We start from the raw sequence: 108,070 nt of genomic DNA on the forward strand, positions 1-108,070 counted from the left end.
GTGACAAGGCAGTAGAACCAACTCTCAAAACTGAGTTCTCTTGACAAAAGTGTTCCCTTTCACAGATACTACATCAAGTGAAATAATGTTTTAAAAATAGGCCACAGTTCCCATCTGCAGTTGGTGATCCTTCCAGGTCAGGATCTCACGTAGACCAGGTTAGCCCTCAAACACTATGTAGCCAAGAAAAACCTTGAGTGTTTTTTGGTTTTTGTTGTTTTGTTTTTGAGACAGGGTCTCTCTACATGTCATTGTTGTCCTGGAACTCACTACGTAGACTAGGCTAGCCTTGAACTCAGAGATCTGCCAGTTTTTGCCTCCTAAATATCGGGATTAAATGCATGTACCACCACACCTGGTTGATCTTGAACATCTAATCATTTGGCTTTTACCCATTTATTGCTGGGATTACAGATTTGTGCCACCGTGCCTGTCCTGGGGACCTGAACCAGGGCCTCCTGCATGCCAGGCAAAGCCCTCTGCTGAATGAGCTTCGAATCTCTTGCTCTCCTGCCCAGCCACTCCCACTATGTGTCTTTGCAGGAGTTTCTGCTTCCAGATGGAGCACATGGGTTGGGCCATCACTAGGAAGTGATTAGGGTCTTCAGTCCCAAGAAAGAGCCAGAAGGGGTGTGGGGACAGTTTTTGAGAGAGGAATACATACCAAGCCGAGGCATGGCGGTTCACCCTCCCCACTTAGCCTCAGCACTCAGGAGGCAGGTGCAGCTGGATCTCTGTGAGCCTGAGGCTAGCCTGCTCTACATAGTCAGTGTCCTATACCTATAATCCCAGAACATGGGAGGTGGAGGCAGGATTGGCAGGTCAAAGCCAGTCTTGGCTATACAGAGACCAGTCTAGGCTTTATGGAAACAAACCCAGGTACCGTGACAAGTTTCTGTAGCTGCAGAGTGAGGAGTTATTGTCAACAGGCTGAGTCAAAGGCCCACAGAGAGAGCATGGGTACACAAGAGATCAGCTCAAAACAAAACAGGTTGTGAGTCCTTAGAGGTGTGCCAGCAGCAACCTTGTACCCCAGCTCTCAGAAGGCTGAGGCAGAAGGATTGCCAAAAGTCCAAGCCTAGTCGGAGACAAGTAGCAAGACCAGGTCTTAATGAAAGCTGGCTCAGTAGTTAGGCTCACTTGCTGACCCAGTAGACATGGGTTCAGTCCAGCACTCAATCCACAGCTCAAAGCTGTCTGGTACTCCAGCCCGAGGACTCAACACTCTCATCTGGCCTCCAGGGGCACCTGCATGGACAGAGCAGGAAAAAAAAAAAAAAAACAAACAACAACAACAACAACAAAAAAAAAAAACCAACCAACGGAGCAAACCAGAAAACCATTCACAGAGACACATAAAATAATAGAGATCTTTAAAAAAAATCAAAAGGTTGGGCTGGAGAAATGGCTCAGTGATTAAGAGCACCAGCTGCTCTTCCAGAGGTCCTGAGTTCAATTCCCAGCAACCACATGGTGGCTCATAACCATCTCTAATAGGATCTGATGCCGGCTACAGTGTACTCACATAAAATAAATCTATTTTAAAAATCAAAAGGTCAAAAAAAAGATTAAAAAAAAAGTCATTAGAGGTCAAGAAATTCATGTCCAGCCTTCAGTTTAACTGAGGTCCAGGGCTGTCCCCACGAGCTCACAGGATGACTAAGATAGAGGTTAAGTGACAAAGATAGCTTGCCAGATCCTGGGCAACCCTGCTTGAAGAAATCACTGCTGGTCCCAGCCTCACTCACAGCCAATAGTGTGGACAGAGACTCAGAAAGTTTAATCACTGTTGGTACCACAACTGCTTTGCCTGAGCCCCTCCCCGTGCACCTGCTGGCAACCACACCCCCACGCCTTCCTCCAGCACCCATCAACCTGCAACTCTTTTCTCTTTTCTTCTTCTTCTTCTTTTTTTTTTTTTTTTTCCAGACAGGGTTTTGCCGAGTAGCTCTGGCTGTCCTGGAACTCGCTCTGTACATCAGGCTGGCCTCAAACTCACAGAGATCCACCTGCCTTTGCCTCCCAAGTGCTGGGATTAAAGGTATGCACCACCACTGGCTGGCTCCCTACTATCCAGCTAAGCCCTCTTCTGGGATGTAGGTCCTGTGAAGGCGGGTCTGAGGCTGTCCTTGCAGAGGATACTGTTTGCAAGTTCAAAGCCAGCTTGGGCTACAAAGTGAGATGAGCCTGGTGCTTTTAAGAATCAAAAGCCAGACAGGTGGACATCTGAGAGGACAAATGGAAAGCCAGATAGATAGACATCTGAAAGGACAAACGGAAAGTCTGTTTAACTTCCATTCATTGCCGGCAGGTTTTTGTAAAAGCATTTTTTTGGGGAGATGGCCGTTTCATGTATCTCAGAGTGGCCTCAACACTATATATCCCAGAATGGCCCTGACCCTTCCTCTACTTCCTGTGTGTTGGGATCACGGGCCAGATCCAAATGGTTTTTGCAGAAGTAGGGTCCCATCCATCCCCCTTATCACTGTACCAACTTTGCCACAGCCACAGCCCATGGAACTTCCTCCTGAACCCTCAGTTTTACCCTCTGGGACATCCAGGGTTCTGGTCACTTCCAGCCCCTTCCCCACAGACGGACTCTGTACGTCTCTTATGTCCAGAACTGGGCCTAGCGTGGAGTCGGCACCAGTCGTTGATTGTTTATTGAATACATGTATTACTGGAATAGGAAGAGGCTCTGGGTCCAGTGTAATATGGCAGAGGGGAGTGAGTGGCCAAGAGGAGGGTGTCACAGAAGGCTGGGGCCTCGTGGAAGAGGCTGAGCTCTGTTCTGCCCTCTTCCATAGTCATCCTTGACCCATCCTCCAACCCCACTGTTCCCATTCTGAAGATGAGATAACAAAGGCTCAGCAAGCAGAACCACAGGTTGGGGTCAAGTCCCCAGCTCCCTGGCTCACCTGCAGGCCAAGGGCTGAGAAGGGAAACCCCAGGTCGGCCAGGGAGGAGGTCGGGGTTGGAGGGACTCCTACTGTTTATTGAGTAACAGGCTGCAGATGAGGAGCTGACAGAAGGGGCGGGGCAATAACTTAAAAATCGGAGGCGGCAGCAGCAGCTCCCCGAGAGACCTCTGCAGAGGGACAGGAGTATATACACGGATTTGTACAAAGTGCCCCGCGCCAGCCTGGGGCATGAAGGAGGTTCGATCATAAGGGGGAGTGAGGGGAAGGTTTCTGTCTGTGACTCCCCCAACTCCCTGAACCCCCCAAGTCTGTCTCCAGTCATTAATCCTGGCAGCTCTCCCTGAATGGGAGAATTTCCTCAGTTTCCCTTCTCACTCCTGTCCCCAAAGTCTCCTCAGGTGCCCTGCAGAAGAACAAGATTGTGGGGAGGGGGGTCCCACCAGAGGCCCTAGGAGGGTGCCAGCTCCCCCTGCTGAGCCCTCTTATCATGTCATGTGTCCCCACACTGTCTCTGTCCACCAATCTAATCCAGGGAAACTTCAGTCATGACACAGGGCACCCTCTCCTCTGTCCTCTTCCCCTCTTGGGGAAGTGAAAGGAACCAGAGAAAGAAGGGACCCGGGCTGTGATGGTGGCTGTGGCGGTGGTAGTGGTGGCGGTGGCTCAGAGTTCGAGGTCGTTGGAGATGCGGGTGACGAGGGTGCGGAAGGCCAGGGCGGTGCCCGCCACACGGCGGAAGAGGACGCCCCTGAGGCCGGGCCGGGGCAGCTGGCACACCTCCACTTCGAAATGGGACAGGGGCTCGGGCCCGCCCGCACCCCCGTGCAGGCAGGCCAGCAGGAACGGCTGCGGCTGGCGGCACCGGCAGCGGGCGGCCGCTGTGGCCTGTCGCAGGGCAGCCATCAGGGCCTCAGGAGGTCGCGAGCTGGTCAGCTTCACACTCCAGGGGAATCGGAGCAGCCTGGGGGCGGTTTCCGTTTTATCCCAAGGTAGATGGCAACTGAGGAGGGGACAGCAGGGAGCAAGGATCAGACAGGGCGGAAGAGGGGCAAGCACTTCTACCCCACCATCTGTACAGGGACTACAAGAAGTGTCCCTTAAGACTACATTTCCCAGGCTCCCTTGCAGCTAAGCACACCACCCACCCCCACCGCCACCCCAGTCTGTGGGCAGAAAGGAACTAGGAGATTCCTGTAATCTCCTTCACAGACCACATCAGCAAAAGCACGGCCTAAACAGAGGAAAGCTGGCCACTAAAGCACAGAGCTGTAAGAAATGGACTCTGATGACAAACAACCCAGTCACACAAGCTGTGTTCCATGTTTTTTGGGGAGGGCGTTTGTGTGCACGTGGCCACCCTAGAGCTGCTGAGGCTGCATCCTAACCGAGCCTCCTTTTCCTAACAGAGCTGGTTATTTCCATAAGGGACCAATAGCCTCACTTAGCCCAAGGGCTCTCTCTAGGATAACAGGGAGTCACTATGTAGACCAGGCTGGTCTGGAACTCACAGAGATCTGCCTGTTTCTGCCTTTATGTAGCCCGAGCCAGGAAGTGTTATCCCTGTGGCTCACAGGCGTCTTACAGCAAAGAAGAGCTCTTCATCCTCTTTGATTTGGAACAGTTAATGTTTTGACCAATAAATGTATGTCAGGTATGAGCACATGACCAAGCTGACCAATCAGAGCTCTGGACTACTCTGACCACAGGCGTTGGCTTAGATACGAACATGTGTCCTACATTTCCATAGGGGATTCTAAACTGGAGAAATACGCAGTGCAGAGCAAACTGTAACACATCCTGTAGGGACTGGAGTTGAGAGTCTCTGGCAAGCTGGGTAAACAGTCACCACAGAGCCACGCCCCCAGCCCCTCACTGGGGGATTCTAGGCAGGGGCTCTACCACTGAGCCACACCCCAGCCCCTCACTGGGGGATTCTAGGCAGGGGCTCTACCACTGAGCCACACCCCAGCCCCTCACTGGGGGATCCTGGACAGGGGCTCTACCACTGAGCCACACCCCAGCCCCTCACTGGGGGATCTTAGGCAGGGGTTCTACCACTGAGCCACGCCCCCAGCCCCTTACTGGAGGATTCTAGGCAGGGGCTCTACCACAGAGCTACATCCCAGCCCTCATTTCTTCCTCTCCTGAAAATTTGAGACAGGATCTTACTAATTTGCCTAAGGCTGGTCTTGAGGTCTCTGTAGCCTTGGCAGGCTTTAAAATTGCATTCCTCCTGCCTCCGATGTCCAAATTGCAAGGATTGGCAGACCTGTGCGACCAGACCAGCTTGGGTAAAACGATTTATTATGACACAGTGATATCTATTTGTTTTTACAGAGGCTATGGCTTTTTTTGGGCAGACCTCAGTAGGAGTGACTTCAAGAATATTTCCTGGCTGGGTCTGCACCCTTGGCTACTCTGTGACGAGATTTACCTACACCTGAGGCAGTGAATAAGGATCCCACAGGTATGGGAGGAACTCTGGGCAGCAGGTGAGACAAGGCTCAGATCACTGGTAACTCTGAGAAGGTGTACAAGTGTAGCAGAGATGAGTCTCAGTACAGGTGAAAAGGTTCCAGAATATTCCACCACGTTAGCTTTAGCGCAGTAGACTGGGCTTTAGAAATGGTGTGCAGAGTCAGGCAGGGAGAGAGTCACTTACCTTGTGACCTCAGGTCCCCCGATTCTCTCAGGTTCGTCTGTGACCCTAGCAGAGTGGGGAAGGAACAAAATGTAAATCTGGGCAATAGCAAGCCCCTCCCCCTCCCCACTGCCGCCAGCCTCCGGGCAGCCCCCCGCTGTGGCGCAGCTCTCCCGCCTGCCTGCCAGCTGCTGAGAGAGCTGTAGTCTGGATTTGATCCCTTCCATCCAGAGTGGGGTCCAGACAGAAATGGTTAGTGCAGGAGGAGGAGAGATACTGAAGGGTTTGGAGATGAGAAAAGGGGCAGGCAGACACACCTACATAGAAAAGGCACAAACACGCACATAGGCACAGACGCAAACAGCGACAGATGGGCATTGAACTGCTGAGCCACACCCTCGGCCCCTCCCTGGGGGATTCTGGGCTAGTGATTTACAGCTGTCCTTCACTTCCTCGGACACAAAAAGACATTTATTCTTTTTGAAAAATTCTTTCTATATCCTGCCTAGCCATGAACTTGAGATCCTCCTGCCTCAGCCCGAGATTGCAGGACTTTTCCTGTTAGTACTTCACTAACTTATGGTGTGTCACCTTCTGTCCTCCATTAGAAGGTTGGCTATGTGAGGGTAGGCACAGTTCACATTTTGTTAGCCATGCTAGGCAGGCTGTAGCTATCAAGGAATAACAGTCGTACCAGACAACAGGAGATGTCTGAGTAACACACTCAAAAGCATTTTCCACAGCAATGACCTGAGTTGCCACGATCACACGTGGAAGCAGTTTCTGTGATCCCTGGCTTCACATTGCAGAGAAGAACAAGAGAGGCTAAATGGCTTGCTCCAGCTCGCTTAGTAGAGCTGATACCTGCTACACCCGTCTGTAACACAATTCTACATACAGACGCTGTACCCTGTTTCCAGCCACAGGTCCCTTCCAAGGACACACACACACACACACACACACACACACGCACACGTATGTACACACGTGTGTCCACAGCCAGACATGCCGGGGAGAGGTGGAGCCATCGAGAACAGAGTAGATGGGACTTACTGATTTTGGATCCCTGGGGCAGAGAGGCGCCCGAGACACAGCGGTTAGAGTTCTGCCGTTTAGAGGGATCGAGGGTAACCCTGCGGGGTAAGGAGGTGGGAGTGGTGACAGGGGGTGCAGAGGACCAAGAGGTCAGGTGCAGGAAGCGAAGCAGAGAAGACAGGTTAGGCCCCACCCCTCCACCCACCCACACCCATACCCCACATCTGGTGCAGCTCACCTTCGGGTCAGTTTGGAGGTCAGCTTGGTGAAGAGGTTGGTGGTGGGGCGAGGCCGCCCGGAGGGCAGGGGTGCGGCCTCGTGGGCAAGCGTGGGTGAGGCTGGGGGTCCATTCTGCACACCCCCGCCACTCCCGCTCCCTGCCCGCCGGTCTCGGACCTGGCCCCCATGGAAGGTGCTGCGGATGGTGGAGCCCCGAGCCAGGCGGCTCCGCTCGCCTGACGGGGGAGCCAGGCTATGACTGGAAGGCGAGGCAGGGGGCACCCGCGAGGTACCGGAGCTGTGTGCAGAGAAAGACAAGTCATGGTGGGGCCGGAAGGCTGTCAGGGCATTATGGATCCTCGCATTGTTTATTGTTCCAGATTATCCCATCCAAGTTCTAACCAGACCAGACCATTTTTCAGAGTTACGTGCTGTAACACTAGACCTCCAATATGTACCTTCCCAGGGACCCTCAAGCCCAACCCATATCTCAGAGGCCATTATGCCTCCCCTAAGTCCACCTGTGCTTTCTCTCTTGGCATCTAAATCCTTAGGGCTAGTAAGTGTCATACACATAGCATTGCAGCCGGAGACTACATTTCCCAGCATGCATTGCTGCAAGAAGTCCGGTGGCAGGCCACCACCAATTCGTTGCCATCTGTTGTGCGATGCTGGGAGATTGGCAGGTGGCACAGAGTCCTCAGACCCTGAGCCTGTATGAAAAGGTTCAGTGGAACCCGTTCTTGGATTCTGTCTCAGAAATCTGACCCTCCGTCGTATTGAATCCATGGCCTTCTCTGCAGCTTAGCCTTGTTCTCCTCGGTCTAGAACTCGAAAGTCCCATCTTACGCTGATTTCAAATAAGGATTCTAGAATCCTTGCTCTTTGACTTGTCGGCTGTGCAACTTTAGACAAGTTACTTAGCTTCTCGGTGCCTCGTTTCTTCTCAGCTGCAAACGGAGGGATTAAGATCTACCCAGAATGCAGTTGGTAGAAATTAGGCAATTGCTGGACATGGGCGAGCAGGGGGCAGCTGCTTGATGAAGCTTCATTATTAGGTTTTCTATTTTTTTATTTCTATTTTTTTATTTAGTAACTACTCAACAATCTCCTTATTACTAACTCTGGGTAAGGGTTTGTGGGATCCAGGAACAGTTAGCACCCATCCCATTTAGAGAAGATAAACTAAGGTTGGGACATTTGTGCAATGTCCCCCCTTAACCCAGTGCTGATCAGTCCCAGGATCACACTGACACCCACCAAACTGTAACACTTACGACACTCATCGCTCATCCTGGAATGCCCTGGGCGCTGGCCAATAATACGCCAAAGCTTGGTAGGTGGAGTTATGTCTGGACCAGATGGAGACGATTCATGCTCCCTGTTTTTCCCCTTTCATATTTTTATGATACTTTTTGTGTGCATGGGTGTTTTGCCCACATGCATGGCTGTGATCAAGTGTGCCTGGCGCCTGCAGAGGTCAGAAGAGGGCACCGGATGTTCTGGAACTGGACTTACAGATGGTACCCATGTGGGCGCTAAGAATTAAACCTGAGTCCTCTGCAAGAGTAGCCAGTGCTCTTAACTGCTGACCGTCTCTCCAGCCTGTTTCTTTTTATATGGAAACAGAGTCTCACACAGCCTCAGCTGGCCTTAAAATTCTGCTCCTCCTGCATTGACCATCCCAGTGCCGGGGTTACAGGTACTCCACACCTCCCCTGGTGTAGGACAGGCGTCAGAGCCAAAGCTTTGTGCACACCAGGTAAGAGGGCTGCCGACTTAGCCACTGCCTCAGCACCTGCTTTCTTGGGGTGGGAAGGTGTTTGAGACAAGGTGTCTTTGTAAATCCCTGGCTGTCCTGGAACTCTCTCTATAGACTAGGTTGGCCTTGAACTCACAGAGTTCAAGTCTCTTGAGAGCTGGGATTAAAGGTGTGTGCCACTACCACCTGGCTTTAAAAACAACAAAGGGTGCAGCTCAGGTTGTAGCTCAGGCTAGGCTTAAACCAGCTATGTAATCAAGACTGACCCTTCCTTTCATACCTTCAGGAGCTCGGTGCTCTGCCAAGTGATGGCGGGAATCACTCACTTCCTATGCAACTGCCTGATTTGGTCGCTCCACCCCAGCTGAAAAGCGTGGCCCTCTTGGGCCACCCAGCCCAGATGATGTAGGGCTCTGGAGTTTCTACCTCTAAAATTGATCACTCAAAAGCTCTTCTTGGTTCCCAGGCTCATGGGTGGGGGACAGGGAGGCCCAGTTTCCCAACACCACTGGCTGGTTTTTACCAAGGGGGAGCACTGTCAGGGATGAGACCTGCCCAGGGTGGCGAACGGCGCATGCTGCTGGGCCACGTGTCCTCTTTGATCATCAGTGTGTGTGTGTAAGTGTGTGTGTGTATACATGTATAAGTATGCTCACCCACCCTCTACATTCCCCGTCATCCCAGCCCCTGCTTCACATACCTATTTTCTTTGCCATTTGGCAACAAGGACGGGCGTTCAGATCCTGGTCGCTCTGTGCACACATAGGTGTTTCTTCGGGTCATCATGCTGGGGGGGAGGTTGTTCTGTGGGAGACACACCAAGAGGGGCCAGGAGATGAGAAGACTCTCTCAGCCTCCTTCCACCCTGATGTATTCTGCCACAAGATACTTTGCTTTTTCTTCCAAAGATGTATTATTGTTATTTCATTGTATGGGTGTTTTGTCTGCATGCATGCCTACGCACCAGGTTTGTGCCTGGTGTCCAAAGAGGCCACAAGAGGGCATTAGGTCTCCTGAGACAGGAGTTACAGAGAGCTGTGTTACCATGTAAGTACTGAGAATTGAACCCAGGTCCTCTGGAAGAACAGTCAGTGCTCTGAACTTCTGAGTATCCCTCTAGCCTTATTTTTCCATTTTAAAAGATTTGTTTTTACTTTATATGTACTAGCCTTTTGCCGGGAACATATACCTGTGTACCACCTGCACGCAGTGCCCTCAAGAGGCCAGAAGAGGGCATCAGCTCCCCTAGAATCGGAGTTAAAGACAGTTGCAAGCCACCATGTGGGTGCTGGGAATCGAACTCGGATCCTATGCCAGTGCAACCAGTGCTTTTAACCCCTGAGCTCCTGGCTGCTCAATCCTTCCTGGCTCCTTTGTGTGACACAGGGTCTCATGTATCCCAGGCTGGGTTGGAACTGAGTATGTAGCTGTGAATAAAGCTCTGATCCTTCTGCCTCCAAGAGAGGTCTGTACACGTCACCAGCACCACTAGGCAAGCATCCACCTGCTGAGCCACACTCCCATTCCTCTTTCCCTTTTCTTCCTTTCTCCTGCAGACTCCCATGGGCTGCTCACAACTGCAGTTAACGCCACCTCCATGGGGGGATGGGGACACACACCCTCTTCTGGCCTCTTTGGGTACTACAGGGCTAGGCTCTGCCTGAGCTATGCTCTCAGCCCTGAGGTCAATTCTTTAAAAGTTAACAAGAACTCCTTATACTTTAAAAAAAAAAAAAAAAAAAGGATTTATTTATTTTATGTACATTAGTACACTGTAGCTGACTTCACACACACCAGAAAAGACATCGGATCCCATTACAGACGGTTGGAAGCCACCACGTGGTTGCTGGGAATTGAACTCAGGACCTCTGCAAGAGCAGTTAACCACTGAGCCGTCTCTCCAGCTCTAATTTTTACATTTTTATCTTTTTCTAAGACAGATTTCTCTAGCCCAGGCTGGCCTGAAACTCACGATTATTCTGCTCAGTCTCCTGAGAGCTGGGATTAGTGGCAAGCACTGTGCCTAGCTTAGGGGGTAATTTCTGTGGTGAGAGGCAAGTGCACATGTGTGCGTGTGTGTGTGTGCACGTGTGTGTGCATGTGTGTATGCACACATAGTAAATGCTTGTTAAATAAATGAACTCTCTGAGAGGCCCAGGGCACGCTTTGGGGCTGAGGGCGGGACCTCAGTAATGGAGTGGGGACTGCATCCATTCCCCCCACCCCCAAACCCCAGCCCAGGCCACTCACAGGGGTGCTAGTGCTGTCCTTCCGCCGCTCAGGGATCTCTGCCTTATTGGGGTTGTGGGCACTGCTGACCATGGGGCTGGAGGGGGGCAAGCCTCGACTTCCACTGCCCACTGCACTGCAGCTCGCTTTCCGACCCGGCATCCGCTCTTCTTTGAGCTCCGTGTCTCCCGTGCTGGTTGGGCTGCGCTTCGGGTGCAGCGGGGCAGGGGACGGGCCACCTGATGGAGGGATGCGACCAGTTAGAGCTGGGGTCACTAGAGACACAAGAACCTTAGGACACTTCACAATAGCTGCAGTTTCTTTCCAGGCAAGTCTGGTCTATACAGAGAGCAACCAGGCTAGCCAGGGCTACACAGTGAGTCCTTGTTTAAAAGAAAGTTGTTGGTAACTGTACTTGTCAAACAGTTGCTTACAGTCTAGAACCACCCGGAGATATCAGTGCGGGGTGGTCTACATTAGGTTGCTTGGGGCATGTCGATGTTTGTAAGGGTCAGCTTTACTATGTTAAATGGGGTGAGAAGAACCGCCCCCCTGTGGGCAGCACCAATCCTTAGGCTGGAGCTTGAACTGTGTAAAAGTGAAGAAAGAGTGCCTAGCACTAATGCCCACTCATGCATGTATTTACGGCTGTGTCTCCTGTGACCAGCTCCTGCGGCTGTGACGTCTCCATGACAGTAACCACTGACTGAGTTAAACAAATGTCGTCTTCCTTAAACTGCTCTCCTGAGAATATTTTCCCACAACAACAGTAAAGAAACTAAGTACCAGACTTCCACAGAAACCACACCCCACATCACTATGGAGTTGACAAGAAGGCAGGCTCTTAGCAGCCACACTGTGCGTGGAGTCCTGTGCCCTAGCTTTTCCAAGGTTAACCCCTTTCTGAGCCTGCCTCAGGATCCAGGTTGCATATGAGGCAAACTCTCAAGCAGTCCAAGCTGTCCAGGTACTAAAGAGTTGGCTCAGGGGACCCGGGTTCAATTCCTGGCACCCATATAATACACCTAGCATCCCTCCCTGTGTGAGTCACTCCTCTCCAGCCAGGTGACAAGCCCACCTGTCGACCCAGCGCCAGAAAGGCTGAGGCAGGAGGATGATGAATTTGAGGCTGGTCTGGATTATCTAGTAAGATCTCAACTTCACTGCTACAACCATTTCCCTGGCATCTGTAGTTAGCTCTAGATAGCTTCTGATTGCCAGTCAAGGCTGGCCTATACTTCCGGGATTGGGACACTCACAGAAGTCACTGTGACGGCGCTGGCGGTGGTAGGTGGAGGAAGAAGCCCGTTGCCCTTTGTTGTGGCTGCTGCCTTTGCTGGAGCTTGTCCCGTTGGTGGTGTCGCTGGGCGCCCGCACCCGTGCCAGGGCCAGCCCTGGGGCACCCCGGTCCCCACCCTCCTACAAGAGAAAACACGCAAAGCACCTCAGCCTTCTGTCCAAGCGGCTGGCCCCAAGTCCCTCCACCCAAGGCCTGAGGCCCCATGACCTCTGACCTCAGTCTTCCTGCCCAGCAGGAGGTAGGTGGCGGTCACCTCGTTGTACTTCTGGTTGGTCAAGGCCTCTTTGATTTCTTCCCGTGTGTAGCCCATACCCACCATCACCTCTGGGAGATGGATGGAGAGAAGGGTCAGTCTCCTTCCCCAGGCTGTCCCTTCCACCCTTGTGTCTCTCGGTAGTGTCTGCCCCTTCTCCACTCTGCCAGCAGGTACAGGGTTTCTTCGAAGACTATTCCTTCCGGAATAAGACCGGCTTGCTAACCGCTGCCTGCTCCTGCCCAGGGTAGGCATGTGACCCGGGTCAGGCCAATCATTGTTCAAGCCTCAAAGGCACATTGGATGGATCAATACACGCACGCTACCAAGTTTTGAAGTCAGAAAGTTCCACCCCTAAGGCATCAGAACAGTCCTAAGATGTCACGCCCCAGCCCCTCACGGGGATTCTAGGCAGGGGCTCTACCACTGAGCCACGCCCCCAGCCGCTCATTGGGAGATTCTAGGCAGGGGCTCTACCACTGAGCCACGCCCCCAGCCGCTCATTGGGAGATTCTAGGTAAGGGCTCTACCACTGAGCCACGCCCCAGCCCCTCACGGGGATTCTAGGCAGGGGCTTGTTACAGTCACTTTCATCCCTGATAAATCTGTATAAAAACACACACACTCCAGTTATCACATAAGCCTAGACTGGGCAGCTCTTTCACCACACCAACCTATTCCCCAGCTATGAGACCCTTGCTACTTACAATTTCTCCCAGCCACACGGTTCTGCTCCATCTTCTCTTTCTCCCTCCTCCCTCTCTTCCTCTCTTCCTCTCTTTCAGACTTCCTGTCCCACCTTTTACTTCCCCAGCCCAATCACAGGTTCTAGCCTTTATCTGGCAAGTTAAACACTGAGTGACTACTCAGTGGAGGGCGAAGCAACACTAACATCACAAAATAGCGTCAGGGCAACCCCCCCCCCCCTGCAGCCACATCCCAGCCTGAAAGTGTATGTATATATTATTTGGGGGGGGGAGTTCCGAGACAGGGTTTCTCTGTGTAGCCCTGGCTATCCTGGAACTCACTCTGTAGACCAGGCTGGCCTCAAACTCAGAAATCCGCCTGCCTTTGCCTCCCAAGTGCTGGGATTAAAGGCGTGCGCCACCACGCCCGGCTGAAAGTATAATTACTATACTGGTACTTTCTATTGCAAATTATGAAAGCTGACCGTGTGGACAGATTCCTATGTTGGTCCATTTATTCAGCCGTGGAACAGAAGGTTCTTAGATTTATTTGTTTGTTTCGTTTTATCCAGGATCTATTTCAGGCTGCTCAGGCACAGCTACATACTTGAGGACGACCCCAAATGCTTGGATTACAGGCACACACTGGCATTCTGGGTGGACCGTGGCCCACTTTTCAACTGTAATGAGTTATTTATTTATTCAACGCATGTGGATGCCTTGCCTGCATGTTTACCTGTGTACCACCTGCATTCCTGGGACTGCAGTTACTGTGAGCCACCGTGTGGGTGCTGGGAATCAAACCTGGGTCCTCGGGAAGAGCAGTTAGGATTCTTAATTGCTGAGCCATTTTTCTAGCCACAATGATTTGTCTTTTTAGCCCTCAAAGTTGAAGCTCCATTGTGTCAGGCATCAGCATTTACACAGCAGGTAGGGAGGTGAAAGCCCTACCATTGAGTCACACCCCAGCCCCTCACTGGGGGATTCTAGGCAGGGGCTCTACCACTGAGCCACACCTCAGACTCTCATTGGGGGATTCTAGGCAGGGGCTCTACCACTGAGCCACACCCCAGACCCTCATTGGGGGATTCTAGGCAGGGGCTCTACCACTGAGCCACACCCCAGACCCTCACTGGGGGATTCTAGACATAAGTACATATGTAGATCAGCTTCCTCCCCTAATTTGTACAGCTCTGAGCTGGCCTGTGTGTATATTGCTATTTCCTAGATGCACAGAAAGGGAAAACACTCGCTCAGGGTCACACAGCTCGAACATGGTGCTGGGAGAGACATTCCTCAACTACTCTCCCTAGCTCAGTGGTGAGCAGAGGCAATGGCCACCAGCCTCGGCTCTGTGGCACTGACCCCTGAGCCAGAAGCACCTGCTTCCTTGACCCTCACCAATTCTCTTGGTGTCCCCGAAGTCCTCCTCAGGCTCCGTGTATGGCTTCAGCTCCTCACCCTCATAGCCGATGTTGATCCATTTGTCTTTCATGATTTGCTGAGGAAAAGGGAGACAGATATGAGAAGGAAGGGAAGGCGCCAGCACAGGGCACAGAGCTTCCCATCCTCCAAGGGGGACTCCCCGCCGAGCCTACCACCCCCAAACTGAGACCTAGCCAGCCATCCCACCCCGCCACAGCCTTTCTTACCACCCTCCTCCTCCGCATCATCTGGGTCCCCAGCACCCTGTAATCATCCTAAGAGCTCATTAGCTTAATTACTGACATGGCAGGGACCATCCAGGAACCTCCTCCTTGCTGTCTGCCTCCACTCAGAGCTGATCCCAGCCATGCGGGAGGGATGGAGCCACAGGGATCAGGTGACAGGAAGAGCACAGAGGGTCCCAGGAGAGGGCTCACCTCCAGAGTACAGCGTTTTGCGGGGTTCAGCACCAGAAATCTCCGCAGAATGCTCTCGCAGTCTGTAGACATGTAGAAGGGGACCCGGTACTTTCCTCTGAGGACTCGCTCCCGCAGCTCCTGCAAGAACAGGACAGGGCATGATCACCCCTGCAGAGAGGGCTCATCCCTGCACCCACCCAACGTCACCCCTGCAGATAGGGCTCATCCCTGCACCCACCCAACGTCACCCCTGCAGATAGGGCTCACCGGACAGCCAGCCATATCCAGACCTTCTGGAAGATCAGATAGGTGATGGCCGGACGTCCCAGCCCAAATATAGTAAGAAAACCTTAGCTCTGCTTTCCTGGCCACACTTTCTCATCGGTGGAAAGGAGGCACCCTAAAGCCAGCCACTTTAAAGTCTTCCCCTCTCCTCTGCTTTGAGACAGGGTCTCATGGAAAAGAGCCTCCACCTGCCCTGCCATTCACTTCAAAAATCCTGGGGTGACAGTGTGAGCCCCATGCCCAGGTTATACAGAGCTTGGGGAAAGAATGGAGGGATTTCCCTTGGCTTCACAGGCCATCAGCCAAGCATGCTCCTAAAACCCTTACCCTTAGAATTTCTAGGTTTTTTTTTTTTTAATTGAAAGAAAAAAAATTCAGACAGGGTCTCACTGCATAGCCCTGGCTGTCCCAAAATTCGCTCTATAGATCAGGTTGGTCTCAAACTCACAAGATCTGTCCATCTCTGCTTCTGCCTCCCCAATTCTAACCCTAACCCTTCCCAGCCTGAAGTTTCTTTTCATAGACTAACTTTGCCCCCTGCCTGCAGATTTGGAAGACAGAATCTCATATAGCCTAGGCTGGCCTCAAACCTTTTGTATAGCCAAGGATGACCTTGAACGCGACCATTTTGCCTCTGTCTCTGGAGTGCCGGGATTGGAGGCATGAGACACCACAGCCCATTAATGCAATGGTGGGGACTGAACCTAGGGTTTCCTGCGAGCTAGGCACGCGCTCTACCAAAGAAAGGTGCACGCTCATCTACTGAGTGGTCAGCATGTGAGACCAGACTTACAACGTGAAGGGCCCGCCACTGCCCCCACCCAGTGTCTCTCTCCCAAGCAGCCATGTTGTTCCAAAAATCATCTCCGTGTGTTTATTTACCCTGGGGTTTGAGAGAATGGAATGTTACACAGATGGGGCGACCTGTGAACCCACAATCCTCCAACTTCAGCCTCCCAAAGCTATAAGCCACCACACTTGGCTTTTATTATTTGTATTTCTTTCTTTTACATGCATTGGTGTTTGGCCTGCCTGAATGTCTGTGTGAGGGTCCCTGGACATGGAGGTACAGACAATTGTAAGCTGCCCTGTGGGTGCTGGGAACTGAATCTGGGTCCTCTGGAAGAGCAGACAGTGCTTTCAACTACTGAGTCATCTCTCCAGCCCACAAGATACTCCTTTCTTTTTTTTTTTTTTTTTTTTTTTTTAAGATTTATTTATTTTATTTTATTATATGTGAGTACACTGTAGCTGTCTTCAGATGCACCAGGAGAGGGCGTCAGATCTCATTATGGGTGGTTGTGAGCCACCATGTGGTTGCTGGGATTTGAACTCAGGACCTTCGGAAGAGCAGTCGGTGCTCTTAACCACTGAGCCATCTCTCCAGCCCAAGATACTCCTTTCATAAACATTTTTTAAAAGTTATATGTCTATCTGGGCTTGTGTGTGTACGGCCCACAGAAGGCAGAAGAGGGTGTGTCATGGTTTGTATATTCTTGGACCAGGGAGTGGCACCATTTGGAGGTGTGGCCTTGTTGGAATAGGTGTGACCTGGTTGGAGTAGGTGTGTTACTGTGGGTGTGGGCTTAAGACCCTCACCCTAGTTGCCTGAAAGTTAGTCTTCCACTAGTAGCCTTTGGATGAAGACATAGAACTCTCAGCTCCTCCTGCACCATGCCTGCCTGGTTGCTGCCATGCTCCCACCTTGATGATAATGGACTGAACCTCTGAACTTGTAAGCCAGCCCCAATTAAATGTTTTTTATAAGACTTGCCGTGGTCATGGTGTCTGTTCACAGCAGTAAAACCCTAACTAAGATAGAAGTTGGTACTGGGAGTAGGGTATTGCTGTGATAGGCCTGACCATGCTTTTATTTGAAAGCATGTGGATTTTTGGACTTTGGATTTGGAACACAGTGGACTGTTTTAAATGGGGCTTAATGGATCATCCTAGTAGGAATATGGAAGACTCTGTTGCTGGGAGTAATTTGAACTGTGTTGACCTGGCACAAGAGATTTCAAAGGAGAAGAATTTCAGTGTGTGGCATAAAGACTGTTTTCGTGGTATTTTGGTGAAGAATGTGGCTACTTTTTGCCCTTGTCTGAAAAGTCTGCCTGAGGCTAAGGTGAAGAGACTCAGATTAATTGCAGTGACAAAGGAAGTTTCCAAAAAGCCGAACAGAGACTTTTTTCTCTGGTTAAGTCTTATGAAGAGAAGTCTGAACAAGCATAGCAAGCCAGTAAGGAACACCCTCCATGGCTCTGCATCAGCTGCTGCTTCCTGACCTGCTTGAGTTCCAGTCCTGACTTCCTTGGTGATGAACAGCGATGTGGAAGTGTAAGCTGAATAAACCCTTTCCTCCCCAGCTTGCTTCTTGGTCATACTGTTTTGTCCAGGAATAGAAACCCTGACTAAGACAGGGCGCTAGATCCCCTGCAGCTGGAGTTACGGGGGTTGCGAGCCATCGGTTCTGGGAGTCAAACTTGGGTTCTCTAGAAGAACAGCAAGTGCTCTCAGCTACCTGTCCAGGCCCTCGAGTGGACACTGGTAACGCACACCTCCACTCCCACAGGTTAGAGACACAGGTTCACGAAGGGACTTGCCTGAGGTATTCACAGAGAACATTTGAGCTCACAGAGAGCTGTGAGGACGGCTCAGCTCTAAGTGCCTGCCAGGCATGCATTAGGACAGGAATCCAGACGCCTAAATCCCACCGAAATGCCAGGTGAGCACGGTGGACTCCTCTTGGTCCAGCCTTGAAGACAGAGATGTTGTCACCAAAGCAAGATAGCCAGGAAGACCAGACACGTGTGTGGTTGAGGGGCCTAGCCTCACGGATAAGATGAGAGAGAGTAAGTTCTCCAACAGTAACCTCAGGCCTCTTCATGCATCCACACAGAGGATACAGAGCTGGAGAGACGGACAGAGTGGCCTATGGCAATTGCTTCTTTTGCAAGGTACCTAAGTTCGATTCCCAGCACCCACATTAGGCAGCTCATAACCTTCCATCTTTGACTCCAGTCCCAGGGGATCCAATGCCCTTTTCTGCCCTCACAACATTTATTGTGAGCAAACACATAAATAATTAACAACATGCAAATAGAAAAAAATAAAACGTGACTGAACTGCAGACACTAGCACAACAGGGCACGGCAAGTGCCTGGGGTAGCTGAGCTATTAGCCAGACCCTTGGAAAAGGTCTTAGCCTCATGTTGGAAGTTCACAAAGATTATTCCACTATAAAAGCCATTCTCGCCAGGCAGTGGTGGCGCATGCCTTTAATCCCAGCACTCGGGCAGGTGGATTTCTGAGTTCGAGGCCAGCCTGGTCTACAGAGTGAGTTCCAGGACAGCCAGGGCTACACAGAGAAACCCTGTCTTGAAAAAACAAAAAACAACAACAAAAAAAGCCATTCTCTCTGTACTGAAGGACACTTCAAGTGCCTCACAGTTTAGCTTCAGCAAGCGTGAGGGCTGCTGTTATATAGAAGGTAGTAGTGTCAGGGTCTTTAATTAAAGGACGGGTTGACACAAGGTCAAAGGGTACCCTTCATCCTGGTACAAAAAGAAAAAGGTATTTCCTGCCTCGTTACGTGCTCTCTTGTGGTAGCCAATACTTCCTGGCACAAGGAGCAGCTAAGGAATTCCTCCAGTATCTACCCTTTGGGGGACACTCTGAAAAATAAGTGACCTGAAGCCAGCCACAAGTCAAATCACTGAGTCCCCCAGTGAGGGGCTGGGGGCGTGGCTCAGTGGTAGAGCCCCTGCCTAAAATCCCCCAGTGAGGGGCTGGGGGGCATGAGTCAATATTCCTGAGATAAATAATGTCTAACTGGCCTAGGGTGGAGGCCAGCACTGTTTCAACGTTGCATTTCCTGTGTGTGACCGGCCACAGGAAAATGTTTCTAGTCTCAGGAGATAACCACCGTAGTCCTTAGGGACCAAGGGACACAGTGTCTACACTGAACTGTCCGGTGGTCCATCAATAAAGACAGGACTACGTGCATACAGAGCCAGCTCTGGGCTGGATGTCAGCCAGCATGGCCTCCTGAGAAGTACTGGGTGTCTCTATTCTATCCCTGCAACTTGTCCATGTACTGGCAATGTTTCAAAGCAAGAACATCAAAAGAAAAATGAAACCCACCTTCCAATCAAGTTAAAGACACACACCCCACACTTCCCAGTAACTCCCAGTTATCTGGGTCTGTGTTCCTCTGAGCACCGAGCCCCAGGCCTCGACTGATAATGATGTTCTATTTTGCTCACTCCCTTTGTTTTCTGCCTGGATCTACCATAGATAATCCACCAAATGCGGATGCAGTCTTTCTGTGGGCTTTTTCTTTGTTTGGTAGTGCAACGGCTAAACCCAGAGCTTCCTGCCCACTGAGCTACAGTCCCAGCTCCCTTGGACTTTCCTTTGGGGACTGGGTGTCACTAAGATGCCCACACTGGCCTTGAATTTGCTATCTCCCTACCTCAACCCCTTCCCGTGCAAAAATGACAGGCTGGTCCCATTCAATACAGTGAAGGAACAAAAGAAAAAATATTAAATACACAATTCTGAAAAGTTTGAGTGATTCTGGTGCGTATACAATTATTTCCACTACTAGTTTCAGAATATATTTTTTATCATTTTAAAAGAATACTTAAGAAAGTTGGGGGAGTGTGGCTCAGTGGTAGAGCCCCTGCCTAGAATCCCCCAGAGAGGGGCTGGGGGCGTGGCTCAGTGGTAGAGCCCCTGCCTAGAATCCCCCAGTGAGGGGCTGGGGGCATAGCCCAGTGGTAGAGCCCCTGCCTAGAATCCCCCAGAGAGGAGCTGGGGACGTAGCCCAGTGGTAGAGCCCCTGCCTAGAATCCCCCAGTGAGGGGCTGGGGACGTAGCCCAGTGGTAGAGCCCCTGCCTAGAATCCCCCAGAGAGGAGCTGGGGACGTAGCCCAGTGGTAGAGCCCCTGCCTAGAATCCCCCAGAGAGGGGCTGGGGGCGTGGCTCAGTGGTAGAGTACTTACTTGGCTTTAGTTCCATCCCCATCAGCAAAATCCCTGAGCCCTTTATCTGACCCCAGCTCCCCCTCCCCCATCCTAAGGTTAAGCAAGCACTAGTCTGCCCCCACTTTCTGTGGATTTCCCTAATCTGGGCACTGCACAGAAATGAAACTCTGCCTTCTGTCACTGCTTGTGGGGCTCGCCCACCCCTCCTGCCATGTTTCTGTCTCTCTTACATGCATTGGATTTGAAAAGCCTTAAATGGGGCATGACCCAGAAATTTCTAATGATTTTTTTTTCCCCCAGAGCAGGTCAATATTAGAGCCAAAATCCACCAGCTGTTCAGCTCACAGCTTGGGCCCCAACAGTGCCAGCCATACCGGGGCAGTGGGCACCTGAGCCACCCCTGTTCCTCATCTGACCACGTGACCTCAGTCCCATCTGATCCTGCCCACCCCATCCCTGGCACCTTGAGGTTGTGCCCATCGAAGGGCAGGGAGCCGCTGACCAGCGTGTACAGGATGACACCCAGGCTCCAGATGTCCACCTCTGGCCCATCATACTTCTTGCCCTGGAACAGCTCTGGGGCGGCGTATGGGGGGCTCCCACAGAAGGTGTCCAGCTTGGAGCCCAGCGTGAACTCATTGCTGAAGCCGAAGTCGGCGATTTTGATGTTGGCCTCGGCATCCAGCAACAGGTTTTCAGCCTGAGAGGGAAAGAGAAGCCAGGGGATGAAGCCAGAGTCTTGCCTCTGCCTGTCAGCGCTGGAATTACAGGCCTGCACCATCACACCATGTTTACATGGGATTGGTAATACAGCCCGCTTTTTGCATCCTAGGCTAGTATTCCTCAGGGTGACCTACATCTGAAGTCTGGTGACATTTTATCTGAGGCTCCACAGTCCAGCCTTAGTTCTGATGGTCTCCATCTGGACCTGGGAAACCACTTTGGTCAATTCCAGTCTCCTCCACTAGGTGGCGCACAACCTCCAGGTTAATTCTCCCCATCAACCTAGCCAAAAATGATGGTAAAGTGCCTGCCTCATAGAGCAAGTATCCATAAGCTTCTACAGCCATTCCATCTGGGCTTCTTTGACCTCATTACATAGCCCAGGTTATCCTCCAACTCATGGAAATTACCTCCTGAGTGCTGCGATCACAAGTTTGTATCCCTGTCCCTGACATAAGGCTTGCTATTTGAAAAGCTACTATAAAGCCCAGGCTTGCTTCAAACTCATGGTAATTCTCCTGCCTCATCTTCCCGAGGACTGGGATTGCAGGTGAGACATGCACATCCAACTCTCCCCAGTCCCCAGGCTATGCTTGCTTTTGTTGTTGCAACTTTGAGGCAGGGTCACATCTAGCTGAGGCTGGCCTTAGTCTCCTGTGGTTGAGACTTGAACCCAGGGCCTTGCACACATCAAATGAGCACTGGATTACACACTACATGCGTAGCCCTTGGCCTTGAACTGATCCCCAAGCCTGAATCACCCAAGAACTGAGATTGCGGACCCTCGCCACACTGGGCTTGCCCCAGGGGTTGTTGTTCTCATTACATGTATCTTCCTGGGAAAGAGGACAGGCGGACTGTGTACAGCCAGCTCTCTCCTTCCATCATGTGGGTCCTCAGGGATTGAACACAGGCTGATGGAAGTGTAGAGCAGGTGTCTTTATCCACTAAAGCCACCTCAGGACCATCCCCCAGGGCTATGAAAAACAATGAAAAACTCTGTCCTCAGGCACAGTCTGCTTTAAAGCCCTCACTGCCAATAAAATAGAGTAAAATAAAAAAAAAAAAAAAAAAAAAAGGAGGCAGGCAGTGGTGGCACACACCTTTAATCCCAGCCCTCAGTAGGCAGAGGCAGGTTGATCTCTGTGAGTTCGAGGGTGACCTGGTCTATAGAGTGAGTTCCAGAACAGCCAGGGTTACACAGAGAAACAGAAAAAAAATCAAAATAAATAAGTAAATTAATATAAAATAAAATAAAGCCCCTAGTGTGCCCCAGCACACAGGAGGTGCTCTGGAAGGGTGACCCAGACCAGCCTGCGTGGAGCCCTCTGGATGCTGCGGAGCCTGGCTGCAGCAGGCACCTGGGTTGGGCCTTAGGGGTCTCTTTCCCATCCTTGTTGCCTGTCCTATGACTCGGTGCCATCCTAGGACTCTGAGCTCCCAAGACTCTGGAATAACTTGGGCCTGAAAGCCAAGTTCTCAGGGATTCTAGAAGGTCCACACGTCAGAGACACAGCGACCCTGAAGGTCGAATACAGATAGCCTATCTCATCCCCATGGCCATCCTGAGGCCGTCCCAGGACACAAGTTCCCGTGGCTGTACCCCCACCTCCATCACGTCACAGATGCGTGGGAAAGAACCCGGGGCACTGCAGCTGGGGAAGGTCAAAGGGAGGAGTGGGGAGTGTGAGGCATGGCTGGCAGCTGGGCTCTCGCAGTGGGAGGGGCTTACCTTTAGATCCCTGTGTACAATGTTCTTCTGATGACAGTAGTGCACGGCTGACACGATCTACGGTTGAAGACAAGTCATGTGGGAGGCCAGAGTCTTCCATGTCCCTTGCAGCCCAAAAAGCCACCACCCACAGCTGACCTAGCTGCCCAGTACTTCTCTGGGCACCAGTCGAGGACCTGGGGGCTCAGCCAGGTTCAGAGAGCGTTGAACACCCAGACATCATCTGATGGTCTCACAGGCAGCTCTCTCTCTCTCTGTCTCTGTCTCTCTGTCTCTCTCATACACACACATACACACAAACACACACATGGACACATGCATGCACATGCAGGTATGCATACACGCATGTCCTTGGTTGTAGTATCAAGACCTTGGGACTAGTCCATGTTTGGGAACTCCAAAGTGTCCCATGCAGGGAAACAGGTATGTGGCCCCAACTCACCGGGGCTACAATCCTTGTGCCTGAAGGTGCTTACTCTACACAAAGGGTGCCCTCACACCAGTAGTAAATACAGTGGTGCCCACTCACAGGCCACACATCCTGAAATGCTTCTCACACCCGTGTACCTTCTCATTTCACACCTATGGATCTTCTCACCCTGAATCTGTTCTTCATTCCTGCACATCCTTTCACCTCACACCTGGGCCTCACACCTGCATGTCCACTCACCTCACACCTGGGCCTCACACCTTCATGTCCACTCACCTCACACCTGAGCCTCACACCTGCACATCCTCTCACCTTACACCTGGGCCTCACACCTGCATGTTCACTCACCTCACACCTGTGCCTCACACCTTCATGTCCATTCACCTCACACCTGCACATTCTCTCACCTCACACTTGGGCCTCACACCTGCATGTCCACTCACCTCACTCCTGGGCCTCATACCTTCATGTCCACTCACCTCACACCTGAGCCTCACACCTGCACATCCTCTCACCTCACACCTGCATGTCCACTCACCTCACACCTGAGCCTCACACCTGCACATCCTCTCACCTTACACCTGGGCCTCACACCTGCATGTTCACTCACCTCACACCTGTGCCTCACACCTTCATGTCCATTCACCTCACACCTGCACATCCTCTCACCTCACACTTGGGCCTCACACCTGCATGTCCACTCACCTCACTCCTGGGCCTCATACCTTCATGTCCACTCACCTCACACCTGAGCCTCACACCTGCACATCCTCTCACCTCACACCTGCATGTCCACTCACCTTACACCTGGGCCTCACACCGGTGTGTCCTCTAACTTCCATATTCACTCTCACACACCAATGTCTACACCCTAGGTGAGAGTGGTGAATCCTCCACACCAAGCACCTGTAGGCCCTGCCACCCAGAAGCCCCACCCCCATCTTGCCACTCCAACGCATGCAGCTACCTCACACCTACACACACTCCTTCAAGGACCCACATACCACCCTCTGCATCTCTGAGTTTGTGTATGTGTGTTGACATCAGTGTGCTTCTCAATTGCTCTCCCACTTTATTTACTGGGGAAGGGTGTCTCTCTCACTGAACCAGGAGCTTAACAATCCAGGTAGTGTAGCTGCCCAGCCACAGTGAGCCCAGCTGCCTCCTGAGTGCTGGGATGGAGGCTGGCACTGCCACACCCACCCCACAGGGCTCAGGGAACTAAACTCTAGCCCTCTGGCTTGCTTAGCAGGGCTGCATCCAAGGAGCCATCTCCCCAGCCTTGCCTTGCCTTTCCTTTCCTTTCCTTTCCTCTCCTTCTCTCTCTGTCTCTGTCTCTCTCTCTCTCTCTCTCTGTCTCTCTCTCTCTCTCTTTCATGGCAGGGTCTTGTATAGCCCAGGCTAGCCTCAAACTCTATGTGGCTGAGGATGCCCCTGATCCCCTTGCCTGATCCACCCCAGCTTTGCCATGCAGACTCCAGCATTTTTCCCCACCCCCACCCCACCCAGGCCTCAGCATCCACTCACCTGTACACCCACTGCCATCACCTGAGCCCTGGCCCCCCAACAGCCTCCTCCCATCTGGGTCCCTGTGCATCCTCATCCCTGCATATGCTCATGAACATGGCACCCTGTCTCTCACCTGCCGGAACTTGGCTCGAGCCTCCTTCTCCTTCATGCGGCCGTGCGACACGAGGTAGTCAAACACTTCTCCTGCAGAGAGCAAGAGGGGTGAGAGCTGGAGCCAGAGGGTGCAATGGGGGAGGGATTGGGAAAGCAAGGTGTGGTGGGATGTGTGAGCAGGGCACAGGGTCTGGGGGATGTGTGAGCAGGGCACAGGGTCTGGGGGATGTGTGAGCAGGGCACGGGGATGGGAGGGTGAGAGCAGGATGTGGGTATCTTGGGGGTGGTCTGAGAGCAGGGTGTGGGGGTCTGGGGGGGATGTGATAGCAGGGGGAGGGAGTGGGGGAATGTGAGAGCAGGGTCTAGGGGTCTGGGGGTGAGAGCAGGGTCTGGGGGCCTGGGGGGGGGGAGAACAGGGTCTGGGGGTCTGGAGATGTGAGAGCAGGGTTATGGGGGTCTGGGGGGAATGTGAGAGCAGGCACAGGGGTTAGGGGGAGCAGAGCGTGGGGCAGAGTTTCACCTGCGCTAGCGTATTCCATCACCAGGTATAGCGTCTTCTCCGTCTCTATCACCTCAAAAAGCTTCACTGCGGGGAGGGTTCGAGGTGTTAGGTTAGCGTGGAAGAGCTGGCCATTCTCCACCCAGACTGCAGCCATCTGCCAATCCTCTCGTGCCTCCCGCCAGAGCCCCCATGGCTCCCTACGCCCACCCAGCCAGGTTTTCCCTGCTGCTCAGCCTCCCTTTCTCTACACAAGAGTTTCAGCTCAATAAAGCCTAGGACCTGTGCCCATGTTGCTGGCATTCACAGTCGGCAGTTACACAGTCAGTGCACGTCATCGCCACATCCAGGCACGCTACACTGTGCTCCGCTCAGTGACCACCTCTGCTAATGACCATGAGTGCCGTGGTCCACACGGACCTGAACAGGCTAATCTTACCTGGTCATTACAACCCTGATACTGATCCCAGCTCCAGAAAACAAAGCAGATGCCCAGGGAGCCTCAGCCAGGCTGGAATGGCTGCACCACAGTGGCCAGGTCTCTCTATGAAAGCCCCGCCCTCCCTTCCCAAGGGCTCCACCATGGCCAGCTCCCATCCGCCCATGGCCAGCTCCCGTCCGCCCATAGCCAACCCCCCCCCCCCCCCGTCCATCCATGGCCAGCCCCCGTCCGCCCATAGCCAACCCCCGTCCATCCATAGCCAGCTCCCATCCACCCATGGCCAGCCCCCGTCCATCCATGGCCAGCTCCCGTCCCCTCCTCACCGATGTTGGGGTGGTTGAGTCCCTTCATAATTCGGACTTCTCTGAACAGCTGGGCAAGGCCAGGAAGGAAGAGCAGACAGTTGTGAGTGGGGTGGGGCTCCCTCCCCTGCCAGGCCTGGTCGGGTCCCAGCTCTCACCCAGCACTGTGTTCCCACCCTGGTCCTTTCTCTGGGCCTCACCTTCTGCAAGCTACTGGGGTTCAGCTGGGTCTTATCAATGATCTTAATAGCGACCTGTGGGTAGAAGAAGGTGGAAAGGTCAAAATCCCCCAGCCCAGATCCCACAGCACGTTTGGGGCCAGCCTGGACGACATGAGACATGTGAGACATTATGTCAAAAAGAAGTTTTTTAAAAATATTGAATATTAACTGTTAATTGAGCTAAGTATAGCGGTCCAGGCCTAGAGTACCAACAACTGGGAGGCAAAGTGAGTCAGAGACTAGCCTGGTCTACACGGCAAGTCCTAGGCTAACGAGAGGCTGGAGAGATATTAAACACAGTGACTGCATCCTGTGGAGTTCAGTTGCCAGCACCCACCTGGTGGCTCCCAACCATCAGTAACTCCAGTTACAAGATACCCACCGTCGTCTTCTGGCCTCCCTGGCTCCTTTCACACAGGTTCACATGCCCACCAGCAGATGCACAGACACACAATTTAAATAAGTGAATCTTATCCCAGGTGTGGTGAAGCACTTGGGAAGCACAGGCAGGAGGATCTCACTGAGTTCTGGGCCAGCCTGGTCTACATGAGTTCCAGGCCAGACAAGATTGCACAGGAAGACCCTATCTCAAAAGGGGAAGAAAAAAACCTAAAAATTAAAAACAAAAATAACAAATCTTAAAAAAAAAAAAGCCACCTCTGGAATGGAGTTGTCCTCACATATGGGGACCAGCCTGTGCGCCGTGGGGAGTGGGCCCTGTGCCCTTGCCGGCTTCTCTTTTTTGAGAATTTTGTCAGGCACTTTTCATGCCAGTATTGAGACGATCATATGGCTCCTCTCATCTGTGAATGTGAGGAAGCACTGGAATAAATTGTGGAAAGAAAAACAACTCCGCATTCCTGGGAGGGGCCCAGCGCTGGAACCACGGCGACGATGCAGACGGTGCGGATGGTGCCGATTCCATCCCTGACACTATGTTTGAGATGGCGGGGTGGTGAGGTTGCTCAGAGGCAAAGGCCGCAAGCCTGACACCCTGAGTTTGAGCCTTGGAGCTGATGGGGTGAGAGGAGACGGGAAATGCTTGCAAATTGTCCTTTGACCTCTCTATATATGCACACTCCCAAAATAAATGAATGGAGAAAAATGGGAACAAAACGAGTTTTGATTTGAGCCTTAGTCAATCTAGCAAAATCCTATCTCAAAAAAGGAAAGGGTTTTCATTTGTATTTACACTGATGAGTAATAGCAGCCTGCCGTTCTGACTCTGAAGGTTTGTTTTGCTTTGATTTTTAAATGGACTGGAACTCACTAGATAGACCAAGCTGGCCTCTAAACTCACAAAGATCCTCCCACCTCCATCCTGAATGCTGGGATTAAAAGCATGTGCCACCATATCTAGTTCTTAAGAGTTCTGGGTTGTCTTGTGTTCCTGAGCACCAAACTCAAGCCCTTGTACAAGCCAGGGAGGAAACCCCTCTACCACTGAGCCACACCCCCAGCCTCTCCCTGGGGGATTCTAGGCACGCTCTGTACTGTAGACCTACTGCTTTTGTGGCCAAATAAATACAGAAAATATGGAATAGGTACCAGCGTGCTGCATACACGGAATCCAGAGTCAGGAAGCAGAGAGAAGAGGATGAGAGTCTGAGGCTACACAGTCAGACTTGTTTCTTAAAACACAAACAGGCTCTGGAGAGATGGCTCAGTGATTAAGAGCACTGGCTGCTCTTCCAGAGGACTTGGGTTCAATTCCCAGCATCCACATGGCAGCTCACACCTGTCTGTAGCTCCTATTTCAGGGCTTCTGACACACTCACACAGACACGGAAGCAAACACCAATGAATGTAAAATAAAAATAAATTATATTTAAAAAATTGGTTTAAAATAACAATCAAGGCATGGTGGCACCTTTAATCCCAGCATTCAGGAGGCAGAGGCAGGCAGATCTCTGGGTGTTCAAAAGCCAGCCTGGTCTGCCTGGCAATTTCCAGGTTTCCCAGCACTATATAGTGAGACCCTGTCTTACAACAACACAGCCACAAAACAAACAAACACCAAGCAAACATAGTATATTATATACATATATGAAACTATCAAATAACAAAATTAACCAGTAAAATAACTGTGGAAAGGAAGGAAGTGGGCAGGCTGGAGCTAAGGTAAACTACCTACTGTAAGCTCTAGGGACTAAGTTCTACCTCTCAGCACTCTTGTTAAGAAAGCTAGACATGGTCACAAGAGCTCAGAATCCAGCACTGGGATGGGAAGCAGGGCAGGGATGGAGATGCTGTGCTTGTTGCCCAGGCAACCTCGCTGAAGCCACAAGCTCCCATCACAAGAAGAGATGAACCCATCACAAGGCAAACCGGTGGAAACCAAAGACATCTGATGTCCTACTCTGGTCTCTCTCTCTCTCTCTCTCTCACCCAGTAAACAAACAAACAAAAAACACAATAAAAATACACAAAACCCAAAGAGGAAGGCAGGCAGGAAGGCAACACCGGTGACCTAGGACTTCCCAACAATTCAAGGACCCTCTAACTGGTTTTCTTTTCCTACTGGGACTATTCTGGAAAGTTGTGAGCACGCAGAGGATGGAGAGATGGCTCAGCACTTAAGCCTTCGAGCACTTTTCTATGGGACCGTGCTTGGTTCCCGGCACCCATGTCAGACAGCTCACAAGTGCCTGTTACAGCTCCAACACCTCTGAGGCCTTCTGGCCTCTGTGGGCACTGCAGGGAGATCTCTGAGACTGAGGCCGGCCTGATCTAGAGAGCAAGCTCTAGGGAAGCGAGGGCTACACAGAGATTATGTATCAAAACCACCTCTAAGTTCTGAGCAAGTTGGGTAATTTTCTGAGGTAAAAAGGCCAGCCAGGTCTACCCTTGACCTCACATCACATCTTGCCTCGTGATCTCCCGCCTCCCCCCCGGCCACAAACCTCAGCCCCTCGGTCACTCCCACTCACCTCCCGGCCCGTGAGGATATGCCGAGCCAGCTTGACTTTGGCGAAGTTGCCCTTCCCGATGGTCCTTAGCAGCCTATAGTTGCCCACATGGGGTTGTTCCTCAGGGCAGGAAGCGATAGAGTTCCGGCAACGGGCACCCAGGGAACGGCTGGACCAGGACGGCCCTTTGTCCGAAGATCGTCCACTGCCCAATGTGCCATGCTGTGTGGAGAGAAACATGTGAGCCACCCCTGTCCCTTCCCACTGCAGTGACACCCTGGGGCCAGGGTGGCTCTCTGGAGCTCTGGCCACTGTGCCCTAGAGTCCTTTTGCAAACTTGGGCCAAGGAATGGGCATCCTTTAGGTCCGCCTCATCCCACAAAGGTCTCCCACAGGGGCTGCCGCTGCCTTGGGTCCCTTCCTAACACCAAATAAACCAGGCGTGGCTCACACTTGTAAATCGAGGCAGGGGGATCAGGAGCATAAGACCGTCCTCCACCACACAGAGTTCCAGCCTGGGCTACAGAGCAAGCTACTCCTTTTCTCTCCTTGAGACAGGCCCTTTTGAAGCCCAGGTTGGCTTTGAACTGACTGTGTAGCTGAGGGCAGCCTTAACACTCCACCTTCTTGGCTCCACTTCTCAATAGCTGGGATGATAACTGTGGACCACACTGGGCTCCACATCGTCCAGTCTCAAGGAGAACCAAGGGCTGGGGAACATTCTTGGTGGTGGGTGGAGCACTTGGCTCCTTGGCACAAGACTCAGGGTTCTGTCCCCAGTTTCTGTCCCTAGCAGTACACACAATGGGGACCTCTGAGATGGACCACCAAGGTCTCAGATGTGCCTGTCTGCCAGCATCTCCAGGCCACATTCTTCTTTAGAATGCTGACCTCAACCTTCAGTGAGTGTCACCCTTCATGCAGGTCCAATACCCCATCCTGGTGAGCACAAATCCCAACACGCTGGCTCATCTGCCGATGCCCTGGGCCAGCCCCAAATCTAATTTTCTTAGGGTGGGCTAATGGGCAGGGTAGGAAAGGGTCTCAAGTAGCGCAGGCTGCCCTCAAACTTAATATGTAGCTAAGGATAACCTTGAACTCCTGATACCCCCACACTGGCCAACCCAATGTTGGGATTTCAGGCCTGTGTCACACCTGGCCTTCCAGCCCCTCAACTTTACTTCCTGTGCACATGTGCCTCCTCATGCCCAGCTGGCCATCTCGACATCTTACAGTGGTCTCCTCAATACCAACGTCCCAGTTTTGCATGGTTTGAAAATGTTACAGTGCAGTTTAGCAATGTTTTTCCTTTTATTGAGTTTTGGCTTTTTGTTTTGTTTGTTTGTTTGTTTGTTTGTTTGCTTGTTTTTTAGACAGGGCCTTATGTAGCCCAGGCTGGCCTTGAATTTAACATGTAACAGAAGATGGCCTTAACCTCCCTGTCATTAGTCTTCCTCTATTTCAGCACGTTGTTAATCTCCTGTGGTGTCCTATTTATTGACAGATTTACTTAGTTTTTTTTTTTTTTTTTTTTTTGGTTTTTCGAGACAGGGTTTCTCTGTATAGCCCTGGCTGTCCTGGAACTCACTCTGTAGACCAGGCTGGCCTCGAACTTAGAAATCCACCTGCCTCTGCCTCCCAAGTGCTGGGATTAAAGGCGTGCGCCACCACGCCCAGCTTCTTAGTTTTAATGTTTAGATTCTGATCTCACTCTGGAGCCCAAGCTGGGCCAGAATATGTAACAATTCTCCTGCCTCAGCCTCGCAAGGCTGGACTCACATGTATGTCAGGATTTATGTCACAGATGAGACAGGATCTCATGTAGCCCAGGCTGGCCCTGGATTCCTCATACTCCTGCCTCAGTCTCCCAAGTGCAAAAATGGCAGGTCTGCGCCACCATGCCCAGCTTGACCCTAATTTGGAACCACCCTCATCGGCTCACGTTTACAGGGGAAGAAAGAAACAGAGCTTGGGAGCTGCCACACCTGGGAGCTTCTGGGAGGTCTTAGATCATACGCCAAGGATTGGGGGGCACTGTTCGCACATCACCATTGCCCCAGATTCACCAGCAAACAGCAGAACTCTTTATCCAGCCCTGTCCTCTCGCCCCGGCCACTCTGTCCACCTCTCCACGAAACACTGTTTCGTCCTGACAGTGACACGCGACCGGCCCTGCCATCTCCCACGCCATCAACTCCTCTGTTCCTGCTGGCCTGTCCCTCCTCAGCCTCCCCAATGAGGTGACCTGCACAGGCCAGCTGCCCTGTCCTGATTGGGACCCTCCAGGGACTGGGCCTTCCTTTCTTGGCTGCAGCTCTGAGAGCCAGAGGCTCTGGTTGATCTCCCTCCGTGTCCTCCTCATGGCTGAGGAAAAACAGGACACATGACAGGGAGGAAGGGAGAAGGCTGGACAGTCAGCGAACCAAGGCCTGGGCTACCTGTGGCAAGGAAGCTGTGCCAGGCCGTCCCACAGCCTGCGCCACCATGCCCAGCTTGGTGACCTGCATTTCACAAGCATGGAAAGCCAAAAAAAGCCTTATTCTACAGGCAGGGGAAACTGAGGCATAGAGCTGAGATCTGAACGCAGCCATTTCAGCAAACAGACATTCCTTGTAAGTATCACACCGGACTGACTTCATGCTTCTACACCTGTTTCTGTCTTCTTGTTTTTGTTTTTTGTTTTTTTTTGGTTTTTCGAGACAGGGTTTCTCTGTGTAGCCATGGCTGTCCTGAAACTCACTCTGTAGACCAGGCTGGCCCCTGCCTCTCCTCCCAAGTGCTGGGATCGGTGGTGTCTTTTTTATGTGCAGTTCTCGCATACTAGAGAAATGCTCCTCCACTAAGCCATGCCCCAGCCCCTCATTGAGGGATTCTAGGCAGGGGCTCCTCCACTGAGCCACACCCCCCAGACCCTCACTGGGGGATTCTAGGCAGGGGCTCTACCACTGAGCCACGCCCCCAGCCCCTCCCTGGGGAATTCTAGGCAGGGGCTCCACCACTGAGCCATGCCCCCAGCTCCTCACTGGGGGATTCTAGGCAGGGGCTCCACCACTGAGCCACGCCCCCAGCCCCTCACTGGGGGATTCTAGGCAGGGGCTCCACCACTGAGCCACGTCCCCAGCCCCTCACTGGGAGATTCTAGGCAGGGGCTGTATCACTGCATTATGCCTCCAATACCCACTTCTTTTTTGTATATGTATGCGTGTGCAGGTATGCTCACCTATAGAGGTCAAATGTTAGTTTTGGGCATTTTCCTCTATTACCCTCCACTGAAACACACCCTCTTCACTGAACCCAGAGATTGCCATGTCAGCTAGACAGGCTGGTCCCAAGCGCCTGTTATCAGCCTATCTCTAATTGCCCCACCCCCCACCCAATGCTGGGGTTACAGGCATGTTCCGCCATGCCCAGCTTTTACGTGGGTGCTGGAATCTGAACCCAGGTCTTCATACTGGCACAGTAAGCACTTTTTACCCAGTGAGCTGTCTCCCAGTCCCACCTCCCAGCCCTCACTTTAATTTGAATTTTGAGATAAGGTCTTGAAAACTTGAAATCCTCCTGCCTCAGTTTCCCAAGTAGCTGAGCTCACTGCCTTCCACTCCACCACCCCTGCTTGCCATGCAGCTTTCACGCAGAGGATGATACCATCGGCCAGGTCTTGTATAAACTGGCCCCTCACCTACACTCAGCTCCCAACAGAGCCCAGTGAGGAAGGTCCTGAACCCCTGCAGACGAGGGAGAAAGAAAGGCTGAGATAGATAGGTGCCAGCCGCATGCACCCAGCTTCCTCACAAGGACATGGCCACCAGGCATGGCATCCCAGCTACTTGGGAAGCAGAGACAACCTTAAATTCAAGGTCTGTCTGAACAATGGAGTGGGTTCAAGGACAGCCTGAGCAACTCAGGGAGATGCTGCCTCAGAGACAAGTAAAAGAACTGATGACTTGTTAATTAGGGGCTGGGGCGTGGCTCAGTGGTAGAGCCCCTGCCTAGAATCCCCAGTGAGGGGCTGGGGGCGTGGCTCAGTGGTAGAGCCCCTGCCTAGAATCCCCAGTGAGGGGCTGGGGGCGTGGCTCAGTGGTAGAGCCCCTGCCTAGAATCCCCCAGTGAGGGGCTGGGGGTGTGGCTCAGTGGTAGAGCCCCTGCCTAGAATCTCCCAGTGAGGGTCTGGGGGCATGGCTCAGTGGTAGAGCCCCTGCCTAGCATGTGGGAAACCTTGGCTTTAACTCTCAGTACTGTGCTGTGGATACTGTGGGCAGATCCCCGGCCTATGGTATGGCCCCTTGCCCAGCCAATAAAAAGAATAAGATTACCCAAGACTGGTACTCTACCCCTCACCTGTCCCCGGCTTATGACACTTGTTCCCCAGCTCCTGTGGGTCCAGCCACAGTGACCATTCTCAAGCCCAGACTTGGAAGGTTTCCCCAAGGCTCAAGCAGGGAAAGCCCTTCAGGCTCCTGAGTGTTGATCCTCCCAGATGCCACCACCGCAGCTCATGGCTCAGGGCCCGGGGAGCAGCAGGCGGGTGGTAGAGATGGGAAGATAAGGTCTCTGATCCCTGCTGAGTTAGGAGCCTGGAGAAGAACCCCTGTTGGGTGTTGCCAGGGGGCTCCCTCAGATGCAGGAAGGCACTCCACTGAAGGCTGCATGGCTGAGGGACCCCTGCAAGGGTGTAGCTGGGGCAGGGGATGACACAACCCCCAGGGGTCAGGGGCAGAAGCTAAAATTGGCCTGCACTACCAGCTGGCCCGGATCCGGATCCCTCCAGACGGACAGACGACTGGTGCCTGAACACCACACCGTGCCTGTTGCTAGGGAACACAAGGAAGCTGGCCCTGGTCTCCGCAGCTCTAGAAGTTGGTGTAGAAGAATGTGACCCTATGTGGGTATCACCCAGTAAGCAGGTAGCAGGGAGGGGTCTGCAAACTCAGACTACAGAAAGAGACTGACGTCACCCCAGACAAGACAAAAGTTATCTTCATAGGCTGGAGTCAGGGGACAGAACTACCCATCTCAGTACCCCCACCACACCCCAACAATCTTAGGAACGCAGGGAAGAGGCTCAGAGAGGCGAGGTCACTGGCCTGAGGTCACACAGTAGTGTGATGTGAATCTGAGTTTATTTGAATAATGAAGGTAGTGATAATCACAACATGTGACCTGAAGAAGTCCCTGTCAGGGAGGTGTCCCCATCAACCCACTTACAAGGAAACTGAGGCTGGAGCAGACTCTGGGAGCTTGCCTGACAACTAATGACAGCTGTAGTTGGGAACACACCGCCTTCTGACTCAGACCCACAGTCATGCCAGCAACCGAAAGCCATGAGCGCCGCCTATGTACCATCCATCCTTCACCCACATGTCTCCGGTAATTCTTTGCGGGACTCAAGTTGTTACCCCCCACCCCTCCAACACACACATACTTTCCAAGGCCGGAATCAGGCTCAGAGAAGGGGAGCCAATAGCCTGAAGACACAATGCAATCTGGCACATGGAGGCAGCATTCGAACCCAAGACTCTGGAACCATGTACCTCTCTGGCCTGGTTGAAACCTCCAACTTGAAACCTAAGCCAACAGGGGAGAGGGGCAGAGGGGGCGTTATCTGATATCTACCATATGCATTAGAAACACAGATAAAGGCCTAAGGCTGTACTCGAGAGACAGAGGTAGGTGGATCTTGATGAGTTCAAGGCTAGCCTGGTCTACCTAGAGGAACTCTTGTCCAAAAACAGAAAGTGTGTGGCCGGGCTCTGCGCTGAAGGTGGTGAGAGGGTGGCGGGTGGAGGAGCCGGCATAAGGGAAAAGGAATCGGTAAGCTGACTTTTAGACACCTGGAAAGCTGTCAGAATTACAGGAAATGCAGGGGAGGGGAGCAGGGTCCTTCGGCTGTGAGGGGAGGAAGACCCTGGCATGGGAACCAGAGGATCTGGGCTCAGTAAACTCCCAGATGTCAGGGCTAAAGGCCCAGGCAGGGCAGAGTAAAGGGAGAGGGGAAGGCTTAGGGCCTGTGGAGGGCAGAAAGCTGAGGAGGGGGGGTTTCTTCCAGAAAGCCCAACATCCAGCAAGGAAAGGGGGCTCGAGTTAGCAGGGGGTGTGAGGAGGGGGTGAGGAGGTGAGACTGGGGAGAGCCTCAGGAGGCGACCAGAGTCAGCCTAGTCTGGGGCCTGGAACCCTAGTCTTGGATGGGAGGAAGCCCGCAGGGTTGGAAGCCAAGGCTTCCCTTAGAAAGACTGGACGGGTCCCACCAAGGGGACCCCAGAGGCGACTAGGATCCAAGGACAGGGCAACCTGGCACAGCAGGGTCAGGCCAGGGAGTGGAGACACCTTGAAGGAAGCGGGCAGGGCCCTGCGCCCAGGTGCCGTTTGGCTTCCTGGGGGAGGCAGCTAGCAGGAGCCCAGGCGGAGCTGGGGACTGGCCAGGGGTAGCAGGGGAAACCAGCACCCCAACTCGGCAAGAAGCAGGGAGGACAACAGGGCCAGACTGGGTCGAGCCTTGAGGGGGGAGGGGGGAGACAGGGCTGCGCTTCGGGGAACAGGGGCCCGTGCCATCCGGGAAGAGTCGAGGCCAAGCTGCGGGCGAGCGGGCGAGCGGGGGACAGCCGGGGCAGCCGAGGAAGGGAGGGGCTGCCGGCGGGCAGGGGAGGGGGCTTCCTGGAGGGAAGAGACCGGGCGGAAGCGTTCTGCAGAGGGACCGGAGAAGAGTCCAAAGACAGGGGCGCCCCTAGGGGTCGGGCTGGGCTGGGGCTGTGGGGAGGAGGGAGCAGAGAGGCCTCAAAGTCATGGGAAGCGTTGGTCTGGGCTGTGGAGCCCGGAAAGGAGTCGAGACTGGCGGGGTCAGTGGTCCGGGAGGGCGAGGGGTTCTATGGCTGGACTCAGGCAGGGCTCCCCAAGGGGCTGGGCCCCACTCACCGTGTCCGAGTTTCGATCGTTGCCCGGGGCCAGCGCCGTCCTCGAAGACATCTTCTCTGGGGTCCCAGAAGGGAAAGGGACAGGGGCGGCCGGGCGGGGGGGGTGGGGATCCCGGGGTCCCCTCTCTTCCCCTCCCCCCCCCCAGCCGACCTGGGGACGCGAGCTCAAAAGCTGGGCGCCGTGGACGCCCGAGTCCTCGCAGAGCGAGAGCAAGAGAGGGCAGGACGGGGGAGGGGAGAAGACACCGAGGGTCCTAGTGGCCCCGTGCAAGGGGAACCCGGGGCGCCATCTGGGCGGCGGGCAGGCGGGAGGGTGCACGGGCGGGGGCCGGGGAGGGGGCGCGGAGCCGGCCCGGGGCGGCGGCGGAGGGAGGCGACCAAGGGGCCGGGGAGGAAGGGACGTCAGGGGGAGGGGCGGGAGGGGCGGGGTCCGTTTAAACTCCGCCCCCTGCCGCCGGCCCTTAAAGGTACAGGCCTGGGCTGGCTCCGGGGTTCTGGAGGCGGAGGCAGGTCTGGGCGTGCGGGTCTCCAGCAAGTTCTCACAGGAGACTCGGAGTCACGGGCAGAGAGTTGCTGAGGAGAGAGCAGAGGGAGATGTTGAGAGATGGGAAAGGGGACACACAGACACGAGGTAGGAAGAAGCAGAGTCACAAAGAGGGACAGAGAAGCCAAGGACAGAGACAAAGGGACGGACAGAAAGGGGACAGAGACAGGGAGACACAGAGGCACTCAGACACACAGAGACTGAGAGACAGAGACACAGATACAAAGACAGAGAGGAGAGAGGAGAGAGAATCATATGCCAAGGCGGAGGGAGGGAACGAAAGAGACAAAGAGAAACTCCAGGACTGGAAGACTGCCGAGGACAGGAATAAAGGAGAAGCAGCAAGAAAGGAGAGAGAGAGAGAGAGAGAGAGAGAGAGAGAGAGAGAGAGAGAGAGAGAGAGAGAGAGAGAGAGAGAGAGAGAGAGACAGAGAGAGACAGAGAGAGAGAACTGTGTACCTGTCATTCGGACCCTCAGGAGGTTGAGATAATGGATTGCTGTGAGTTCAAGACCATACACAACAAGACCCTGTCTCAGAAAACAAAAGCCAAAATTGAAGCCAGTCCCTGGGTTCAAGGACATCCTGAACTTCAGCCCCTGGTGGGGTAAGGGTAGATAACCCGCAGCCCCGGCTGGTCTCACTTTCTCAGTCTGTACAATGAAGGAGAGAGAGCCTCAGTTGCCTCTCTGGCTAGCTGGAAGCCCAGACAGGTGTTGACTTGCAGGGGCAAACAGACTGGAGGGGGAGGGGAGAGGGCTGTGCTGAGAACACACAGTGCCTTGTGTGTGTGTGTGTGTGTAGGGAGTGCATCACCCTGGTCCAGAGCCCATTGTCTTGCTGTCTTAGAAATTCTCCCTGAGCCTCAGTTTCCCTTTGTGAAAATTAGACGTTGCAGGCATAGTGGTCCTGGAAGGACTGAAGTTCTAGATCATCCTTAAGTACATAGTGAGTCCAAGACTAGCCTGGTCTACATGAGACCCTGCCAGACAGAATGAAAGCCAAAAGAGACAGAGGTTAACAGACATGTGCTAGCTAGCTCAAGCAAGCTGATCATAGGACTAGCTATTAAGCACGAACATTTTTAAAAGTTAAATTATGCAAACATGTAATTAAGCAAATTGTATTAAAAATTGGCAGGGGGAGGGGGTGGGTGCTGGAGAAATGGCTCAGCAGTTAGGAACACTGGCTACTCTTCCAGAGGACCTGGGTTCAGTTCCCAGCCCTCCCCACCCCCCACACACACATACATGGTGGCTCACAACCATCTGTAACTGCAGGTCTATGGGACCTGACACCCTCTTCTGGCTTCCCCAGTGACTATGTGCATGTACACACACACACACACACACACACACACACACACACACACGAGGCAGAACACCCAAAAACATAAGTAAACATAAAAGCTATAAAAGTAAAGAAAAGGCCCAAAGTGAGAGTAAGTGTGGCAGAGCTCAGATTATTTATTATACTTGAACAATTTATTAATTTTGGGGAGCAGGGCATGTGTGTGATGGTGAGGGAACAGGTTTTGGAAGTCAACTGTCTCCTCTCTCTGTGGGTCCCCAGGATCAAACTTGGGTCACCAGCCTCAAAGGCAAGAGCCTTCACCCCACCTCCGCAGCCAACCCTATGCATTAATTGATTTGAGACTGGTTATCATGTAACCCAGGCCTCCTGGAAGCTCTCCTATTGAGGTTGGCCTTGATCCTCCTGCCTCCACCTCAGGGAGGGCTGAGACTGCAGGTGTGAGCACCACACCCAGTTGTCTCTGGTTCTGGGAATTGTTTGTTTTTCTTTTGTTTTAACTGGAGAACACAGACTCCTCTACCACAGATTATGCAGTCACTTCCACAGTGGGGAAACTGAGGGCTCAACAATCCAGAGAACCCTGGCCCTGAGAAATCCACCTTTTTGATCACTCTAACTCCCCTGCCAAGTAAGTGTTTTTTGAGACAGGGTGTCATTCTGTAACCCAGACTGACCTTGGACTTCAGGCCAACCTCTTGTCTCAGCTCCCCAAATACTGAACTTGTTTATGTGAGATCCTTGGTGTGGTCTCACCTCCAACTTTCAATCCGCCTGTCTCAGACTCACAAGTGCTAAGGAATTTGAAACCCCCCCTCTCCTCTCCTCTCTCTCTCTCTTTCCTTTTTTTTTTTTTTTTTTTTTTTTTTGGAGACAGAGTTTCTCTGTGTAGCCATGGCTGTCCTGGAACTCAGTCTGTAGACCAGACTGGCCTCGAACTCAGAAATCTGCCTGCCTCTGCCTCCCGAGTGCTGGGATTAAAGGCATGCGCCACCACGCCCGGCGAACCCTCATCTCTTAACTGCAGTGATTTCTTTTTTCTCAGTAATAGTACAGTCAAGGTGTAACTTTAAACCACAGTGCATGTGTAGATAAAATGCTTCAAACCAGGCTGATAACATGTCTGGCATCCCAGCATTTGGGAGGCAGAGGTAAGCAGACCTCTAAGTTTGAGGCCAGCCTGGTCAACAGTTTTATTAGAGTAGCCTTGGCTGTATAGTGAGACCCTGCTTAAAAAAATAAACAAATTAACGTGGGATCTAGAAAATATTAAGGGAAGAGCTCTGAGTGTGTTTCTAGGAGCTTTGTAGGGTAAGAAAGGGTCCCTGAAGTGGAATGGTCCCGCTCTGACAGCTGCAGTACTCACATACACCACCAGGGGGCAGATGGTTGCCTTTCTACTTACTCAGGGTCTTTCTGTTCCCCTTTCCAATGAAACTTCATTTCCAAGGGGTGGAGACTGAGGCTTACAAAGTGTATGGAGCTTGAAAATGTTACATTTCGTAAAAGGAACCAGAAACAAAAGGTCACACCGAGCAATATAGTTCCTACGAAATGTTCAAAAGCGGGAGACTTAGTGGAGAAACCAAGAACCCTGGATTCCTGGCTTCCTGGGACTTTGGAAAGGAGAAGCGGGGGGGTGGGGGGGGGTGGGGGGGTGGGGGTGGGGGGACACTGCTGTAGCCCATGAGTTCGCTTCAAGGAGACCGAGATGTTCTGGAATCGGATGTTAGCACTTTCTGCTGCAACCCTGGGAGTGCATAAAGATCCATTAAACCGAAAGGCATAAAAGTATGAATGTGAAGCTGGAGAACGGAACTGAGCAGTGGTTAGGAGCACTGGCTGCTTCTGCAGTGGACCAGGGTTCAATTCTCAGCAACCACGGGGCAGTGGACAACCACCCAACTCCAGTTCCAGGGGATCTGTCTCCTTCTAGTGGGCTTGGGCACTGCATGCACGCAATACTTGTAGTCACTCACAAACATAAATAAATAAATAATACACTTAAAAAAAAGTCAGATCTGCTGCACCTTCATTGGAGTGGGCGGGTTGGGGAATCTGTAAAGGATTGACTGGGAAGTAGTATCATGGCAGAGCACATGACCATCGTGCACAGGGCCCTGAGTTCAATTCCCCGGCACCCCCAACACATACATGCAAAGAAGAGTCAGGCAAGGTGGCCTAAGCCTTCAATCCCAGCACTTGGGAGGCAGGATCTTTGTGAGTTCTAGGCCAGCCTGGGCTACATAATGAGGCCCCGTCTCAAAAGGAGAAAAAAGGAGAGCATGCACGTGCAGTTGAGTCTATCATCTGATGGAAGGTGCTCTGTGGTTATGATACAATACAGCTAGGTCCCTGGGAGACTGGCCCACAGTGGGGGACAGAGGCAGAGGAGTGATAGAATCTTGCTATGAGTCACTGGCTGTTCTGGAATTCATTCTGTAGACCAGGCTGGCCTCAGAGATGCCACCTACCTCAGCTTCCCCAGTGCTGGGATTAAAGGCATGAGCCACCACCGCCCCACTGGCCGAGAGCTACATTTTAAAAGCCATGACAGGGCTACCCCACTGGGTCCTCAATCCAGCCTCTGGGACCAGTGGAGTTTCCTTTGAATCCTGTCCCCCAGCAGAGGATACAAGAGGAACACATGCTCCCTTGAGACCCTATCCACACCTCCATTACTCCAGAGCTCAGCTGTGGGCCCCTGTCCAGCTCAGGGTGTCTCCCCTGGGCACACAGGATGATGTTGTTACCTTGGGAGGCGTGAAAAGCAGGCAGGAGGGCGGGCGGATTCCGGCAAAGCTGGGAGGGGGGGTAAGGGCGGGGAGAGGGGTCTGTGGCCCTTGTCACAGCAGGGCCCAACCACAGCCTGGCCTAGAAGGGCAGACAGATAATGGGGCCTTCCAGCCCCTGGCCCCAGAGAGGGAGGGGCTTCCTGACAGGAAATTGTCCTCCTCCAACCCCCCCCCCCCTAGATCCAAGCTCTCAGCAGTCCTGGCCCAAGTAGTCTGGGGACTGGACAGCAAGAGGGGACAGAAGGACAGGCACAGACAGAAGGTGAGTGTCGGGGTGAAGAAAGCATGCCCCCAACTTCTTCCAAAGATGGGACACCTCATCAGAACCCAGAACTCTGGAGGCAGGAGGGCTGGGTGAGCAGATGCAGGCTGAAGGCTGGGTTTGGTGAGTGCTGCGGTGAAGCGGCGGCGGCAGGGACTGGGGCTCTGGGATCCAGAGAGGTAGGAAGGACTTGTAGAGATGGGGTCCACTCCTGGCTGAGGGAGATGGGGATGTTAGGTCTAATGCACTCTGACACTCTGACACTGGATGGGGACACCCCCGTGGGGTGGGCAGCCAGTGCCTGGCTGCCTCCAGTGAGGAGGGTTGCAGCTACCAGAAAGCCACACACACACACACACACACACACACACACACACACACACACACACACACACAGGCTCCTCACACCTGCAGGGCCAGCACTAAGGAGCGGAGGCTGAGGCAGGAGGCTGGCCGGTTTGAACAAGCTTGGATTAGGGATTGAGACTCTGTCTCCATTAATTAATTAATTAACTAATTAATTAATTAATTAAATAGAAAGGAAGGGCTATCAAGATGGCTCAGCAGGTAGATGCTTGCTGCCCTGAAGAGCTGGATCCAGTCACTGTGACCCACAAGGCAGAGAGGACCGACGATTGCAAGTTCACATCTGAACCCCACATACCGACCATGGCTTGTGTGCCCACATACAAAATTAATTAATTAATTAAAATAAAGAGAGAGAGAGAGAGTGATCAAGAGAGGCTAGGATAGGATATGAAGGCTGCCCCGGCTGGTGATGCTGATGTCAGAGTCAGGCTCAAGGATGTGTAACCTAAAAGGATCAGTTTTCGAACATGGACCTTAGGACTTTTTTTTTTTTTAATAATTTTTCAGCTAGGCAGTGGTGGTGCACACTTTAATCCCAGCTCTCAAGAGGCAGAGGTGAGTGGATCTGTGAGTTCAGGGCTAGCCTGGTCTACAGAGTGAGTTCCAGAACACTGAAGGTTACAAGAGAAACTCTGTCTAGAAAAACTAAGAAAACAAAATTCCCACAGAGTCTCACGTTGCTCAGTCTGGTGTCAAATTTCTATATACCCAAAGACTATACTGACGCTCTGGTCCTGCCCTCCCTCTCCCCAGTGTGTGGATTGCAGCCCTGCATGGCTGCTGGGGTGGGAAGCCAGGGTTTCTTGCAAGCCAGACAAGTACTCTACCAACTGAGCCTCGTCCCCTGCCTTGGCTTTTGATGTTTTGATCTCACGTGACTCAGGTTGACCTCCGGAGTTGCCAGGATTAAAGGCATAATCTTCGCATTTAGAGATTGTCTGTATACGGGGTCTCACTTGAAACCTGGGCCTCAAAAATCTCAAAAGCATGTGGTCCTCCGGCCCCAGCCTCCGGGGACTGGGATTACAGGAGGCTGCGCCACCACACCCGGCTCCATGCTGGGGGCTTGGGGGTGTCAGGAATTCTGAGGAGGAGGGTTTGGGGAAAGGCTGGCAGCGAGGAAGAGGAGGAGGGGCCTGGAGAGGGAAACGCTGGTGGCCTAGACATCCTGCAGAAGCGGGAGGCTGGGGGCTTGCTCTAGGCTCGGAAGTGAGTCAGGGGCCTGGGCACCGGGAGGCAGTGGAGGGCGTTGGAGAGGGCAGGATGTCGGAGCCAGGTTGCAGAGGGAGGTGTCGGAGCCAGGAAAGGGAAGGGGGGGGAGGTTTGGGGTAAATGCTGCTGCCAGTTTGGGAGTATGCTGGGAATATGTTGGGAACAGTTTGATGGGTACCAGAGCCAGCTCTGGGAGTGGGGATTAGACCGGTTGAGTGAGTGGCAGATAAAGCCTGGGCAGGACTAGATTCAGTTGGATCCAGCAGTTTCGGGGATGGAAGTAGTTTGTGGGGATATTAGAGCAGTTACTGGGAGGGAGGATGGGAGAGAGGGAAGAAGGGAGGGAGCGACCCAATTTCATTACTGTTTGTTTGTGTGCAGCATGGCCTCACATGGCCACATTGCGCAGGTAGAGGTCAGAAAAGCTTCTGTAGTTCATTCAGACCTTCTACTTTACGGGTCCTAGAGATGAATCTCAGGTTGTCAGACTTGGTGGCAGTGCCTCTATCCACTGAGCCATCCGCTGTCCTCTCTCCCCCAGCTTCCCCTCCCTTCCCAGCCATTTTTAGGTGAGGCATGCGAAGTCATCCAGAAAAGGGAAAACTAATAAATCGGTGTGTGTGCGCGCGTGCGCGCATGGGGGGGGGTGTCGGTGCACATTGATTTTACACCACCATGGGGGCTCCAAGCAAAGCATCACTATGGCGACTGCCTCATTGGGGGTAGGGGACCGAGGAGACTGGAGGGAGGTTGACAACAGTATGTCTTAGAAACAGAAAGACTAAGAAGCTGTAGTGGAGCTCAAGAGCCTGGAAGCTGGAAGATGCCCCTCCCGCAGCCAGCCCACGGGTCCGTCCCTTGTCCCTCGTCCCTCACCAGTCTCCCCTTCACACACTTGCTCAGCTCAAAACCACTTATGGGTCTATTCCATGGGGGAGAAAAAGTGGACAGCTAATGGTTTGTTTACCCACTTTTGTCTGGAATACTACGCAGCCCTTAAACCAAGCGAACCAGAGCCGGTGCTGCTACGCATCCATAAAGATCACAAGTTCGTGACCTAAGCGAAGGAAAAGGGAAGCGCCCAAGTGGCAAAATACAGCCGCTGAAAGCCACTCCCTCTTCTCCATTTTAATTTTATCTTATGTGTGCTCATGTCCTGCCTGAACGTATGTCTGTACACCACTTGCATGCCTGGTGCTCAAACAGACCAGAATAGGGCCGTTGGGTCCCCTAGCGCTGGAGTTTCAGATGGTTGTGAGCTGCTGTGTGGGTGGTGGGACTCGAACCCAGGACCTCAGCTAGTGCTCCTGACCACTGTACTGCCTCTGCAGCCTCCAGCTTTGTTGTTTTGTGAGACAAAGTCTCACTCTGAATCCCAGGTTGTCCTGGTCGCCCTGGCTGGCTTCCACCTCAGGGTGACACTCTCTCCTCTTGGCCTCCTAATCTCTGAGGTCACATATATGAGCTGTTGCACTGAACATGAATTTTGTTTTTAATGCTTTTCTAAACATTTGGTGGGGAAAGGTACTTACTTGCTGCTAAGCTTGACGGCCTGAGTTAGACCCACATTAGACCACAGTTGTCATTTGACCTCTACATGAGCGCTGTGGCACTCTGGTGACTGAACTCTCTCTCTCTCGCTCTCTCTCTCTCACACACACACACACACACACACACACACACATGCATACACACACACACACACACACACACACACACACACAACTGATAAAATGATGACACAAGACTGAGCTATACCTTGGAGCTGGAATACGGGTCCAGCATTCTCCCTGAGTCCTATACACAATACGGTAAATAAGGTATCAGAAGTGCCTTTATGGCTCACCAATGCCCTTGGGAAACAATCCAAGTCCCTTGTCACAGAGTTCAGGTCCTGTGTGGCCTGCTCCTCATGACCTGCTCCCCCCCCCCCCCAAGGAATGGACTGTCTGCCTCCTTCCTTCCTTTGTTTCCTGTTAGCACCCATTCCAGAGTGCCTGAGCTATGCTCTGAGCCAGAGACACAGGCGTGAATGACACAGGCCCAGCCCTGCCCTTGCCAGGCTCTCAGGTCCGGATGCAGACCTGTCCCCAGACAGGGACAGTCACAGAGAGAATTCAGGGAGTCTGAGGGTTATAAGAGACCCATAAGAGTTAGGGGGACTTCCTGGAGGAGGCAGCTTTGGCACCGAGAGATCCAAAGTGTGCAGTGCTGGCTCCCTGTGGGGAGACAGGCAGACATGAGACCCAGAGAAAAGGAACCAAAAGAGTTATTTGTTCCAGTGAGGTGTATAGCTGGCAGACCCCTGGCTATGATGGGGGGCAGGGGTAGCCTGAACCAAGGGCTGTGGGGACCTGTAGAAAGTTAGGGAGACCGAGGATCAAGTTGATGCTATGTGAAGTTTTCAAAGCTGAGCTACAAGATCCAAGAAGCTGAAAGGGCATGGTGGTGCACTGCTGTAATCCAGGAAGTTGAGGCAGGAGAATCGGGAGTTGGAGGCTAGCCTCTGCTAAATGAATTCTGCCTCAGAAATTAAAAGAACCTTACAGCTGTAGTCACACCTCGGAGACTGAGGTCATCCTAAACTACATGAGGAGTTTTGCAGCCTGTACTGCAGTCTGAAAAACACCTGAGAGTTTGGGGCAGAGAAACAGTCATGGGTTCCAACTGTGAGGTAGAGGTAAGGAGGGATAAAGGACCGGAGAGGGAGACTTAGAGATGGACAGTGAACCCTGTGAGGTCAGAGCCTGCTATAACTTAGTCACAGCTGTCCCACTGCCTGCAGAGTGGATCTGGAGACCTAGTAAGTTCCTTGCTTTTGACAGTATTGAGTATCATCACACTCAGAGCTATGACCACGCTGGGCAGGTGCTTGACCACTGAGCCACGCCTCCAGCCACTGAGCCACGCCCCAGCCACTGAGCCACGCCCCAGCCACTCCCTGGGGAAATTCTAGGCAGCCAGTGGCTCTTCTACTGAGCCAAACGCCATTATATTTTTTGTTTCGCTCATAATTGTTGTTTGTTTGTTTGTTTGTTTGTTTTGAGACTGGGTTTCATCTGGTCTTGCTGGCCTGTGTGTAGACCATGGTAGAACAGGTGTCATTTCTCCTGTTCTGTCTCCTGAGTGCTGGGATTTAGGGATGAGAGAGAGAGAGAGAGAGAGAGAGAGAGAGAGAGAGAGAGAGATTATGTGTGTGAGAGAAAGAAAGGCATATAGTTTAGTTCAAGCTGGCTTTTAAAAACTAACAGTGGCTCTCCCGGGGACAGTGCTTAGAGGCACGCAGGGTGGTCCAGCGTTTGACATACTGTCTTTAGGCTTTCCTACAACACAGCGTCTAACAAAACTAGGCTGCCTCGAACCCCTGGCAACAGGATTGTTTACCTTTACACAAAGAAGGTTGGGGAAGCACCTAAGTTGCATGCGGAGTGTGTCCAGGCACACTGCGAGGGGAGCGGTTCGCGCTGTGAGACCCAAATCCTTATGAGATTGTTTAAGACAGAGCAGCACGTCAGCAGAGCCTGTGGCGGTTCCATGTGCGCCAAGTGTGTCCGCGACAAGATCAAGCGGGCTTTCCTTACTGAGGAACAGGAAGTTGTTATGAAAGTGTTGAAGGGGGCTGGATAGACAGCTCAGTGGTTAAGAGCACTGACTGCTCTTCCAGAGGTCCTGAGTTCAATTCCCAGCAACCACATAGTGGTTCACAGCCATCTGTAATGGGATCTGATGCCCTCTTCTGGAGTGTCTGAAGACAGCTACAGTGTACTCATATTAAATAAATAAATAAATCTATAGCACAGAATTCTTTTTTTAATGCATGAGTCCACCACCATTGCTCTCTTCAGTCACACCAGAAGAGGGCACCAGATCCCATTACAAATGGTTATGAACCACCATGTGGTTGCTGGGAATTGAACTCAGGACCTCTGGAAGAGCAGTCAGTGCTCTTAACCACTGAGCCTGAGCCGTCTATCCAGCCCAAATAAATAAATCAGAAGAAGAAGAAGAAGAAGAAGAAGAAGAAGAAGAAGAAGAAGAAGAAGAAGAAGAAGAAGAAGAAGAAGAAGAAGAAGAAGAAGAAGAAGAAGAAGAAAGTCTTCCATTTTAGAAAAAAAGAAAAAGAACGTGCTGGAGGCACAAGCACAGAGTCCGAAAACAAAATAAATATGCAATTTCTTAAGTAATAAAAAATCAAGTCTTGGTCAAAAACAAAAACAAAAACTAACAGTGTAGCCAAGGCTGGGTGATCCTTCTGCCTCCAGCTCCCCAGTGCTGGGACTGCAGAGAGTTATTGCCACACCCAGCTTTGTTTTCATTGTTTTGAGATTCAATGCCATCCCTGGTTTACCTGGAGTGAGCTCTCAATTCCCCTGCCTCAGCTCCATATGCTGGAATTTAGGATGTACCAGGATGCCTGACTTGAAGCCTCTAATGTTTCTAAGAGTGGGACCTGTGCCTGGCATCTTCTATTCCGAGTCCTCAGCACACAGGGACAATGTCACTAACACCACCTCGGTCATAATTTTTCTGCAGGTGCCAGCCTGTCAAAAATGCCAATCCTGAAGAGCCTGGGGGTGGGAGACCCTAAGGTGCCACGAGCAGGGACTCTGCCCCTGCGATCCTCTCGCAACCCCTTTGAAGACACTCCAACGCTGGAAGAAGAGGACGCGGAGCTGGGGACACTGCCCAATGGGACATCGTGCCGCCGGCGGGCCACGCTGGAGAAGCTAGCTGGTCTGGCCCCCTTCCGGCTGGGCTGGACCTCAGGCAGGCGGGCAGGCAGCCCCGGAGACGGGCAAGTGCGCTCTTTCTTGGGCCGTGTGCTGGCACCGGGCATACGGAGGAGCTCCGCAGATTTCGGCCTCCTAAACCGGCTTCAGGGGTTCCGAACCCATGGCGATGAGGAGCCAGCTGGAGAAGCCGCTCGAAGACTGGCTTTCCTGAGACTCGGGCGTGGGCCCAAGCCCCGGCGGGCATCCCTGGCGGAGAGACTGGTACCTGCAGGAGAGGCAGCCCCTGAGCCCCCACCCAAAGTCCCGGAGCCCCCCAAAATAAAGGAACCACTGTCAGGTGAGTGGAGACCCCTGATGCAGATTCGGGGACTATCTATCAACCCTGCGTGGGGCGGGGGTGTCGGTACGTCTCGTGCACGCGCACGAACACAGGGAGAGATAGCGTACATTCCCCAACACACATACAACAGTAATAAGTAAACATTTTATTAAGAAATCACATAAGCAAAGAAAGAAAGAGAGAGAAAGGAAAAGAAAGAAAAGGGGCCAGGGAGATGGCTCAGCTGATGGAGGTACTTACTACCTGCCTAGTCTGATGACCTGAGTTTGATCTAGTGGTGGAAGGAGAGAATTGACTCTTGACTTCTGACCCCCACATGTGCGCGCGCGCGCGCGCGCACACACACACACACACAGTAAATAAGTGTTAACAGCAACTATAAAGGCCATTGTCACCCTGTCATGTCTTATACACAATGAGACTGCAAGCTAGCATGTACCCCGTGTTCCTGAACTCAGTGCAGGCCGGGTTCGTCCCCACCCCAGACTCAAACAGCCTGGCCCTGAGCTGAGCTCGGCCCCACCCCCACTCCAGTCCGAGCTCAGGCTGCACAGCCTCATCCCCGCCCCTTTTCTGAACCTCATGTCCATCTTCCACCTTCAACATCATGTCCAGGCTTGCTTTTCTTTTTTCTTTTCTTTTCTTTTCTTTTCTTTTCTTTTCTTTTCTTTTTTCTTTTCTTTTCTTTTTTTTTTTTCCTTTTTCAAGACAGGGTTTCTCTGTGTAGTCCTGGCTGTCCTGGAACTCACTCTGTAGACCAGGCTGGCCTCGAACGCAGAAATCCACCTGCCTCTGCCTCCTGAGTACTGGGATTAAAGGTGTGCCACCACACCCAGCCAGGCTTGCTTTTCAAAAAACACCCACCTCATCCACTCAGGCAACCTGCAGGGACCCTTCCCAGCTGTGGTGGGCTGTTGGGCATCTGGGCACCTTGAAATTTTAGAATCATCCTTTGGATCTTCCATCCTTGAATGGGATTGTCCCTGTGATTCCTCTCATTCCCCTCTCTGTCTGTGTCTGTCTGTCTGTCTGTCTGTCTGTCTCTGGAGGAGGGGCAGTCAGACAGCTTGTAAGAGTCAACTCTCTCTTTCCACTGTGTAAATCCAGGGGGTTGGTGGCAAGTGCTTTTATATGTTGAGCTGTCTCCCAGACCCTCAATTTAGAGAACATGAGTTTTGGGTTAGGACCTATGCCCTTGACTTCTAAAACAAGTGTATTTCCAACTGAGGTCACATTTGGAATATTGGAACACTGAAAGCCGTGACTTTGCTAAAGGGGACACAGCCAACCTATAATCCCACCCCCCTCCATCCTCAACCCCACTCCCATGTCATACCCCAATGCTCCTTTAGCATCTCTCTCTTCCTGACCTGTCATCACCACGTTGTTCTTAGTCCTGTGACCTGCGAGACCACTTAGCTGAGAAAGCCAGGAAACCCGAATTCCATCTCCAGAATCCAGGGGAAAATAGAAGGCTTGGAGAGATGGCTCAACCATTAAAGGATAGATAGGCTTGCAACCAAAAATATAAAGATACGGATTCAATTTTCTTTCTTTCTTTCTTTCTTTCTTTCTTTCTTTCTTTCTTTCTTTCTTTCTTTCTTTTTTGGTTTTTCGAGACAGGGTTTCTCTGTGTAGCCCTGGCTGTCTTGGAACTCACTTTGTAGACCAGGCTATTCTCAAACTCCACCTACCTCTACCTCCTGAGTGCTTCGGTTAAAAGCGTGCACCACCACTGCCCCGCCCTTTCTGTCTGCAGTACAGGAGAGTGAATCTATGGTTTTCTACCCTTTTGTGTTGGGGATGTTTGTTGTTATATGAGCTTGCCTGCATGTATGTCTGTGCCCCATGTGTATACAGTGCTCTTGGAGGCCAAAAGAGGACATTGGCTCCCCTGGAACTAAAGTTTCAGGCAGTTGTGAGGACCATGTATGTGCTGGGAACTGAACCTGAGTTTTCTGCAAGAGCAGCCAGTGCCTTTAGCTCCAACAGTCTCTCCGGCCCCTGTTTGTTTTTTTTGAGAAGGTCTCACTGTGTAGCTCTGGCTGGCCTGGAACTCACACTGTGAATGAGGCTAACTTTCAGCTTAGGGGCAATCCTCCTGCCTCTGCCTCCTGAGTCCTGGGATTACTGGTGTGCACCACCACACTTGGCTCTTTTTTTTGTATTGTTTTCACAATTTGAGACAGAGTCTCACTAAGTAGCCCAGGATGGCCTTGAATTTAGGTTTCTTCCTGCCTCTGCCTTCCCAGTAGACAGGATGAAGCATCTGCTCCCATGGGACCTGGCTTTCTTGTTCAGTCTGCAAATCCCAATGGCCAGCTCACTCCATAGCTAAAATGTCCCCTGTCGCTTTGCCTTCTCCCCAGCCTCCCCCAAACTCCGTCCTACTCCCCAGCCCTGTGCCAACACCCCCTTCATTTCAGCCCCACCCCCACTTCATGCATCAGAGTCAGGGGACCTTCCTGGAGCCTCTTCTGTCCTCTGATGCCCTCCACATCCTGGACAGAGGCTATTTCAGCTCCGTCTCCCTGGGGACTGGGAGGGCACTGCAGAGAGGTGAGGAGGGGGTGACTGGAGCCCCCGCCTTCTGGAAACGGATGGGCAGAAATAGCCCAGCTCAGGAAATAGCTTCTCTGCCAGGGAGGAAGTGAAGGGGGGGGAGGTGTTGAGGGTAACTCTTGGCCAACGGGAGCCTCCTTCCCCTTAGCCTCTACCTAAGTCCTCTCAAACCTATGCCTCCCCTTTCTACAGTGAGTCTCATCTTTGTAGAGTGTGACCTTGCCCTCACAGCCATCTTACCCTAAAGACCCCATTTCCGCTCAGTATAGGTTATTCCCTGCCCAGCCTGTCCCTTGCCCCCTCTCCTATGGCTCTCGATTCTTAATTTTCTCTCACTCCCCTCCCCCACAAGCTACACCTGAGACCCTTCCCTGTGTCCCAGCCCCTTCCTCCACCCGGATATGTTTTCCCTTCTTGTGGCCGAATGCTCCTCCATCCTGGGCCACTTCTGTCACTGTTCCCTTCTTCTTCACCCCGTTCCCCTAACTCCCTCACCTCCTGCTTCCTGCCTGGGCAGCTCAGCCTAGCCTGGCGCTCAGGACACACACAGCCCAGGGTAGCCTGGAACTCAAGGCAATCCTCCTGCCTCTGCCTCCCAAGTGCTAGGATGACACAAGACCACTCCAGCTTTGCCCGGTGCCTCTTCTCTTCTCGATCTGTGTCACCTGCTGTTCTTGTGGTCTCTGCCCCCCAGACAGATTCATCTCCAAAGCCCCTGGCCTCAGTCCTTCATCTTCTCCCTTCCAACTTCGACTTTCCTCATCTTATTCTCTTCTGGGGACGCCCAGTCTTTGTTGTTGTTAATTTATTTTGAGACAGAGACTTGTATTTCCTAGAACAGCCTCGAACTTGCTAGGTAGCCAAGATAGACCTTGGCTTTTTCATCTTCCTGTATCCACCTTCCCAGAGCTGGGATTGTAGGCAGCCCTCTTCCTCCCTTTCTCTCTCTCCCCTCTAGGCGCACACCCGCGTGTGTATATATATGTACGTATGTGCCACAGTGCACGTATATGTGGAGGCCAGAGGAAACCTTGCCCGAATCAGTTCTACCATGTGGGCCCTGGGAATGGGGAAGAAACTCGTTAAACTTGGATGGTCGTTAAACTTGACAGCATGCACGTTTGTCCACTCCATCTCATTTGCCTGTTTGTTTGTTGTGACTTGTCCTCAACTCTGTAGCCCACTCTCATGAGTGCAATTGCTGAGGTCAAAGGCAAGCGTCACCCTCACTCTCATGTTGGGGGGAACTCATTTTGGGTGGCAAGCCCTGACTCTCTCCTCATCCCCCGCTTCTCACTTTGCGGGTACTGGGTATGTGCCCCGCTTCCTGACACCTTTTCTCTCCCCACCCTGCACAGTGCTGGAGATCCTGGGCCTGATCCAGAGGCGCGAGCTGGCGCGAGCGGACGAGCACATCCTGGAGCTGGAGGCGGAGGCGCCGACGGCGGAGGCCGAGGCGGGCGCGGGGCGGCGCGCGCGGGACGTGGCGCTGCTGTACGAGGCGCTGCAGCGCGAGCTCTGGGCGCTGGTGCGCGAGTCGCTGGCTTCCCCGGGACCCGGCACCGGCGCGGTGTCGCAGCTGGGCCTCGTGCTGCTGCAGGAGGAGGCGGCGGACGCGCGCCGCGGCCCCGGGGCGGCCCGCAAGCTGCGCACGCACTGGGCCGAGGCGGTGGCGCGCGCAGCGCGCGAACGTCTGGAGGAGGCGGCGGCGCCGGGCGCGCGCGGGGCGCTGGCTGGGCAGCTGGAGGCGCTGCGCGCGCGCCTGTTGGAGGACGTGGCCGCTGTGCGCGGACGCCTGGCGCCCGCCTACCCTGCGGGGCTGCGCGCCGGCGCCGTCTACCTGCGTGGCTACCACGAGGCACTGGCCGAGTGGCTCGGGGCGGCCGCGCGCCGCAGGCTCCCGCTGGCGGATCGTTATGCGCTGTTGCACTGGCACAATCATGTGTACCCCAGGTGAGCCCGGGTCGCCCCGGGACGCGCTCACCTTAACCCCAGGCACCTTGTTCAAGATACTGGATTTAGGGATTGGGTTTCATGTAGCCCAGGTTGACTTGAGGTTTTCTGAGACAGGGTCTTGCTCTGTAGACTAGGCTTGCCCTAAACTCAGAGATCCGCTCGCTTTTACCTCTTGAGAGCTCCTATAAAAGCGAGCACCGCTGCACCCAGCCTTTTTTCTTTTCTTTTCTTTTCTTTTCTTTTCTTTTCTTTCCTTTTTCTTTAAAAAAAAAAAAAATGTTTGTTTCTATGCATGTGTATCTGGGCCAAGAGACCAGAAGGCACTGTGTTCATCTAGAGCTGAAGTTATACAGCCCAGTGTATGCTGCCCAATATGGGTTCTGGGAACCTCTGCCAAAAAAAAAAAACAAACAAACAAACAACAACAACAAAAACCAAAAAACCACAAGTGCTTTTAACCACTAACCCATCGCCCCAGCTCCTCCTTCTCCTCTCCCCCCTCCCCGCCCCCAACTAACAACTATCATTGGCTGCGGTGCTGACACCTCAGAAACTCACCTTGAAAAGATCCTCCGCTACTTCCCCTATTCTTTCATTCCTTTTGTCGTAACAAGTTGACCAGAAGCAACTTAAGGGAAGAAAGGGTATATTTCAGCTCACAGGTCACACTGTCCCTCAAAGAAGGACACGAGGGTAGAAACTCAAGCAGGAACTTAAGGCAGACTGGCTAACTGTTCCTTTCACACAGCATGACCTCTGACCAAGGAATTCACAGCCAAGAAAGTGGAGCAGAAACCATAGAGAAATGCTGCTTGCAGCCTGACAGTCTGCGTCTTGGCTAATTATCTAACTCAGGACCAGCTGCCTAGGGAATAGGGCCACCCACAGTGGACCGGGCCCTCCTATGTCATTTAACAATCAGGACATTCCCTCAGAGACTTATCTAAAAGTTCCTTAGGAGAGGACTCTCCTCTCTGGGTTTAGGTTTTGTTGAGTTGGCAGTTAAAGCTAACTAGGACATCCCTAATGCTGGGATTACAGGTCTAACACTCTAATGCTTGACTTATTAGACCCTAGCAAGTGTGGGACCATCTATATGACGTTGACCCTCATTGACCTTACCCTACTCATGTCCACCCCTACACCAGTCTCAGAACCTCGGTAGATTGTGCCGATGGCCTTGGGGTTCCCATCCTGGCTGGCTCTTCTTTATTCCCTGCATCCGAGCACTCATCCCCCCAAAGCCTGGGACATTAGCACTGTCTGTACACAGTGGCATTCTGCATCTCAGAGCTTTGCCTCTTGGGGACCTCAAATCTTAACGCCGTGGTCCTTCCAGACCCAGACCTAGAGCACCTGGTATGTTCTCATTCTGAGTTCTCAGCGCCATTGTCCACAGCCCTCCTAGTAACTCAGTGCTGCGGATCCATCTGGTCCCTGATGAACTACTCAGGACATGAATGGGACCAGCTGTCCACCATAACAGTCCCAAGATTTTGGCATTGTAAATCTCTGTCCCATCGGCCCTCAGTACTACTGAGTCTTAGAGTTCTATAATCCAGCAGGGTGTGATGGCCCATGCCTGTATTCCAGGCACTGGGGAGGTAGAGGCAGAGGGGCCACAGGACATCCAAGACTATAGGAAAGATCCTGTTTCAAATAAAATAGAATTGTAAGGACAAGCGAGGCACCTCAGGGGTGAAGATACTTATTACACAAGCCTGAGTAGGGACCCTGGGACCCGTGGAAGGGTGGAAGGAGAGAGCAAATGTCACAGAGGTGGCTAGTGACCTCCACATGCACGTGGCATGCCTGTCCCCCTTAACCATGAGTACATGCAATAGGTTTTAAGATAAGGAGATCTCATGAAGCTACAAGGTGGCTCTCACCTTAATCTCAACACTCAGGAGGCAGAGGCAGGCAGTCTCTGAGTTCGAGGCCAGCCTCCTCTACAGATTAGTTCTAGGACAGCCAGGACTATACAGAGAAACCCTGTCTTAAAAAACAAAACAAAACAAACAAACATAGTCTCTCTCTCTCTCTCTCTCTCTCTCTCTCTCTCTCCTGGGAATTAAATTCCAGCCTTTCATGTTCTCACATACTAAAGCAGTCTGCACTAAGCTACAACCTCAGCCTTTTTAAAATTAATTATTTATTTATAATGTAAGACAGAACTTTAGTCTGTAGCCCAGGTTGGATTTGAACTCACTCTGTATTTCAGGCAAGCCTTGAACTTCCAATTTTCCCTTTTCAGCCTTCTAAGTATCTAGAGAAACAAACCTGTTAGGTAGATTTTTGCTTTGTTCTGTTTTGTTTTTCGAGACAGGGTTTCTCTGTGTAGCCCTGGCTGTCCTGGAACTCAGTCTGTAGACCAGACAGGTTTCAAACTCCCAGAGATCCACCTGCCTCTGCCTCCGGAGTGCTAGAATCAAAGATATGCGCCACCACACTTGGCTAGGCAGATTTAAAAAAAAAAGATTTATTTTCTCTTTAGTTTTCTCTCTCTCTCTCTCTCTCTCTCTCTCTCTCTCTCTCTCTCTCTGTGTGTGTGTGTGTGTGTGTGCATGTGTACATCTGTGGCAGCCAGAAGTGGGGGTTGGACCCCATGAAACTGGCCTGGCAGGCAATTGTGAGCTGCCCAGTGTGGGTGCTGGGAACTGCAATGGCAGTAAGCAGCAGATTTACAGCTCCTTCAGCCAAGCATGGTAGTGCTGGGGTGCCTGGAACTACTGCACTCCCTTTGTATCACTGGGCTTCATCAGTGTTGATTGACTGCCCCACACTGTTGAGTTCTGTTACAGCACCATGGGCCCTTGCTCCCAGTTCTAGAGTTTTGTATCTATCTATTAAGCCTCTGACTCTTCGCTTGGACTATCCTTGTGTGTGTGTGGAGGGGGTGTGGGGATTGGAGAGTATGATACAGAGATAACCCCACCGGGCTTTGCTTTATACCCTCCCTGGGAAGAAAGAAGTTAGCCACGTCCAAATCAAACATCAGAGAATGAAGGACTGTGACAAAATGAGGTCCCTGGAGCTTAACATAGTCACACACAGGAGCAGGAGAATCTTGAGTTCAAAGTGAGCCTGGGCTATGTAGTGAAATCCAGGCTAGCATGGGCTACACAGTCCCTTAAAAGGATGAGAAGCTCGGAATGCTGTCCCAAAAAGAGCAGGAAGGAAAAGCTGGTAGCCATTAGAATCCTTGTCAGTGAAGTCTCAGACTATCCATGACAGGTAGAGGCAGGATATGGGTCCGGAAAGCTCTTGGAAGCGATAAGGCATGGGCTAAGAATCAGAGGAAGATAGCATTTCTGAGTAGGCAGATCCCACAAGGAAAAGTCTTCTGAGGGTGCGTGACTGGGAGGTGGGAAGCAAGTGATGGAGATGTTGCTCAGTTTGACTGAGAGGGGCGAGTGCGAAGCTGGGTTGGGAAGCCCCCACTTCCTATCCCCACCCTCATCCCCAGCCAGGTGAGACAGTGGGGGAAGGGAGCCTCCTCCTGGCGAAGCTGATCCTGGGCAAGACTTCCCCTGTCAGCTTGTCAAGCCCCAACTTGACAGCTGTATCTTGCCCGGACACCATCCATCAGGGGATCTGACTCAGAGTGCTGGAGCCAAGGGAAACATAATTCTAAATGCTTCCTTTGAGAGATGTGGAAGGCTGGCCCGAGAGAGGAAGGGAGTGGCCCAGGGTCGCCAGTACCAAGGCGGTGGGGCACGTGGAGGGGCCCAGGGCCCAGCCCCACCTCTCACAGACCTCTCTGTCTCTTACTTCCCGTCGCAGGGAGATCCTGGGCCTGGTTGACTTGGTTGCCTTGGAGAATGGAGAGCTGGGGCCCCTCCTGTCTGCTGGCACACTGCGGGGTCTGGAAGATGAATGTGTCACAGACGTGAAGGTACCTCCAAAGTGGCCACTTGGGATGGGGAGGGGCTCTGTAGAAAGAGGGAGGTCACAATGGACCTGGAAGGCCTCCCCTTGCCCACTAGCTGTTTCCCTTTCCCTGTGGTGACCTGAGTTCTGTCTAATGGCCATTGACACACAGATTCATAGCAGACCTTCCTTCCTTCCATCTGTTCTCCCTCCCTCCCTCCCTCCCTCCCTCCCTCCCTCCCTCCCTCCCTCCCTCCCTCCCTTTTCCACTCCCCCTTCTTTTATCTCTTTCCCTGCCTTCTCCCTTTCCTCCCCATCGTTCTCTCTCTTTTTCTCTCTTATCTCTTTATTCTTAACTTTTTTCTTTTGACACAGAGTCAGACTGACCTTGAACTCCTTATCCTCCTGCCTCAGCATCCCCAGTACTGAGATCTCTGCCCACACCACCATGCCTGCTGTTTCTACATTCTATGTCTCTTCTCCAGCATACTACCCCACAACTCAAAGAAATTTGATAAGTTCAGACATTTCATCCCTAGTAGCAAGAGGAAGCCGGGCACAGCATCTCATGTCAAGGCCCGATGCTCACAGGAGCCCAGCGTATACATAATGTGTCCACACATCTGTGCAGAGAGAGCAGCAAATGGCTCCTTCTCACTGCTGGCACATCTGTAACTCTAGCCCCCAGGAAGCAGAGTGAGGCAGATGAGTTCAGGCCAGCCTGGTCTACAGAGTGAGTTCCAGGATAGCCAGGGCTATACAGAGAAATCCTGTCTTGGAAGAAAAAAAAAAAAGAGCACTGACTGCTTTTCCAGAGGTCGTGAGTTCAATTCCCAGCAACCATATGGTGGCTTACAACCATCTGTAATGATGCCCTCTTCTGGTGTGTCTGAAGACAGCTACAATGTACATTAAATAAATACTTTTTTAAACTTAAAAAAAGAAGAAGAAAGGGGGCTGGTGAGATGGCTCAGTGGGTAAGAGTACCCAACTGCTCTTCTGAAGGTCCGAAGTTCAAATCCCAGCAACCACATGGTGGCTCACAAACATCCGTAATGAGATCTGACTCCCTCTTCTGGAGTGTCTGAAGACAACTACAGTGTATTTACATATAATAAAAATAAATAAATCTTTAAAAAAAAAAAGAAGAAGAAGAAGAAGAAGAAAGGAAAGAAACTCTAAAAGCCAACTCACAGGGTTTTAGTCTGTCATCCTCAACCCCAGACAGGGAAGGAGGAGGCTGGGGAGTTTCTGGCTGGCTTCTTTTCCCAAGCACTGCTTTGACCTAGGGGTTTGTGGGTTGAACCCAGAACTTCACGGTGAGGATGGTGGGAGGAGAGAGCAAGGTCCCAGGCTGCGCCTGACTTCTGCTGGTCCATCCCCCTGTTGCAGGCTCAGACCCGAGCAGCCCTTCTTCGAGTGTTGCAAGAAGATGAGGAACAGTGGGGCAGCATGGACTACCGACCCAGCAACCTGGCCCAGGATGTTTGTGAGGTGGGAAGAAGAAGGTAGGCTCGCCCCGCCCCTGAGAGGGGAGGAAGACGACCCACAACGTATCTCCTTTCCTCCTCCTGGTCCACACAGCTGCTAGAAGAGCACACGGAGAGAGCACCCCACATCAGTCAGGAGTTCGTGGAGAGAATGGCTTACTGCTGCCTGGGAGGTCTGGCAGAGTTCCTGCAGAGGTGAGGGGCATCGGGGAGAGGACGGTCTGACGGACTGGCCATCGGGATCCGGTTCACTCTGAGCCGGTCAGGAAAAATGGCGGCAAGAGGGTTCAGTAAGCTGTGGACCAGAGGACTAATCCCAGTACCCACTGTGAGGTAGCTTGCAACGACCTGTGACTCCAGCTCCAGATAGATCCAATATCTATAGTCTTCCTCAGGCACAGAGACACATTCGTACTAATAATTAAAATTAAACGAATCTTTAAGAAGAAGAAAGAACAGAAAGGCAACAAGAATCTTGGAGGTGGGGCTGGTGAGATGGCTCAGGGGGTAAGAGCACCCGACTGCTCTTCCAAAGGTTCGAAGTTCAAATCCCAGCAACCACATGGTGGCTCACAACCACCTGTAACAGAGATCTGATGCCCTCTTCTGGTGCATCTGAAGACAGCTACAGTGTACTTACATATAATAAATAAATAAATCTTAAAAAAAAAAAAAAAAAAAAGAATCTTGGAGGTGTGGCTCAGCACTGGAACACTTGCCTAGAATCCTCCAGTGAGGGGCTGGGGGCGTGGCTCAGTGGTAGAGCTCCTGCCTAGAATCCCCCAGTGAGGGGCTGGGGGCGTGGCTCAGTGGTAGAGCCCCTGCCTAGAATCCCCCAGTGAGGGGCTGGAGACTTGGCTCAGTGGTAAAGCACCTATCTCAAATATATATATGATACTGGGGCTCAAGAGATGGCTCAGTAGTTTAATAAGGGGCTGGGGGTATTGCTCAGTCCTAGATGGGTTGCCTAACATGTAAGAATCTTGGGTTCAGCGGGGCGGTGGTGGCGCACGCCTTTAATCCCAGCATTTGGGAGTCAGAGACAGGCGGATTTCTGAGTTCGAGGCCAGTCTGGTCTACAAAGTGAGTTCCAGGACAGCCAGGGCTACACAGAGAAACCCTGTCTTGAAACAAAAACAAAAACAAAAACAAAAAACCAAAAAACCCCAAAACAACAACAACAACAACAAGATTCTTGGGTTCAATCTCCAGCACTTGGGGTGGGGGTGATTGGAAATAAGAACAGGAGGGTCAGAGACACTGGGGAGCAGGATCTGCTTTAATTGATAGGCTGGATGCCCGCATGGGACCCTGAGCAGCAGAGTGTACCATCTGTGCCCATTGCCTTCTTTCCTGCCAGCTTCCAGCAGCGAGTGGAACGATTTCACGAGAACCCAGGGATCCGAGAGCTGCCCTCTGACACCTACATCAGCAGAACTATCTCGATGGTCAACTGCGGGCCCCCCCTGAGGTGAGAGCATCCCTGGGGACAGTGTGTGGAAGTCTTGGGTGACAGCTGGATTGGGGGAGGTCCCTGAGTGGGTGTCATTGAGCTTGAGAGAGAGCACGTGTAGAACTTTAGAGGCGTGGTATCTGGCGGACCTTGGGGAAACCCATGACTGCGCAGATTGTGGCGTTCATCCAGTTGAGGAGAACATTGATGGGTTAGAATTGGAGAAATGAAGAAGCTATGCTGAAAGAATGATGGCGATATCGCTCATGAAGGCCTGAGTGTGGATTCCCAGCAGCCATTGTAAAAGCCGGGCAAAGGGACACGCATCTATAACGTCAGTGCAGAGTCCAGAGACTCTTGTCTCAAATGACAAGATCGGGGCTGGTGAGATGGCTTAGCTGTTTTTCCAAGGGACCAAAGTTCGATTCCTAGTATCCACATTCGCAGGCTTCCAGAGCCAAGGAATCTGACGCCCTCTCCTGGCCTCCAAAGGCACATGACACAAAGGTGGACATGGACACACATGCAGGCAAAACACCTGCACATATAAAAAATGTTAAGCAATTGAAGAAGACACCTGATGATCACCTCTGGCCCCCACATATACATGCGAAGAAACACTCACATAGTGTATATATTGTATATTGTTTTATATATAATATATATAGTATACATATGTGTATTATGTATGTGTGTGTGTGTGTGTGTGTATATATATATATATATGTATATATATATACACACACCACCACCACCACCACCACCTTTCTTTTCTATTAACTTGCTTAAAATTTAACTTTAACTTGCATTTAATTTTGAGACAGAGTCTCTTTATAGCTCTGACTATCCTGGAATTTACTATGTAGACCAGGCTGGCCTTGAACTCACAGAGATCTACCCTATTCCACTTCTCAAGTGCCCCGACTAAACAGATGTGACCCAATGCCCAGCCACATATAATTTTAAATAATCCACTTATTGATTGGGTTTAGTACAGGGTCTTGTGTGTCCCTGAAAACAACCTTAAATTTCTGATCGGTCTGCCTCTGCCTTTGCCTGCATGTGTATCCATGTCCACCTTTGTGTCATGTGCCTTTGGAGGCCAGGAGAGGGCGTCAGATTCCTTGGCTCTGGAAGCCTGCGAATGTGGATACTAGGAATCGAACTTTGGTCCCTTGGAAAAACAGCTAAGCCATCTCACCAGCCCCGATCTTGTCATTTGCGACAAGAGTGTCTGGACTCTGCACTGACATTATAGATGTGTGTCCAGGCATTTATGGGCATTGTTTGTTTATTATCACACCTGGGATGAAGCCCAGAACCCAGAGCTTGCTTACTCAGTACACACTGCTGCTGAGCTGCACCCCTTGAATGGCTTTTATAAAACTGGAGAGTCAGGTCAGTGAGAAAATCACTTGCAGCCACACATGATAACCCAGAGTTCTGTCCCTGGGATCCCTGTGGTAAAAGGAGAGAACTGACTCTCTCAGGACGTCCTCTGAACTTCACACATACGCTATGGCAGACGTACCCTATAGATGATGATGGTGATGATGATGGTGGTAGTGATGGTAGTAGTGGTGGTGGTGGTGGTGGTGGTGGTGATGGTGGTGGTGGTGGTGGTGGTGGTGGTGGTGGTGATGGTGGTGGTGGTGGTGGTGGTGATGGTGGTGGTGGTGGTGATGGTGGTGGTGGTGGTGGTGGTGATGGTGGTGGTGGTGGTGGTGGTGATGGTGGTGGTGGTGGTGGTGGTGAACAGGCTGGCAGTGAGAAGCCTCTTTACCCATTATTCTGGCCCATTTGGAAGAAATCAATATCACTAGTATCCCCCTCATATATTCTGACAGATAGGTACACTTACCAATGCACTAAAAAAAAAAAAAAAAAAAAACCCATAAGTATAGCTGATTGTGGTGGCACACACCTAATCCCAGAGCTCAGGAGGCAGAGGCAGGCAGATCTGCAGAGCAAGCTCCGAACCACTTGTCTTGGTGAAGAAATATCTGGAGACAATTTGCCCTGGGAGAATGGGGCCAATCAGTGAGGCAGAGTAAAGTCTCCTGTAGTAGCCATCTTTGTTCAGAGCCTCAGGCGATTCATATTCTAGGGGCTAAGAGTCACAGGAATAAAATGTCCAATCACAAGGACAAACCGCATTTGGCGGGCAAGCCACACACGTGGTCAAAACATGTTTTTCCATAGAGGCATAGAAAAGAATATGAGTAGCCAGTTGTAATAATCTGAAGTGAACTCACTTCAATCCACTGCATCTGGGAGAGGCACGCAAGCGTAATCCAGGAACAATTCCGTGTTTTGTTTTGTTTTGTTTTAAAAGAAACTGCTATCACAAGACTCTTGGTTTCTTAGAGTTCTCTCACAAGCAATCAGAATTCTCTTCACAGTATATATAATTAAATATTTTATTGTGTATACATATGTATTGCTTTTCTGTTTGGTTTTTTTTTTTCCCACTGATGACAATCCAATCCAAGCTGTAGCAGGCTAGGTAAGAGTTTTACCCTTTCTGTCTTTCAGAAAAAGATTTATTTTAGTCCTTGTGTGTGTATATGCCTGTGTGTGTTTCCACGTGTGTGTGTGTGTGTATATGCATGTGTGTGTATGCACATGTGCATGAGTGTGTGTGTGAATATGTGTATGTGTGTATGCATGTGACTGTGTGTATGCCTATGTGTGTTTGCATGTATGTATATGTGTGTGCATGTGTGTATTCATGTGTGTATTTGCATGTGTGTATATATGTGTTTGCATGTGTGTATACACATGTGTATTTGTGTGTCTGTGTGCATGTGTATGTGTGTGTTTATGCACATGTGCATTAGTATGTGTGTGTGAATGTGTTTATATGCATGCCTGTATGCACATGTGTGCATGTATGTATATGCATGTATGAGTCTGTGTATGCGTGTGTGTGTGTTCACACATGTGCATGTGAGGACAGTCCTTTCAGTGGTCAGAAGAAGATGTGGGATTCCATGGAAGTGGAGTTACGGGTGCTTGTGATCTGCCATGTTGGTGCTGGGATCCAAACCTGGGTCCTCTTAACCACTGAGCTATTTCCAGCCCTATTCTAGCAAGTCTTAAGTCACCCTGTAGCCCAGGCTGACCTTGAACTTTGCATCCCTCTGCCTCAGCTTCTTCGGTAACTGGGATCACAGATCTGCTACCCCAGGCCCAGCTGGTCCCAGCATGGGTGTTCAGGTTTTAGAAGGCCTTGACTCTGAGCCTGTTGGTCCCCACAGGTCTCTGGCTGAGCGACTGGCCAGGGTGGGGCCCCCTGAGAGTGAACCGGCCAGGGAAGCTTCAGCCATCGCTCTGGACCGTGTGACCCGACTCTGCCATCGTGTCCTTGCTGAATTGTTGTTCCAGGAACTACAGGTGAGTAAGGTGGCGGCCCTGGGGTGAGGCTGTGCCAGGATGGGTTGGCATCACTCTCCACACCCCCAGTTCCTTCTAACCCATGACTCAGCATTCGGGGAAGCAGGGGTGGGGGACTGGGAATGATGGCCGTGTTGGGACTCTTTGAGGGGAGAAAAGGGGGGCATAGGAAGGAAGAGGTGGGAGGGCATGGCTGAGTGGGATGGACTGAGAGCTGCCAGCATGAGATGGCTTGTGTACTGCGTTGCCCTCCGAGGTCCCACAAATTCTTGACCCTACACCCCCAGGGCCTCTTTAAATGCCATGAGGGGGTGGAATGAACAGACCCTATGTACCCCATCTCCACTGAGAGGTCATCCTAGGCCCCCAGCTCCCTGGTAGAAAAAGCCAGAAGCCTCGCCATCGCCCCAGGCACCCTGGTTAGCTGTTCTGAGACCTCATATCCTCCCATCTCCGAGTCTCCGGATCAAATCCCCGCCCGCCCCTGAGTCCCAGGCCTTGGATTCCCTCTGCTCCGGTGCCCCTTCCCTACCTCATAGCCCTGTGGCTCCTCTTCCTTGCTACTTTCAAATCTTTAACTCAAAAATGTCCGATTATCCCACTTAAAATACAGCACCTTGTCTGTCCAGCCATGGTGGCACTCACTTTTAATCTCAGCATTTGAGAGGCAGTTTGAAGCCAGGCTAGTCTACAAAATGAGTTCCAGGCCAGCCAGAGCTACAGAATGAGACCCTGTCTCTAAATACATACATACATACATACATACATACATACACACACACACACACAACAGGATGGTGACTTATCAGGGGGTGTGCTAGCATACACTTGTACTTCCAGCTACTAGGAAGGCTGAGGCAGGAGGATCCCTTGAATCTAGGAATTCAGAGTCAACCTGTGCCATGTAGCTCCACCCCCATCTGTTGCAAGAGGGGAAGGAAGAAGAGGAGGAGTTCAGGAGATTCTAATACTGACTCCCTGCTGCTTTCTCTCCCAAATCACTTACAGCAGCAGGATAGGCCAGACCTTTGCTTTCCTGCCCCTTTAAGGAGCTGGAGACCAAGTTCAAAGTTTCCCATTCTAGGTGGGTGTTCAGCCCCCAGCTCCTCACTGAGGGATTCTAGGCAGGGGCTCTACCACTGAGCCACGCCCCCAGCCCCTCACTGGGGAATTCTAGGCAGGGGCTCTACCACTGAACCACACCCCCAGCCCCTCACTGGGGGATTCTAGGCAGGGGCTCTACCACTGAGCCACGCCCCCAGCCCCTCACTGGGGGATTCTAGGCAGGGGCTCTACCACTAAGCCACGCCCCCAGCCCCTCACTGGGGGATTCTAGGCAGGGGCTCTCCCACCGAGCCATGCCCCCCAGCCCCTCACTGGGGGATTCTAGGCAGGAGCTCTACCACTAAGCCACGCCCCCAGCCCCTCACTGGAGGATTCTAGGCAGGGGCTCTACCACTGAACCACGCCCCCAGCTCCTCACTGGGGGATTCTAGGCAGGGGCTCTACCACTGAGCCACGCCCCCAGCCCCTCCCTGGGGGATTCTAGGCAGGGGCTCTACCACTGAGCCACGCCCCCAGCCCCTCACTGGGGGATTCTAGGCAGGGGCTCTACCACTGAGCCACGCCCCCAGCCCCTCACTGGGGGATTCTAGGCAGGGGCTCGACCACTGAGCCTCCTTTCCAACTCTCCACCGGAATCCCTGTCTCATTATATTGCCCAGGCTAGCTTGGAACTCACAGAAATCTACCTGTGCCTGCTTCCTCAGGGTGGGATTAAAAGTGTGCATCACCATAGCAAGCTTGACGCCTTTTTTTGATGTGTGTGGGTAATTGGGACACGGTCTCTCTGTGTAGCCCTGGCTAGCCTGGAACTCAACATGTAGTCCAGGCTGGCCTCCCCCTTCCCAGTATCAGGCTTCCAGACAGGAGTCTTTGTTTTTAGAAAGGTCCTTTGCCTTCGCCTTCACTCAATGCATGTTCTGAGATATGAAATTAGAGGCACGGAAGGTCTGAGAATGCTGATAGGCAAGAAAGGAAGGGAAGGAGCGAGGTTAGGAGATAAACCTGGCACTCGATCACCGAGGAGGCAAAGCAGGAAGGGAGACACATGGAGTCAGAGGGGGCAGATGTGACCACTTAGCCTGTACACTTGCCGACTTGTGCACACATACAGGTGACTGTGCATGTGCAAGCACAAATGCTGGTAGGGTGGGGACCTGGCCCTGTTGTCAAAGGGAAGCTGACTCCCCCCCTCACAGTTCAGGAGGCCTTGCTTGTTCCAGTCCTACCCCCGGGCCAGCCTCATCTCTCCAGTCTCTGGTATGCAAGAGTCTGGACTTTGGGGTCACACAGCTCCCCAGAACACGTGTATTAAAGGCAAGGCGTGGCCTAATTCTTCGTTGTCACGTTGTGTAATTGGGAGTTAGCCTGGGGTACCTGATGCTCTGGAAATTAAGGATTAGGATATCGGCCGGGCATGGTGGCGCATGCCTTTAACCCCAGCACTCGGGAGGCAGAGGCAGGCGGATTTCTGAGTTCAAGGCCAGCCTGGTCTACAAAGTGAGTTCCAGGATAGCCAGGGCTTCACAGAGAAACCCTGTCTCAAAAAACCAAAAAAAAAAAACCAAAAAAAAGGATTAGGATATCACTCACTGTAGGCATACATTTTTTGCAACCTGCTTTTAATAAGTTCAATCTCTCCTCTACCCAGCAGAGGTAGTGGAAGAGGAAAGTTATTAGGATGTGGGGGAATTGGGCCTGTTCAGCAATAGTTCTCAGGAGGAGAGCTTGATCTTCTTTGGCAGCAGTTCAGTCCCATAGCAAACACCAAACACAAATCAGCCGCTACAGTCCAGTCCTCTAGGCAGGCAGACAACATGCACGAACCAGCAGTCAGATGCAGTTCAATCCTGAAGAAACTGCCAGGCTCACCAACTGATCCAGGGTGAGGTTGTGGGAGTGGCAAGCTGCCTCAGGAACTTGGTGAGAAGTTTCTCCCGATGGCTGCATTACCACAAGATGAGCTCAACATTGTGTAAGGCAAACCAATCCATGCGCGTCATTCACGAAGGATAACAAGGCAGAGCCAAGCAAACCAAGGCTCAGTGCTCATCTCCCACTGTCTGTGGGGTCATAGCTATACAACTTCATCACAGGTCCCTTTGCGTGCCCACTATAGAAAAACATCCCTTCACCTGTGTCGGCTTCAGGAAGACAGTCTTTCACCTGTCTGCTTTAGCAAGACATCCTTTTACCTGTGTCTCCCAGCAAAACATCATCTGACATAACTGACTTTCCAAACAAACTAGAAGTTGCCACTTTGACTCAGTGATGGAGAGATTGAATTTATAATGGTAATAATCAAGCAGGGTGTGTTAGTACACACCTTTAATCTCAGCGCTTGGATCTTGGAGTTTGAGGCCAGCCTGGTCTACAGACAGACTTTGGGACAGCAAGGGCTACACAGAGAAAACCAAAATGATGATGATGAAGACACTGAACAAAGTTATGAAAGTCCTAATAGTTTTTGAAGGAGGGCTCCCAGTTTTTGTTGCCTTTAAATAGGGTTTCACTCTGTCTGAGACTCCTTAAGTGGACCAGGCTGGCCTTGAACTCACAGAGATCATGCCTGCTTCTGCATCCCGAGTACTGGGATTAAAGTCACCATGCCTGCGTGAGTGCCAGGATTAAAGGGGTGTGCCACCACCCAGCAATGGGTCTCTAGTTTTCATTTTGCACTAAGCCCTGGAACATGATGCTAATGGTCTCTGGGGACACATTGATCTCTGACACAGTTCTCACAAGCTCATGGCTATCAGAACTCTACACTATCGCCAGCTAACATCCTCAGTCCTGAACTGTGGATCTCCCCCTCCAGGAAGCCAATTGCTTTTGTTTTTGTTTTTGTTTTTTCGAGACAGGGTTTCTCTGTATAGCCCTGGCTGTCCTGGAACTCACTCTGTAGACCAGGCTGGCCTCAAACTCAGAAATCTGCCTGCCTCTGCCTCCTAAATCACTGCCACCACTGTGAATGTGCCCTGACAGTACGTAAATCCCAGCAGTTGGGGAGCTAAGTCCTCAACCATCACCATCACCATCACCATCACAGGGCCTTTGTATTCCTTTGGGAAGAGTTTAAAGTGGCACACACCTGTAATCCCAGGATTTGGGAGATGGAGGCAAGACGATCAAGAGTTCAAGGCCAGCCTGTACTGCCAGCATCAAAAGGGATAGGTGGGGGGAGATTTTCCTAAGAGAAGTGTGGGAGGGTGGAGGGAGGAGGTTGAAACCCTCCCTTCTGCGCTGTCCTACCAGCCTCACTTCAACAAGCTGATGCGCAGGAAGTGGCTGAGCAGTTCAGAAGCTCTGGATGGCATCGTGGGCACACTCGGCGCCCAGGCCCTGGCCCTGCGCAGAATGCAGGATGAACCGTACCAGGTGATCAGATGGGAGGGGGACAGAGATGCTCAGAGAGCTATTGTCCTGGGGGAGACCCTACCAAGTGGGGAGTCGCTTTTCTGGAAGCACATAGGTGGCTCCTCATCTGGGGCCTGCAGAGGGAAGCATGGCCCTAGAAACCGGGGTGCAGGTTCAGGTTGGAGCCTCTGCAGGGAAGACTTTGGGAAAGCCTAGGTTGTGGCACACCTTAGGGAGAGTGGTGTGTGTGGGATCCGATTAAGGATCTGTTAGGATGAGGGGATCCGTAGAGAGTCTGACTTTAAAGGAGCCGGGCACTCCGTGAGGAACAGAGGGTTCCCACATGTATTAGGAGTGTTCCGCCTGTGTGGGCAGAGCTTGAAACAGGGGTCCTCCCGAAAGCCTACTGGTTGGGAGCGGTCTAGAGCGTGTCCGGGTCTCCCACCGTCCCCAGGTTCTGGTGGCTGAGCTGCACCGACGGGCGCTGGTGGAGTATGTGCGGCCACTGCTCCGCGGGCGCCTGCGCTGTCGCTCTGCGAGGACCCGCAGCCGTGTGGCGGGGAGGCTCCGCGAGGACGCGGCGCAGCTGCAGCGGTTGTTTCGGCGGCTGGTGAGTGCCAGGCTGGGCTGGGCTGGGCAAACCCGGGGGAAGGGAGACAGGTAAGAGCTGGAGGCGGGGCTGTCCGGAGTGGGGGTCAGTTTGGCTTCCAAAGCAGGACAGGGAAGCTGGGTTCGTGATGATGCACACCTGCCGCCACCCAGTACTAGGGATGCGGAGGCAGAAGGATTGGGAATTTCAAGACCAAGAAGACCGAAAAAAGGGCGGGGGCCTGGAGAGCCCTGGTTACTCTTGCAGAGAACACGGGTTCGATTCGCAGTCCCCACATGGCAGCTCAAAACCGTACTTAATTCATCCAACACTGTATTCTGGCTTCTTGGGCTCCAGGCATTCATTCACATGGCGCAGAGAGAACACCCATACGTTTAAAACAAGTCTTGTTTTGTTTTTGAGATGGTCTCCCTATGCACTCCTGACTGTCCTGGAATTTGCTACGTAGACTAAATTTGCCTCAAACTCACCTAACTCTGCCTCCTGAGTGCTGGGATTGAAGGTGTGCAACCACTTTGCCCAGCTAAAGTATTTCTTTTTAAAGAATTACGTATTTATTTTATATATATGAGTACACTATAGCTGTCTTCAGACACACCAGAAGAGGGCATCAGATTTCATTACAGATGGTTGTAAGCCACCATGTGGTTGCTGAGAATTGAACTCAGGACCTCTGGAAGAGCAGTCAGTGCTCTTAACCTCTGAGCCATCTCTCCAGCCCTAAAGTATTTTTAAAGGAAAAAAAAATATTCCAGCTATGGTAATCCTGTAATCACAGCACTGGGAGGGATGAGGCAGGAGGGTCATGATTTAGAGGCCAACCTGGTCTACACATATTGAGGTCCAGGCCATCAGAGCTATGCAGTGAGACCTTGTCTCAAAAACAAACAAACAAACAAACAATTTTCTGAATCCAAATATCACTAAATGCAAGAATTTGCAGTCCCAAATCTGTTGGTCCAGTTGTCATGGGCAGGCAGGGTGGCCCATGAACTCACGAGGTGCTCTAGGGATTCATAGCCTGTGTGTCCTTGGGAATTTATAGTTTCACTTACTGAAACATTTTCAAGATAATTTTTGTGGACTTACAGGCAGCCCTCTGAAAGAGCACACGGTGGCCCTCTGGACGTTTTAGCCATGCTTTCTGAATGATGACATTCCACCCCTTTTTGGTGGCAGAGCAGAAGACAGAACGGAGAGCCTCGCACACGCTGGCCCTCAGTCCCACCTGGAATAACTCTATCTTACACTCCCCTTCCCCATCAAGTGTCTGTGCTCTAGCTCTTGTTTCTTGACTATGTAGCCAGCTTCAAATGCCCCTGCCTCTGCCTCCCTAGTGTGGGTGTTTTTAAAGTTTGTTTGGTTTTGGGTTTTGAAGTTATGTCTCACACACCTGAGACTGGCCTTAAATTCCTTATGGTTGAAGATGGCTGAACTCCAGATCCTCCTGCCTCCACCTCACCCATGCTGGGATTATGGGTATTTGCTACCAAACCTGGATGGAATTGGTTAGATTTTTGTTGTTGTTGTTGTTTGTTTTGGAAGACCTGTGGCTCTGTAGACCAAGTTGGCCTCGAACTCACAGAGATCTGCCTGCCTCTGCCTCCCCAGTGCTGGGATTAAAGGCGTGCGCCACCACTGCCCAGACAACTAGCAGATTTTAGTTCCTGTTACCCAATCTAGGGTTATCTGTAAAAACTCGGGGGCAGATTATATAAGGGGTTCTCCATCATATAAGCAAAGCTTGTAGCTAATGCCTTGCCAGGCTGCCTTCTGAGCCCTCTTACCCATGGGGAAGACTAAAGAGCTAGGGAGGAGCAAGGCTCAGCATGGAAAGGGTATTGGGGAGAAGGGGCTTGCATTGGGTGACCCTGAAACCCTTGTTCCCACAGGAGTCCCAGGCTTATTGGCTTGACCAAGTGGTGCCACACTTGGCAGAGATCCTACAGTTGGAGGACACTCCGAGCATCCAGGTGGAGGTCGGGGTGCTGGTGCGGGACTACCCAGACATCAGGTGAGGTGCAGCAAGCCCCCGGGTCTCTTTGGCATCCGTCCCAGCGTTTCCTGGCCTGCGCCAAAGCAGGGTGGCGGCAGAGAGCAGAGCGTGTCTGACGGCTGTTTCCTGCTGGGACCAGGGCATTCTTAATACGATTTCCCTCCTTCTGCTGCCGCCGCCACCGCCACCAGGGCTCGCAAACAAACAAGCGGTCACAGGAAGCCCGGGGCAAGGGGGGCGCAGGCCGCCCGGCGGCAGGAAGGGCTGGCCCTGCAGGGAACCGCCGGGGACACGGGGGACACACACGGGCATGTGGGCGCACACTCAAGGGACAGTAGCAGGCACGTCCAAATCTAGGTGGGCCACTTCCTTTTGACCAGACCTTCCTTGTCTGCTGCCTACGGATGGTAATACCCTAATTGTGAGCTGGCTGTGGGAATTACACCTTCATTCTTATCTAGGACAGTTTAACAGTAAAAGCTGCAGTCCAGCCAGGGTGTGGTGGCACATGCCTTTAATCCCAGCACTCTGGAGGTAGGGGTGAGGTGGATTTCTGAGTTCCAGGACAGCCAGGGCTACATAGAGAGCAGAGAGAGAGAGAGAGAGAGAGAGAGAGAGAGAGAGAGAGAGAGAGAGAGAGGGCAAAAGTATGTTTTTTGATGGTTTTTTTGTTGTTTTTGTTTTGGTTGTTTTGTTTTTGTTTTGGTTGTTTTTGTTTTTAGAAATGCAAAATAACTTACCTGTATAATGCATGGTCTCACAGTTGTCAAGTGACAAGAGTCTGGGATTTGAATGCAGACCAGCAGATCTGATTTCAAATCCAGGACAGGACATTGTCACCTGTGAGTGACAGACAGTGGTCTAATGAAGTAGCAATGGGAGGAGTGGCTTCCTGGCACTGTGGTGGGCAGGGGCAGCTAGTCTCCACAGGAGCATGGTGGGAGGAGGGCTGAGTTTGAGATTTGAAGGCTTGGAGTCAAGGGAGAGGATTCTGTTCTGGAGGTATAAGCGATCTCAAGGATTCCCAGCATCCTCAGGGGATTTCTGAAGTTGAGTCAGAGTTCAGGCACAGCGAAATGGTCCAGTGAATGGGACCTTGCTAAACTCTTAGAATTAGCTGTGTTTATTTTATTTTATTTTATTTTATTTTTCCAAGAAAAGGTTTCTCTGTAGACAAGGCTGGGGTTTTTTCTTCTTCTTCTTCTTTTGTTGTTTGTTTGTTTTTAAAGATTTATTATTATTTATATAAGTACACTGTAGTTGTCTTCAGACACACCAGAAGAGTGCATCAGATCTCATTACAAATGGTGTGAGCCACCATGTGGTTGCTGGGAATTGAACTCAGGACCTTTGGAAGAGCAGTCAGTGTTCTTAACCACTGAGCCATCTCTCCAGCCCCCTTTTTTGTTTTCCAAGACAGGGTTTCTCTGTGTAGCCCTGGCTGTCCAATAACTCACTCTGTAGACCAGGCTGGCCTCAAACTTAGAAATCTTCTTGCCTCTGCCTCCCAAGTGCTGGGGTTAAAGGTGTGCGCCACCACTGCCCGACTGACCAGGCTGGTCTTGAACTTGCAGAGATTCACTTGCCTCTGCTTCCTGAGTGCTGGGATTAAAGGCGTGTGCCACCAAGCCTGACATCTTTATTCTTCTTATTTGGGGAGGGAGGAGCATGCACGACACAGTGCACACATGGGGGGGGGGCAGAGGACACTTTGCAAGAGGTCAGTTCTCTCCTCCAACCGTGTAGGTTTTGAGGATTGAACTTGGGCCTTCAGGCTTGGCAGCGAGTACCTGGTGAGGCAGGGGCCATCCTCCTACCTCAGGGCTGGGATCCCAGGTGTGATCTATCACACCAGCTGTGGAGCTTTGTTATGCATCAGGGATGTGGAGTTGAGATGGAAGGGCAGGGGAAACTTCTAGTAGCTGGGGCTTAGGATAAGGGTTTGTGGAGCAGAGGTGCTTTCGAGCACAAAGATGATTAGACGGTGAATTGTAGCGTGGACTCTTCAGAGGTGCCCCCGTTTGCAGACTGGGTTAGGAGTGGCATGAGTATCCTAGGGGCTGAAAGCTCAAGAATGATCTAGAATGATCTAAATGAAGAGACAGTGAGGTTTGGATGTCAGTGGTGGAGAAGCTTCCAAACCAGACCTGCAGAAAGAGGGGGTTAGGATTTAGTGGGGCGACACTCTTAGGCTGAGTGAGGCCATCGGGAGGAAAGGGATGAGGGAACTAAGGGTTAGCTGTGGCATCTGCCAAGTGTTAGCATACCTTCCGGATTTAGAAGTGGCAACTCGAGTGTGTAAATCTACCTACTCAGGAGACTGAGAGAATCAGAAGCTCAAGGAAAGCCTGGATAATTTAGTGAGACACTATCTGAAAATAAAACTTAAAAAAGGGGGCTAGAGGCCGGGCGTGGTGGCACACGCCTTTAATCCCAGCACTCGGGAGGCAGAGGCAGATGGATTTCTGAGTTTGTGGCCAGCCTGGTCTACAGAGTGAGTTCCAGGACAGCCAGGAGTACACAGAGAAACCCTGTCTCAAAAAAACAAAAACAAAGGTGGGGGGGATTAGAGATAAGATTCAGAGGTGGAACCCTGCTTAGAATCCCCCAGTGAGGGGCTGGGGTGTGGCTCCGTGGTAGAGCCCCTGCCTAGAATCCCCCAGTGAGGGGCTGGGGGCGTGGCTCAGTGGTAGACCCCTGCCTAGAATCCCCCAGTGAGGGGCTGGGGGCATGGCTCAGTGGTAGACCCTTGCCTAGAATCCCCCAGTGAGGGGCTGGGGGCGTGGCTCAGTGGTAGAGCCCCTGCCTAGAATCCCCCAGTGAGTGCCTGGGGGCGTGGCTCAGTGGTAGAGCCCCTGCCTAGAACCTCTTACATGTGAGATCCTTGCTTCAGTCTCCTTTACTGTAAATGTCCTATTAAAGGAGACTGCTGAGGTAAGTTAGAATGAAGATTGAAAGTTAAGTTAATGAGGATTAGAGACACTGAACAAAAAGTTTTTATTACTGAGCTTGGAGGTAAGAGTTCTGGACGATTCTACATGGAAAATTTGGAAATGTCTGCAAGAGATTGGGACAAGATGACACCAGGAAATGAGACAAAGAGTTCCAGAGTTCACGCAGGGTACACTGATGGGCTGGGTACCTGTCTGGGTCCCAGGATCCTCATGGACCTTTGTCTTCCCGTCCTCTCCCAACAGGCGGAAGCATGTGGCAGCCCTCCTTGACATCAGAGGTCTTCGAAACACAGCTGCCCGTCAGGAGATCCTGGCGGTGGCCCGGGACCTGGAACTATCTGAAAGTGGTGCCCTACCACCCTCTAGGGACCGTGCCTTCTTTGCCGACATCCCTGTGCCCCGCACATCTTTCTGTCTTGGCCTCCCTCTCCTCTTGGGACGCCTCCCAGTGTCCCGGCTGGCCAGGCCCAATCTGGCTTGTCTGCCCCTGCGGCCTCGTCCTCCATCACCAGTTAGAGCCCGAGCCGATCGCTGAGGCACCCGGTGCCCATGTTGCTGCTGATAGACCCTCCTCCCTTCCACGTGACTCCCTGCCTGAGACACCGACTTCTGGGATAGGAGGTTCCTTAGATAACCCACCCAGCCCGGAGCATCCCCTCCAGAAGGGAAACTGAGGCCAGAACGAGCAAAGAGTTCCCCCAAGGCTGCCAGGGTCATTCCCCGCACCCTCCTCCCTTGTATCCCAGCATGGCATGGCGGGGAGCCTTCTGGAAGGCTTTACAGAAATATCCTAGCCCCACCTCCTTTCCCCTCACCTCAAGGTCTGGCCCCAATCCAACGTATTAAGGAATGGTAGATACTTAGAATAAAGAGGTTTCTATTTAACACTAGGAAGGGCTGAGTCCCAAGTGCAGGGGCGGGAAAACAGGGCCCAGGGCCAAGCTCTCTTGCACACACCCAAGGCCACCAGGGCCGGGGTCCAACTCCTAGGGAAGCCACAAATGACCAGATACTCCTCAGTTGCCGTTGATACCGAGTCCTTGAGCTGCGGTTCTGAGGCCTGCACTTGTCTGTCCTGAGCCAGATAACGCTGTTTTATCCATCCCGGTGTCTGATGTTCTTCTAGGTCTGCTTGGCACAGCCCTCCCCACCCGTGCTTAGCGAGTGGGGGGAAAACCTTGGCGGGAGAGGAAGGAGCTGGGGGGTTGGGCTGGCAGCATCCAGGGCGCCCTCCTGGATTGATGCAGGAAAATCTCAGGGTGGGAAATTTTCCAGCCTCTCAAGCCGGAGCCCAGCCGGATCCAAATCCCCACAGAGTCCTTGAGGTCACCTCCCTGTTGACCTCTGCCCCTCCGGCCTCAGCTGGACAGCTCGTGATGGATGCTTCCTGGCCCGGGTTATGTTTTATTTTATTTTTTCCTTAAGAAGTCAGAAAGAGGAGGCAGCCAGGGGTCAGCACAGGGGCCGGGGTTGGAACCTCACGCAACGTCTTGACATTGGTAACAACATGGCGGCCCTAGGCTCTAGACTCTGAGCCTCCGGGCTGTGTGCTGCAGAGGGGAAGGTGTCAGTCTCTGTGCTCTGCTTCCTGCTGTCCCTGGGAAGTGGCTTAACTTCTCTTTGCCCAGAGGATGTCCCTCCTCCTTCCTTGACCTTCTGAAAGTGACACCTCTGTCATTGATGAGCAGGAGAGGGGAACTGACTGTGGGCACTTGCACAATTCCACATGTATTTAATCTCAGCGTGGCCATGCTCTGTCATTGTCTGACTTGCTATCCCTGTCATTCAAAAGTCAGCTTGATTGTCGGGCTTGGCGACAGCAGGGCTGTGATCCCAGCAGTCAGGGGCTGAGGCAAAATAACAGAAGTGTTAGACTAGACTGGACTACATCTCAAGACCCCACCCTACAAAGTGTGTGGGATCAGGCGGGGAACGGTGCCTGCCACCAAGCCTAGCAGACTGAGCCTGGTCCCAGGACCCACATGGTGGAATCCTAAATGTCTCCTGATCTACACACCCATGCTAAATAAAATGGAATAACAAATGCAATGTAGATTCCCACTGCTCTTTTTTTTTATAAGGTCTTACTATGTAGAGCAGGCTGGCCTTGAACTCAGAGATCCAGCTGCCTCCACCTATTGAGTGCTGGGACTGAAGACGTGCGCCACCATGTCTGGCTTCTGTGTCTTATATATTTACAGTCAGATCCCTGTCTCCCAGACCAAGCATATTTTTATTATTCAGTTGGAGTCTCAGGTAGCCTAGGCTGGGTTTGAACTCCCTATATCGATGAGGATGTACTTGACCTAGATCCTCTTACAAGTGCTTGAATGACTGGCGGGTGCCAACACACCTTGTGTATAGGCAAGGAAGTCCCCTCTCTCCTGAGCCAAGACCCCCCAGCTCTAGAAAATACTGATTTTTTTTTTTTTTGAGACAGTGTCTCTCTACGTAGCCCTGGCTGTTCTGGAACTCTCTGTTAACTAGACTGACCTCGAACACTCAGAGATCCACCCGCTTCTGCCTTCCAAGTGGGTATTAAGAGTGCACACCACCACCACCACACCCAGCTAGAGTGTGGTCTATGCTATGTAGCCTAAGCGAGTCTAACTCTCAACTCTCCTGCCTCAGGCTTCCAAGTGCTGAGATTATGGACACGAATCCCTCCCCCTTTTGAGACAGCTCTATATGTGGTCTTGGCCAGCCTGGAACTCTTCAACCACTGTCTGCTAAGCACAGCTTTGCATAGCACCCAGACCATTGCCGTCAAAGTTGAAACCACCTCACTGTCCAGTAGCTGACACACAGGTGAACAAAATGGGTGCACATATGTGCCAAGGAGTGCCATTTGTCAACAAAGTGAGATGACAAACCAGTGGTAAGCGTAGCAGCACATGTTTAGATATCCAACTTGGGGTGTTTCAGCAGGATTGTGAGTTGGGAGCCAACCTGATCTGCATAGTGAGTTCTAAGCTAGCCTGGGCTACGAAGCTAGACCCTTTCTCAAAACAGAAGGGAGACTTGTAAACGGGGTCAGAGTTCAGTCCCCAGCACCTACACTGGGCATCTCTGTTATTCCTCACACATGCAGACAAAATACTAATGTACATAAAGTAAAAATAAATAAACCATTGTTTTTAATTGTCTGGAAAGATGACTTGGCAGTTGTTGCTCTTCCAGAGGACCTGGGTTTGGTACCCAGCACCCAGGTGGTGGGTCAAAACTGCCAGTAATTCCAGTTCCAGAGACTGACACCACCTTCAAACCTCCTCAGACACCAGGCATGAATGGGGTGAACATGTGTACTTGCTGGCCAAACACATAAAATGAAACGAATAAATCTAACTTAAAATTTTGAAATGACTACCGGGCAGTGGTAGCACACACCTTTAATCCCAGCACTTGGGAGGCAGAGGCAGGCGATTTCTGAGTTCGAGGCCAGCCTAGTCTACAGAGTGAGTTCCAGGACAGCCAGGGCTACACAGAGAAACCCTGTTTCAAAAACAAAGAACCACAACAAAAACTGTTAAATAATAAGTAGATCATTAAAGAGCCTGGGAGAGAGATCAGTACCTGGTGCAATTCAGATTAGCCTTGGAAATATCACACCAAGAGAATTGAACTGAAAAAGCTGGACACAGAGTGGGTTTTGGCTCTGTGTACAGCTGTCAAACTAAATGGAAGAGGGAAGACATTGACCTCTCAGCCTTCCTCTCTCACTTTGGGTCACAATCATTCACTCTGTCAACAAACTGGAGCCAGGATCCAGACAGCTGAGGTCAGATGTACTGTTGTGCCAGAGGCTGAGAGGCTCCGGAGTTGAAGGCCAGCAGTCCAGGCTGTCGCTCCGTGACTACACCTTACCTCAGGTCTCCCCGGGAAGGGCTGAGGGAGTGACTCTGTGGTAGAGCACTTAGGTTAACAGGGTTGTTGGAGGGAATCACAGAACACCAACAGGCAAATGGGTCTGAAGTGGCCCTAAAGAGAGCATCATGTAAGTGTGTAAAGATTGGAGACCAGGGCCTGGCGAAGGCACTTGCTGACTCCACTTACAACCTGCATTTGGTCCTCAGGATTCACCAGGCAGGACATAACCTTTACCAGGTTTTGTACTTTCTATTGGAGCATCTAACAAGCCAAACTACTTCCATAGCCAGGCAGGGCAGGCATAACGCATCACCACAGCTGGGGTAGTTGGCCCTTGGCCTCCCCTTGCAAAAGAAAGGTAATGGGACCCTCTCCTGAGTGGCCAGCAGCCCCTCCCAGCCAGTTGTATGCAATTCTCTCCTAAGTGCATGTGGCCTCAGAGAAGGACATGGCTGGAAAGGGCTAGGGGCTGGGGCTCCATCTATACAGAGCTGCCATCAGTAAGCCCTCACTCCTGCTCTGGAAGCAAGCCGAATGATACTTCTGTCCTCCAGCTGAACTTTGGCAAAATGTGCCTTAGCTTGTCACTGGGACCTTGGTAGAAGGTAGACAGGGTTTACGATTCCCTCAAGGAAGGAATTTTAGAAACACTTCCACTGTGTGCTTGTTGTTAGCACTCTGTCTGGACTCCACCCCACAGTTACCTGGCAACAGCCAGATAGGCCTGACCCACTATAAAAGGGGTTGCTTGCTCCCTCCTCCCTCTCTTGTTCCCTCTTGCTCTTCTCCTCTTGCTCTCACTCTGTCCCCTCACCCCTTTCCCATTTCTTCCCCCTTAACCCCTCTCTCCACAGGGTCATGGCCGGATTTCTCTACTCTCTCCTTCTCTCTGCCTCTACTACTCTTAATTCCCCTCCCCATGCCTTGAATGAACTCTGTTCTATGCTATACCATTGTGTGGCTGGTCCCTCAGGGAGAAGGGATGCCTCAGCATGGGCCCGCAGAGGCGCCCCCTTCCCTCATACCTCACCACACCTCCATAGAACATATCCCCTCCTTTTCTCTCTTTATCTTTATTTATTTACTTTTTAAAAAATTTTTTTATTTTTTGGTTTTTCGAGACAGGGTTTCTCTGTATAGCCCTGGCTGTCCTGGAACTCACTTTGTAGACCAGGCTGGTCTCGAACTCAGAAATCCGCCTGCCTCTGCCTCCCGAGTGCTGGGATTAAAGGCGTGCGCCACCACACCCGGCTCTCTTTACCTTTTTATAAACACATCTCTTGCACTAAATAAACAAATAAACACTTTTCCCTCCAAAATTGGAAGTGGACTTCCTGGGACTTTTTTTTGTTTTGTTTTGTTTGTTTTTTGCTGTTGTTGGTTTGTTTTGTTTGTTTGTTTGTTTGTTTCTGTTGTTATATATGTGAATACACTGCCATTATCTAAAGACACACCACGGGGGCTGGCGAGATGGCTCAGTGGGTAAGAGCACTGACTGCTTCTTTCGAAGGTACAGAGTTCAAATCCCAGAAACCACATAGTGGCTCACAACCACTCGTAATGAGATCTGACTCCCTCTTCTGGCAAGTCTGAAGACAGCTATAGTGTACTTATGTATAATAATAAATCTTTAAAAAAAAAAAAAAAGACACACCAGAAGAGGGCATCAGATCCCATTACTGATGGTTGTGAGCCATCACGTGGTTGCTGGGACTTGAACTCAGGACCTCTGGAAGAGCAGTCAGTGCTCTTAACTGCTGAGTCATCTTTCCAGCCCCAGCCTTCCTGTTTTGATCTAGAGTATTCCCCAATTTCCTATATGAGGGGGTGGGGGTGGGTATGTCACTGTTTAAACGCACAGAACCCTAACGACACTCCCTGAGCCCTACAGCACACAGTTGGAAGGAGGGCTAGCCCACCTCTCAGCTCTGGGAGGTATGCTTGAATTGAGGACTTTGATGACCCATACCCAGCTGAGGCTGGCCTCGAACCTTTCAAGTGTGGGGATCATAAGCATGAACTTCAGTGCCTGGCTTTGGCTCTGTTTTGTGTTTCACTTACTTATTCATTCCCTATAGGCTGCGGTCAGAGATGATTTCCTGTGGCCAGGTCTCTTCATCACGTGGGTCCCAGGCATCAAACCCTCAGCATCAGGTCTGGCTGTGCCTTTACCCATCAATGCTGCCCCCACCAAGCCTGTCTCACCCCCTTCCCCCGCTGTAGGAGCCCCCCCATTGAGCTGTCTCAGCCCCCCTTCTCACCCCACAAAAGGTCTCCCAGCCCCATCTACCCTTCTCAACTCCCCCTCCCCCACTCAAGTCATCTCAAACCCTCCTCCAACCCCTCCACCACACCCTCCACCAAACCATCTCAACACCCCTTCCCCCTCAGCCCTCAGCAGTATCATACCTCCCACCCCACCAAGCTGTCTCTTCCCCCCCAAGCAAGCCCTCTCCCCCACTGAGCCATCTCACCCCGTGCCCCCCACTTCCTATTTTCTTTCTCATTTAGTTTTATATAATTTTTTTTAAAACTTCCTTTTTGACCTCTGGGCTGTTTACTTCCCAAATACTTGCGGTGTTTTGAAATATCCTCTTGGTTTTGATTTCCGCTCTGGTAAGAGAAAATACTTCATGATATTGCAATCTTATAGAGCGTATGTAGAGCCATGGCTTGCTTTTTTTTTTTCTGTCTCTCGGTCTTCCAAATTTGGCCTTTAAATATTTGTGTTACATTTTCTTTTTGTTTGTTTGTTTGCATGTGTGCATGCGTGCATGCACATGTAGAGCAAAGGTCAGAGAGCAAGAGTCGGTTCTCAGCTTCCGCCATGTGGGACCCGAGGACTCAACTCAGGCCCGAGTGCTGGCAGGCACCTTTACTTAGAGAACCATCTCGATAACCCAATTAAAGCAGGAGACAAAATAGGATATTCAGACATACCGAAGGTTCAGGAACATATCCGCAGCTACAGCCCGTGGAATGCCACAGGAAGGCCTAGGGCAGGAGGAAAAAGCTACCAGATGGGAATGGGGGAGCCCAAGACACGGCAACCCAGTGAAGAAACACAAACCATATTCAGTCTTCCAATTACTTAATCTCTTTTATACAAGATTGATTATTTACTGAGAAACTCACGCCTGTTACCCAGCACTCAGGTGCTGAGGCAGGGTCAAGAGGGAGATGTCCTTGAGGGAGGCCCCGAGTCAGAGAACAGAGACTGTGGCCTCCATGTCCTGAGGTTCCCCTGCTCTGTGTGAGTCACTGCTATGTCCCTGTGGGTCATCTCTGATCAGTCACAGATGGAGCACCTAGAAGGTCAGAACCAAGGCCCTAGGGGGTGAGTCATAGCGTGAGGACCTGAGTTTGACTCCTCCCAGGAACCCACATAAAGTCAGGCCCAGGGCATCCGCATCCCTGAGGAGTGAGGAATACTGTGGTGGTGAGACCTGAGAATCCCCAGAGACTTTTGGCTCAGCTAACCTGATGTCCGCAGCAGCAAACTAGAGACCCTGTCGAAAACAAGGTAGAAATCAAGAACCAACACCCAAGGTTGTCTTCTGCTCTCTATCCACGCACTGTGGCACAAGAAGAGTACATACACAATCACTCACACACACACACACACACACACACACACACACACACCACACACACACTATACACACTCACACACATAAACACACATATATGCACAAACACACACATACACACAAACACATACATATAGCAACACACAAGCACACACATACACACAGACACAGAGACAATAGCACATACAGAAACAGGATACATACATAGACACAAACACACACACACTAATCTTTTAAAAAAATAGACAGAGCCGGGCGTGGTGGTGCACGCCTTTAATCCCAGCACTCGGGAGGCAGAGGCAGGCAGATTTCTGAGTTCGAGGCCAGCCTGGTCTACAAAGTGAGTGCCAGGACAGCCAGGGCTATACAGAGAAACCCTGTCTCGAAAAACAAAACAAAAACAAAAACAAAAACAAAAAACAGACAGTTGTGTAGTTGTCTCCAGCTGCTGCTCTCAGTGCACTCAGTAAAATGATTTTAAAAGACAATGTATCCTCCTAGGGCTGGAGAGACGACTCAGCAATTAAGAGCACTGGCTGCTCTTCCAAAGGACACTGGTTTGAGTCCCACCATGACCATAGACGTTCACAACCTCTGTAACACCAGTCTCAGGGGATCTGATATCCTTTTCTGGTCTCCTCAGGCATCAGGCATGCATGTGGAACACACACACACTCACAAAACACCACACAGAGAACATTTTAAAAACTAAAATAAGGCTGGGTATGGTTGTGCCACCTCGAAACCTACCACTCAGGAGGAAAAGGCAGGTAGATCTCTAAGTTCCACGCTAGCCTGGTCTACATATTGAGTTCCAGGATAGCCAGGGCTACTCAGAGAAACCCTGTCTCAAAAACAAACAAACAAACAAACATAGGCCGGGCATGGTGTTGCATGCCTTTAATCCCAGCACTCGGGAGGCAGAGGCAGGTGGATTTCTGAGTTCGAGGCCAGCCTGGTCTACAGAGTGAGTTCCAGGACAGCCAGGGCTATACAGACAAATCCTGCATCAGAAAAAAAAAAAATATATATATATATATATATATATATATGCATGTAGATGGAGTATATACACATCGTTATGTTATGTATGCATGTGATATGTGATATATATATATATATGTGTGTGTGTGTGTGTGTGTGTGTGTGTGTATGATGTAATAAAAATAAAACAAACCAAGACTTGTGGTGGCACAGCACAGGTCTATAATTCCAGAAAACAGGCGTAAATGACAAGGATCTAAAGGTTCTCCCCAGGGAGTTCCTGGCCAGCCTGGGATACATGAGACCCTGCCCTCGCCCCCTCCAAAATATATTCCAATAAAAATTTAGATCATCCACAAGCTCCAGGTGGCAGTACTGTCTCCCACCCTGGGTAAGTAATTTTTGAAAAAATGGAACCAGAGACTCTGAAGGGTCAGAACTAGGCTCAAGGTAAACGGATTTTCCCACAGGCAACAACAGTGTGTCTTCTCTGGATTTCCAACAGAGGGCAGCAGAGAGCCAGGGAGCAGCTGGGAACTTTAATATCACCTGGTCCTGGCTTAATCACACCCTGGAATCTACAGACATGCCTAGGGTGCTTGCTGTGTTCACTGTGCAAGCGAGGCATGCTGGGTCACTGAAGCCACCCAAGGAAGATCAACTCAGAGACACTGTGCCCACGCAGGAGATTGGCATGGGGCTGCCACCTGCACAGATGGGGCTACCTCGGGGCCTCTGATAGAAGATCTCCAAGTACCAGAGGAAGTTGGCAAGCATTTTGAGCAGAAGGGATAGAAGTGGGAGGGTTTGGGCTCTCAACCCCACCCCTGTCCCCACCTAGTACTACCCCTAACCTGTAGCCCCAGCTACATTCCTGCACTGATAAGGGGTTCTGCCTGTGGCCTGGATCCACGCAGGTCCTCACCCTGTCCAGCCTCAACCTCTGTATGTGCGTGTGTGCATGTGGATGTCAGGGCTGGCTGCTGAGTGTCCTCTTCTGTTACCCTGCACTGCCTTGCTGTTTTGAGATGGGGGTCCCACTGAATTGGACACTTGCCTTTTCTGCTAGGCTGGTTGGCCAGCAAGCTCTCAGGATCTTCCTGTCTCTGTCACCCCCAATTTGGGTTCCAGGCATGCGCAGCTGTGCCTGCCTTTGTTCTTGGGGATTGGACCCCAGCTTCACCTGTGTCCAAAGCAAGAGCTCTTAGCCACTGAACCATTTTCTCAGGACCCTCACCTTTGTTCTTGACCAACCGAGTACCCTGGGTTTTGTCTATCTCCCAGAGGGATGGGTCACGCCCATAATCAATCCAGCACTAGGAATGCAGGAGGACTGTTGAGGCATTTATTGTCATGACGGAAAGTGGATGCAGGGAGGAATGTCTGGGAAGGAAAGCTTACTGGCTACATCCTCCAGGCCTTTAGGAACCTTGTTAAAAATGGAGATCTGTCTTGTGCCTACTTGACCACAGGTCACAGCCTTTACGAGTGGAGGGGCTTGGGCGTTCCCCTTACATGACTGATGGTCACAAATCTATGGGGGTGGGGCTGCTGCTAGTGACAGGCCTGGTGCCCTGGAGCAGGTAAACCTCCTTAGGTCCCTTCAGGCTCTCCTCGGCTTCTAGCCTTAGCTCAGCCGGGGACCATGGTACCTTTCAAGGTCCCATGCTTTATGGAGCAAGAGTGTGGGGTTAAGAGCAGGAGCAGCCCTACTGGAAGGTATGCATGCAGTAGGGATGGCTTGTGTGTGGCTGTGTACATGGAGCCCCCTCTCTGTCCTTTCTTGGTCTGTGTACATCTACCCAGTCCCTGACACAGGTGGAGTTAGGGCAGAGTTGTAAACAAGTGCTTGTGAAGAGTGGCTGGACCCTCAGGTGAGGTGGCACAGCCTCCTTATACCCCCTTCTTCTAGGGAACTCAAAGGTCAACAAGTCCTTTCTGTGGTGGCCTTGTGCCAGCGGCACAGCAGAGCTTCGGGAGAGGACAGCCTTGCACATCACCTGTCACATACAGGCCCTTACATGCACATACACAGCTCCTGACATCTGCAGACAGATCTGCACATCCAGGCACACCTGAGCCCACAATACAGTCACACCTGCATGCATGCAGACACACCTGTTTATACACAGGAAGCTCTACACACATGCAAGCACACGTGCTTACACACACACATGGACACACCTGAACATATAGGCACACCTGTATACAGCACACATACTGGGTAAACATACCTGCAAGCACACACATATGTGCACACAATTTTTTTCCTTTTTTAAAACTGAGACAGGATTTCTCTGGGTAGCCCTGGCTGTTCTGGAACTTGCTCTACAGACCAAGCTGGCCTCAAGCTCAGATCTGCCTGCCTCTGCCCAGCCAGTGCTGGGACTGAGGTGTGTGCCACCACTGCCTGACATGCACCAGTTACATGTTTTGTTTTTGAGGAGGGGAGGGGTTTGGTTGGATTTTTTTGAGGTTTTGTTTTGTTTTTTGAGCTGAGGACCAAACCCAGGGCCTTGCACTTGCTAGGCAAGAGCTGTAACCCTGAGCTAAATCCCCAATCTCCACGCCTAATTACCAATAAAAACCCTGACTCTAGTTGATGTAAAAACAAAATAGCATATCAGCTGATAGTTAGAATCAAGAGGGTAAATTTTTTAATAATTTATTTATTATATATAAGTACATTGTAGCTGTCTTCAGACACACCAGAAGAGGGCATCAGATCTCAATACAGATGGTTGTGAGCCACCATGTGGTTTCTGGGGTTTGAACTCAGGACCTCTACTTTCCAGCCCCACCCCACCCCCCACCCTGGGTAAATTTTTAAAGGGGACACAGGCATCTAAGAATGTTCTAGTTTGACCGGGCAGTGGTGGCACACGCCTTTAATCCCAGCACTTGGGAGGCAGAAGCAGGTGAATTTCTGAGTTTGAGGCCAGCCTGGTCTACAAAGTGAGTTCCAGGACAGCCAGGACTACACAGAGAAACCCTGTCTCAAAAAACAAAACAAAAACAAAACAAACAAACAAAGAATGTGCTTGTTTGTTTCTTTTGAAGCAGGGTGGTCCTAGGAATTGAACCCAGGGCCGCCCACACTAAGCGTACACGACACCACTGAGCTACAGTCTCACCCCACCACCCGAGCTCCCTTCCACATAAGGTCACTGAATCCTCATTAAGACAGAGACAAAAGGAGTGGCCAAAAAGACACCCAAAGAGCCAAACCCAAAGAGGCAAAAAGAACCTGTTATCCTCGAGGCCCATAGAGGTCAGAATCCAAGTCCTTTTAGCATCCAGAAAGAGACACAGTGAGTGGTAGATTTGTATTTGTGGTGTCATGTCTCTATAGCGATCAAAACACCAGGAGGCGCTGCCCCTGACACAAAGGCCTAAGAATTAGGGTTACTACCCAGGCCCTAGGTTGGTCTGCATTTGGCCACAGCGGTCGGTAAGAGGGATATGTGTAAGAGGAAGGTATCCTCGGGTCAGGAGTGATCATCATTTAGGGATGTAAACTAGAGAGACACCACTACCCCCCAAAGCCTAAATTCAGAAAGGCTCAACAAAAGAAAGCAAACCTCTGGCTTTGCCCAAGAGTAAAGCTGAATTTAGGAAACAGGACCAGAATGGATAGGGGCTAAGCTACTTGATAGCCACAGAACCTGGGTTGGGGAGCCCGGAATTGTGCTAAGAATATCAAAGAAGATGCGAGGATTCGGCTTCTGTCGGCATTGATCAAATGCTACCACGCATTGGAGGCCTCGGTGATCCAGGAACAAAAACAGAGTCAGATGCCACAGGTGGTACGAATGTTCACCAAGAGGCAGAGTCAGGTGGGGGGACACAGAGTGACAGCCTAGGCTCTAGGTCCCGGGTCCTGCTCGGGCTCCATACCAGGGACCCCTCGTATGTCCGGCAGCAAGCGACAGCCAGCCACGATATCCAGGCGCTCGGCGAGCGCGCAGAGGTCCCCGCGCGCCAGGCGCACGCTGTGGGCGGCTGCCAGCCCGGTGGCCTGAGCAGCCGCCAGCCTCCCCGCCAGGGCGGCCACATCGCGACCCGCACGGCGGTACACGCCGCTCACCGCAGCCGCTACGTCGTGGTCCAGGCGCGTCTGGCTCTCAGCCAACCGGAGCTGCAGCAGCGAGCGCGCAGGCGCCATGGCAGGGGTCTCCTCCGTGCCCCAAGTCTCCGCCGGATCGCGCTGCACCACGAGCGGGGGCAGGTCGACCGGCACAACCGTGGGCTCGGGCTCAGGCTCCGAGTCGGTCTCCGCCGCCTCCCCGGCCACACGCAGCCCCGTGGGACGGCCGCGCGTAGGGCCCGAGGGACCCAGGTATAGTTCCTCCTCGGACGAGGATGCAGACAGCTCCGAGTCGGTCTCCGCAGCTTCCCCAGGTACCACTGTCCCCGGCCTTCTCCGCCGACCCTGGGATGACTCCATGGCACGGAGCTGGAGAAGAGGAATTGAGCGGACGTGAGGTCCCGAGTCCCAGCCCCTTCACCGCCATCCCCAGCGAGTCCTGACTTGGGCCTCAGTTTCCTCGTGTACACATGGGTTGGAATTGTGCACCTCTGTATCATTTGTGTGCACACCGGGGACATCAAGGACCGTCCAGGCAAAGCCTTAGAACTAGGTCACACGAGATGGCTCAGCTGGGAAAAGGCACTTGCAATCAAACCTGACGCCAAGAGTTCGAACCCAGGGACCCACATGGTGGAAGAAGCGAACTGAGGCCCGTACAGTTGTCCTCTGAGCTCTACACGCGTGCTAGAGACGCACGCGTATATATACATTAACTAATATAAAATAATAATAATGACTTTAATTCCCAGCACCGGAGGAGAGGCAGGAAGATCTCTGTGAGTTCGAGATCAGCCTGATCCTCAATAGTGCCAGGCCATCCAACATTACATACATAGTGAGAACTTGTCTCAAAATAATACTGACAATAATAAAGTAAGTTTTAAAAGCTTTGTAACCAAGAGTTCCCAGAGTCCCACCAGCACAGGCCACACCCTCCACTGTCCTCCTGGCCAGCGAGCACTTGGCCGCAATAGGCACCAGGGCAAACAGAAAGGACAGCCGCCCGAGGGGACCCTTAACAAGAGCCACCGACACCAGAGTCCCGGAAGGAAGGCCATACCGGGTCTCCGAGGCTCCGAGCCCAAGGGGTCCGCTGCCTGGCGGAAGTGAGCCGGTCTCTCGCAGCGTCACGTGAGCCGAGTTATGGCCAATAGGAAAGCGGTTAGACAAGTCGCTTCCGTAGTGTGGGTTTATTTATTTATTTGCTTATGTATTTAGGAAAATTCCGTTTGACGCGTAAATTTATTTTTTTTAATCTTGGACCCTCACAGGAATCAGAGACTCAGCCAATTGGATGTCCGAAGACTCGGGAGCAGGGAGGGAAGCGAAGAAAGGGCGGAAGATGTTAACAGCGCGGCCAAGGAAGGGGCTCGGTGGACCCGCCTCCTGGCTTTCAAGAAGCAGGCGGAGCTAAATAGGATCACCAATCAGATCGGGCCTACCTCCCGAGCTGACCAATGGGAGCCGGAAGCGTTGGCCAGGCGTGAGGGTCGCGAGGCGGCGTATGGCGGACGCGGTGCTATTCGAGTTTCTGCACACCGAGATGGTGGCGGAGCTGTGGGCCCCGGACCCGGACCCAGGCTCGGGGGTGAGCGGCACGCCGTGGCCTCGGGGTGGAGAAGTGGGGTGTGATCGAGCCTTATGGCAGGTCATTGCTGAGGCGGAGCGAGATGACTTGGGTCAAGGCGCTCAGTTCTAGGCCTCGTCCTGGGGCGCCGTTGATAATTAGGGTAATTGGCTGTTATTGGGCTCAGATGAGGGCTCGCCTCACCACCCACTTAGTATGCAACTCAACATCTTTAATCTTCCTATCCTTCCGTTTCCTCCTTAGAAAATGCACCCTCAACCATACCCGGTCTCATCTGTCCCCTCTGCCTGTGTGCTGGATAAAGTGCGTGCTGATCGCGCTACACCCCAGCACACAGTGAGTTTTTTAGTATGGATTTGCCCCTGTAATGAGTAAAGACCCCACCCGGTAATGTGGAAGGTGGCGCTGGGATCACTGAAATATTGTAATCAATAATAGTTACCACCACTTATGTGTTCCTTTGTGCCTTCCTGTGTGTCATACTCCCATCCACCTCCCATTGTCTTCCTTCTCATCCTAGGGAGGTCATGAAGAAGCTGCTTTGTGCAGAGGCACATGCTCTGGGAAGGAGGGAGCCTGCTTCCTCTCTGCTCTGTGTCACCTTGACTCTAATAAAGAGATTAAAATAGCTTTCTGTGAGCCTGCACAGATATGAGCTTGCCCAGGGCTCTCCTCGTAGCTCCTAACTGCTGCCACCGACTGTGTCCGTACTGGGGGCCCTACAGCTGAGGTAATAGAGTTAGTGGGAGTGTGGCCCGATCATCAGGTCTCAGGAGCCTCCCTGATTTTTTGGGAGGGTGGGGGTGGGGGGGTTCGAAACAGGGTTTCTCTGTGTAGCCCTGGCTGTCCTGGAACTCACTCTGTAGACCAGGCTAGCCTCAACTCAGAAATTCACCTGCCTCTGCCTCCCAAGTGCTGGGATTAAAGGCGTGTGCCACCACGCCCGGCTGCCTCCCTGATTTTATAGGCTACATGGCAGTTTGAACTTCCATGACTGTGTGGGAGTTCAAGACCTGCTGCAGAGACTGCTCTGCTCTCTCTTTTCTTCCCTGAGTATCCCTACGCCAACCCGACTCTTGAAGCAGGTTTTCACTGTATGACCCAAGCTGGCTTCTGGTGATCCTCCTGCCTCTGCCTGAAAAGTACTAGGATTATGGGCCCTCCCGTGTCTGGTTTGCACATTGCGCCTCCAGTGTGGTACAGTCAGCCTCTGCATCCCAGAGTGCTGCATCAGTGGTGGCGCACGCCTTTAATCCCAGCACTTGGGAGGCAGAGGCAGGCGGATTTTTGAGTTTGAGGCCAGCCTAGTCTATAGAGTGAATTCCAGGACAGCCAGGGCTATACAGAGAAACCGTGTCTTAAAAAAAAAAAAAAAAAAAAACAACAAAGGATATCTCATCTCACTTATATACTGTTCCACTCTCACACATGCGATCCTGCTGCCTGCACTTCCCAAGGGCTGGAATTGGATGCAGAGATGTCGTTTTAGTTAATTTAGTTAATTAATACGTCTCTAGTGATTATTTACAAACTTTAAAATTTTTTTCTAAACAGTATGGTATAACTATATAGTAATTACATTGTATTAGCATTATAATCATCTAGAAAGGATTTATAGTCTATAAGAAAGCTAGGGTTTGGCTCAGCAGTGCAGCTCCTGCCTAGAATCCCCCAGTGAGGGGCTGGGGTTGTAGTTCAGTGGTAGAGCCCCTGCCTAGAATCCTTCAGTGAGGAGTTGTGGGTGTGGCTCAGCAAAATAGCACCTGCTTAGAATGGCACAGGGATGAGCTAGGTTTTATCCTTAACACAACAAAATAAAGCAAGATCTGTGGGAGAATGTGTGTGGGCTATTATGTAAACACTTCATTTCATAAAAGGACTTTTGCAATTTTACCTGTAGAGGTCAAGTGCTCAGGTCTTTAGAACAACACCTGAGGCAAATGACTTGTCTTGGATTTTCAGGACTGGGGTTTTGGAATCTTCACAGGCCCCGGGGAGAATCAAAAAAATATACTCAGCCCCTCGCCTCCAGAATTCGTCCCTGGGTAGAGGCCTGCCTGACCCAACTGATCGTTGCTTTTTTTTTTTTTTTTTCTTTTCGAGACAGGGCTTCTCTTGTGTAGCCCTGGCTGTCCTGGAACTCACTCTGTAGACCAGGCTGGCCTAGAACTCAGAAATCCGCCTGCCTCTGCCTCCTGAGTGCTAGGATTAAAGGCGTGCGCCAACACTGCCTGGCCCTGATCTTTGCTTTTTATTGTATGTCACATGTCCCAGCACAGATCACATTTCTCCCAGCATGCTCTCTTTATATATTGCCTGGTTTTCCCACCCATGATCACGTGATCATGATCCTACCGGTCAGCCCTAGAAACAGAGTGACTGGCCACTCTGCTCTTAGGGGTCAGTAGGGTCCCTGCTTTGTCTCCTCCAGGAATATAAGAGACTCAAAATATCCAAGAACCTTTGGAGGCTCTGCTGTCCCCATGTCAGTAAGATGTCTGGGGTAGGGGCTTCTTCCTCTGCCCACCGTCCCTGCCTTCCCCCCCCCTGCATTCTATTGTCCTCTCACCCCTGACCCTGCCACTCCAGTCCTTTCAGGTCAGCAGATACTTAATTGATCCTTGCCCAGGGACAGGCAGAGGGAGGCCAGCACTGACCTCAGCTGTGTCTCTGTCACCATCACTGTGAGGAGGTAGTGCCCGTGTGGGAAAGTGAGGCCGCTGTATCCAGGTCACAGTCCAGGATGTCCACCCCAGGGAGTGTTGAGTCTGTGGAAGGAGACTTGAGCTTCTGACGACCCTTCAGGCCCCTCTGCTCTCTTGGCTGGCACCTTCTGTGTCTCTGTCACTGTTGTGTTAAATATTTAATATTAATTGGGGGTTCCAGATAGAAGACACTTTTATATTTATAATAAGCCTTAGTCAGCACAAGAGCTGGGCAGACATCTACCCTCTTGCAGTAGAACTTCTGGGGAACATTGAAACAGCTTGAGCCACGGAGAGTTGGACTTTCCTTGTTTGTCACAGTAGGGAACATGGACACAGGCGATAGAGCTTTGTGATAGAGCTGGTGTGAACTCTGAGGGAAGCAGTGGCCCCCAGGTACCCCAGGCTCGCCCAACGCCAGGCAATTCTAGGTTCTAGATCCTTGGAACACAGCCACCTCCTTAATGGGGTTCTTTCTCCAGCTAATGGTGTCACGTTGGCCAGGGGTTGTCACCTGCTCTGATGGACACAGATGCTGTACAGAGTATCACAATAAGACAAAGTGATTTATGGCTTGACTTCCCCTGAGGATCCCAAGGGACAGGGCTGCCTTCCTTTTGCACACAAAGAAACTAAGACACGGGGCTGGTGAGATGGCTCAGTGGGTAAGAGCACCCGACTGCTCTTCCGAAGGTCCAGAGTTCAAATCCCAGCAACCACATGGTGGCTCACAACCATCTGTAACAAGATCTGACGCCCTCTTCTGGAGTGTCTGAAGACAGCTACAGTGTACTTACATATAATAAATAAATAAATCTTTAAAAAAAAAAGAAAAAAAAAAAAAAAAAAAGAAACTAAGACACAGACATTTAGTCCCACCCCATCTTGCTGATGGACTCGCTACATGTGGGAAGTATCAGGGTGTATCTCAACCCAAGCACTCAGAACACTAGATAACACCAGCACAAAGCGACTGATTCAACAGGGGTTTCCCAGGTGCTGCCCTGTAAGTCATGTGGGGGGTGGGGGTGTGCCCGCGTGCGTGCACTTGCATCCTTGTCTGTCTTCTTCACATGATCTACCATCAAAGCCAGCCCCTTCCTCCTCCACAGCCCCCCTCACCATCTTCCTAGGGGAAGCCTCGTCTCTGCCTGTTTGGGAGAGGCCTGGCTCCTCAGTGATGTGAGGACTTTGATTACATTCATTTATTTTGTAGGGAATGGGCCACAGCATGAATGTGAAGGTCAGGGGCAGCTTGTTGTCAATGAGGCAGGGTTTCTCTGTGTAGCCCTGGCTGTCCTGGAACTCACTCTGTAGACCAGGCTGGTCTCAAACTCAGAACCATCTGCTCTGCGTCCTGGGTGCTGGAATTAAAGGCGTGCGCCACCACACGTGGCCAGAGGACTACTTCTGATGGTCACTTCTCTCCTACCGTGTGAGACCCCAGAATGCAACTTGGGTCTTCAGGCTTGGGAGCTAACATCTTTACCACTGAGCCATTTTGCCGGCTTGCTTTGACTTTTTTTTTTTTTAATTTTATTTTTTTCAAGACAGAGTTTCTGTATTTTGAAGTTCTAGCTGTCCTGGAACTCACTATGTAGACCAAGCTGGCCTTAGTAGTCCATCCATCCCAGAGTGCTGGGAGGTCTCAGTTTGTCGTCCCCGCTGGCTTCCAGTTTGTGATTTATCTGCCTCAGCCCCCTAAGCACAGCACTCAAGGGCCTGCACCACTTTGTGGCTTACACCTTGATTTGAAATGTAGATGCCTTTCACCCAGCCCCCCCCCCCTGAGCTGGCATTTCCTTTGAACTTGGTGTGCCGATGCTGGACTGAATGCAAGGTCTCGGGTGTACTACTAGGTGAATCCCTTACTATTGAACCCCTTTCTGCCATTGTGTGAGACAGAGCCCAGCCTGGCTTCCGCTCACTCTGGTTGACCACATGCCCCGGGTCCTCCCACCTCCGACTCCCTGATGTTGGGATTATAGGGATAGCCTAGAGTCTTGTGATTTTTTTTTTTTTTTTTAAAGATACGTTTTGGCCTTGTTGCCCATGCTGGCCACAAATACTCTCTGTAGTTAGGCACCCATGATCTTCCTTCCGCAGCCTCCCAGAGAGTGGCAATGGCAGGTGACAGGTCTGCCTGCAGTGGCACTAGGCAGCTTCTTTTTTTTTTTTTTTTTTTAATTTTTTCGAAACAGGGCATTTTGTAGACCAGGCTGGCCTCAAACTCAGAAATCAGCCTGCCTCTGCCTCCCAAGTGCTGGGATTAAAGGTGTGTGCCACCACTGCCCGGCACTAGACAGCTTCTTAACCCTTCTGAAGTCCAGCTGGCCTTAGTTGTCGATCCACCCCCCTCACTCCTCCCCACCCCACCCCCACTGTCCAATCCTCTACCCCCTGCCACTGCCTCCAGGCTGAAGGCAAAGGGCATTCCTAGGTGAACTTGGCAGCTGGACCCCAATCTCACAGGGACAGCATGGGGTTGGGACAGGCAAAAGGGACTGGGCTGAGGGACTCAGCCTTCAACCTGGGCAGGAGAGCAGCACTGCCTCCAGGGATCTGATAGAAGGATCTGGAAGCTGAGCTTTCCTGGCCCAGAGAACCGAGCATGGGGAAGAGGCCTGTGTGGCCTCCTGAGCCTCCCTTTCTTGGCCTTCCAGGGAAAGAGGAGGAGCCTGTCCGTCCTGGAGGGCCTGGGCTTCCGCGTGGGCCAGGCTCTGGGTGAGAGGTGAGAGCCAGCCCCACCTGCCTTCCTCTGCTGCTTGGGAGAGTGGGCAGACCTGACGTTGGGGTTCCTGCTGACAAGACCAAGGGTGGGGAAGATTTCACGGGCCCACGCATGTACCGTGTGGGCCAGGCTTTGTTCCGCATCCTCATGCAGGCTGCCCCTGGAGACACCGGCCTTTAGGGAGGAGTTAGATGCCCTCAAGTTCCTGTGCAGAGATCTGTGGGCCGCCATGTTCCAGAAGCACATGGACGGACTCCGCACCAACCACCAGGTGGGTGTGCGAGCCCAGCTCCGGCACCTGGCTTCCAGCTTAGGGGCACTGGAACCTCCACAAGGGCCCACTGGGGACGTAGGAGGCAAGAACCCTAGACTGACATTAGCACCTACCCTTCTCCTTGGAGCCCCTAAGGGAGGACAGGACTGCAGTGGGTGGCAGGGCTGTTTCTTCAACTTCAGCCTGCCCCTCAGGAGTGACCCCTGCACAGTCAGCTAGTGGGCTCGACCAGGCAAGTCCCAGTAGTCCCCACTGAATACCCACACTGTGCTCATTCCCGCCACCACATCAAGAGCCAGAGATTGGGCCTCTCCCAGCACCTTACCAGGCAGGGACGGCTTCCTAATGCCACATGGCCCACATGCCAATGACAGGGTGTTCCACATGCGCCCAAAGGATTGAATGCTGGGTTTGTGGGTATACTGGGGTCCTTCCCTGCCCTCTGGCTCTTTTTTTGTTGCCAGGGGACCTATGTGCTGCAGGACAACAGCTTCCCCCTCCTTGTCACCATGGGCTCGGGGCCACAGTATCTAGAGGAAGCCCCCAAGGTATTGGGTGAGGGACGGGACATGCCCATCTACCCACCCCTGCTAGGCCGCTCGTGGGGCTGGGGCCTGGCTTCCCTCTTCTCACAGTGTTCTGTCCCCCACCCCCACCCCAGTTCCTGGCCTTCACCTGCGGCCTTCTGTGCGGCGCCCTCCATACACTGGGCTTCCAGAGCCTGGTCACCGCCTCCGTGGCATCCCTGCCCGCCTGTAAGTTACTGGGGGGGGGGGTTGTTTCCCTTAAATGTGGTGTAGGCTTTGGGGCTTCCGCATCCTTGGCCCCTCATCAGTGCTGGGAAGGGGAGCAAGATTACCAAGCTGTATGTGACATGAAATTTGAGGCCCAGAGACAGGTAACATGAATGGAATCATATGCCCAGCCTGCATCCCTGAGGTACCTCTAAGAGAAGAAGTGGGCATAAGACCCAGTGGGACATCTCATACCCTGGCCAGGTTCCTGATGGCTTGGAACGGTGGACTTGGCACCCGTCTGCTATTATCTTGACCCCATAGGGCACTGCTGGGCTTAGATGATGACTCCTGCCACTGTGAGGAGCTGGACTCAATGGGCAAGACATGTCAGGAGCTTGGGCTAGCCCTCCTGCCTCTGGGCTCCCCTGTGGTCTGGAATGTGGGCCACTTGGGTGGGGCGGTACCCCTGCGACCCACTCCCAGCCGGGGCCACTTGGGCTGTTGGTGCAGAGTGGGGTGCAGAGAGAGCCCTCTCACGGGTTTCTGTCTTGGCTCTTCTGTTCCAGGTAAGTTCCAGGTGGTGATCCAGAAGTCCTGAGGACCCCAGACCCCAGGCTTGCCCTTCCCTAAGCTTAGCCTCGGAATGTGGCACCTGACCCTGCCTCACTGCTCACCTTTGCAGGTCGCCTTGAAGCTGGAGCTCACAGGCTCTGGGGAGGTCACATGTGCTTCAGACAAGGGAATGAAAGGGCCGGGAGGGTCCCGGGAGGTGGGACCATCCCCTGAGTTCCAAGTCAGCATGGAGGGACATTAGGGCATCACCCAGATGACAGATGTTCAGTAAAGGTTCTTTATGTGCAAACAGACCTGTGCAGTGCTTATCACACGTTACTCCGTACCCACACCCACCCTGTGAGCTCTGGGCACACCTGGCCCAGCTCATGAGCTCTGCCAGCCAACAAGTCTGGGGCTGCCCCCAGCCCAGCAGGTGACACCCTGCCACCTTGTTCTGATTGTATTTGTAGCATCTGGGCTGCCCTTGGGCTTAAGCCTGGATTCTGCTGCCCATTGCTGCATGGGTAAGCACCCAGGCCCAGGGAATTCAGACCGAGGTGGCTGAGAAGTAACAAGGGCTGCTGGCTCGTGTGTGTGTGTGTGTGTGTGTGTGTGTGTGTGTGTGTGTGTGTGTGTGTGCGCGCGCTAAAGTGCTGAATCTAGTCCTCTGAAAGAGCAGTTAGCCCTGTTAACTACTAAGCCATCGCTCCAATTCGACACCCCGAAGACAAGGCCTCTCAGGGTGGGGCAGATGTATCAGAAGTTAAGAGTGTTTCTTGCTCTTGCTGAGGACCCAGGTTTGAATCCCATCACTCCACACGGTGGCTCACAACCACCCATAACTCCAGTTCCAGAGGATCCGGTGACGTGTTCTGACCTCACATAAATGCAAGCAAAACCTTCATACACATAAAAGGCAGTCAAAAGATCAGGTCTCATTATGTAGCTCAGGTGGCCTGAACTCATAAATGGTCCTCCTGTCTCAGCCTCCCAAGTGATGACAGATGTGTGCTGCCAGGCTCAGCTGAGTCCCTGTGGGTAGGGCATCCACCTCTGTAAAGTGTGGTCCAGATGCCGTGTTCCTTAGCCTGCCCCTCCCCAGTTTCTTACAACTAAACTTTGTCCCCCGATTTGCATAGAGACACCCCTCTCGGGACCCAGAGCCTCAGATCTCTGCCCAGCCTTGTGAGCCTTGTGAGCAGGAGCTGGCACCTCACCCCACAGTTCACCTCTAGATACAATCCCTGTCTCCCAGGGGACAGTCCCTAAAGAAGGGGCTTGAAGGACAGCTGGCAGAAAAGAAGCCTCACAATGGGAGGAAGGTGGCCAGACCCTGTCAGCAGGAAGCCTTCCCCAACCCCACCCCAGCTGATGCGAGGAAAAGGTTCAACAGGATAGAGTGTCCCTTTGCCCAGCACCACCTATGTCCTATTAGACACAGGGCAGGGCCTCAGAAGTCACCACCTGCTTTCAACTCCCTACTCTGTGTGGTCTGGGGCAAGGAAGGGGCTCTTTGTTTCTGGGCCTCAGTTTTCTCATTTGTGAAGTGGGCACTATCACAGCTCTGTGGGTTGTGATGATAAAGGAGGCTACTGAGTGGTCAGGCTCAGAAGCCGCTCCCTGTATGTGCTGTTGCCTGGGTACTATGTGAGGCACCCACAGCAGCCTCAGAGAATGAATTTACCTCAGCAGGTAAATGGGTCAGCTGGTCCTGTACGGAAGGGCCAGCCCCAAGCTGGGCGGACTCTCTGTTTGACAACTTCAAAAAGCAGGTGCCAACCTGGCCTATTCAGCAATGAGGAAGCTGAGGCTCAGAGAGATGAAGTCACTGACCCACAGTCACACAGCTGGGTGACAGAGGAACTCGCAGACCGGGTCTATTTGAGATTCATTCTGCCTCCACCCAACCCGAAGAGGTGCCCAGAAATCTGGTGTGAGGGTTGCTGTGGACTCTCCACCCCCTCCTGGGTTCATCCTGTCAGGGGCATCCAGTCCTCGAGAGCAGCATCCCGGGCGCCTGCCCAAAGGGCGGGGACACACGCAGGAGAACCGGCCGAGCGGGCGCCACTGGGCTCCAGCCAGGCCTGCGCGGGGCCACGGGCAGGGAGCTGGGGCCGCGGGGCCACCACCAGGTAGGTACTGAGAGCTCAGGCTGGGATGGACGCGGGGTGGGGGCAGGGATCGGCGGGGGGGGGGGCGGGGGGGCGTGCGGTGGCAGGTGGGGCCACTGACCTGGCCCCCCAACCCCAATCACGCAGATTCTCATCGTCCTGGGCCAGACAGTATCTTTCCCATCTCAGCTTTGATTCATTCTCTGAGCCTGTAACACACGCTGCCCCCCAGAGGCTGCCTGTGACTCCGCAGAAGGCCATCGTTCCCCAGACCTCCCTTCTTTCCATCTCCCTGTTTAGCCCCCCCCATGTTTGTTTGTTTGTTTGTTTGTTTATGCTTTTGCTTTGTGAGAGAAGGTCTCACTGTGTAGCTCTTTCTAGCCTCAAACTCAGAGGTCTCCCTCCTTCTGTCTCCTGAGTGCTGGGATTAAAGACATGTGCCACCATGTTGGACAGTTTCTACCGCTTAGACTTCAGCCTAGCTTGGTGGCTTTCAGATCAGGCTGCATCGGCATCCTCTAGCCCTCCCCCACAACCTCTGCACTCCCCGCCTAGCCCCACAGTATCTCCCAGCCATCTGGCCATTGTCTTTCATGTGACCATGCCACTTCTCACTTCTGTGCTCACTCCAGTGACCCAAGGAACACCCCACCACCAAATCTTTACTGTGCCTTTTGCCTGTCCAAGGTTACGGGGGCCATCTTAGAACTAGGGAGCCAGGGGCCCCACCAAGCTGAACACTGACCTTTCCATGTAGGATTGGGCCACTGACGTCACGGCCCGCCATGCAGAAGAACTACAATGTGCACTTCACCAAGAACGCCCGGACCCCCAATGAACGATACCTTTTGGATCCCGAGTTGGGGCACCAAAAAGGTAAGGATTCATTTTTGAGGGGGTGGGTTGTGTCAGGAGAGGCAGGTAGGGGTGGCTGGGTGCTGAATTTATGCACAAGGGAAGAAACGGGGTCCAGGGAGAAAAGCCACAAGAGCCAATTGTGGCACAATGCCTGGAGTCCCAGCATTTTTCCAGGCTGAGATGGGAAGATTGTTGCAAGTTCCGGTCTAGCCTGGGCTACAGAGTGGGACTGGTCTTACTGAAAAGGGTAAGGCAAGGTCTCACTCTATAGCCCAGGCTGGCCTTGACCTAGATTCAAACACTCCTCCTGCCCCAGCTTCCCACGAACCTGAGACAACAGGTGTGTACCCCGTGCTTGTCTCCTGTAGAGTCCAAAGGTTGAGTGTTCCCCGGGGGGTGGGAGCAGGGGAGTCCTGTCTGCAAATCTCCATGCTATAGGGGCCAGCCTCCAGAGGAGCCATATGGTGGGAGAAGGAAAGACAGCAGGGGAGGCCCCCTCTGAGTGTGTTTGAGTCGGTGGCTCAGGTTCCCACAATAACCAAGTGAGGAGGGCCCGGTGACTTCCTGTTAAGACTGTCACAGACTCCTGGGGTCTGGCAGCTCAGGGCCCACCTGCCTTCCTAGCTCTTGGCCCGTCCCTCCTTCCTCCATGGTTACCACGCTGGCCACTTCTATCTAGCCAGGCCCTCAAACATCCTCACACTGAGACTGTAGTGGGGACCCCCGTGGAATATAGGAAATTAGTCTCAGTCTTTGGGATGCCAAGATGCATGGATATCCAATGGTGTCCTCTCTCTGTCCTCCCTGAAAAACACAAACCCTGTGTGTTCTGCCCCTGCCCCTCCCTTGGGTCCTTTGAGCCCCTCTCTCTTCTGGGGCCTCTGGGGCTCCCAAGGATGCTCCAATCCAGCCTCACCAAACAGCACAACCTGGCTCAAGCCAGCGTCCCCTGGGGGACTGGGACTCAGTCCCAGTCACCTCCACTTCCTTCCTTCTAGGATGCTGCCGTCAGTGGTACCAGGACCCGGTGGCCACTCACACCCATGGGCCCTATCAGCTGTCCCCCCAGGCTCACTGGCAGCAGACCTACCATAGCCACCGAGGTGGCAGCGGCTGTCGCCGGTGTCCCCAGCCCCTCATTCCGCAGCGACAGCGGCGGCAGCAGCAGCAGCGACAACCCCCACCCCTACCTCCCAGCCCTCTGCGGCAGCGGCTCGGTCCAGTTCGCGGGGCCCAGAAGGGGTCACCCGCGATCGCCGCTGCCCGCATGGAACCAGCCAGCGCCCCCAAGCCTGTCACCTCCACACCCACCGCAGTATCAGCCACGGCCAGCAGCGGCCCAGCCCTACCCTCTGCAGCCGGCGCCCTCCTGGAGCCCAGCGAGCCCACCGAGGCGCGGCCACTGCCTGCACCGGCAGCCTGCGGCTCCTTCACCTCCTACGGCGCCGGTGCTCAGCTGAGGCCTTCCTTCTGGGGCTGCGTCCTTATCTGCCTTGCTTCTGCCTGGGCCTTCCGCTCCCTGGCTGGCACTTTGGGCCTGTCCTCACTCCACACGCACTCTGGTCCCTGTCAGGAGGGTGCTCATCCCAACTCCTGGGTCTCTGCCTCAACTATTGGGGTTCCTGACTTCCGGGCCAGGCCTGTGTTCGGTGCCTCTGCCCCTGCCCCTTGGCTGGTGCCCTGCCTTTGCTATCTCTCTTCTTAGGCCTCCCTCCACTGGCCCACAAGGCCAGGGAGGACAAGGGGCAGGGGGTGATGAGGACCTGGGGCAGCTTGTTGGCCAGCTCTAACGCTGGGGGCCGGGGGGGGGGTGACACAGGTCTAGAGTGGAGGTTAAAGAAGAGGCAGGGACTGACTGGGTGGGGAGGAGGGGAGAGCACTCAGGGATGACGGGGATGTGGTCACCTGATACAGCACACCATAGGAAGACAGCTCAGTGAGGACTTGTAGGGTCTCTAGGTGACAACCACACTGAGGCCAAACAGGACAGGCAGGAAAGGGGGTCCTGGGCTTGAAATGTGGCCATCATACCAGACCTCATTAGGGTACAACCTAGATGGCTGGGTCATATTAGGCACAGGCTCTGAGGTGGCCTGCTCCAGGCACAGCCAAGAAGAGACAAGCATAGGCTTGGGGTGTCCCTCAGAGAAGGGGGTCAGGAATCTATCAGGAGGAGGGAGGGGCTAGCAGCCTGACCAGGCTCGGGAGTGGTAGCGACAGGTAAGGACACAGCTGCAACAGGTAATTCGTGAGGACTCACGCATGGCATGGCGCCTGGGGCTGGGATGCCCATTTCATACTCAGAAAAAGAGAGGCTTAGCAAAGTGAGATCACCCATTGATTAGGCATGGCCGGGGACAAGGCCTGCCCAGGCAGGTCACTGTCACCTCAGCTCACCTTATCCCAGGTTTCCTTCTGGCTCTGTCACCAGCCACTGTCCCATCCCGCAGCCCACTACACCCCATAAGGATGATTCAGCTTCCATGGTTGGGCCCCACCTTTTAGATCCTGATTCTAGATCCAAGAAGCAATTCTCAGGGGACAGGGTGCCCCCTGCAGAGGGGACATTATGGTGCTTGTGCCTGAGGTCCTCTGGAGGAGGAACTTTTTCCTAAGTGGCCATCGGATACAGGGACATTGACCAGTGTCCATGACTCTGTCTCCATGATTCCTAGTGTCTTGTCACAAGAAGAGACAAGAGGCTCACAGGCCTCAGATCCTAAATCCCTGTGAGGGACAGAGCAGACATGGGGAGTGAGGGCAGGGAGGGGGCTTTTGAGGGTGTGAGGGTGTCTTGGCAGCTGAGGGCCTTGTGTCACGAGAAAGGCCCATGGGATTTTCCTAGGAGAAACACAGGCATATACAGGGCTGAGCAGGCCAAGAGATGTAGGACCAAGACAGCCAGACCCCATAAGCCTCTGGGCTGCAGAGCTGGGGACACAGCACAGAGCCAGAGCCTAGAAGGAGCGGAGATGCCCTTCCATGTAGGGGTTTGACCTGGGTCACCTTGAGGATTCAGGGAGAAGGATGCTGGGGCCAGCACAGGGCTGAAGGCATGGAGGACACACGGGAGGAGGAAGGGTGGCACCCAGACAGCCTCAGTGACTCAGTTTCCCTTTCCCACCCCTAGACATCCTGACAGAGGATGATGTCTACTGCAGCTGTCTGGCTAAAACTCTGTGTCACGTGCCCGTCCCTGTGACGGTGGGTTTCTACGCTCCCTTCGGCTGCCGTCTTCACTTGATGTTGGATAAAATCATGAGTGAGTATCCGCATACATTGAGCGTGGGTGGGGGACAGGAAGCAGGGTTTCTGGTCCCTGCCCTGTTTTCCAAGTCACGCCCTTTCCCTGTCACCTCCATCCCCACCAAACCCACTCTGAAGAACCTTCCTGACGTACACACGGGTTCCACATGGCAGCCTTGGCCATGCTCAGTCATGGCTGGAGTTCAGGTCCTGCTGACTGTTCATTTCTGACCCCGAGCTGTGACAAGGGTGCCAGAGAGAAAAGGTCAGGAATTAGAGAAGGATGTTTCTGAGTTCCAACCATGGGCTAGGTCACAGGGCAGAGGACAGTCCCGCTCACTCATCATGGGCCTCACATCCTGTCCCAGAGTACTCACCACCCATGGTTCAGATACCACCAGCGGCTCCTTGGCATTTGGGGGATCAAGGAATGACCCAGAGAAGGACACAGTCTATACTTGCTGCCTTGTCCATTCTCTTCCCACATCTCACCCATTCATTCACATATCCATTCATTCATCTTGTGCCTGAGCATTTCATTCATTCATTCATTCATTCATTCATTCATCCATGTATCCATTCATCATCTTGCACCTGGCATTTCATTCATTTGTTCATGTATCCATCCATACTCTTGTTTACGTGCATTTCATTCATCTGTTTCTCTATCCATTAATATTCTTGTACCGGGTCATTTCATTCATTCCTGGAGTGGCCACAACTTAAGGCCCTGTCTTTCTTGTGACATCCTGGCTGCCTCACCCTCTTGCCTGGTCCTGGCTCTTTCTACCTCCCTCCCATCCTTTCTCAGGGAGGTCCCTACTTTTGTCCTAGACCTCCAGGCCTCTTCCTTCCCACCTACATGCACCACCAGCCTCTCCCCGACCCGTCTCCACTGACGCCTTGCCTCCTCTCCCCCAGCGCTGATGCAGCAGGAGGCCGCGCAGCGTGAGAGCGAGGAGCTGCAGCGCGTGCAGTGGCAGCCACGTCGCGTGCGCGGCTGGGGCGTCCCGAAGCTGCTGTGGTTCCTGGTGTTTCTGCAGCCCGTGATCACGGAGCTGCACCTGCGGCGCAGGAATGTGCGCTTCCTGTTCATCCGCTTCAGCGCCTGGCAGTACGCGGGCACCGACAAGCTGTGGGCCGGGCTGGTGACCACGCTGTGTGAGGGCATCCGCCACCACTACGGCGCGCTGCCCTTTAGCGTGTACTCGGTGCTAGGCAACAAGCCCTGTGGCCCGCGTGATGGCCTCTGCCAACGCGAGTGGCACTGCCGACGTCGCGTGTGCCTGGCGCTGCTGGCGCTGCTGGCCGCGCTGTGCCTGGGTGTGGGGCTGCTGTACCTGTCGCTGGGAGGCCACGCGCCGGGCCACGGAGAGCGTGGTGTGCTCAAAGCGCTGGGCGGCGCGGCCACCACGCTATCCGGCTCAGGGCTGCTCATGGCCGTGTACTCCGTGGGCAAGCATCTGTTCGTGAGCCAGCGCAAGAAGATCGAGCGCCTGGTGTCGCGTGAGAAGTTTGGCAGCCAGTTGGGCTTCATGTGCGAGGTGAAGAAGGAGGTGGAACTGCTCACGGATTTCCTGTGCTTCCTGGAGATCTACCAGCGACGCCGGCTGCGTGTGGTCCTCGAGGTCACTGGGTTGGACACGTGCTACCCAGAGCGCGTGGTGGGCGTCCTAAACGCCATCAACACTCTGCTGTCCGACAGCCACGCTCCCTTCATCTTCATCCTGGTGGTGGACCCCAGCATTCTGGCCGCGTGCCTGGAGAGCGCGGGTAACATGAAGGGCACAGCAGACAACGGCTACCTGTTCCTCAACCGCACAGTCACGCTACCCTTCTCCGTGCCGATTATGGGCCGTCGCACCAAGTTGCAGTTCCTGCACGATGCGGTGCGTAGCCGGGACGATCTGCTGTTCCGGGAATTGACGATCAAGCTACAGCCGCAGAGCCCCGGGAACTTGGGCGCAGGTGAGGGTACTCAGCTGCTGGCGGTGGAGACGCAGGGGGACGCCGAGCGCACACAGGGCCGCGTGGACGCGGAGGCGGCGCGGCGTATCCAGGAGGCGCTGTGCTGCCTGCATGACGAGGGTGATTGCCTGTATGAGTACGTGCCCGACAACGTGGTGTCCATGCGGCGCATTGTCAACACGGTGCCCATCACCGTGCGCCTGTTGCAGCAGCAGCAGCAGCAACAGCCCGACCGCGTGGGACCCACACCGCGCCACGCGGTGGCCTGGGTCGTCCTCGCTAACCAGTGGCCTTGTCGCCTCAGCTGGGTGCTGCAATGCCTGGAGGACCGGCAGCAGGCAGGGGGCGCGCCAGAGGGGCGCTCGCGTCTCTGGGATGTCTTCTGCGACAATAGTCGCGAGCTGCACACCATGACCAAGGCCTTGCAGAACGTACTGGACCTGGATGGCGACCCTGAGCTTTTTGAGCGCTTTCTAGGCACTGATTTCCCCTTCACCGTGGCCGAGGCGCAGAGTTTGCTGCGCTGCACAGTCAACCTGGACCATTCCATCCGCCGCCGCATGGGCCTCATCAGGGCCGTCAGCGCGCTCAAGCCGCCCAGCCCACCCAAGTCCCCATCCCAGGACGGTCCCCAGGCCAGTCCCAGAGCCATTATCGCCGCAGGCACGTCCCATGCGGGCCAAGGATCAGGACACAGTAAAGAGGCACATCAGACCCGGGACCGGACCCATGGGGGCAAGCCAAGGCCGATGGCCTAAGTCCTTAAATTTCAGGAGCGTAGAGGCTGTTTGGGTGTGGGATGGAGAACACCAGCCACGGGAGACAGCAACATCCCTCCTGACCTGATGAGGGTGTGAGGGCAAGAGGGGCTCAAAACCAATGGGGTATGGCCACACACCCTGATGACTTTGGAAGCCAAGGGGAAGCAGGTACTACTAGCTTCCTGGAGTAGGCAGCTTCTACACCAGTGTCTGAGTGAGCAGAGGAGTCAGTGAGGAACACAGAGTCAAAGAAGCAATAAAGGAAGCTGTGGAAAGCCAGGGCTGTCTTTCATGTCCTGGATTTCTGGCTAGGTGAGAATGCTATCTGACCCACCTACTTCCTCCTCAGGGAGCCAGGCCTCTGGACTGCACCCTGGCAGCTGAAGTTGGCATCCCAGGTGGTAGGAGGCTTGAGGGGGTGGTGGGTGAGGCTGCGGGGGCAGGGATGATGAAGGGCAGACGCCAAGTTGACTCAGGCAAAGGGGAGCACCCAGGCCTCAGGGGATGCCAGGCCTTTGTCCCCACACCCTAGCCTGCCCTCTGTGGGCAAAGCATGAACTGGCACTTCCCAGGGTGGTGCTTGTGACCTCACCAGGTGGCTCCATCCCTCAGCAAGTGTGTTAGGCCTCAGCCAGGTGGGTCTGAGTGGCACTGCCTTCCCCAGAAGGGCAGGTAACTGTCCAAGAGGAACTGTTGAGGCACTTGTTTTACAAGTCACTCCTGGGCCACTGGCTGGACCTGGTTATCATCTGTGAAGACACATCACCAGCGGGGAAGTTGAGGAACAGAAATTGGGAAATGAGGGGAATGTGGAGTCAGAGCAAAGCCAGGCAGGAGAATGTGAACCGTGTGTGGCTGGGCTGGGCTCTTCCCTGCCAAGAGGTCAAGAATGAGTGTCCCTCCTGTGGGTGGCTCCTGAGTCCCCAGTGGCCACACACTCAAACCTATCCAATGTGGTGGGGAAGGAGCAGCAGGGCTAACTAAGCACTGAGTTACAGAGATCCAAGGACCACACATGGTCAAGTCTTGCGCCTTTTGTCCCAGCACTCTAGGAGGAGGCAGAGGCAGGAGTCAGGAGTCAGAGGCAGAAGGCAGGAGGCAGGAGGCAGGAGGCAGGAGGCAGGAGGCAGGAGGCAGGAGGCAGGAGGCAGGAGGCAGGAGGCAGAGGCAGGCAGATTTCTGTGTGTTCCAACAAGCCAGCCTGGTTTACTGAGTTCTAAGCTAGCCAGAGCTGCAGGAGTGAGACCCTATCTCGGTCAGCCAATAAAGGCTTTTGCTGCCAAGCCTGCCCACCAGAATTAGACCACTAGGACCCAAAGAGCAGAAAGAGAACCAATTCCCACAAGTTGTTCTCTGACTTCCACATATGGACACACACACACACACCCACACACACCACACACCCACCCACACACACATCCCTATAAAAATATTCAACAAGATGACAAATGCATACATAAATGTAAGAACTGGGGGTTCTCCACACCCTGTTAAACTTCCATATTTGGTGTGGGAGTGGGAAGCATTACTCCAAGACCCAAATGTCTGAAATCTGCCTCAGCACCCACCCACCCACCCACCCACCAGGAACCCAGTCCTCCACCAAGACCTGAAAGGTGGCATCAGGGCTAGGGTCAGATCCTCTGAGGTATGCTGGAGACATGGTCTGGCAGTTAGGCACCTCTGCTGCTTTTGCAGAGAACCTGGCCCAACACATTTCCACAGGACCTGACCACCTTTCCTGGCCTCTGTGGGCTCTCACACGCACATGGTGGACAAATAAACACACGGGCAAACACTCATACACATAAAGCAATAAATCTTTAAAAATTGGGAGGCAGAGGCATGGTCTCAAGGACAGTCTGTTCTACGTAACAGGTTTCAGAATAACCAGGACTACAGAGAGGCCCGGGGACAGACAGACAGACAGACAGATCCCCAAAACCAAACCCTCCCTGCAGTACTGTGTGGTCTGTGGCCATTGTGGTTTTTTTTTTAATTTATTTATTATTATAAATAAGTACACTGCAGCTGTCTTCAGACGCACCAGAAGAGAGCGCGTCAGATCTCATTATGAGTGGTTGTGAGCCATCATGTGGTTGCTGGGATTTGAACTCAGGACCTTCAGAAGAGCAGTCTGTGCTCTTACACGCTGAGCCATCTCTCCAGCCTGCCACTGTGTTTCTGAGAAGCATATTGTATATACAGTACATGGGAGAAGTCTTCCAAATCATCAGGCAGCAGAAGTGGCAGGAGCAGGCAACCGTGCCCCTGCCCCAGGCTGACTGCCTTGCCTGCACCTTGGAGATCTTGGAAAGTTCCAGTCTGCCCAGGATGGCAAGCTGCTGCCCACCACCCAAGATCCTGAGCACACAGTGAGTGCACTGCACCACGGCTAGCAGGCCTTGATGAGGTTCCTACAGGTCAAACAACCTTCATGTGGGGGGATATTTTGGGGTGCCAGCTAAGAACCAACGTGGTCTTCAACCAGTCCCTCTACACCATTTCCCTCCACTGTCCCACAGTCCCGCGAGATGGATCAGTGTGTTTGTGGCCCCAAGCCTGGCAACTAGGTATGGTCCCACAGACCCACAGGGTAGAAGGGAAAAACTGATTCCAGCAAGCTGCCACTCAATTCCCACATTTGTGATGTCACATGAATCCCACCCCTACAAAAAATCAATAAGTAAAAATAATTTTAAAATCTAAATCAGTAATTTAAGCCCCCCCCAAAAAAGGGTTGGAGATACCGTTCAGTGGTCAGAGACAGATGCTGCTGATCTGACAACCCAAGCACAACATATGAAGCTCACATCAATAGAGATTCCCACAAGCTGTCCTTTGAATCCCCCTGCCTCTCTTAATAAGTATGTCAGCAGGCTTCTTCAGTTTCAGGACAGCCAGGGCCAGGGAGAGAGGGAGGGAGGGAGGGAGGGAGGGAGGGAGGGAGGGAGGGAGGGAGGGAGAGAGAGAGAGAGAGAGAGAGAGAGAGAGAGAGAGAGAGAGAGAGAGAGAGAGAGAGAGAGAGAGAGAAAGAGAGAGATTGAGAGAGAGAGAGAGAGAGAAACCCTGTCTCAAAAAAATGAAAACAAGAAAACAGGAGTAATAAGAATTTCTTTTTTAACAGCAGTTGGGCAATGGTGGCACACACCTTTGATCCCAGCACTTGAGAGGCAGAGGCAGGTGGATCTGAGTTGGAGGCCACCCTGGTCTACAGAGTGAGTTCCAGGACAGAGAGACACAGAGAAACGCTGTGTCAAAAGAACAAGGGCCAGGTGTGGTGGCACACGCCTTTAATCCCAGACCTCAGGAGGCAGAGGCAGGCGGATTTCTGAGTTCAAGGCCAGCCTGGTCTAAAAAGTGAGTTCCAGGACAGCCGGAGCTACACAGAGAAACCCTGTCTCGAAAAACAAACAAAAGAACAAAAACAACCACAAAAATAACAAAACTTTTACAGCAAGGCAAATCATGTTGCTGAAGGCCCTCGTGACTATCAGGTCCGGCTCATGTGTCACTGTGGGGTCTGATGTCTCTCTAACCCTCTGCCAGGTTCAGCTTGCTTCTTCTCTGAGTTGAGGTGTATCCGAGCAGGATGTAAGAACTTTGTCCCCATACACCACATGGCTTTGTGGGAACTCACACTGGCCAAGGAGCTGGCTGTCACCTACCAGAAGGAAGTCCAGAGCCATATGTACCTCTCTTGCCACTGCAATGGGCTAAGTAGACAAGAGCCTCTGTCTGCCCCAGGATGGATGCTTGTAGGCCTCAGGGTGACAGCCAGAACAAGCTTGCAGAGTTGCTGTCCATGAGTTACATGGTGCAGAGGGGCTGCTTCTATGCTGAGCCCCAAAAGTCTGGCTAGGGACATTTCCTGTCAGGGTGTTCAGCTCTGTAGGACTCACTTCAGCTTCAAAGCCAAGCCAACGGGTCTTGGCAGCACACACCTTTAATCCCAGCACTCAGGAAGAAGGGGCAGGTGCATCTCTTGAGTTCAAGGCCAGTCTAGTCTACAGAGTGAGTTCCAGGACAGCCAGGGCTGCACAGAGAAACAGTGTCTCAAAACAAAGACAAGTGGCTGAGTTTTCAGAGGGAAGAAGTATGTGGCCTAACGATGGCCTCTACCTCCAGCCTGCAGTCCCAAGGCCCTGAAATCCAGAGAGCTCTACAGAGCTGACACATCTGCTCTGAAAGGCCGCACCAACAGTGATAGGCCATGAGTGTCTGTGGCTGCTGTCAGATACTGTCTCAGAACAGAGGTTCTGAGAACGAGAAGGAACTTTCCCAGCTGTGGCTTGCCATTCCAATACTGTTGTCACATGGCCAGCCCTGTGGCTTTGCCTGGAGTTTCTAGGCTCCAGTGAACCTCGTTCCATCCTCGTAGCTGGGTCTACAGAGGTACAGGTAGCTATGATGTGTGTGTGTGTACATGCATGCATTGTTTGGATGTGCTAAGGGTAGAACTGGGGCATGTCTAGTAAGTACTGTACCACTGAACCCCTCTGGACCCCAGATGCACCTTTACATACTGTCATACTGATCTGGAGTCATCCTGAGGGATTCATGGTCATGGTGAAGAATACTTCCTGACAGGGTCACAAGCTGAGTGAGCTCCTGGGATTTAGGAACTCAGCATCTCTCTGAGGTGAACATCTGACCCTGTAGCAGTTGGGAAGGACTGATTTTTCACGCCATGTTAATAGCTGGTGTAAACAGAGCCAGCCAGGTTCAGGAGCCCACTCCCACACAGGCTCACAGATGCTACATCACCTGGGCCAGAGCTGCTGAGACTTAATGCACTCAACACATTCCCTGTGGTGGTTGGGGACTGTAGGATGGGGACCTCCATCAGGCAGAAGGCTTTCCCTAGAACCCAGGATACCTCAGCCCTCCCCAGCCTTGCCCAGAACGGGCTGGTAGCAGTGTGACCTGGTGGGGCTCTTCCCAATCCCCTCCCACATGGTCCCCCAGCCATGAAGAAAGGATGCACCTTTGAGCTCAGACAGGATGGCTGCCGGCATCCTGGTTGTCTCCTGGAAACTTAAGGAATGGAATGTGACAGATGGTGACTTCTTTGGAAGTGGTTACTGTCTATGGCTCCCCCAAGCCCCACTCCCAAACAAGGGCCCAGTGTGGCTTGAGGGAGGCAGCTTGGTGGAGGAAAAAAAAAACTTGCTGTACAAGCCTGAAGAACCAAGTTCAAACCCCAGCTTCCATGTGAAAGCCAGCCAGTGTAGCTTGGGGGTCTGTAATCCCAGGGTTCCTATGAAGAGACTGGAGCAATAGATCAAATACCCAAGATTCTCCTGAGCTCCGTGTGTGCCACAGCAGGCATGCACTACATTTACATACTGATTTGTATACCCACACCCATGTGCCTAAAAGTTAATTAAGGGGGAAAAACCAAACAAGCAGATGCTTCTGGCAGATACAATGGTGAGGCACAGAGGACTACCAGGTTATGACACCAAAGGACATGGGCACCACGAGGCGGCAGCCTGCATCAACACAGGAAGGTGGCAGGCAGGCATTTCCTCATTTCCTATAAAGGTTCTTCCTATGTTTTTTTTTTTGTTTGTTTGTTTGCTTTTTTGTTTGTTTTTCTTTTGTAGTGCCTGAGACTGACCTTTCCAAGAAGGTAAGCACTCCACTGCTGAACCACACACATCCCACCAAAGCCAGGCACATGCTAGGAGCAGAGCAGGTAGCTCACAGGCCTTGTGCGCACTTTTCCCTTAACAAATGGGGTGAAGAGAGGACAGGCTGGACCTGCTGTCTCAGCCCG

At 52.5% G+C, this 108,070-nt stretch overlaps 5 protein-coding genes and 1 pseudogene across 17 annotated transcripts; 3 read left to right on the plus strand and 3 right to left on the minus strand.

Moving 5' to 3' along the window:
- Window positions 1–2,611: 2,611 nt before the first annotated feature.
- On the minus strand, window positions 2,612–36,840 carry Mark4 (MAP/microtubule affinity regulating kinase 4). Of its 4 annotated transcripts, XM_030242436.1 has the most exons (19): window positions 35,954–36,840; window positions 34,467–34,609; window positions 29,066–29,266; window positions 26,115–26,168; window positions 25,936–25,984; window positions 25,192–25,257; window positions 24,691–24,761; window positions 22,619–22,675; window positions 20,627–20,863; window positions 14,909–15,028; window positions 14,448–14,547; window positions 12,322–12,431; window positions 12,067–12,226; window positions 10,829–11,046; window positions 9,279–9,382; window positions 6,836–7,114; window positions 6,616–6,695; window positions 5,584–5,628; window positions 2,612–3,921 (listed from the first exon to the last, which is right to left on the minus strand). In XM_030242436.1, the coding sequence occupies exons 5-19, from the start codon at window positions 25,961–25,963 to the stop codon at window positions 3,857–3,859; spliced, it is 1,740 nt and encodes a 579-aa protein (XP_030098296.1). In that variant the 5' UTR covers window positions 25,964–25,984; window positions 26,115–26,168; window positions 29,066–29,266; window positions 34,467–34,609; window positions 35,954–36,840; the 3' UTR covers window positions 2,612–3,856. The 4 variants fall into 4 exon arrangements, with proteins under 4 accessions (XP_030098296.1, NP_001355356.1, NP_758483.1 ...); NM_001368427.1 differs by lacking the exon at window positions 34,467–34,609 and having other exon boundaries at window positions 35,954–36,353; XM_011250513.3 differs by lacking the exon at window positions 6,616–6,695 and having other exon boundaries at window positions 2,615–3,921.
- Window positions 36,841–38,306: 1,466 nt separating this feature from the next.
- Window positions 38,307–38,445, minus strand: Gm23099 (annotated as a pseudogene).
- A 2,351-nt stretch (window positions 38,446–40,796) lies between these two features.
- Window positions 40,797–74,272, plus strand: Exoc3l2 (exocyst complex component 3-like 2). Its single transcript, NM_001370800.1, has 12 exons — window positions 40,797–40,863; window positions 46,978–47,514; window positions 51,438–52,032; window positions 55,819–55,930; window positions 57,298–57,399; window positions 57,490–57,590; window positions 58,756–58,866; window positions 62,109–62,244; window positions 66,562–66,684; window positions 67,118–67,273; window positions 69,166–69,287; window positions 72,467–74,272. Exons 2-12 carry the CDS (start codon window positions 46,995–46,997, stop codon window positions 72,756–72,758), a joined length of 2,370 nt encoding a protein of 789 aa, NP_001357729.1. The 5' UTR covers window positions 40,797–40,863; window positions 46,978–46,994; the 3' UTR covers window positions 72,759–74,272.
- Window positions 74,273–83,292: 9,020 nt separating this feature from the next.
- On the minus strand, window positions 83,293–85,890 carry Bloc1s3 (biogenesis of lysosomal organelles complex-1, subunit 3). Of its 3 annotated transcripts, none has more exons than XM_006539831.4 (2): window positions 85,823–85,890; window positions 83,293–85,120 (listed from the first exon to the last, which is right to left on the minus strand). In XM_006539831.4, the coding sequence occupies exon 2, from the start codon at window positions 85,109–85,111 to the stop codon at window positions 84,524–84,526; it is 588 nt and encodes a 195-aa protein (XP_006539894.1). In that variant the 5' UTR covers window positions 85,112–85,120; window positions 85,823–85,890; the 3' UTR covers window positions 83,293–84,523. The 3 variants fall into 3 exon arrangements, with proteins under 3 accessions (XP_006539894.1, XP_006539895.1, NP_808360.2); XM_006539832.4 differs by lacking the exon at window positions 85,823–85,890 and adding an exon at window positions 85,672–85,807; NM_177692.4 differs by having other exon boundaries at window positions 83,314–85,120; window positions 85,815–85,880.
- A 284-nt stretch (window positions 85,891–86,174) lies between these two features.
- Window positions 86,175–93,655, plus strand: Trappc6a (trafficking protein particle complex 6A). 6 transcript variants are annotated; one of them, NM_025960.4, is made up of 6 exons: window positions 86,180–86,342; window positions 91,711–91,778; window positions 91,932–92,049; window positions 92,517–92,600; window positions 92,714–92,807; window positions 93,356–93,655. In NM_025960.4, exons 1-6 carry the CDS (start codon window positions 86,259–86,261, stop codon window positions 93,385–93,387), a joined length of 480 nt encoding a protein of 159 aa, NP_080236.2. In that variant the 5' UTR covers window positions 86,180–86,258; the 3' UTR covers window positions 93,388–93,655. The 6 variants fall into 6 exon arrangements, 3 of the variants coding, with proteins under 3 accessions (XP_030098779.1, NP_080236.2, NP_001318110.1); NM_001331181.1 differs by having other exon boundaries at window positions 93,472–93,655; XM_030242919.1 differs by lacking the exon at window positions 92,517–92,600 and having other exon boundaries at window positions 86,175–86,342.
- Window positions 93,656–95,000: 1,345 nt separating this feature from the next.
- Window positions 95,001–102,567, plus strand: Nkpd1 (NTPase, KAP family P-loop domain containing 1). Of its 3 annotated transcripts, XM_006540350.3 has the most exons (5): window positions 95,001–95,476; window positions 96,213–96,331; window positions 97,312–97,761; window positions 99,444–99,575; window positions 100,481–102,567. In XM_006540350.3, the coding sequence occupies exons 1-5, from the start codon at window positions 95,019–95,021 to the stop codon at window positions 102,283–102,285; spliced, it is 2,964 nt and encodes a 987-aa protein (XP_006540413.2). In that variant the 5' UTR covers window positions 95,001–95,018; the 3' UTR covers window positions 102,286–102,567. The 3 variants fall into 3 exon arrangements, with proteins under 3 accessions (XP_006540413.2, XP_030098831.1, NP_081392.1); XM_030242971.1 differs by lacking the exon at window positions 97,312–97,761 and having other exon boundaries at window positions 95,005–95,476; NM_027116.1 differs by lacking the exon at window positions 95,001–95,476 and having other exon boundaries at window positions 96,241–96,331; window positions 100,481–102,560.
- Window positions 102,568–108,070: the final 5,503 nt, after the last annotated feature.

Source organism: Mus musculus, chromosome 7, assembly GCF_000001635.26.
Source record: "Mus musculus strain C57BL/6J chromosome 7, GRCm38.p6 C57BL/6J".
NCBI lineage: Eukaryota > Metazoa > Chordata > Mammalia > Rodentia > Muridae > Mus > Mus musculus.

What these genes read in the sequence shown, in the direction of transcription:
- Trappc6a (NM_001331181.1), top strand. Translation starts at nt 86,259, where the DNA reads ATGGCGGACGCGGTGCTATTCGAGTTTCTGCACACCGAGATGGTGGCG. An exon ending in ATCTAGAGGAAGCCCCCAAG is followed by an intron (nt 92,601 to 92,713) that starts GTATTGGGTGAG and finishes CCCCCACCCCAG; the next exon opens with TTCCTGGCCTTCACCTGCGG. An exon ending in CGTGGCATCCCTGCCCGCCT is followed by an intron (nt 92,808 to 93,471) that starts GTAAGTTACTGG and finishes TCACCTTTGCAG; the next exon opens with GTCGCCTTGAAGCTGGAGCT.
- Bloc1s3 (XM_006539831.4), bottom strand. Translation starts at nt 85,111, where the DNA reads ATGGAGTCATCCCAGGGTCGGCGGAGAAGGCCGGGGACAGTGGTACCT.
- Mark4 (NM_172279.2), bottom strand. Translation starts at nt 36,004, where the DNA reads ATGTCTTCGAGGACGGCGCTGGCCCCGGGCAACGATCGAAACTCGGAC. An exon ending in GATGGAATACGCTAGCGCAG is followed by an intron (nt 24,762 to 25,191) that starts GTGAAACTCTGC and finishes TGCTCTCTGCAG; the next exon opens with GAGAAGTGTTTGACTACCTC. An exon ending in CAAAACGCTGTACTCTGGAG is followed by an intron (nt 14,548 to 14,908) that starts GTGAGCCCTCTC and finishes CCTTTTCCTCAG; the next exon opens with CAAATCATGAAAGACAAATG.
- Nkpd1 (XM_006540350.3), top strand. Translation starts at nt 95,019, where the DNA reads ATGAATTTACCTCAGCAGGTAAATGGGTCAGCTGGTCCTGTACGGAAG. An exon ending in CGAGTTGGGGCACCAAAAAG is followed by an intron (nt 96,332 to 97,311) that starts GTAAGGATTCAT and finishes CCTTCCTTCTAG; the next exon opens with GATGCTGCCGTCAGTGGTAC. An exon ending in CTTCACCTCCTACGGCGCCG is followed by an intron (nt 97,762 to 99,443) that starts GTGCTCAGCTGA and finishes TCCCACCCCTAG; the next exon opens with ACATCCTGACAGAGGATGAT.
- Exoc3l2 (NM_001370800.1), top strand. Translation starts at nt 46,995, where the DNA reads ATGCCAATCCTGAAGAGCCTGGGGGTGGGAGACCCTAAGGTGCCACGA. An exon ending in CACAATCATGTGTACCCCAG is followed by an intron (nt 52,033 to 55,818) that starts GTGAGCCCGGGT and finishes TTCCCGTCGCAG; the next exon opens with GGAGATCCTGGGCCTGGTTG. An exon ending in TGGCCCAGGATGTTTGTGAG is followed by an intron (nt 57,400 to 57,489) that starts GTGGGAAGAAGA and finishes TGGTCCACACAG; the next exon opens with CTGCTAGAAGAGCACACGGA.